The sequence below is a fragment of the Netta rufina genome (genome assembly GCF_964035555.1).
Source record: "Netta rufina genome assembly, chromosome: W".
In the NCBI taxonomy this organism is placed as follows: Eukaryota; Metazoa; Chordata; class Aves; order Anseriformes; family Anatidae; genus Netta; species Netta rufina.
Window position 1 is genome coordinate 5,170,214 of NC_140139.1, and position 144,179 is coordinate 5,314,392.

Here is a 144,179-nt window from a genome sequence, read left to right on the forward strand (position 1 = left end):
GAGCTGGAGTGACTGCAGGAGCTGAAACTGGAGCGGCTACATGAGCTGGAGCGGCTGCAGGAACTGGATTGGCTGCAGGGTCCATCATAGGGGTCAGAGTAGCTGTTGGGTCTGTCACAGGACTTGGAGTGGCCGCAGGGTCTGTCACTAAGTTTATAGTAGTATCAATTGCAGCTCAATAGGCATGAGCCATACCCCAGCATACTACAGTGTTTTGTGTCAATTTGGAACTGCCAGAGTCATGACACCCTTTTTTCAAGCATTCTACCAGTTTTTTTTAGGATTTTGCAGTTGTTCAGGGGTGAATTTCCAAAACACTGGAGGTTCCCACTGCTCTCAATGCCTGCCCTACTCCTTGCCACTCACAACTATACTGCCTCCGGGCAGATCTCTGGATGAGATTCCTAAGTAGTTGTTTAACTTTAAACAAAACCTGAAGCACATTCAGGAGACATAACAAGACCATGATGGTCTGAGTATCCCAAGGATATTCAATATCTACCCAGCCTAACCCCGAGCAGTCCAGCCCCCCTCCCCCGGCTAGCCACCCCTATATATTGTTTAGCATGACATCAGATGGTATGGAATACCCCTTTGGCTAGCTTGGGTCACCTGTCCTGGGTCTGTCCCCTCCCAGCTCCTGCTACACCCCCAGCCTGCCCGTTGGCAGGGCAGAGCAAGAAGCTGAGACGTCCTTGGCTTGGTGTAAGCACTGCTCTGCAACAATTAAAACATCGGGGTGTTATCAGCACTCTTCTCATCCAAAACATAGCATTCTACCAGCTACTAGGAAGAAAATTAACTCTGTCCTAACTGAAATCAGGACATACCCAAATAGCCTGACTTTTATAGCAAACTTAACAGGGGTGGATAGTGTCTCACACAAGATTATTGAACAAAGCTGGTGAGGGGCCTGGAGAACAAGTCCTACGAGGAGTGGCTGAGGGAGCTGGGCTTGTTCAGCCTGGAGAAGAGGAGGCTCAGGGGCGACCTTATCGCTCTTTATAGGTACCTCAAGGGAGGCTGTAGCGAGGTGGGGGTTGGCCTGTTCTCCCACGTGCCTGGTGACAGGACGAGGGGGAATGGGCTTAAGTTGAGCCAGGGGAGTTTTAGGTTAGATGTTAGGAAGAACTTCTTCACTGAAAGGGTTGTGAGGCACTGGAACAGGCTGCCCAGGGAAGTGGTGGAGTCACCATCCCTGGAGGTCTTTAAAAGACATTTAGATGTAGAGCTTAGGGAAATGGTTTAGTGGGGACTGTTAGCGTTAGGTCAGAGGTTGGACTCGATGACCTTGAGGTCTCTTCCAACCTAGAAAATTCTGTGATTCTGTGAAAAGCACTCAGACAAACAACTGCAAGAAAACAACCGCACCTGCAAGAAACAACTCCCTTGTGATTAGCAGTCACGTAGATCTTGTCCTTGAAGCCAGCTGCTGGCAACAATATTTTTTAATTCCTCAATCGGGAGATGTGGGAACATAGTCGTAAGGAACTTCTCATAGTTGTCCTGGTAACTTGGTTTGCTCAGCTGCAGAAAGTCATGGTCTTCTTGCTGTTTCAAAAATCCCTCAACACATCAGCAATAGGTAATAAATTTTATTAATCTTCCTATGCTAAGTCTGTTTTGCCTGCAATGATAATTGTAGAGTGATCCACATGTCCTTATCTCAGCTCTTGAGCCCTTTTTCATTTTTCAAGGGCTGTCAGTGGGACTAGGTTTCTGAGAAATCCTGACTCCCCTGTTCTGAATTTATAACAGCAAACAATCTCTCCTCCTTCTTCCTCTCCGGATACTCCTATTGGAAGAGGCCAGCATGGCCATACTTAAAACATCTTCTCAAAGCTTGTCCTTGCTAGGATTTAGGCTGCAGCACAGGTAGCTTTCCTTGCCTGCCATTTCTTCAGCTCTCTTCCTCTCCCATCCTGGGCCTGACTTCCCCTGAAAGTTTTCTTCCTCTGTCTCCAACCCTCTGCCTCACTACCTGGTCCACTGCGAAGACCATTAGTTTTGCACTTTGCTTTTCCCTCTGATCTCCCCTCCTGACATACACCTTCTGGACCTCTCACAGGAAGGCCTCCAGTGACTGTTCACTCCATCCTCCCACCTTCTGTAGCTTTTTCTGTATATCCGGTCAGGCTTTAATCACAAAATGAACTTTCAAAAGCCCTTGCGCTACTGGGTCCTCAGAATTCATTCCCGAGTATTTTCTCATTCTGACCCTAAGTCTCTCATATGATTTCTGTGTTGTGGGTTGTTATTATCCCAGTTGGATAAGCAGGTATTTCTGCTCTATCAGAATTACTCCTGGTCGGGGGGGTTAGTTTTTTTCCCATTCTTGAACAGCTGCCTCCGAATCATTCCCCTCCTAAACATTCTTCTCCAGTGAATAACATACTCAAGATGTACCCCACCCCCCCGGAATATAAATTAGGCCTTAGAAACTGATCTAACTGTTCTGCGAGTCCTATAGGCTCCTCAGTTAAAGACTTAATTTCCTTCTTAAAACTCCTAACCTCTCTACTGTTCAGGGGGGAGTTCACATAACCTATTTGACTTTGTCCCACTGGAACCTCCCTAAGAGGATACACAGTTAGTGTTAGTACTGTTAGTATCAGGGAAGGCAAAGTTCTCAACATCTCTTCTACATTGTTCTAATTCTTGCCAGAGCCTAGAGTGCACTCTTCCTCCAGGGACAGTGTCAATTGCAGTCCCTGTCTCCCCTCCTGAAGCAGCTGCTTCCACCACTGGTGCAATATTAGGATTAGAGGGAGCATAACTTGATTTCTCCCCTGAAAAAGGAGTCTTATTGTTTACTTATAAATTTAAAGCCTGAACTTTCATCAGACCCGTAGGCCACACAATTACACAACATCTAACCTTTTTATTTTTTATTTTTATTTTATCTTTTCCCCTGGTTTTTGGTTGTGTTTCCGGTTCCTTATCATTCTTTGCAAAGTACTATATTTAGGCACAGTTTTGGGGTCTCCATCCCCATTCTACTGATACTTGGAGCCCTTATTCCCCATCTCTTCCTGACGCGCTGCTGCGGACTTCACCACCCATGGGGGTACCACATGCCTGTACCTAGGATAAGGAGAGAGATGGGTTGTACTGCCAAACACTCTACCATGCCTGGGGTACCGTACACCTAAAGGCTCCTAATTCCTCCAGACTCTCTTTAGCCCTTCTATCTTTTGCTTTGTCCATCTCCAGCTGCACCCCTTGCGGGACTATGGAACTGCAGATCAGGACTCCACACTTGCTTCGCACTAAAAGCACTTCTCATTCACACTCCACACAAGAGTCTCCCTGACCTCCCAAGGCAATACAGTAAAGCTTGTCTTACCTTAGTCCATGTCTATTTCAATAATTGTGCCTGTACCTACTGTTGTCCCTTCTCCCTAGTGTTTCACAGAACCTGTCTTCAGTTTAACAGTCTCAGTTCTTTGTCAGCCATCCCAAGACAACCTACCACCCCTGACAGGACTGCTGAAATCAGTAGGGTGCACCTTCCTGTCTGTGGTGGCAAGAACTCTCCGGTAGGCAACAAGATCCTGGATGAACCCGCAAATTGTGAGAAAAATCTCAATAATTTTCTTCAGACAGGATCTTCTGTGAAGCTATTTTATTTGCGATTGCAATGGCGGGCATCCTGCAAGCAGGAGCGCACAGCAAAAGTATATCATAACTTTATATTCCCTATTACCTGCCACATGGAAGTGGAATTTTCCACTGCAAAAACAGAACTTTGTTTCTCACATAAGTCATGTGAGTTTGTGCTAAAAAAAGCGTGTTTAAATTCATATGAAGCTCAGTGCTGTTGGTATTTTGTGTGTCTTTCATTTTGGATTTCTAAACTCTGTTGTAGATTAAATAGAATATAAAACTGTTAACAGGGCTTCTCAACCTCCATCCCCTTCCTCTGGAAAACAATTTTTGGCTGTACAGGGTGGTGACTTGTGGAAAACAGACTCCACAGTCAGTAAGATTGTAAAGTAGGTATTCAGTGCTGGGCAGCACCACGGGGGGTAGTCCCACCAAAGTCGTGCATACCTGACATGGCAACTTGCCTTGGTTATATGCAGTAAAGAATTACATATGCATGAAGTTTCATACTACGCCTATACATATTCATAACCTGTCCCTGCTTCGTATTAAAATTAGTTTCAAGGAGTCATTTCCATAAACAGTGTCTCCTGGTGGTGGTCGCCGGGGGTCAGGGGATGAAGATTGATGACTTCCTCGTCACCGCTAGTTGACCTCTTGTCTCTGCGCAGACTCAGTTGCTCCTTGGCTCTTGTCCATCCGCAGGACCAGTTTCTTAAGATAGGCTCACACTCTTATTAGAAGACTGACCTTGGTAAGCGGCCCAAGGCTTTTTGCTTTAGTTAATTTGCACAATGCACCATAGTTAGCAAAGATACTAAGTAGCATCCTAGTTTAATGCCGTCAGCGCTCTATGTCTACTTGATAAGATTCTCCTAACTCCCTCTCTCAGTGGCATGGCTTGGCTGGATTTAATGGTTATTTCTGGTGGTTTGGAATAATACAATAAAATAAAGGATCAGGCTGCAAATTATTAAAGGGATTTTGGACAGATGAGATAGAATAGGTCCTTTTAGGAATCTGTCCATTTCTTTAATCTTCCTTTAAAGATCATAGTTGGTTAAGGTGAGTTGAAAGTAAGTATTATGAAAAGCAGTTTTGTAATTTCCAGGCCATAAAGATACCACAAAATATCACAAACCGTAGTGTTTTTTATACCCTTGCTTCTTTTTGCTCCCAGGTAACCTTTTGCATGCCTTGTTTCAATCATTGTTCTTACAGTCAGTGAGGACTTATGGGGCTCTTTGGGGACTTACCTGGAAAAACAGTGCAGAGAACTTAAAAAACCTTCTCAGTACTGATGTTAAAAGCATATTTAGCTTGTTATGCTTGGAAAATCTATTTGAAATCTGTCCTTTAAAAAGTGAAGCTCTGACTGTATTAATTTATCTTTTATGTGCACTTCAAATGGAGAAAAATTCATAGACGTTTGAAAGCTATATGCCTATGCTGCCTGGGATGGGAATACAATCTATTAATAGACACCGCATTTAATAATTACTTATAAAAATTTTGTAGTCATATAGCTGTTATTGAAAACAAATATATTGAGGGTTCACCTTAATTCCTTTTTAATTGAGAGACTAAGTTTTCAGAAACTGCATAAAGCAAAGCAAACCACTCTACCCCCCTGCCCCCAGAAATAGGCATATGGAGATCATCTTTCTTATATATCTATTATTAACCATAACATTATAGAATCATAATGCACTTATAGGAAAGGAGCCGTGAAAATCTATTATCAATATGCGTTTTTTTTTAATTTACCTGGAAGAAAATGACCTGTATTGACTGATGATTGTCAACAGCAGTTATAGCTGAAACAGTTAAATATATTTAATACCAGTTCAGCTACTCTTGTTTCTGACAGTCTTGAAGAACAAATTTTAGGTCAATATTCCTTAGTTCTAAGCAGGGCCTGAAGAAACAATATTTTTTTTTACAAAACTATGAGAAAGTAGAACAAAACAGACACAAGACCCAAGTAATTTGTAAACACAGTGAAAGATCATAATCTCTAAATGGTGTGACTTGAGCCAGCCTTTTGCTAAGCCTACTGGTCCTGATCCAGTAAGATACTTAGATGACTTTTATTTTAAGGAGAACCTAGGGCTCAGATTCTGGACTTGTTAAAAACAGTGGCAAAATTTCAGTGGAATTAGCATTTCACCAGTATAGAGTACTTTAGAGAACATGTGCTAAGGATGAAAAGAACTTTAATTCAAGCATTTTCCTGCCTTTTTTAGGTTTGAAGAGGAGGGATATTCTTGAGGTCTATTAGTCCATCATTTGATTTATCTTTAACTTGGGGCCTTGCTTGGATCCCAAGCATTTTCCTATTGTTTGAAAACTGAATATGTTGAGGCAAGAGGAAGTTGAGATTGAATATTTTAGAGCGGTGCAGAAGATTCCATATTTAAATGTATCTGCATAGTAGTTCCATGTGCAAAACAGTGACAGCTGCAATCACTACAGAATCTTGTACTAGATTCAGTAGTTCACTATATACGTTTTTCCAATGTATAATTAAAAGAAGGACAATACATTAATCAAAGTTAGTCCTTTGATGAAACAGAATCACAGTGAAATAGTAACACTTCTAAGCTTCTTATGGAAGAATCTACTGATAGACCTTTAATTGGGGCTGGACAAGATATTTAATTATTTTTTGTCTTGGTTTTGCTGTTACGACAACAGAAATCTTTTGGGTTTAGATTAAAAAACTATCTTTTTTCTCTTTTTTTCTGAACCATACATATACAAATAATTAGGGCCATATTAAGTAGATATTCTGTGGATATCCTATATTACACAGTCAGATGCTGTATTCCATATGGAAGACCATATCAGGCATGACTTTTGCCTATACTTTTGCAACAGCTGTCTGATTTTCTAAATGCAAGCCTGCACAGTGAGTGTATGCAGATAAATTATGTGCATACTGGGCATGTCAGATTTATTGGACATGCATGGGAGACTTTTAACAGCATTTGTCATATGATGGACTTGCTAAACATGTCTGAGACTCTTAGGTCTCAGCCTTTAAAATCTGTGAACAGTGAAGCAAAGACAATTGGCTGGCTATTCTCCTGCCAGCAATGGAGAGCCCACTTATTCTAGGAAGTGATTCAGAAGGCCTAAATTAGATTCCTACTATTAATTATTGGATGCAAGCATCCCCTTCTCTCTACAATGACTATAAGGAAACTTTGGGGGCTTAGTTCACCAAGTGGGAAAAGTAAGACCTTCCCTCTAGCGAACCGCATCATGCTGTGGAGTAAGCTGCTTGTGTGGTCCAAACCAAACCATTTCAGCAGATTATGTGCAGAATTGCTCTGCTTGATTCAGAGCATGGGTTTGAACCAAGGTCTTCCATGTCAGAATCTTAACTACTGACCTATATGACATAGAAGTGTGGATTTACCTTGATGCTTTCTGTCAGAGTTGCCTCACATCATGTAGGATATTTAAATATACTTTCAGGTCAGAGAGCAGGAAGCAGGACTGTGCTTAGTTAAGTGATTGTGATTCTTATTTGTGTAGTGAGACAACTGGGACCCGTTTCTGCTCCACTGAATGATCAATTACAGCAAAAATTATAACAGCATGAACAGTTAAGGCTGAGATTGCTCTCAGATTTCTTTATAATAGGGTATATTTTGGGAGACTGGGATTATATTCCCTCAGGAACAGGGAAAAATTGAACCTGGTACTCCTGGATGAACGTTGTTTCTAGAATTTCCTCCAAATCTGTGGTCTTCTACCTCATGTAGATGTGTCTTTTTCTTTGAAAATCTTTTTTAGATGAGCCGAATTGGTGAATACGAGTCTATTTAAGGAAAGCAAAAAACTCACTTATGGATAGGGAGGTGAATAATCTATTGCTACTTCATTTCCTACTCCCCCCTCAGTCTTCTCTTCCTAATTTTTAAAAAATGGTTTTGAAATAGAATATGCATACAGTGATGCTTAAATTGTAAAAACATACATGGAATTCTACTAGGAGCAGTTTTGATAACTTCTGTGAAATACATTCATCTGATTCGTGTCAGTATGGAACAATGCTAGGGCCGCATGGTATGATGAATGTGACCTTCTGTCTTACATACCCTTGTATAAGCACAAGTCTAAGAAAAACAGAGTGGTTAATGTATATAGTTCTTGTATCTTGCAAAGGAATGTTTTAGCAAGTCGTGTCAATAGAGAGCTTGAAGGGAAATGTATTTGTAGGCTTTTCCTTGAAGTCTCTGATATCTGGGGGGTTTCAGAATAACTGCTAACTATTATGACTATTGCATGGGACACTATGCAAGTCTCTGATATCTGGCCAGGAGATTAAGGAGATAGGGAGAGCTGAAGAACAACTAAAAGACAAAGCTTGCAGGGGACGTTGCACAAGTCTCTGACATAGAGCCAAGTTGGACAAAGGAGAAGGACAAGAGGAAGGAAGACTATGAGCCTTCAGCACGAGAGACCCCCAGAGGGACCACCAGAGACTGTTACGCATGCTCCAGTAGGAGGGTTTGGATTCCGGAAACTAATTATAATAACCCTGGTTTTTTAGAAGTAGTAATGAATATGTATTAGCCTAGGAGCATAAAAATCAGCTGCTTGATGTAACTGGTGTGCGTCTTGGTGGAGCAGAGACTCCCGGCGCACCCAGAGCTGTTTGCTTACCTCTATTCCTTTAATAAATTGTAAACTTTGATGATAGTCCTATTTTGAAGACTGAGCCATTTATTACAAATGGGGGCTCGTCCGGGATGGCTTTGGTTCCTGAATTCTGATTTGATCTAGGAGAGGCGCCCCACCATTTGGTGGCTCCCATTTGAGTCGGGTCAGGACTGATGCCACCTTGAACCTGAATAAAGGTAAGCAAAGATTTTGATTTTTTTATGAGCTCCCTTGCCGGCTGCAGCACTGTATTTTGCCTGTAATTCTGTGCGTGAAGATCTGAATGAAGACGACGGAGTCCTAAGTGTTTAAGGAGTATACCATTTGGTTGGGTGGGATTCGGTTGCCTGTGTGTGTAAGAGTGTGACTGAGACGGAACTTAGTTCCGAAGCGAGTGTGGAGGTCTTCTAACCGCGGTTCCAGTCTCCCGTGAGGGACTTGGCCGGTGAAGGACCGAAGGGATTCTTATAGGATTCGTGGGTGGGTGATAGGTCGTAAACCCCCTGCAAGACACTCTTACTAAGGTAAACAAGGGCTGTGGGAATTGCCATAGTAAAATTCCTACATGGGTCAGACAGAATTGAAGACCAAGGACCAGAAGAAAGGGAGAAAAATACCAGAAAGTCCATTAGGAATAATGATTAGAAATTGGAACAATAGGGGCCCCAGAAAATGAAAGAATAAATTAAAAATGGTCCATTATTATATGATAGAATGACCAAAAGAACCCTTAAGACCCCATGTATTTTGGTCGATATTTGGGTCCACGGAGGACTGGGTCTGTCAGGCTTTGAACATTAATGTTAATAGTAGAATAACCGTGGATCCAGAAGAGAGCAAGTATGCTGCAGCTGAAACATTGGAATTAGAAATTAGAGAGCGATTGATTAAGAATGAATATGTGCTACATTTGTGATGTACTGTGTTTGTGTTGCGCTTAGACCTCCAGATTACAGGAGCCCCTCGGACCCCGAGAACCAGATCAAAATAACCTCATGATTCGGACTTTAACCAAGGGGTCTGAGATAAGGAGGACTGTTCACAAAGGGACAGGTTATGCATATGTATAGGAGTGTTGGGAAACTTCATGTATATGTAACTCTTTACTAGATATAACCAAAGCAAGTTGCCACATTAGGCGTGCACGACTTTGGTGGGACTACCCCCCCCCGGTGCCGCCCAGAACTGAGTAAACATACCTACTTTACAATCTTACTGATTGTGGAGTCAGCTTTCTGTGAGTCATTTTGGTGAGCCAGGCAGGAGACACTCTGCTCAGCTGCGGGATCGGCTGCGGCGCGGACGCCCCTAGGTGCACCCTGAGTATTTTGCTCAGAGGGGACTCCACTCTCAGCTGCTCCGCCTGTATCCATACTAGTCCATGGAGCCTGGTGGGATTCATCCCAGGGTGTTTAGAGAGCTGGCTGATGTCATCGCGGGACCTCTCAGTTATTTTTCAATGGTCTTGGGAATCTGGAGAGGTCCCAGTTGACTGGAAGCTGGCAAATGTTGTGCCAATTTTTAAGAAGGGCACGAAAGAAGACCCTGGCAACTACAGGCCTCTCAGACTCACATCAGCGCCTAGTAAAATTATGGAGAAGATTATCCTTGAAGTTAGTGAAGCGCACCTGGGGGACAATGCAGTCATTGGTCCCAGACAACATGGGTTCACTAGGGGTAGGTTCTCTTTGACTAACTTGATTTTCTTTTATGATAAGATCACCCATCTAGTCGAACAAGGGAAACCAGCTGATGTGTTCTTCTTGGATTTCAGTAAAGCTTTCAATACAGTTTCTCATAGGATCCTACTGGACAAAAAGTCCAGCATACAGGCATACAGCTAGACAAAAACATCATACAATGGGTGAATGATTGGCTAACATGTATGGCTCAAAGGGTTATGGTAAATAGGGTTTATACCAGGCTGGCAGGCAGTCAGCCAGGGCTCCATTTTAGGGACAGTTCTTTTCAATGTTTTCATAAATAATTGGGATGTAGGACTAGAAGGTGTTTTGAGAAAATTTGCTGACGACACTAAACTTGGAGGAGTTGTTCAATTTGTTGAGGGTGGAAAGGCCTTTCAGAGAGATCTGGACAGATTGGAGAGCAGGGCGATCACCAACCACATGAAGTTTAACAAAGGCAAGTGCCGGGTCCTGCACCTGGGAAGGGGCAACCCTGGCTATACATACAGACTGAGGGACGAGATGCTGGAGAACAGCCTCGCAGAGAGGGATCTGGGGATTTTGGTTGATAGCAAGTGGAATATGAGCCAGCAGTGTGCCCTGGCATCCAGGAGGGCCAACCGTATCCCGGGGTGCATCAAGCACGGCATTGCTAGTCAGTCAAGGGAAGTGATTGTCCCGCTCTACTCTGCGCTGGTCAGGCCTCACCTCGAGTACTGTGTGCAGTTCTGGGCACCACAGTACAAAAAGGATGTGAAGCTGTTGGGGAGTGTCCACAGGAAGGGCTATGAAGATGGTGAAGGGCCTAGAGGGGAAGACGTATGATGAGCGGCTGAGTTCACTTGGCCCATTCAGCCTGGAAAAGAGGAGGCTGAGGGGAGATCACCTTCCTCACGAGGAGGAGTGGAGGGGCCGGCGCCGATCTTTTCTCTTTAGTGACTAGTGCTATCACTAGACCCTTGGGAATGGAGTCAAGCTGCGACAGGGGAAGTTCAGCTTGGATATCAGGAAAAGGTTCTTCCCTGAGAGGGTGGTCATGCACTGGAACAGGCTCCCCAGGGACACAGTCACGGCACCAAGCCTATCGGAGTTTAAGAAACATTTAGACTATGCTCTTAATCATACGGTCTGAATTTTTGGGTAGACCTGTATTGTGCCAGGATTTGGACTCGATGATCTTTGTGGGTCCCTTCCAACTCAGGATGTTCTATCATTTGATGTTTTTATGATTCTATGATTCAATGAAATGTTCTAGGACTATATTGTCAGACAGGCAAGCTTTATCCTGTCCATGGCTTACCATTTGGTGGCATATTGTAGGGCTATGCTTATAGCCCTTAGGGAGAACAGGAAATGTATATTTTCTACTTTTTCATGTAAACACAAACTGGTCCTGACACGGTGGAAAGTTATTGACTGAGAAAAAGGCATTGATGAGATGAAAAGCTGCATGCCAATTGCCAATTTGAGTAACTAGTTGCTCCATAATAGTGACTATAATCTAATTGCAATATTTCTCCAGCCTTGGTGCCCTAACAAAGCTGCCCCCTAGGTCCTTCCAAACATCGTGAGGCCAGCTTAGCATGTACTGTGACTGTGGTGGTTTTACTGTGCTAGGCAGCCGAACACCACAACTGCTCTCTCACTCCCCCTCCTTATAAGAGGAGGGGAAGAAGTAAAGGATAGTACAACCTTCACCCCTTATTCCATAACATTTGTGTCACTCTCAGGTCCCCCATACATTAGCATATAAGTATTCTCATCACCATTGTTCCTTGTTCTTTAACAGACTGATAGCTATATTTTTTCGTTCTATAGGTCTTTCTCGGAAAATATTCATAAGAACTGTTGAAGCTTTAGGCTTCATCTTCCAAAGTGGTCACTCGGGGAAGGCAGAGTTGTATGTCTGGATGCCAGCACCAGCTTAGCTCAAGTCCTTGTTGCACTGCCTGGTTCCTTGCAAATTTGACCTGTCTTTGATCCTGCAGCGTCTTCCTACAACATATAACTTAGATTACAGATCTAAGGTTAGAGGTGTATTGAATGCCCCTCCAAGTGAAAGCAAACTGCGGCCTACATGCTGCTGCCAAAGGGATGGAGAAAAATGCATTAGCAATATCAACTGTGGCGTACTACTTGGCTGCCTTTGACTCTAGTTCATATTGGAGTTCTAGCATATCTGGTACTGCAGCACTCAGTGGTGGCGTGACTTCGTTCAGGCCACAATATGTACTCTGTTAGTCTCCACTCACCATTAGACTTTCGCACTGGCCATATGGGACTATTGAAAGGTGAATGAGTCTTGCTGATCACTCCTTGCCTCTCCAGTTGACGAATTAGCTTATGGATGGGAATCAGGGAGTCTCGGTTGGTGCGATATTGCCACCGGTGCACAGTTGTGGTAGCAATTGGCACCTGCTGTTCTTCGACCCTCAGCAACCCCACAACAGAGGGGTCCTCTGAGAGACCAGGCAAGGTAGACGACTGTTTAATGCCCTCTGTCTCTAAGGCAGCTATGCCAAAAGCCCACCGGAGCCCTTTTGGTTCCTTGACATATACTCTTCTAAAAACCAGGACACTATATTCACATGTTGCAATAACCCTCTTGATGTAAAACAGTTAATATTTGCCTCATTTATTCAGCATTTCTCCCCCAATCAGAGAGTATCTGTTTTCCTTTGGACTTTGTGACTCTTAATTCCTTAAAAACCTCTTTCTCTTAAAACTTTCTTGTTCTTTTTAGTTTTGGGTAGGGGTAGCTCAACAATTCCCTGAATCCTCTCTGGATTTATTCTTCATTCCCCCTCTGACACTATATGCCCTAAATATTTGACTTCTCTTTCTACGAATTTCAATTTATTTTCCAATACTTTCAAGCACTGTTTTCCCAGAAAGTTGAACAGCTTGTTAGTGGCTTCCTTCACAACTGTTTTTTCCTGTCCTGACAATAAAAGATCATCCACATATTGTAACAGTAACATCTCCTTTAGAGGTTGGAATTGCTCCAAAATCTATTCTAGTATTTGCCCAAATACATTGGTGGCCCTGTAAACCTCTGAGGTAAAATTGTCCATCCGTATTGCAGCTTTCGCCCCATTTCAGAGTCTTTCCACTCAAAGGCAAGTATATCTTTGCCCTCAAGGTCTGAGAGCACCCTGTTAATAATACCTTTATTCCAGTCTAACAGTTTACTATTTGAATGCCCAATTGCAACATCAAATCCTTTCCCAACAAGTTAATCCCTGCCTCGGGTGCATACAGTAATTGCCCAGTGATCATTCTATCCCTAGCCTCAGCTTGGTGTCTCCCAAAAGTAGCACTGTTATCCCAGCACCTTCTACCCCCATCACCTTTACGGTTTCATTAGTTAATTTAAGCCTTAATACTTCACAGGCCAGTAATGACCTAGGTGCCTCAGTGTATTGGGTTCACATGGTAAGGTTCTGGTAGCGGAGGGGGCTGCAGTGGTAGCCCCTGTGAGAAGAATCCAGCAGCTGCCCCATGTTAGATAAGGGCCAGTTTCAGCCTACTCCAAAGGGGCCCACTGCTGCCCAGAGCCAAGCCATGAGCAATGCAGTTTAAATCTCTGTGAGAGCACATCCAAAAAAGTGAAATAGTCTTTTACTACAGGAATTATAATCAGATTGGGTTCTTCTCCCACTAATTCAAGTATTCTCTCACTTCCTTTCTTTATTAGGACGGCGAACATTTCCAGCCGCGTTGCAATAGTTTTTGAGGGTTGATGGGGTAAAAAGACCCATTCCAGGACCACTAAGGGGTCCTTACAGGAGGGGTCCCATTGCCCAATAATAGCCACTGGTTGTCGTTCTTGATTACAAATATATAATTGAAGGGGGAGGTTCTCACTACGACGATGGCATTACTGTGCTGAGATTCTTTCGTTAACCATTTGCAATGCTTTATGAGCCTCCTCAGTCCATCGCTTTGGGGCATTAATAACAGTGTTTCCCTTTAATAACTCAAAGAGAGGCGCTAATATCGAATTGTCTATCCCACATTGTAGTCTAATCCAGTTTATATTGCCTAGTAATTTCTGTACATCATTCAGTGTCTTAACATCTGCATTAATGGATATCTGCTGTGGTTGAATGGTTTGCTGTAAAATCTTCCACCCCAGATACTTCCAAGGTGCTTGGGTCTGCACCTTTTCAGGTGCAATTTGGAGTCCTGCTGTCTGTAACGCTTGTTTTAAGGCAGGCAGTGCCTCTTGGACCTTATCACTAGAAGGTCCAGCTAGTAGGATATCGTCCATGTAGTGGTATATGTATATCTCCGGAAAGCATTGGCGTACTGGTTGGATAGCTTTTGCGACATAGGTTTGGCACGTGGCTGGGGTGTTTTTTCATGCCTTGTGGTAGTACGGTCCAATGATATCGGTCCATAGGCTCCTTCCTATTGATCTTTGGTAATGAAAAGGCAAAACGAGGAGAGTCATCAGGATGCAAAGGAATTGTGAAAAAACAGTCTTTCAAGTCCATAACAACGATGTCCCAATTACAGAGTATCATTGTAGGTGAGGGTAATCCTGGCTGCAAGGAGCCCATGTCCTCGATCACTGCATTGATTCGTCGCAAATCATGCAGTAATCTCCATTTCCTGCACTTCTTCTTGATGACAAACACTGGTGAATTCCATGGGCTGTTTGTTGGAACAATATGTCCTTGCTGGAGTTGTTCTTGAACCAACTCCTGCAATGCCGCAATCTTATCTCTTGTAAGCGGCCACTGATCCACCCGTATTGGTGATTCCCTTTTCCATGTGAGACAGAGTGTCGGTCGCTCATCAATGGCCGCTACTGAAAATTTTCAGGAGAGGAGATGGTCAATTTACATTGTCCCATCACATCTCGCCCCATCGGGCTGATGGGGATATTAGTAATGTAAGGGTGTACTGTGCACGTAGTATCTTCTTGGGTTTTTATAGTAAGCGTCGTGGCACTCTGAAAGGTGCTTGACATTCCTCCCACTCCAACCAATCCACCTGAGGGAGTTGTCATGGGCCAAGCAGAGGGCCAGTCTTTAATGGCAATTACAGTAACGTCCGCTCTAGTGTCCGCCAGCATCTTGCATTGACTGGAGGGTGGGTGCTCAGAATTATTCCAAAGGGTAACAGTGATTTAAAGATCAAAGCCGAATTTCCTTAAGTGGTATATTCTTTATTGAAGCGCTGGATGCACGGGGGATCCTTCCGCCTATCGTGCATGTTTGAAGTGACAAACTATCTCGTATTTATACAGCGAAACAATGAATATTCAATTAGCACTTATGCATATTCATTACCTAACCCCGCCTACCCTCGCTTCGTATGCTAATTAGCTTATCAGTCCTTGCGCTTGCACAAAGCCTTCCAAGAATTGTGGGCCAGGGTCTCCAGGATGTGGGCAGTGGTCTTTGGGAGGAAGGCCGTAGGTCTTCCTCGTAATGCACTTTCTTAATCAGTTGTTTTCCAGGCTGTAAAAATGCTGAGTTGTCTTTCGGTTTAACTGGGGGTCGGCGGATAACAGGATGTCTCAGTTAACAGGACATAACAGACAGTTGACTCAAGTTATCTCAAGTCTCAGCCTGACTGAGTGTTAACGGATAATGGGGTGTTTTCAAATAACAAAATGCTTAAACGTAACAGAAGGTCTACGGATAACAAGATGTTGTTTACTTTGTCCTTGCTAACTTTTAATCACAAGTTCTATTCTATCCTAAAGTAAGTTTATACAATATCATTTCACAAATTTTATTCTATCCTAAAGTAAGTTTATACAATATCAATCCACAAGCTTTATTCTATCCTAAAGTGAGTTTATACTATATCATTCCCCCCTTTTCTTGGAAAATCTAGTAAATTCTTTTACTTAATACGAAAATTTTTTTCCCAGTCTTTATGATATGTACCCCTCAGTACCTTACCATGCACATTTGTCAAGGAGGTTAACATGGACATTCGTTGTAACAATTTCCAATTCCAAACAAGTAATACAAAAGACAATATTAAACTTATACCAACTAATATCAATAAAGCAATAATTGGGTGACTCAATGTGTTCAAAATTCCAGTTACAGTTGGCGACCATCCAAAAAGTGTATCCCACCAGTTGTGACTTGTGTCTCGTTTTACTCTTTGCAAAACTCTGCTTATTTCCTTTGTATCATGATGGACAGTAATTAGAGTCTTCTCTCCATTTTCCTGAATGCCTTTTAAAATTTTAATCAGGTCTTGGTGTTTAACTAGTTGCTTCACTAGTGTGAGGTTCATCCCAATAAGTGTAGGTAGTAACTTATGATACATTGTGTTGTTAGACTTGATCAGCTGGTGGGATACCACTGGTGCCAAATATAGAAAATCACACCCAACGATTCTAACAAAGCTACAAATACAAAAATTAGAATGATTTTTGCTATGGAGAGTTATATTCTCCTTATCTACTTCTACAAAATCACAAGCAGTTCTTAAACACGCACACCCTTGACTAACATATACAAGCGCAGTCTTTTGACTAGTATTTGGATGAATTTCAAAGTGACAGATACCTTGCTTGGTGTCAAAACATACATCCTGAGCATCAATTGTATTACTTTCACAAATAAATCCTTGTTGTTCCCGTGTAACACATGATTCTAGATTTACAGACTGCCATTTCCCATTCTCCATTCGTGCCCATGTTCTATGCTCCGAAGGATAAAGCACTGTCTTCTCATGGTTTAATCCTAGTGCAAGGATCGGGTGAATAACATGAACTGTAGCATTACGTATAGTAAGCACGAAGGCAGTAGCCATGTTAACAATGGGATCATAAGTAAAATTCACCAGGGTCCACCAAGACTGGAACTTCTTTTCAAAATCATTGGTATTGTCCCAGACTGCCTTTCGGACTTCAGCTGGAAAAATGCCTTCACTTCCTTCCCTAATGATCAAGGCAGCCGTTGCCTGTAACCATAACTGTGCTTGCATACAACTAAGAGCTAAGGATACATTATCTTGTGCTCCTAATTTTTGCCATTCTGATGGTTTACATAAATAGTTACCATTTGTTCGCCAGATGACCATAACTGCTAACTTTCCATTAAAGTTCTTATCCTCTGTTGTTACAGCTTTAGTTCAAGGCCACCCTCCATTCTCTATTATCACAGAGGCACCTTCTTGAATCACAATTACAACTATAAGCCATAAAAACAAAACAATTCTATGAACAAATTTTCTGCCAACCATATTACCAAATACTCCCGACCATAATGTCCTCATTTTGTTCAACTAAGCTTTAGTTTCAGTTCATCGTCACCTAGTGTTACTTTCCAAAGAGCTCCTGGAGCCTTCTTCACTCGGGAATAGTGGATCCAAGTGGCTTGTTCTTTAATCTTGATAGCAGTGTAAGTTGTCAGCAACACTTGATATAGTCCATTCCATTTTTCCTCGAGGGGTTGTCCTGAAAAAGTCTTTATATATATATTCCCCAGGCTTAAAGGGGTGGATTGGTTGATCCAGCCCTCTAACCCTGGTCCCTAACACAAATTTATGTACTTTATTTAATTGTTTTTGAAGTTCAGTTATATAAGTATATAAATATTCTGATCCCAGCTGCATTAGATCATTTCCACTAAATAGAAATTGATATGGCCTTCCATACAAAATTTCAAAGGGGCTCAAATTCTCTTTTACTCTAGGTTTAACTCTAATTCTGAGTAATGCTAAAGGAAAGGATTGAAGCCATAACAAATTAGCTTCTTGTCCGATTTCAGCTATTTGTTGTTTAATCAAATGGTTCATTTTTCTACCTGTCCACTTGCCTGTGGTCTATAAGGAGTATGCAATTGCCAATCTGTCTTTAGAATCTTACTTATCTGTTGTACCACTTGCACACAAAAATGTGAACCTCTCTCAGAAGACATTGCTACTGAAATCCCAAAGCATGATATTATTTCATTTAACAAGACTTTAACCACTTCTCTTGCTTTGTTTGTTCGACAAGGAAAAGTTTCGGGCCATCCTGAAAACGTGTCAGTCAGAACCAGAAAATAACAATACCCCCCTTTTCTAGGGAGTTTCGAAAAAATCAATTTACCACTGTGGTCCCAGATAAATTTCCTTTACTGATTATTCCAAATTTTATTCTATTCCTGGTATTGGGGTTATTAAATAAACAGATGCTACATTGTTGAGTTACTTGTTTTCCCCAATGTGTTTTATTGTGTTCCGTAAGAACTATGGGCCATGTCAAATTAGAGGGTATTATTACACAGTTATCTTTTAAATATACCCATCCATCTGGTTTCATTTTACCTTTCAAATGTTCATGTATATAGTTTGGATTTTACCGTCTGGTATTAAAGACGATGCCTTCACCTCAGTTATTTCAGCTGCCTGTTTAGCCTCCTGATCTGCCAATCGATTTCCAATTTCAAAGTCAGCGTTCCCTTTTGGTGTCCTTGACAATGCATGATAGCTACCTTTTCTGATTGTTTTACAGCCTCTAACAATTTTAAAATTTCTTCAGCATGTTTTATCTGTTTTCCCTGAGCGGTCAGCAATCCACGTTCTTTCCAAATTGCTCCATGAGCATGTACCACGCTGAATGCATATTTAGAGTCTGTCCAAATATTTATTTTCCTTCCTGCTGCTAGTTCCAGTGCTCGTGTAAGAGCAATTATCTCTGCTTTCTGGGCGGATGTCCCAGGGGGTAATGGTTTAGACTCGATTACCTGTTGAGCAGTTGTAACAGCATATCCTGCCCTACGTTGTCCTTGTTTTACAAAGCTGCTCCCATCAGTATACCAAGATTCATCAGCATCTTCTAAAGGTTCTTCCTTAAGATCGGGTCGACTAGAATACACAGTCTCCATTGTTTCTATACAATCATGAGTTATAGGTTCATCCAGAGTTCCGCTAAGGAAAGAAGCTGGATTTACGATGTTAGTGACCACAATTTCCACATCATCTTGTTCTACTAATATTGCTTGATATTTTAAAAATCTTTGTGGTGAAAGGCAATGATTTCCTTTTTGTTCCAAAAACTGTTGAGACCATATGGGAGACTAACACTGTCATTTTCTGTCCCATTGTAAACTTCCGAGCTTCTTGTATATTGATAACAACAGCTGCAACAGCTCGAAGGCATCCGGGCCATCCTTTACTTACTTCATCTAATTGTTTAGAGAAGTAAGCTACTGCTCATTTATAGGGACTCAATCTTTGTGCTAGTACTCCCAAAGCTATCCCTTGTCTCTCATGAGAAAACAACCAAAAGGGTTTCGAGAGATCCGGTAATCCCAAAGCCGGAACTTGCATCAATTCTCGTTTAAGTTGTTTAAAGGCATTTCATGCTTCTCCAGTCCAGACTAACTTTGACTGATTACTCTTTATCAATTCATATAGAGGCTTTACCATTAGTCCATAATTATAAATCCAAAGGCGACACCAACCTGTCATTCCTAGAAAGGTTCGTAGCTCCTTTACCGTTTGGGGTTCTGGAGTCCGGCAAATGACTTCCTTACGTTCAGTTCCTAGTTCTCGCTGACCTCCCGAAATTCCAAATCCCAAGTAGGTCACATGTTGTTGAGCCAGCTGGACTTTCTGTTGAGAGACTCGATATCCATTTAAACCCAGAAAATTAAGGAGACTTATAGTCCATTGAATACAACTCTCTTTAGTCTCGGTAGCTATTAAGAGATCATCTACGTATTGTAACAAAGCCCCTTCAGTGTCCGGAGGTATCCAAGTTTCAAGTTCCTTTGCTAATTGGTTTCCAAAAATAGTGGGGCTATTCTTGAATCCTTGAGGTAGCACTGTCCATTGTTAGCTGTGTCTTTCTGCCTGAGTCAGGGTTTTCCCATTCAAAGGCAAATAGATTTTGGCTTTCAGTGGCTAAAGGTAGGAAGAAGAAGGCATCTTTTAAATCCAGTACGGTAAACCAGACTTGACTATTCCTTAATTTAGTCAGCAAAGTATAAGGGTTTGCCACTACTGGATGTATATCCTCAGTGATCTTATTTATGGCCCTCAGATCCTGAACTAGCCTATATCTTTTTCCATCTGCCTTTTTAATTGGCAATATGGGTGTACTATATTCTGATTCGCATTCAATCAATAATCCATACTGTATAAATCTATCAATTATCTCTTTAATTCCTTTCCTATCTTCTATCCTCAAAGGATATTGATTAACCTTAACGGGTTTCTCTCCTGGCTTTAATTTAACAATTATTGGGGTCACATTTTTAGCTCTTCCAAGAACTTCAGTGGCCCAAACTCCTGGATATACTTTATTTATGATCTCTAAGGGTATTTCACTTTTAAGGTCTGTTTATATTAATGCCAGGCTTAACACATTTATTAGTTGTTCTTCTCCTATCCTTAATTCCATTTTCCCTTTTTCAAAGATAATTTCTGCTTCTAATTGTTCTAACAAATCTCAACCTAATAGAGATTTTGGAGATCCAGGTGGATATAAAAACCTATGTATCCCCATTTGTTTCCTGTTATAAATGAGGTCTGAATTTTGTAATATTTATAAAACAAATATTTCTAAAAGGTATATAAAAGGCAAGTAAACAGTGCTGGGTGTGCAGGGAGTCTACGCTCCACCAACACGCACACACAAACATCAAACGTTCTAAATACATGTATACAGAGTATACAGATATTATATATTATATATTACTATTGCAATATATTATATATATATATTATATATTGCTTATATATTATATATTATTATTGCAGATTGTTATTATATAATATATATATCATATAATATACAATATACGATCACATATATATATATAATTATATATTATACATCACATATTATACATTATATATTGCTTTACATAATAACCCGAGTATGACTATACATACATACAATCAGGATAGGTAATAAACAATCCTTTAAGTTCCATAACTTAACAGTCTCTATTCTCCCAGCCTGTTCCTCTTCACTTCTTTTTCCTGCTTCTTTACTGATGTAACTTCATGGTGTTGCTTTTTTTTTTTTTTTTTTTTTTTCCTTTGAGGGCAGGCTCCCCTCTTATACCCTTCTCTCCACAGCAGTTCTTTTCAAAACAGCTTTTTTATTGGTCAAACAACTTTGAATGTAACAACAACAGCAAACACCCAGAAACATCCATGCCTTATGGACTGGAGAACAAGAGAACCAGCTGGAGAACAAGAAACCGGAGACTGCATGGAGTCTCCTGAATCACCCTTCTTTGTTAATATCAACCATTTTCTCGACACGAATTACCACTCCATATATAGCATTTCCCCAAATTGTACTTCAAAGGTTCACGAAAATAAGCCTTTTTGGTTGCACCCTTTTGCCCTAACATAATCATTCCATAAAGGCATTAATGCTTGATTTAGAACTGAATACGTTGCCCCATATCAATAAAAAAATTTCACTTCTGTTCCTCTCCTAACTTCATTATAATCAGTGGAGGATCTGCTAGGGTAGATACCCCAGGTCCCCCTTAGACCTGTTGAAATCAGGGGCCGATGATTACCCTAGAAACAGGCTAGTCAATTTGTCGTCCGAAGCCAGGTCCAAACCGTTGTTGTTTTTTTTTGTTTGTTTGTTTTCTCCTTCCCCATTATATTTCAGAGTTGGTTCAAAAATTCCACAGGGGTTTCTTTTAGACCTTATTGGAAGCATATTCTCAATTCCCAATTCGTCCAGATTTTAGTATTTACTTAACTGTTCATAATTCACAGAATCACAGAATTGTCTAGGTTGGAAGAGACCTCAAGGTCATCGAGTCCAACCTCCAACCTAACGCTAACAGCCCTCCACTAAACCATATCCCTAAGCTCTACATCTAAACGTCTTTTGAAGACTTCCAGGGATGGTGACTCCAATTTTCAGGATGATTAGGGTTTTAGTGGGGGTCGGTCAGGGAAATGCAATTGTCCACAGTTCCCTGAGCGATCCCATCGGCAATCTGAGCTCACACATGAACTCAGGTTGTTTTAAGAGTTAACTGCTTTTCTGTTTCTGTGACAACTCTCTGGGACCCATCATGATCCCTTTGCCCCAGAGGGCTAACACCCAAGATTTTAAGATCTCAGCCCTGGGCTGAGGCAGAACTGTTAACATTCCTACATCCTCTTTCCCTGCTCATTCAACTTCAAACAGCTCTGTCAAATACTACATGCCACACAACCTTTACCACCTTCAACAACCCTTTTAACACTTCCTTTATCTTTCTCCAGCCTGTACTTTTCTAATGCCAGCACCAAAGGCTCAGTCAGGGACCAACTTAATTCCGTACCTTTTCCCTCCAAGATGCTGACAACATTCCATTCTATTTTCCTTCTCAAAAACAACATTGACTGTAGCAACGTATTATGGTTTAAGGCTCCATTAAAAGGCCACTTTTTTCCATATTACAACTTATAAAGCAGCCACCATTGATAACAATATTTTATCAGAGTTTTCTTATTTTCACCTCCACCCGGGACCCCTCCTATATCCTTCCAATGACTTAAAATACAGCCCAACGTACTTTTCTTAGGAATTTCACTGCTTTCTCGCCCCCCCATTTTCTAATTCACAATTTCAGAATATATGTATCACTTACAAAAATGTGGGCACGCAGGTATCTTTCAATAGCGATGTCACAAAACTACTATTATTACCAGGAGATATTGCCAAAGTCACAATAACAATAATCAGAGTCAAATTCCACATGCGATAGGTCAGAAAACCGAAATATGTAACACTGTAATGATATCTTTCTTATAACAACATCACAAAACTTATTATTATCACCAAGAAAATAGCCAAAATCGCAGTAACAATAACCAGAGTTAAATACCACATTCCATGAGTCAGAAAACCAAAATAGGCAACACGATTCCAGATGGACCTTAAAGCGAGCTCTTTCCTTAAGGTCCCCAAATATACTTATGGTTCTTACCACTAAGTATATACCAAATACTGCCTTGCAGAAGATCACCTTCCGACTTACAGACAGTTCCAGATCCAGATGGACCTCAAGGTCCCCAGATATACTTGTGGTACTAACCACAAAGTATATACCAAATACTGTCCTGCAGAAGATCACCTTCCGACTTAACGGACAGTTCCAGATGACCGGTCTACCAGAAAACCAAACCAGAATAAAGAATATACTCACTTACAATGATGGGGTCCTTGTCTGCCTCCGCAGTGATCCAGTGAGTCGAGGAGTCCCTCCGGGAAATCCCGGGGGTACCCTAGGGAGTCCTGTCCCCAGCGGGTCCTGCAGACTGGCAGAGAGGTTGTCCCATCTGGGGTGCCAAATTGATTTAAAGATCAAAGCCGAATTTCCTTAAGTGGTATATTCTTTATTGCAGCGCTGGATGCACGGGGGATCCTTCCGCCTATCGTGCATGTTTGAAGTGACAAACTATCTCGTATTTATACAGCGAAACAATGAATATTCAATTACCACCTATACATATTCATTACCTAACCCCGCCTACCCTCGCTTCGTATGCTAATTAGCTTATCAGTCCTTGCGCTTGCGCAAAGCCTTCCAAGAAGTGTGGGCCAGGGTCTCCAGGATGTGGGCAGTGGTCTTTGGGAGGAAGGCCGTAGGTCTTCCTCGTAATGCACTTTCTTAATCAGTTGTTTTCCAGGCTGTAAAAATGCTGAGTTGTCTTTCGGTTTAACTGGGGGTCGGCGGATAACAGGATGTCTCAGTTAACAGGACATAACAGACAGTTGACTCAAGTTATCTCAAGTCTCAGCCTGACTGAGTGTTAACGGATAATGGGGTGTTTTCAAATAACAAAATGCTTAAACGTAACAGAAGGTCTACGGATAACAAGATGTTGTTTACTTTGTCCTTGCTAACTTTTAATCACAAGTTCTATTCTATCCTAAAGTAAGTTTATACAATATCATTTCACAAATTTTATTCTATCCTAAAGTAAGTTTATACAATATCAATCCACAAGCTTTATTCTATCCTAAAGTGAGTTTATACTATATCACCCCCCATCGCTCTGGTGGCTCCATCACCACAACCCCAAGTCCAGGGCTGGGGCCGGGTCATACTCACATCTCAATGACATTGTCACCTTTGATGCTCTGCTGCGGCACAGGGAAGGAAGCTATGCCTGGTACTGGCTTTGCACACCAGATCCTCCAGGAGCTGCAGCGGCAGGACGTGGGGCAGCCCAGTGCACCCCACCAGGAGCCCAGCACTGGGCAGCACAAGCCCCACAGCCTCACCAAGCCAGGCCATGAACGTCTTTGAAGCCAGGACATCATGCCGCTCACTCCAGCTCTGCCCCAATGTCCTCCACCTACCACCGCTGCTAGGGCACACAACCGGAGGGAGAACAGCCTTCAGAATTGCGGGTAGGGTTCACATAGCCAGGAGGCTTCACTGCACAGCAGGACCAGGCACTGTTGAGAGACAGAGAAAGGGATAATGAGATGCGAGAGGAGTCGTCGGCACAGCACATCACAGTACTGCGCAGCCTGGCCCTGGTACCTGCTCTGGCCCCACGGGAGGGCAGCAACGCTGCCTGCTCCTGCAGCGGCTCCTGATGATGCTGCAAAATGCGCAAAGAGGCTGACACAGGTGGCAGAGTCTGCGCTCCAACCTGCTGGGGCTTAGCGAACCACTGCCTGACTGACCACTGCAGAGAAGGAATGGGGGAAACAAGAGCACAGGTCCCAGTGGAAGCGGAACGCAGGGCGCCGTGTTTGTCGCTTTACACACCTTATCCTCCTCCCCCCAGCTGATAATAAAGCCTCGGTTCTTGCTCCAGCCCAAGCCCGGGAGGTGCTGGCAAAGTGACGTGAGACTGATGTAAAGATGGGCAAAACTTTACAAAATGGGCCTGAAATATATATTTTTTAAATAATAAATGATCATGGGAAAAAAAAAAAAAGTGATAAGGAAGGGAGGAGGGATAAACAGAGAAAGGGAGAAAGAGAGAGAAAAAAAATGGATAAAGGGGAGAGATGGGGGGGAGGAGGATGGTGAAGAAGACAGAAAACCAGTGACGGTGACAGAGAGAGGGATGGGGGAGAGAGAGGAAGTGGAAGAGCGAGATGAAGGCAGAAAAGGAGGAGGGAGAAAGATGCAAGGAGGGAGAGAGACACGGAGAGAGAGGGAGGGAGGGAGAGGATGCAGGAGAGAGATGAGAGCTGGGATGAATTAGAGGAAGGGACAGAGATGGGGAGAGAGACAGACGGGTTGAGATAGAGAGGGAAAGGGGAGTGGGGAGAGGCAGAGAGATGGAAAGGGGAGAGATGGGAGAAAGATGGAGAGAAGGAAGCATGTAGAGGGGGAGAAAGCAAGAGAGAAACACAAGCGGGGAAAGACAGGGATAGATGAAGAGATGGAGAGACAAATTGGGAGCAAGTGAGAGCAGGAGGGAGAGACAGAAAGAGGGAGAAGCAGGAGGGGCAGAGGCAGAATGAGAAGGGAGAGACAGAGGATGGGGAGATAGAGATTTAAAGAGAGGGGAATGGGAAAATTTAAAGAGGGGAGATGGAGGTCTCGATGCACAATGAAGTGCAGCGAGACAGAGGGGAGGGGGAGGAGAGAAAGAGGGAGGGTGTTATAAATGAAGTCTCAACTCACTCTGAATTTAGTAACATAAAAGAATATTTATAAAAGGCAAGTAAACAGCGCTGGGTGCGCGGGGAGTCTATGCTCTACCAACACGCACACCCAACCGCCGAACTTTCCAAATACATATAGGACATTGCTGTTACATATTTACAAGAAACCAGAGTACACCTATACATATGGATATCCTATCCCTGCTTCATATTATAATTCTCTTTGTGGTGGTCGTTGTGGGTGAAAGGCTCACGGTTTCCCCATCACCATTAGCAACCTTTTGTTCCAGACTGCAGGAGCGGCTTCGACTGTCTCCCTCTTCTTCTGCACATGCTCTGCCCACCACAAGGTTCCCAAAAGCAAGAAAACATGATTGCATTTCCGGTGTTTCTTTAACCCTTGAAACCACACTAATAATATTATCATATAACATTAAACAATAAATGTTAACAGTTCTAATCAGCAACCCCCCCCAACAACTTCCACGCCTTAACAGAGGGGAAAATAAGCAACCCCAGACGGCAGGGCGTTGCCTCAATCACCCTTCTTTGTTTCCTCTAAACTCTTTACATTCCTGATGACCTCATTGTTAAGAATCTGATGTTATCACCAACCACAAGGCTTTCCGACCCCCATCGCCACATTCCCAAATCTCCCCCTTTATTAATATCAACCATTTTTCTGACACCAATTACCACTCCATATATAACAAGGGGGAGTGATGGGGAAAGAGAGATGGGGAAAGAGGCAATGATGCATAGTGGGGGCTGGGAGTTGGGGAAAAAGACAGATGGAGACACGAAAGCAGAGGGGGAGAGAAGTAGAGAGAGAGACCATGCAAGAGACACAATTAAACTTAGTGTTATATAGAGAGAGCTAGAGAGAAGCTCAAGCTGAGAGAAGCGGACCCACGCACACAGCTGCCCCTCGCTGGTAAGCAGTTGCGCATTATGGGGAATCATACGTCCTTAGGAACAAAGACTGTCCTGGTAACCTTACAGCTTATTCTCCTTATTAACAATTGGACAGTTTATGATCCTGAAACATGGGACCAAATTGAGGTCAAGGTGTGGGACTCTGCAACTAAAAATGACAAGGTTGCAGTGGGATTGCTCGGCACCTGGTGAGCAATCTCTGAGGCCTTAAAGAGCCATGTGGAGCCACAGTCACAATCGTGTGGATTGCCAGATAGTGAGGGAGCTGCAGGCTCCTTTACTGATCCGACTGCTACACCATGGGCCTCTCTGCTGCTACTGCCATCGAAGGCTTTTGCTGTTACGCCCCCTGCTGACCTGGACATGCCTTTTGACCCAGGCTTATGGGCCTTGAAAAGGAGATGGATATGCTTTTCTTCGATCTGGGAAGAACAGGATACATAAGGCCTGAAGACCAAGTTGCTTGACAACTTAAAGCAAGACATATTGTTCAAAGGGAATGGAAAATGGAGATTGTTATGTAATTAAGAAAAGGAATGGAAAATGGAGACTGTTAAGTCATGGAACTTAGAGGATTGTTTGTTACCTTTCCTGATTGTACGTATGTATAGGCATACTTGGGTTTAGTATGTAAAAGCGATGCTCTATATATTTAGAATGTTTGATGTTCGTGTGTGCATGTTGGTGTAGCGTAGACTCCCCACACACCCAGCGCTGTTTACTTGCCTTTTATACATTTACACCTTTTATAAGTATAAATATTACAAAATTCAGATTGAGCTGAGACTTCATTTATAACACCTAGCAACAATACCATTCACCCTTGATTCCATTCAAGAAATACTAAAGGCAAAAATCCTCCAGACAGTGCGTTTGACTAGTTCAGTTGTGTTTGGAAAAAAATGCTTAGATAAAGGATTAATGAGGTGGCAACTGCATAGCCTTATAACTGCAGTGCTAAAACAATTATTAGGAGAAACTCAGGAAAAGCTAGCAAGACACACGAGCTCCCCATGTGTCTGAAGTTAGAGAATATCACTCAATGCTTTTAACAAAGCATTCAAATGAATAGGGTGTTGTGGTGGTTTTACTGTGATGGGCAGCTAAACCCCACAACCGCTCTCTCACTCCCCCCTCTTTATATGAGGAGGGGGAGAAGTAAAGCAAAGAACAACTCACGGGTTGAGATAAGGATAATTTAATTAATCTTCTTCCTATTTCCACCTTTTATTGCTGAGTGTGACATCACATGGTATGGAATATCCCTTTGGTTGGTTTAGGTCAGCTACCCTGGTGATGTTTCTCTTCTCACTTTTTGCCCACCCCCTAGGAGGGTTAGAGAAAGGCCCAATGCTGTGCCATTGCTGGTCAGCTAGATTACAGATTAGTTTTCTCTCAAGGTCAAATCTCCTTGAGGCACACACTTGATATCCCCATTCTTTTGCATGACCCACCAGGTATACCCTGGTCCTTGGGCAAAGACAATCCCACGAGTGGGTTTGCCTTTTCCCGAGGCAGGAGCAACCCACACTGCCTTCCCCATCCACCTTCCTACATGCACTACGGGAACTTTAGCTCCTTTCACAGTGTGTAGGGGTTTTATTTTGGCAGGACCAGCACGGCTGTCAGACCCCCTATTGTTAACTAGCCAAGTGGCTTCTGGTAGATTTGTGTCCCATTGTTTCCATGTCCCAGCACCTAATGCTCCTAACATAGTCTTTAACAGTCCATTGTACCTCTCAACCTTCCCAGAGGCTTGTGGGTGATAAGGGATGTGATACACCCACTCAGTGGCATGTCTCTTGGCCCAGGAAGTGACCAAATTGTTTCGGAAGTGACTCCCATTGTTGGACTCAATTCTCTCTGGTGTACCATGACGCCACAATACTTGTCTTTCCAGGCCCAAGATAGTGTTTCGGGCCATGGCATGGTTTACAGGGTATGTTTCCAGCCACCCAGTAGTTGCTTCTACCATGGTGAGTATGTACCGTTTGCCTTGGCGGGTTTTTGGGAGTGGTCCGATATAGTCAATTTGCCAGGCCTCACCATATTGAAACCCTAGCCATCTCCCCCTGTTCCAGGGAGATTTTTACCTTCATGGCTTTCTTGATTGCAGCACAGGTCTCACACTCATGGGTAACCTGTGTGATGGCCTCAATGGTCAAGTCCACCCCTCGATCACGAGCCCATCTGTAAGTGGCATCCCTCCCCAGATGTCCTGATGTTGCATGGGCCCATCGAGCTACAAACAGCTCACCCTTACGTTCCCAGTCTAGGTCCACCTGAGCCACTTCAATTTTCGAAGCTCGATCCACCTCTTCATTGTTCTGATGTTCTTCAGTAGCGTAACTCTTGGGCATGTGGGCATCTACATGACGTACTTTAACATCCAGGTTTTCTACCCGGGCAGCAATATCTTGCCACAGGGTAGCAGCCCAGATAGGTTTACCTCTGCGCTGCCAGTTGCTCTATTTCCATTGCTGCAGCCACCCCCACAGAGCATTTGCCACCATCCATGAGTCAGTGTAAAGATACAATGCTGGCCATTTTTCTCTTTCGGCGATCTCTAGGGCTAGTTGTATGGCTTTTACTTCTGCATACTGACTTGACTTGTCTTCACCGTCCATGGCCTCCACAACTAGTCATGTGGGACTCCACAAGGCAGCTTTCCATTTCCGATGGCTCCCTACCACATGGCAGGATCCATCAGTAAACAACACATACAGCTTTCTGTCTTCTGGCAACTCATTGTATGGTGGTGCCTCTTCAGCACGGGTTACCTCTTCTGTTCTTTCTTTCACAGCTGCCAGGAGTCATCTCCAGAGGCTGAGGGCCTGTGCTCCTCTCCCAATTACTTTGTCGATTACCCTTTCTCTAGAGAGGGATCCCAGCTGCTTGGCTTCATTGCCTTCTATTTGTTGGCCTTTGGCCCCAGCATCCAAGCAGCCAGGTGAGGATGTGTTCACCTGGGCGTCGACCATAATCCTTTTGTATTTCTCACAACTCACTCAGGGATAGGGATCGAGTGGTTTCTGATTCCTTTATGATTTCCATCTCTTCTTCCTGCTGTTTTTGTGATGGCTCTGCTTTAGAGGTGCCTGCCTTTTCCCCTTCTCCCTCCTTCTTAGGAGAGGCTTCTTCCCTTACTAAACAAGCTGACTTCTGTTTCCATTGTTTTGACTTGACTATGGGGGCGACTGATACCATGGTCGGTTGGTCGTCTGGGTCAGCCACTGCATGTGTTACCTGGTCATCAGACTCAGAGACTTCCTCCCTCTCTTCAAGTTGCTGGATGATGTTAAACAGTGTTTGATAGGAGTAAGCCAGGACCCAGCACAATGCTGCAAGCTGTCGTTCTCTGGAATTATCAGGGTCAGGACATACAACTCTCAAACATTCTACCAGGTTTTTAGGATTTAGCACTTGCTCAGGGGTGAAGTTCAAAACTATTGGAGGAGACACTCGTGACAGGTATCTGCCAACATCATCCCACACACCTTGCCACTCGCCACAAGACTGTTTCGGGACAGATTCCCAAGTAAGTTTTCTAAACAATCGACTAATCTTAGAGAGAAAATGAAACCTGTTATTCAGAATTAGAAATAGCAATACATGGGTTACAGATGGATCTTCAAAATACTCCCAAACTGTTGTAATTAGCCCACTGTGAAAGAAGGGAAAGGTACCATTCCTGATATTATTAATAAACTGGTGTCCAGATGAGAAAAGGAAGGCAGTGTAGTTCTGAATATTCTCTGAAAGATAGTTTCCATGAGACCCAAATGATAACAGCGCAGAGCCTGAATTCCAGATTAAACTCAAGGTCAGTGCTTGGCAGCACAGCGAATTAAAAAAAACGAACAGATTGTAGCACTTTGTCGGATCGGATATATAGGAGAAAGGAGAATATGACACGGATTGCATGACATATGAACAAAGCTATTATTAACAGGACAATGGACATGGTTACTAGCAAGCAAATGTGTTAGTTGTACGCGTTTTAATCAATTCTATTGTTATCTCAACCCTTTGAGCCCCACGTTAAGCGCCAAAAAGGACTGTGGTGGTTCTACCGTGCTGGGCAGCTAAACCCCACAACCGCTCTCACTCCCCCTCCTTTAGATGAGGAGGGGGAGAAGTAAAGCAAAGAACAACTCACGGGTTGAGATAAGGATAATTTAATTAAAGGGAAATAATAATTAAATACAGATTATTATGAACTAAACAATTTAACTAAAGGGAAATAAAAAGGGAAAGGGGGAAAGGGAGGGGGAAAAGGAAAATTAAAAAAAAGGGAGGAAAACAAACAAAACAAATGAAGGCTATATGGAAGTGCAGAGGAAAGAAATTACTCTCTACTTCCCACAAATGAGCAACGATTGACCACGTCCTTGAAGCAGGGCCTCAATGCACATAGCCAGTGTTTGGGAGGAGGATCAACCACACCACTCAGCTTCATGGCACCTGCAAATTCACTGAAGCTGCACTCAATCCCCCTATGTCATTGATGAAGATATTAAACAGTACCAGTCTCATCAGGAGAGACCCCTGAGATACACCACATCACCATCCTCCACCTGGACATAGAACCAACCATTGACCATCCCTCTGGGGTGTGACCTTCAAGCCAGTTTCTTATCCACTGAGTGCTCCACCTATCAAATCCATTTCTCTTCCATGTGGAGATCTGGATGTCATGTGGGACTGTGTCCAAGACCTTACAGAAGTCCAGATAGATGACATCAGTTGGTCTTCCCTTGTCAACCCTGGTTTGGTGGCAGAACATAATCTTGAATGCTAGAGTGCCCAAGTGTACCCTTTTGCTTCATTATGTGTAAAATTAATATTTTATTTCACACCCCTGAATGAAGTACATGCTAAACACATATGGCTATAGTACACAACTTTTTATTATGCTAAATGTCACCCCAGGGAGTGAACAACAGGTAAGGTTAGGATATTCAAGTGCAAGGAGTTAGTGTAAACTTAAAGGAGAAGAAAAAGGTCTAGTGAAGTTAGAGCAAGCAAAAAAAAAGAGCAGGGGAGGGGAGATTGAAAACACCTAGAAGAGGCTGTGCCTGTTCTCCTCCACCAAGACAGGGACACCTTCTTAGTAAGTTCTGCACCCTCAACCTTTGGTGAAGAATACTCTGGACAGATTTTTGCTAGCGCTATCATCGTATATTAGTGTTATTGCAGTAGTTTATTCATTAATGGCAATTCCTAATCTGTTATGTCACCTTATTAAATACTTTCAACTTTGTGAGACTGTCTCAGCAAAAGCCCTTAGCAGGGCTCTGAAACAGGCAAATGCTGAACTCTAATTCCCCTTAAACATGACACCCATATCATGCACCAAGCAACCAAAAAGAAAAATCATGATTTCCAGATACCTTTATTTCAGACATAATATACAGAAACACCTAGCAGTGAAAGCTGCTGTAGAACCCATGCTGTGAGTGCTACATTTTTAAGCCAGCAGTTTCTATGCAGAAGTCAGCATTTAAAGAAGGCCTCTATAAATGGTTGCAGTTTTTTTTTCCTAAATCTGTATTGCTGAACTATTTTTGAAGTACAAGTGTAAGTACTATGAGTACTCCCCCACACTCCTCCCTCCCAGAACTCTAGCACAATACTCCTCAGGAGAAAGGCAGCTTTTTACCATCATGTTAGTTTTCATAATCAGGTTAGCAAGGGAAACAGGCAGGGAGGAAAGCAGAGAAATAAGACCCACCAACAAGCTCCAGTTATAAAAAGAACCCAAAACTTACAGGTCCTTTTACAGCAGGAAACCCTTAAGCTCATCTCAAATCATACATGTTCGGTTCAAATGAAACCTTAAGAATACCTACTGAAGCTAGAGCAGCGCTCAACTTCATTAGACTAAGCTAGCTTCTCAAAAGATGCCAATCATTAAAAAGAAAAAACACAGTATGTTGACACTCATGCATCTTCCCTCCCTCCAATCTATTTAAAATAAACACACCAACAACCTGCACGTAAACAATTTTAAAGTACATAAAAAAAATCCTGCACCTCAGGTCATTTACATTACCTGACACCTTTTTCTTAGGTTGATTTCTCCATATAACTTACGTTCATCCTTTTCAATGGAAATGTCAATTCTACACGCATATTTACTGGAAGATCTATCACACTCAATCCCCTACACAAAAGGAGTGTATTTTTTTTTTTTTTTTTTTAAATGATTGATTAGAGCTCTGCTAAGGTCACCTCTTACCTCCTTGCTCTTTCCCATTAAATGTTAAGTGTAGCTCCTTGTTATCACAGCAGTTACCCCACATAGTTCAAAAAGCAGTAAGTTCTAGAACCACATACCCCCTTCCGTATTTACCAAGTTCTTTTGCATTTTTTAAATTGTTTTTATTTAGGAAGTGAAACCAAAACTTGTAATCTATAAATAAAAATGTCAAGATATTACATTAAATACCCAGGTGTTTTTTTTTTTTTTTTTTTAATTCCTCACAAGTACTTCCTATGGAATTTAACATACAACAGAGAAACCAAACAAGTTCTGTAAACAATGAAAAAGTTAGATACTGCCAATTCGTAAGAGTTTCTACACCTCACACAGATGAAAGTTCTGAAAACAACTATGATTCATTCATTAATGGTACACCAACCACCATTTCTAACACTTATTTGCATTAAGAAAACTGTCTAGAACCAGATGTATTTAACCCACTTAACTCAGTGGCATCACAAACTTATATTGTCACCAACATATTTTAAAATATGTACTGTACACAGGGCTAAACACTCAAAAGGCAGATTTTACACAATGCCTGCAGGAATATTTTTGCACTTTTTCCCAAATAATAAAGATGAACCACTGTTTTCAGTTTCTTTAATCTGAATAAAACAAAAACATGCAACTCTATATATAAAAGAAGCAGAAGAAAAAGCTTAAGAGCAACTACTATTTACGCATTCTCTGGGGGGTGAGTGGAAGAGTACATCCATTTTAGGTGTTACATTATGTACATAAAAATGTCCACCAAGAATAGGTTCACTAAGTTTATTTAAAAAACATTTCTTACAAAAGAGCATTACATTCTGCACACTGCTCTCAAAAGGATGCCAGGGACATGTTGACTACCAGTCTTCTTCCCCCCTTCAAAAACAACCAAAACAACAAAGAAGTCTACATAAAGCAGGGCATTCACAACAGTTCTTTTCTGTAACATTACATTTTACCACCAGCAATGAACAAAAAAATCCAGTCTGCTGCTGTTTCAAAATTTCAAAGTTAATCTCATGTGCCCTTTCCCTCCCCCCAAATATTTGCAAGGAACTAAAACATGTTTGGTGAACAGCAGATTTCATTACACCTCAAATGCAGAACACCTATGAAGCAGAGGAATGTTGGCTTTTTAAACAGAAGCAGGTATTAAAAAAAAATTAAAAAAGGTGCAGGACTCCTTCAGTTCTTCAATAGTCTTAGAAAAACTTTCCAGAATACTGCTTCACACTATAAAAAAGAAAAAATAATCTTGCATTAGAATCCTTCAACATCTGCATACTGCTTCACACTATAAAAGAAAAAGAAAAAAGCACGAATTAGAATGATGGACCATACATCTTGCATTGATATTCACAATGATATTCTTAAAGATTAAACTACAAACTTGTAATGCATTTTGAAGTAAACAATTTAATAAGATTAATGACTAATAATTATAGGTCTATGATTAAACATTTAAATACTAATAATCTAAAGCCAAACATTCAAGTTGAACATTAACAAATGCTATGATAACCAATATGTTAATAAAGCAAAATTAAGCAAATTAAACCTGAAGCTGTTAATATTTATCAGAGAAGACAAAATAATGCTAGTAAGGTGTGAAACGCTGCATAACAGCACCAATTAATTTTAACTTGTCCTGTAGAGGTATAGTCTGTGCCATATGGCAGACTGTGATTTGTTGTCAATTTAGTTATCTAAAAACAACAAAATCACTAGTCTTCCACACAGAACTAGACCAATGTCCACTGAAGCCTTCTGTGTTTTCTACAGGTTGTATACAATTTATTACAAGTAGGCTTTTTTTTTTTGGCAGCAATTTCCACCAGAGAAATTAACGGAGTGCTTGGTTAAGGAATTTTTAATCATTTTAGTTAGAAGAACAGAAAAGAAAGGCAGAACTACCACTAGAAAAATCCGATAGTTATTTAAATCCTGCCCTTCCAAAAACTATAGCACAGAAGAGCTTTAGAGTAGTAGGAAGTTGTCATGAAATTGACAATAAGGACAGCATTAAGCTTCAACTTGCCTGTTTTGCAACAAATACTGTGCATTTTGTATCTGGTCCTGTGTTCCTGTAATAGTTATTATTCGATCTTCTGAGCCTTCTAGTGGTTCATCAATTTTGATTGAAGCTCCTGACTCATGACGTATTTGTTTGATTCTCTGGCCTCCCTTTCCAATAATAGATCCTGCCAACTAGGAGACAAAAAGCATTCATTTATTGGTCTAAATTTCTCTGCAAAAACACAGTACTATTATTTGAAAAGCTTCCATCAATTTAGTTTTAAGAGTTGCAATGGAAGCTTACTTTTTTTTTTTTTTTTTAAACAGCCTGAGAACATCCTCTGCAAGATTTATTATATAAACACAGGTGAGAAAATTGGAAGAACCAGATACCTGTTTGCAAAAACAAGTTATGTAGACTCTCTATTACAGAATCACAGAATCACAGAATTTCTAGGTTGGAAGAGACCTCAAGGTCATCGAGTCCAACCTCCAACCTAACGCTAACAGCCCTCCACTAAACCATATCCCTAAGCTCTACATCTAAACGTCTTTTGAAGACTTCCAGGGATGGTGACTCCACCACTTCCCTGGGCAGCCTGTTCCAATGTCTAACAACCCTTTCAGTGAAGAAGTTCTTCCTAACATCTAACCTATTACTGGCTATCCAGAAGACAAAATAGTTCAGTGCATCTCTGAAGTGAAGATAAAATAAAACATCCTTAAGAATAGACTTTTGGTGATTTAGGAAGTTACTTTATATTAAGTAGTACTCATCAAGGATCCCAAATACTTGACTGACTTACAGTCTGAGAAAAGGCTGTGACTTAAAAAAACAGACACAAGTGGAAAGCAAGTCAACTTCACTCACATCTTTGGGAATTGTTACTTGTGTTGTGATGATGGGTCCACCAAGATCTCCATATGAACCACGGCCCCCTGCGTAAGAGTAGTCTAATTTAAACAAATGCATCAAGCCTTTTACTGACTAAATAATGAAGTGCATGTTAAAGTTCTCTATAAAAACTTACCATATCCAGAGCCACCCTCAAACTGTTAAAAAAAAAAAAAAAAGCAAACCCTTAAATAGCAAATAACCATACTTCAATAACATGCTTTCATCTCAAGTTTTATACTGTTAACTTCGAGCCTATTTTATGCAAAAATCCTAACCTACATCTTAAATCTAAATATCACTGAAGACAAACTGGGGAAGAGGGCAGACCAGTAACAAAAGGGGGGGTGTGGTGAAGAGAGAAGACTATCTCATGAGAACATCTTAAGCTTATCCTGTCAGCTAAGGATCTCAGGAGAAAGTATCCATTTGTGACAAGTTTACCTGATAACTGTCAACCCTCCTATTCCATCTACATCTTGAAGAAAAAAAACAAGTCAACTCTAGAATAGCTTTATAATTGGTCCTTCCATTAAAACTATGCTACAATCTTTTGTTTATTAGAAGGGACAGCCATGACACTAACTACTTCTGTTCTGCTAAAACTACTATATACCAAATCCAAATCATCGCAATGCAGCACTCCTGACTGCTTTTATTTTTGAGGATTTGTAGACTGGTACTTGATATCAAATGCTTATTTGACCAAATGCTTTCTAAATGCATAAACCTATTTTAATATCTTTCTGTAAAAGCAGAGTACAGATATGCATGCTTCTCTAGAATTCAACTTATATCACTGAACTACAGAAATGTAGGAAACTTGTGTGAATTATTTGTTTAGAAAGAGTTCTTGCATTACAACTTAACTTTGTTTGGGTGTTGTTTTTTTTTCCCTTACTTACTACCTTTTTTGGAGCTACATCAAAAGTGTAAGTATTCAGAAAAAAAACTGTTCATCTGAAGAACTGTTTCTAAGCAACTCACGTTGTCTAATCATGTTGCTTAGCAATACAAATCATAATAAAGCATAATAGAGCTTGTAGGGGAATGCAAAATAGAAAAAAAATGAAGAACAGAATGAAGGACACGTTTCTGAGGCTGATCAGAACTGCATATTTCTCTCCCCACCACCCCCATTTCTGCTGATATTTTACACAGGGAACCCCTTTCTTTGGGTTAAGATGTTTTATTGAATAATCCTTTCTGCCTCTCCTTTCCTCTTCAGACTACAGAACAGAATTGCTCATCTGTCAAATTCATTTGCTATCTGCAGTGTTTATGTAAGCTAGGAACTAACGTTTAATATTTGACAGCACCATCTTCTAGACAGCATAAACACTTACTGTCCCCCTTTTTGAACTCTCCTTTCTAAAACCCCTGAGAGCAAGAAGTTGTTTGATAAACACAAATCTCTCCATACATTTTAAAATATTACATTTGATAATGCCTAATAGTTTATCCACAACTATAAACAAAGAACTATTCCTTGTTTGAAAAAAAAACAAAAAAACAAAAAAAAAAAACAAAAAAAAAGTTAACACAACACATATCCCTAAATACATGCATCTACAGGGTGTTGAAAAGCACGAGTTACAGCGAAAGCTAGAACTTAAAACACTAAAATAGGGTACAAAGCAGCAACACAATAGAAAAGTTTTTAGCTGTGCTGCTGCACACTTCTATCATGGAACACTGACTGTACAGAACAAATTGTTAAGAACTGCCAATAACCTGTTAGAAAGACAGCTTTAGAGATTTTCAATATGAGCAAGCTGCCACTGACTACATTCATACAAGAAACTGTAGTTATCACTTAACCACTTTAATTGGTTTTCTCAAAAAATCAACTATTAAGCCAGTCAAAAGCACAAATGCACTCACCAGCTCTGGTGGCTGCATGTCCTCACAGGCATCCACATGACACTGCATCATCTTCCAGACAGAAGGAAAAGAATAAATTATTCCAAATTAAGTCCATGTCACAGAGGCTTACAAGTAACTTCACAAGCAAATACATACATACTGATAGAGAAACATTTTTATTAACCACTTTACTACAAAGATTCAAAAATACATGATACAGACCAGTTACAAGACTCACTCAGTTTTTCTTTCGCTAAAAGGGAACTGTAACTGGTCACACTTGTTTCTTCCCTGTTTTTGTGGTGTAAACAGATTTTGCTCTTACAAAATGTCAGACACCTAAGGGGAGAGTAAGACTACTTTGAACATTTTTTTGTTTGCTTTAAAAACACTTGAGTGTTATAGCTGTACTATATACTAAAAGATGTTACTCTCAAATACCAAAACCTTCTATTCATCTCATGCATTAAAAAAGCATTTAAGACTAAAACAATTAACTGTCATTGATATAACTATGCCAATAGCAGGTCAAGTAGGAAGGACATGGCTTCTAATATTTTAATTCATTTCCAGATATCTCATATAGCCACTAACTAAACTAACAATCTACTGCTACCTAATCTAAAGAAATGTAATCGCCAATTAGTGATATATATAGCATTTATATGTGAGAATTCAACAAAAGCTGAAAAAATAGAAATCAGCAAAATTATGAAAGTGTATAGAATTCAGTTTAAATGAACAGCAGATTAAAATATAAACATTTGTGCAAGTATTAGGTGCAGTATGTCATACACATAACAATTACACATAACATGTGTAATTGTATATATACACAACATACATGTATATATGCACACACATGTATTGCTATGTTACACAATTTTCTTCTCTATAGACTCATTTGTGCTAGCTATTACTTTTAACCAATAGAAATGAAATAGGAACCAGATGAAACACTGGCTGGATAAGACAGAACATAGCATTAACAAGAATTTACTTTTGCATATGTATTGTCATTTAGATGACAATTTTAATGAATGGCAAATTCTTAACTTTCTCATACTTTTAAAGAATTGGCCCAGAAAAAAAGTGAAATGCCATTAGTTTCTTCTGATATTTATATGGATAAATGAGGACTGTCAACCTCTTCACCAATTTTTCCATATGTTCCTTAATGTCAAATCTCTTAAACATGACATACCTCCATGTTTTTTTGTAAGCATATGTAACTTTATTGAAACGCTTACACAAACATATGGATGTAATACATATCTGAAGTGTTTTGAAAAATAAAAATCAAGTAGTAATCATTTGAGTGAGCAAAACCAGATTAGATGTCTGAACATATAGATCACTTTTAAAGAAAAACATTCTGATTTACTTCTCAATTAACTCCAATTTAAAAATACATCAGGAATTAGGAAATAATTTAGGAAAAAAGTTAGCAAGTGACTGGGGGAGGGATTAAATGACTTTATATATGCTTACCCACCTTATTTGAGGGTGGTCAAACACTAGAAGTGGTTGATGCCCCATTCTTATCAGTGTTCAAGAAACATTTGGACAATGCATTCAATAACATGCTTTTAACTTTTCACTAGCCCTGAAGAGGTCAGTCAGTTGGACTAGATGATCTGACGGTCCCTTCCAACTGAACTATTCTAAATGCTGAGAAATACTTTTGATAGGCTTCTGGTGCCCCAATTTTGACATTCTTGTAATACATACTTCCAGTAATACAAACTGGAAGTAACTGCCTCTTCCTCCCAGAAGGAGGCAATGCTTAAAAAGCACCTTTAGACAGGAGTGGAGAGGAGACATGAAATAGGCTCTCTTCCATTCATTTTTATTTTTTTCTTCATCTAAATAAGAAACTTATCTTAAGAAGGTGCCAAACATATCCAACTTCATTTAAAATTCAACTTAGCAGTACTCCTGGCTCCCAAGCATTTGAAATTACACTAGATTTTTTCCCCCGATATAGAAATTAGCAAGTAGACAAAATGATTTGAAAAAGCAATTATCTGCCAGACCAACTAGAACCCTTTATAAGTATTATTTATATTTCCCAACAGACATATTAAAATCTGTTAAAAAAAAAAAAAAAAGTCTGGTTTATACAAACATTAAGAACATTTTTCTGACATTTCCTGTTCTGAATTACAGCCTACAATTCCTATTTCTGACATCCCAATAAAAAAAATCTAAAAGGTTAGCATAATAAAACCTGCAGGGACTGTGCTCTACTGACTTCCTATACCACTGTTAACAATAGGTAGGAAAATGCACACAGCAGATCACATGAGATACCCCTTACTCCCCAAAACTTATTCTGGAGGAACCATTTGTATAAACAAAACATTTAATTAATAACAAAATTTCAGAAGTATGCATGCCCTGTAAGAATTCAAGTTGCGTTTTTTGCAGGGGAAAATTGCACTAACCTTGCATATTCAAAAGTGATTGTACAGGCATAACAGTGGGGAATATGTTAAGCAGATAAGGGGACAGTAGAAGATCCCACTGTCCGTCCGTCCGTGTACCCCCCCCCTCCCCCCCCCAAAAAAAAAAAAAAAAAGATAGCTAAGAAAAGTGAGACAAGCAGTTGCAGATTCAGCAGAACAAGAAGCTATGAAATCACAGGCCCCTCCAGTTCTAAATAAAACTAAAGATTGGTCAAATAGAGCTGTATATAATACAGGGCATAGTAACAAGTGTCAGGCAGGTTGCGTAACTATAGTACTCAGCCAATGAGGAAATGGGAGGAATCAAACATTGGTTAATAGGGGATATAGGGTTACAATATACTTCTGCTGCGCGCTCGTGCTTGCAGGACACCCACCATTGCAATCATGAATAAAAATATTACTTCACCGAGATCCTCACCTGAGCCTGTGTTATTGGCTACAGATTGTTTCTCACAGTTCCACACTTACATTTATGGATTCAAGAACAGTTTCTTCAGATAGTGTTAACTATTTACACTTCACAAAACAATATTAACTTTAAACTCCTACCATTCCATCATAACGGTCTCCAGGTCTACCCCTTCTGTCATAAGGCATAAGATCTCTAAAATGAGAAAAGCAGAAGCATGTAACTCATGTTAAAAACTAGTTTATGTTTTCAAATTTTTCATTTTCATGATTTGCACACAACTCAGTTTCACTGCTTTAGCCAAGTTCCAAATGACAAACTAAAGTTATAGAAATACCAACTACAGTCCTGATAGACTGCTCTATTACAAAAATAATTCAATCCAAATACTTAATAAATTAATAAATAAAAGAAATTCTGGTGCAATATACTAAATCCTGCATAATCATTGCCAACATGGAAGTCTGAAACAATTCCTGGAAACATTAAACTCAGGTTGAGTACATTTTGCTGAATTAGGTTTTTTTTTTTTTTTTTTTTTTTTTTTTTTTTAAGAATGTATTTATACAACTCACCCGCCACGAGGAGGTGGTGGAGGAGGAAGAGGAAGATTACGAGCTCTGCTGCCACCTCTGCCACCACGACCTGGTGGAGGTGGTGGAGGTCCTCTGCGAGGGCTCATATCATCATAATCTCTTCTTGATGGAGGCATAGGTCGTCCACCACGACCAGGAGGCATTCGATCAAAGCCTCCTCTTCCACGCACTGGAAAGCCTACTGGACGCCCCCTTCTATCATCAAACATCATTGTGAATCCACCATAGTCATATGTTTCATCATAGAAATTGGGATCATAAGGCTGGGCCCGTCCTTTAATTGGAGACTAAGACAAACACACATACCAGTTAGCACTGACTGTTACATTTATATATTCTGAATGTATTGTTGATTGCACAGTGCTGAAGAGAAAGGCAGAGAAATTGCTGTTAATGATAGGTAGCACATACATTTGTTTCCCTTCCTCCCCAATTTAAAATTTCTTTTAATAATATGCAAATCATGACAAATAGTCCATTGTTATCAAAATTGCTTCTTTTTCCCATAAGATTGTACTGGGTCTGGCTGGAATGTTAGGAGGGGTGGGCTCTCGTTGAGAAGACGTCGGTCCTCCTCTCGAACACCGGCTGCGTGCGTTGAGGCCTTGCTTCAAGGACGTGGTCAATCATCGCTCATTTGTGGGAAGTAGAGAGTAATTTCTTTCCTCTGCACTTCCATATCGCTTTCATTTATTTTGTTTGTTTGTTTTCCTCCCTTTTTCCCCTTTCCCTTTTATTTCCCCTTAGTTAAATTGTTTAGTTCATGGTAGTCTTTATTTAATTATTATAATTATTTCCCTTTAATTAAGTTATCCTTATCTCAACCCGGGAGTTGTTCTTTGCTTTACTTCTCCCCCTCCTTCTCTAAAGGAGGGGGAGTGAGAGAGCGGTTGTGGGGTTTAGCTGCCCAGCACGGTAAAACCACCACAAAGATACACCCCAGTCTAAAAATCAGGAATAATTTCCAACTGTGCAAATAGTCCAACACTTTTACTAATGAAGAAAAGTTACTGAATTCAAAATTAATTCGGAAGATACAATTCTCCATCCTAACTTTCATGAATACCAGTGTAAGAATAAAAGAAGACATCACCTCAGAAATAAGATCCAAGATAATCTTGATACATTCCACAACTCTATCAGGTTTTCCACCAATAAGCACCACTCTATCAGTGGAATGAGGACAACACTCTTGGAAGAGCTTAATGGTGGTCTGAGTATTCTGTTGAAGACAAGAAAAAAAATCTTCAAATGGAAGCGCTTTGAACAATTTTATGAAAATATTGAAAAAAATGGGTAAGACACTAAAACAGTTTTAAAGAAAGACTCAAACTAGAATATTAAACTCCCAGTAATGAAGTGCATGCTTGCTTCCAAGTTCCAAGGGCTACGAAGATGGTGAAAGGCCTTGAGGGGAAGACGTACGAAGAACGGCTGAGGTCACTGGGCCTGTTCAGCCTGGAGAAGAGGAGGCTGAGGGGAGACCTCATCACAGTCTACAACTTCCTCGTAAGGGGGTGTCGAGAGGCAGGAGACCTTTTCTCCATTAACACTAGTGACAGGACCCGCGGGAACAGGGTTAAGCTGAGGCAGGGGAAATTTAGGCTTGACATCAGGAGGGGGTTCTTCACAGAGAGGGTGGTTGCACACTGGAACAGGCTCCCCAGGGAAGTGGTCACTGCACCGAGCCTGTCTGAATTTAAGAAGAGATTGGACTGTGCACTTAGTCACATGGTCTGAACTTTTGGGTAGACCTGTGCGGTGTCAAGAGTTGGACTTGATGATCCTTAAGGGTCCCTTCCAACTCAGGATATTCTATGATTCTATGATTCTTAAAACAAATTTAATCTTAGAATATTAATCTTTGGGTTGATAGCTGGAGAGGTTCAGCCTGGAAGAGGCAGCTTCAGGGAGACCTCTCATTGCAGTCTTTCAATACTTAAAGGGATCTTATAAAAAAGATGGAGGACTCTTTACTCAGGTAGATAAGAGACAGGAGGAAATTCTTCACTGTAGTGGTAGTGAGGCACTGAAACAGGTTGCCCAGAGAAGTAGTGGATGCCCCATTCCTGGAGGTGTTTAAGACTAGGCTGGATGGGGCCCTCAGCCAGCCTGATCTAGTGAGTGGCATCCCTCTCTGTGGCAGGGGGGTTGGAGTTACATGGTCTTTAAGGCCCCTTCCAACCCAAGCCCTTCTATGACATTTTTTTTTTTTTTTTTTTTTTTTTAAGACCTACAATGACATCACTTTGTATGAAATTCTAGTGAAGAGGAAAGCAGTTTAAATCCTCCAATTATAGCTCATCCACACAGTCATTTAATTGACTATTAGCAAAAGGACTATATATCCTCCCTAAGGATAAAGCCCCTCACTACAAGAAGGACATGGAGGTGCTCAAAAGAGTCCAGAGAAGGGCGACGAAGCTGGTGAGGGGTCTGGAGAACAAGTCCTACGAGGAGCAACTGAGGGAGCTGGGCTTGTTCAGCCTGGAGAAGAGGAGGCTCAGGGGCGACCTTATCGCTCTCTATAGGTACCTTAAAGGAGGCTGTAGCGAGGTGGGGGTTGGTCTGTTCTCCCATGTGCCTGGTGACAGGACGAAGGGGAATGGGCTAAAGTTGTGCCAGGGGAGTTTTAGATTGGATGTTAGGAAGAACTTCTTTACCAAGAGGGTTGTGAGGCATTGGAACGGGCTGCCCAGGGAAGTGGTGGAGTCACCATCCCTGGAAGTCTTTAAAAGACATTTAGATGTAGAGCTTAGGGATATGGTTTAGTGGAGGACTTGTTAGTGTTAGGTCAGAGGTTGGACTCAATCTTGAGGTCTCTTCCAACCTAGACAATTCTGTGATCTATCGTAAGCTTACAGGTTATAACCACCATCATAAAAAAAACATGCTTTGGACACCAGACAGTGTTGTTGCCAGGATTATGCCTAGTTATCTTGCTGTCCTTCAATCCACACAAACAGATAGCAGCTTACTCTTGAACTGACCTGGAATTGCCTTTGACACAATGCCAGGAAAGGACAAAAGGCAATTCTCTAGGTTCATAGGGACCACTAGCTTTTTAGAACAAAATCCCATTCCTTCACAAGGTATGGTCCTTCACAAAGGAAACAGTAGTCTTCAAGGAAGTAGAACTTAAAATAAACCACACCTCATACTGTCCTTTTATAATAGTACTCAAACATTTTTTTTTTTGTGGAGATGCATCTACAATAAGCCATTTTGCATGTCTAACACCACCAATAAATATAATCTATCCAACAGTTCATTACAGAAAGGAGTGATGAATGCTATTTTTATTTTAAAATATTCTTTATAAATAAAGGTTACTCTTCTGCTAACATGCCTAAAAGCTTGATAAGAAGTCCTATGCTCTATCACCAACAGCTACTTCATTTCTGATGATTTGCAAGAAATTTCCAGAAGTTACCCAGATTGATCTTGGATTACAGAGATCACATATTGAATATGTTTGAATTAATTACTGCACAAAAGACACTTTCTGTTTATGAGCATAAAACACTACATTGTTTTTAGAATAAAAACAGAATCTGAATAGATAACAGTACCTCTCTGAGTTCTTTGATTTTAGCACCCTTGACACCAATGATTCCTCCTGCCAGACTTTGGTGAATTAGAAGTCTTAATTCACAGTCAAAGTCACTACCTTTGTAGTGTTGATACTGTAACAAAGACACATACAAGGAAAGAATAAAATATTAGTCATAGGGGAAAATAATTTTTTTCCCCCCTACAAATAGCATGACAGATACATGAGGATGTATTTGCCATGATAGAATCACACCTATGTTGAGGCAAAGCGGAATGAGAGAAGTGGATGAGGAAAACTTATTTGACATCATTTTGTTTATTACACTTCTATAAAAATTTTAAGATATCAAACAGCACAACACACTTACAAAGCCAAGGCAGGATGGAAATTACAATACAACTACTTGAAACTAGGGGCTAAACAAATCAGGAGACGGAAACCAGGAGACGGAAACCAGGAGACGGAAACCAGGAGACGGAAACCAGGAGACGGAAACCAGGAGACGGAAACCAGGAGACGGGTGTTTTGAAGGGGAGGAGGCTGTTCTAAATATCAATTTTTTTTTTTTTATTTTATTATTTTATTTTATTTTTTTTTTTAAGAGGACAGTCTCTTACAAAAGTCAACATAGCTTGAGAGCTACAGGTCTCCTCTCAAGGCTTTTTAAAATTTAGTTTCATAAAAAACTAGCACAATTATCTAGAATCATATTGTTTTAAAATCTAAACTTATACATATGAAGAAGAAACAAATCTAAGAGACATACCTCTTCTAAAGTAGGGATAATCTTCTTCAAGATTTCTCCAATTGTTTCTGTATCTGCACTTATACTCAAGATGCTGTCAGAAGCCAGTGTTAGAAAATACAGAGAGGGTGTAAAAACAAGTAGTAGATATAAGTTTCATATTCATAATTACAAAAAACTCTAATAAGACTGACTACACAGAAGAACATACAATTATATTTCCCATTTAAAGTAAACCTGTTCACTAAATTTACAACACAAGCATCTTGGTTTATGCCCAATATATATGCATAATAAATTTAAGAGTAGGTAGGTCTCAGAGTAAGTGAGAATGAGCAAGTGAAAACTTTTGGCAGGGCTCAGATTAAGCAGGCAAGAAATCCCCACAGAACATAAAAGTAGAAGTGAATGCTCACGTTCCCCACCACCACTAATTTAGGTTACCCTCACTATTACATTGTTAAAATTGGCACACCTTCTTGTAGAAAAAGGTGTGGATGTGCAAGTGGTCAATGTTATATCTGGAGTGAGGTTGAGAGACCAGTTAGAAGTTAGTTTACTAAGGGGCTCTGCAAGAAAAGAAATACAAATAAAAGACAAAACCAAAACAAACAAAAATGTAACAAACAAGAATTGAAGAAAAGTGAACCGGAGTTAGCATTTCATCGTAAGTAATTATAAACAGACAACATTGGGGGGAGCAAGGTGGGCCACAAAGACAGAGCAAGAGACTCTTGAAGCATTTTGATTTATAATGCAGTGATTATGCAACACCTGAAACTATGCTCCTTCCATCAAAATAAAATTAGCATATTGCTTGGGTGGGCAACTCATGTAAAAGTTCGGTGACAAAAAGACTTGATGGGGAAAATAAGACAAAACTTAAAAACAATACACCATCTCTAAGGGGATACTATTTAATTATATAAAAGGCAAGTAAAAAAAATACATTTCTCTCTTTCTAATCAGGCAGTGAGGCATAAACTGTTGGGACATACCGCTCGGGGCCACTGCTGTCTGGGACTGAAACACTTGCATTGTACTGCATTGGTCATTGGCGTTCGTGGACGTTGGCATTGGGCACGGGTATTCAATCAGAAGTTGTCAAGTATAGTACCCGTTTGGCAACGAGCACATTTTTGGGCATAGCCAACCAGGGTTTTCACATGGGCGTTCAGGGGCGGATGGGCCAATGTCATGGTGGGCAACGCAGGGGCAAGACGATCCAGTACATGGGCAACGGAGATATATGGCCAAAAAAACAAGGAGAGGGAAAAGGGGGAAAAGCAATACATTTTAATTTAATACAAACTATACTTATTCTCAATTAATGAAACAAATTTAAGTTGTTCTGAAGACTAACACAATAACGGATTGCTACACTGACTGCAGCTTAACAGCATGGATCTTAATGAGCTATCTTACCTGACTACTTTTTACATATAAGGTTTCAGTAGCAGGCTGGCTCATGAGGGTAGACAAAACTTGAGCTCTGTATTACTAAAACCATGGGCAAATGGGGAAAGTTAACTTAGATTGGTCTGAAATGCTATCTTGACTTATTTGATGTAATTATTTAAAGCAAAGAAATAAGAACACCAGCTGCTAAAGTTAGTGAGTGTGTGTATAATGCCTGACCACTTCAATTTAATCCTCAATTCTCATTGCTATAAGTCATGAACTTAGTTGAAACTGATTCTGCAATGATATATTACCAAATATTGTGTTGAACAGTCTTGCTTGAAAAAAAAAAATTGCTGGAATTGTAGCTTATGCTAAGTACACAGGAGCATAAACAGAATTCAAGAAACATTGTCAAGTCTTATAAATACACTAACACTAAACATATTTAATCACAAATCACCCCTCTATAAAATGTGAATAGGTAAATAAGTCATGACCATTTAAAAATGCTTCAAACAGCATGAAGTGTTTCTTTATTATCTTATTCCCATATTTAAATCATGCAAGTTTAATATTCATGTTTTTGTGCTTCACATCCAAGCTGTTAAAATAAGAACAGATGGACCATTAGTTTTCCCACTCCCCAAGGAAGTTAAAGCATTCCTCTATCATTGGGTTAAGCCAGACACCTGCAATGGTTCTCCATAGTTTTACAATTTACTCACACATATGGAAAAGGTAAAGTTAAGGGTTTTAACATCTTTAACTGGAAATTAAGATTAATTCACTTGAAATGCATAACTTAGAGGAAACCTGACTGAAAGCAAAGTTTAATGTAAACCTCTCTTCCCACATGACTCAAGCTGGGTTTTAATGACAATACAAACCAAAAAGCTTGTTATTTCCTCTAACACTCAAACAGTTTATAATTAACCTATCGATGACTAGAGCTCAATTTCTAAAAATGCAAATAATCAAGTTTTCAGTGTAGTGCTCTGAAAGAATTGGTGCTAAATTAATTCAAACTCATACATACTCACGTCTGTACGAAGTGCCTTAATATTTTTGCCACCTTTTCCAATCACTGCTCCAGCATTCTGAAAAGTAGTTTTCAGAAATTATGTTATGCCAGCACTGCATAGAGTATGTTTTTGAACCAAAGACTAACAACAATGCATCTATTTCTGCATTATCCCATGGGATAGGGCTTGCTTTGCTTTTGATAAATTCAAATTAAATTGAAACATACTGACAGTTTGTGTACATGCACGAGAACAGCTCTGATGACTGAACTTCAGAAAGAAAAATATTCAAATTTTGCAAGTAATATTGTTTTAACACAAGCAGAATTGCTTAAATCCTTAAGCTTGTAATTGAAATAATCTCATAGTTAAGGTATCTTTTTCAGTCGTACTCTTTATGGTGTTTTATGCATCTTATGCAAGTTAGTGGTTTTCCTATTTTATTCAAAGTTTTTTTTTTTTAAAAAAATAAAAAATAAGAAGTGTTTACAAATTTCACTTTCACACTCCAAATGCATAGTTATTTACGTAACTCGGACAGCTCACACAAGTATGGTGTGAAGAACATAAAACCAATAGAAACAATTGTTAACCTCCAGTTGCTAGAAATCAACATCAACAGGAATAAACTGGCATATATTCAAGGGTAGTTGCAAAACCTGTCTTTTTTTTTTTATTAAAAAAACAGTTCATACACAATGCTAACAGCACAGAAATATTTTGCAAGTTGCATGGAACACTATCATAAATGCCATGCAGAGTTAAGGTGACATTCCCCCCACACCAACACAAGACACTGAGTTACTTCAGACCATGCAAACATCTGTGATGACTGGAAACACTAGAGAAGATTCATAAATAACTTCAGTGTCACAATTTACACTAGCCAATGAAGCAACTGCAATCCCTGAAGCATTACTCCCATCTTTTTTCCTATTGATATATACAGATTTACTAAGTCTGTTTGAGTGAATTACTAAAATCCTGATAAAGTCCTTACCTTGCCTCATTTGGTTGATTTACAATCATTAGCTGAACATTCTCTAAACTGCTTGCTTTCTGAAGTCTAATGAACAGTCATTCCCCTCAAAACAATGGTATTCCCTTTAGCATAAGAAAAAATGGCTTATAATTTCTATTGCTCTATTTTTCAATACTTTTTTTTATTCAAAAGAAGTCCCATAGATTAAAAAAGACTTATCCTTGAAAAAAATGTATTGAAGATAATTCCATTGCAATAACCTTCTGCTATCATTTGTGCACACTTACAAATATTCCTAATAAAGTTACATTAAATGAATCACACATTCTTACTAAACATACACCACAAATGCACTGTGACACCACTGTCTTAAGCAATGCTATAATATATAGCAATACTGAAAAACATACTTTGCTTTGAAGCAGGATGCGTAATTCAACCATCTCATCTGTATTCCGAGATCTTTTGAAGGCCTGTTCTTCTTCCATATCTTCTGCAGGACGTTTTCCTATAGACAGGTCCGGAAACACCACAAATATATATTTAACTTTCTAACTCACAATACCATGGTACATACATCAAGCTTATATACTATATTCTTAATGAAGCATTCTTTTCCTATTAGCCCAACTCTAACTTCAAACATCTACACACTCAAAGAAACAGGTTTTTACTTCATCAGCCTACATATGATTACTGAAGACCCATTCTAGATCTATGAACTACAGTTGAAATGAGAATTTCAGTCTTATTGACAAATTTACAGCACTTTGTTTAAAGCAGTACTGCATCAACTACCAAGTATTTATTTTAAAATTGTCAAGTGTGAAAATTTTAACAGAAGAAAGTTAGAAACAGTTTGCCCAATACTGAAATATCGGTATAACAATAGAAAAGCAGTATTTTAAATATTTTAGCTAAATATTCAGTAATCACGCCAACTCTAAGTGTTTTCAACTCTTTAGCTATAACTTTTAGTTACTTATACCATGCCTAAAGAAACCCCAAAGAAAAATTATACTTTCATAATACAAAAACTATGTATAGCTATATTGAATACTTAAAAGATTAAATGCAAAAATACTACTGATACAAACACATTTGATACAGTTAAAACATTCCAAAGTAAGTGGAAACACAGATTTAAGAAGTTTTTCTTTCTCCAAAATAAATAAGTGAACAGACCATTAAAAAATTACCATTTGTCTCTGTGTTGGTAAAGGTCTCTTCCTGCTGTTCAGTCTCCATTACTTTTACTCTTAGATGATCAAATAAAACCTGTTGTAGAATAAAAAAAAAATAGTGCATCTATTCTGTAAAAAAAAATCAAACCATATATTGTATTAAAAGGAAAAACAAAACAAAAAAGATATCCGCTTTTAGAACTTACTGGTTTCATATATGTTCGTAGAGCAAAATGCAAGCGTTCTGGACAGGATCAAAACCCAACAACCTACTGCTTCAAAAGCCTATGAAAACAGCATAGGCCAACCATAGCTCAGTTCACTTACAGCTCTGATTCCCACTACAGCCAAAAGCAGGGGTTTGGCCTGAATTTTTTGCTGCAAAGCTTTTCTCTATGAGCGAGAAAAACATAACAAGGTCAAACACATCACTAAGAGAAGAAACAATACTGAAGTCTGTAAACTCAGACTGAACAATTCTGAACTCGCTCAGTTTCCAGGCATTTGCTAGTTTTAAGAAATAACATTTACTGATAATGATTTTCAGATCATTAATTATTCAGTATCAATAAGTATTCAATCATCAATAAGTATTCAGTTGCTATTGCCAGTATATTACTTTTTTTTTTTTTTTTTTTTTTTTAAATACTGCAGTTACACACAAGACCCTGCAAGCATGCACCAAGAATCTCAAAGTAGCTAAACTCTTGATTTTGTGAAACAGGTACTTCATTTGTGATTTATTTTTGTTAAGTCCACGTGAGAATACTCGTGAGACACATCAGAAGCCCACACAGAACAATTTGACAACATATTCTCTTTAAAAAGGCATTCATGCAGCCAAACAAAAAAGGTTTTTTTTTTCCCCCTTCTGGACTTTAGCTAGAAATTTCCATGGCCTGAACAAATAGTTGACGCTCAACTCCCACATCCACAAAGAAGAACTAATACATTTCACTTAAGAACATCCTTGTAACAGTTATCCTGTTTGTGCAGTTTAACAGCAGACATGCGCTCTTCTACAACCAACCAGGGCTAAGACCACCTTCCCAGCACATGCTAGTATTTCCAGACACTTAATGTTAACTATCTGGAGAAATTGACTAATGTAAATTTATTTTTATTTTATTTTGTAAGATATCGAGAGGATAAAATGGTTACTAAAGGAGAAAGGCGTCACCATCGCCCACAGACACGAGAAAAGAGCTGGAAGATGCCAGTGCGTCTCTATCCCACCCCCTCCGGGAGGGACGACCTTGCCAGACCCTCCCCCCCTCCCTTCTGTAGTCCGGGAGGGAACCGCGCTCTACAGACTGCTCTACAGTCTGCTCGGGCCAGTGGTCGCCTTCGCACAGCCCGCCCGCCAAGGAGCACTCACGAACCCAGCTTGCTCCCAGGCGGGGGGAAGAGGCAGCGTCACATAACCCCCGCAACCCGAACCCCACCTCCCCAGTGGCGGGGATAAGCAGAAATGGCGGCCGCTGTAATGGCGCCTACCCAGTATTAGGCGGAGCCAGAACCCGATAAACCCTCACCACGTGGTCACAAGACTTCTACCACTCTACCCAGGGAGATACACAAAGGAGGCACCCAGAGGCTCGAACCCAAGCGGGGCCGACAGAGCGTAGCAGTTCGGCCACGAGAGAAGCTCCACCACTGCCGTGATCACACCCGAAAGAAGCCGTCCCCGCTGCAGAGCGCCCCCCAACCGATCTTGCAGTCGCTTCCGTACAGGCCGCAGCCGAGAACGCCCTCCCCCCCTTCCCATCTGTCCACCATAATCCCCAACAATTTGCCCCAGGCAGAGCTACCTAAGGTAGACGTAGGAAGACCAAAGCCGCTCCGCTAGCCTTAGCGCGCACCCGCTAGTGCTGCCGGCCTCCACCGTACAGGCACTCCGGGAGCCGCACCTGCTAGGCCGCTGTGCTAACGCCAAGGCCACTGAAGCGCGGCGGCTGCCTGCAGCGAGAGATCACCCTTCTCGCCCTTCCCTCAGGATAGGTGGATCCCTGTGTGTTCACAGGTAGTCCAAGCCACTCCTTGTTTCCTAAAGAACCATTACTCCCGACTCCCTCCTTCACGCTGCAGTCCCCAGGCCTACCCAAATCCACTGCCCTGCCAAACAACACTGTCTTGTCGCTCTCCTTACAGGAACGGACAAAAATTCCGAGGCCCGGCGGCGACTCAGGCCTCCCACATCGTTGCGTCATATAGCAACGTTGAGGTGAGCGATCAGAGCCCCACTCCGTTCAGCCGCCCCTCCCCCTAGCGCGCGAACACCCCCTCCCCACCTTCATCAGCTACATACGCGAGTCACGCATATCTGTGCCCACCACGTACTTGAAAGGTGAGCAGCCTTTACCACTAACATACACACATCCAAAAGCACTGCGCAGACAACTAACCCAGTCGCCTTTCTCCCCCTCCGCCCCCATCGATGAGGACTCTCCGCGGCCCCATTAGGTAAGACAACTGTCCGTCATGGTGGAGGGTGGCCTCCACTTGGCCCCACCCTCCGTGTGGACCACAGTGACACAGACCTGGGTATCACGAGGAGATGGGCGCACTTCACCCCGTACCGCTGCGGCATGCCTAGGTTATCATTACCTGCCTGACAGGAACCACAATAAACGCAGCAACAATGGCGGAGATCAACAGAAAGCGCTAAAGAAGAGTGAGACCGATCTCAGTTGTGGGGGGAAAAATGGCGTCTGTGAAAACTCCACCTTGTGGTCGTCCCCTAGCGCTAGGAGGGTGGGGCTGGCTTCTTGCGACTATTTAAAGGCGCGCGTGGCTCCACGCCTCCTATTGGCTGTCGAGGCGCGCGGGCTTTTTGGGGTTGTGCACAAAGGGCAGCTATATTCTCTTCTATCCTCTTTCGCCCACCTGTAACTTGAGAGGTGGGGTTGCCTTGCTAGTACTGCCTGCTCGTTAGCCTCTACCCCTGCCCTGGATAATTCAATTGAGTGGCTCAGTTGAGGATAGGGTGAAGGGGGATGGGCTTAGCCTCTCTCGGGATCAGGGAGTTATCCTTCTTGTCTGTTGCGGTTTAACGTGGCAAACAGCTAAGTATCACACAGTTGTTCATTCACCCCGCCCCTTCACGGTGGGATGGGGAAGAGAATCGGAGGAAAAAAGTAGAACTCGTGGGTTGAAATAAAGATAGTTTAATAGGACAGAAAAGGAAGGTAAAATAATAATAACTATATATACATACAAAGCAAGTGATGCACAATGCAATTGCTCACCACCGGCTGACAGATGCCTATCCCAGTCCCAAGCAGCGGCCGCTTCCCCGGTCAGCCCTCCCAGCTTTTATTGTTCCGTGTGATGTCATTATGTTGTGGACTATCCCTTTGGCCAGTTCGGGTCAGCTGTCCTGGGTCTGTCCCCTCCCAACTTCTTGTGCACCCCCAGCCTCCTCGCTAGCAGGACAGTATGAGAAGCTAAAAAGTCCTTGGCTTAGTGCAAGTACTGCTCTGCAACAACTAAAACATCAGCGTGCTATCAGCCTTATTTTTCTCCTAAATCCAAAACATGGCACATACCAGCCCCTATGAAGAAAAGTAATTCTGTCCCAGCCAAAACCAGGACACTGTCCCTGATGTATTGAAGATGGGAAAGATGAAGATAGTACACTTAATTTTCACAGTGTGAGAAAAATCTCAATAATTTTCTTCAGACAGGATCTTCTCTGAAGCTGTTTTATTTGCGTTTGCAATGGCAGGCATCCTGCCAATTAGGAGCTCGTTATAGTAAACATATCACAACCTTTTATTCACTATTACCCGACACCTGATCACCTCCCCTGTTTCCTCATTGGCTGAGTACTACAGGTTCACAAGCTACTCGATGCTCCTCTATACCGTATATGTACTTTTTTTTGGATCAACCTTTTAATTTCACCTTTTTCCTTTTTTTTCTTCTTTCGTATGTTTAGAGAACTTGTGATCTTTGTTTTTTTTTTTACTGTTCTCACACTTCTCATCCTGTTTTTCTCAGTCTTCCACCTTTTTGGAACAGTGAGGCCTTCTACTGTCCACTTATCTACTTAGCATTTCTCTTTGTTATGACTACACAACTGCCTTTGAATACAGAAGGCTAGTTTTCTACTGCAAAAACACACTCTACTTCGAAAACATGTTCGACTGCAAAAACACAGCTTTGTCACAATTTCCCCTTCTTCTTTTCTTATTTCTATTGTTGCTTTTGCACCTCTTCACATACCACGCTCGAGTTTTTCCAACATTAAGGTACAATATTCTTCTTCGGATGTCACAGGGAATGACAGATATACAATGCCATTATTATGATATCAACAAATAGTTGTTTGAGTCAATTCTATTCAGGTAACCACGAAGTTAGTCTCTCCCAAATGTTTCTAAATCCTCAGGAAGTGTCATCTTGAGCAACTCTATGTAGGGCCATGTTGTTTTTTTCTTAAATATTTTTGAGATCAGTCAAATTCGTCCCATTTGATCTACATATATACAGCAACTAGCATTAATTACAGTGCACGCTCCTCCTTGTGAGGTTATTAATAAATATAATACCATTCTGTGATATATGGAGTGGTAATTCGTGTCAAGAAGATGGTTGATATTAATAAAGAAGGGGGAGATGTGGGAGTGTGGCCATGGGGGTCGACAAGCCCCATGGTTGGTGATAACATCAGACTCTTAACGACGAGGCCATCAAGAATGTTTGATGGAGCTTTGAGGGAACAAAGAAGGGCGATTCAGGAGACACCATACCATCTCAGGTTGCTTATTCTCCAGCCCTTAAGGCATGGAAGTTGCTGGGTGTTTGCTGTTGCCGGGCAAAGTTGTTTGACCAATGAAAACTTGTTTTTGAAAAGGACTGCTGTGGGGCAAGGGTATAAGAGGGGAGCCTGTCCTCAACATGGAAATGCAACATGAGATAATGAAGTTATGTCATCAATAAAGAAGTGGGAAAAAGGAATGAATAGGGACAGGCTAGCAGAATGGAGACCAGGACACGTACAGGGACACTAATCGCCTCATGAAGATAGGTTCAGCCAAACTCAGCAAAACGCTCAAAGAAGCTCGTATAGAAAGTCGCTGCAAATAGGCGCACTGGAGCTGGTAGGAAGCTCAAGCTGAGAGAAGCAGACCCGCGCACACAACTGAGTCACGCCACCACTGAGTGCTGCAGTGCCAGTCATGCTAGAACTCCAGTATGAACTGGAATCAAAGGCAGCCAAGTGATACGCCACAATTGATATCGCTAATGCATTTTTCTCCATCCCTCTAGCAGCAGAGTGCAGGCCACAATTTGCTTTCACTTGGAGGGGAGTTCAATACACCTGGAATCGGCTGCCCCAGGGGGTGGAAACACAGCCCTACCATTTGCCATGGACTGATCCAGTCTGCGCTAGAGCAGGGGGAAGCTCCTGAACACCTGCAGTACATCGATGACATTATTGTGTAGGGTGACACAGCAGAGGAAGTTTTGAGAAAGGGAAGAAAATAGACCAAATCCTTCTGAAGGCCGGTTTTGCCATAAAACAAAATAAAATCAAAGGACCTGCACGAGAGATCCAGTTTTTAGGAATAAAATGACAAGATGGACGTCCTCAAATCCCAATGGATGTGATCAACAAAATAACAGCTATGTCTCCACCAACTAGCAAAAAAGAAACAAACTTTCCTAGGTGTTTTGGGGTTTTGGAGAATGCACATTCCAAATTACAGTCTGATTGTAAACCTGCTCTACCAAGTAACCCGTAAGAAGAATGATTTCAAATGGGGCCCTGAGAAACAACAAGCCTTTGAACAAATCAAGCAGGAAACAGTTCATGCAGTAGCCCTTGAGCCAGTTCGAACAGGACCAGATGTAAAGAATGTGCTCTACACTGCAGCCGGGGAGAACGGCCCCACCTGGAGCCTCTGGCAGAAAGAACCTGGGGAAACTCGAAGTCGACCCCTGGGGTTTTGGAGTCGGGGATACAGAGGATCTGAGGCCAGCTACACTCCACCTGAAAAGGAGATATTGGCAGCATATGAAGGAGTTCGATCTGCTTCGAAAGTGGTCAGTACTGAAGCGCAGCTCCTCCTAGCACCCCGACTGCCGGTACTAGGCTGGATGTTCAAAGGAAGGGTCCCCTCTACACATCATGCAACTGATGGTACATGGAGCAAGTGGGTTGCACTGATTACTCAGCGGGCTCGAATAGGAAACCCCAGTCGCCCAGGAATCTTGGAAGTGATTATGGACTGGCCAGAAGGCAAATACTTTGGGATATCATCAGAGGAGGAGGTGGGTCGTGCTGAAGAAGGCCCACCGTACAACAAGCTACCAGAGAATGAGAAGAAATATGCCCTATTCACTGGTGGGTCCTGTTGTATTGTGGAAAAGCATCAGAGATGGAAGGCTGCTGTATGGAGTCCTACACGATGAGTTGCAGAAGCTGCTGAGGGAGAAGGTGAATCGAGTCAGTTTGCAGAAGTGAAGGCCATTCAGCTGGCTTTAGACATTGCTGAATGAGAAAAATGGCCAGTTCTCTGTCTCTACACTGATTCATGGATGGTAGCAAATGCCCTGTGGGGATGGTTACAGCAATGGAAGCAAAACAACTGGCAGCGCAGAGGCAAACCCATCTGGGCTGCTGCATTGTGGCAAGGAAATTGATGCCCGGGTGGAGAAGCTGGTTGTAAAGGTACGCTGCGTAGATGCTCATGTGCCCAAGAATCAGGCTACTAAAGAACATCAAAACAACCAGCAGGTGGATCAGGCTGCTAAGATTGAAGTGGCTCAGGTGGACCTGGACTGGCAACATAAAGGTTAATTATTTATAGCCCGATGGGCCCATGACACCTCAGGCCATCAAGGCAGAGATGCAACATACAGATGGGCTCGTGATCGAGGGGTGGACCTGACCATGGACACTATAGCACAGGTTATTCATGACTGTGAAACGTGTGCTGCAATCAAGCAAGCCAAACGGTCAAAGCCTCTTTGGTATGGAAGATGATGGCTGAAATATAAATATGGAGAGGCCTGGCAGATTGATTACATCACACTCCCTCAAACTCACAACAGCAAGTGCCATGTACTTACACTTACAATGGTGGAAGTAACCACCGGATAGCTGGAAACATATTCTGTGCCCCATGCCACTGCCCGGAACACTATCCTGGGCCTTGAAAAGCAAGTCCTATGGCGACATGGTACCCCAGAAAGAATAGAGTCAGACAATGGGACTCACTTTCGCAACAACCTTATAGACACTTGGGCCAAAGAGCATGGTATTGAGTGGGTGTATCACATCCCCTATTATGCACCAGCCTCCGGGAAAGTCGAGCAATGCAATGGATTGTTAAAGGCTACACTGAAGGCAATGGGTGCTAGGACACACATTTGACAAATGGTTAGTCGACACTAGGGGATCTGACAGTCGAGCTTGACCTGCCCAATCAAACCTGTTATGTACTGTAGAAGGGGATAAAGTTCCTGTAGTGCATGTAAGGAACATGCTGGGTAAGACAGTCTGGGCTACTCCTGCCTCAGGAGAAGGCAAGCCCATTCGTGGGATTGTTTTTGCTCAGGGACCTGGATGCACTTGGTGGGTAATGCAAAAGAATGGAGAGGTCCACTGTGTACCTCAAGGGGATTTAATACTGGGTGAGAATAGCCCATGAGTTGAATTGTATCATGTTAATTGTTATACATGTGTAATACTCTATGTCATCACTACCATGATTACTATATATCCTAGATGAAAATGGTGATTAATTAGAATGTATGGAAAAGAGTGTAACCTGAGCCTGACATAAATGGTATGGAATAAGGGGGGGATAGATGTCCTGCCTGGTTTCAGTTAGGACAGAGTTAATTGTCTTCCTAGTAGTTGGTAGGGTGTTATGTTTTGGCTTCGGATGAGGAGTGCTGATAACATGCTGATGTTTTAATTGTTGCAGAGCAGTGCTTACACCAAGCCAAGGACGTCTCAGCTTCTTGCTCTGTCCTGCCAATGGGCAGGCTGGGGATGTAGCAGGAGCTGGGAGGGGACAGACCCAGGACAGGTGACCCAAACTGGCCAAAGGGGTATTCCATACCATCTGACGTCATACTAAACAATATATAGGGGTGGCTAGCTGGGGTGGGGCGGACTGCTCGGGGTTAGGCTGGGCATCGGTCAGCAGGTGGTGAGCAATTGCATTGTGCATCGCTTGTTTTATACACATTATTAGCAGTAGTACTATTATCATCATTATTGTTATTATGTTATTAGAATTTTTCTTCCTTAATAAACTGTCTTTATCTCAACTGACAGGCTTCACTTTCCCATTTCTCTCCCCCATTGCAGAGAGGGAGGGGGGAGGGTGAGCGAACACGAACAGCTGTGTTGTGTTTAGCTGCCGACCCCGTTAAACCACAATTGGAGCCCCGTTCCAATCATAAATCCACAAGACTTTGGGAAAACACCTGAAACACTCAGGCTTTCGTCTTCTAGACAAAAAATGCCACCTTTTCCACAAAATTTACATTTCAACAGGACCGAATTTCAAGCCAAATGCCAATTTTTCTCATGCACTTTGTTAGTAAGCACACACAAAGCAAGGAATTACTCCTGCATATCAGTCAATATGGAGGTCTTAAATAAATTCGCTCTCCCCCTTCTTACCAAAATTTCCAGGGCTCAAGCCCAAACCACCAAAGAAGTGACTCTCCATTCTACCACTCTGATAATCAGTCAGCCCCCCTCCCCCAATACTTGGGAAACTGACCAAACACTACCGTGAATATACCAAAACTTCTAAACTGTTATCTAGATAATGCTCCCACCTTCCTCCTTGTCACACTCAAAACATTTAGGAACAAAATAGGATTACAAGGTGCACCGTTGGGCCCGTATATTGGGCACCACCAATCAACACTTGGATAAAACAGCACTTCTTTTCGGTCTGTCATGTGCTGTCATGCACTCTTCTCCCATATGGGGACTATGCTGCATGCCAGACGTCTCTGCGCGATTTACCAGCTGCCCCAGCCACACGTGCGACTTACAGGCCCTTCCTGTAGTGTAAAACATACCGTTTGTCCATGGCTTCAGGAGGTCTGTCTGCTCCCACAGTGAGCAGCCGAGAGCGGAGGCTGCTCCGAGGAAAATACTCAGGGTGCACTTAAGGGCGTCTGCTCCACAGTCGATCCTGCAGCCGAGCAGAGTGTCTCCTGCCTGGCTCGCCAAACTGACTTGTGTAAAACAGACTCCACAATCAGTAAGATTGTAAAGTAGGTATGTTTATTCAGTGCTGGGCAGCACCACGGGGGGGGGGGGGGGGGGGTAGTCCCGCCAAAGTTGTGCGCACCTGATGTGGCAACTTGCTTTGGTTATATGCAGCAAAGAGTTACATATGCATGAAGTTTCACACTATGCCTATACATATTCATAACCTGTCCCCGCTTCATATTAAAATTAGTTCCAAGGAGTCATTTCCATAAACTCCTCCCCTCTGTGCTTGCGCAGTGTCTCCTGGTGGTGGTCGTCAGGGGTCGTGGGGATGAAGATTGATGACTCTTCCTCATCACCGCTCCTTGACCTCTTGTCTCTGCACAGACTCAGTTGCTCCTTGGCCCTTGTCCATCTGCAGGACCAGTTTCTGCCAGTTTGAGATAGGCTCACACTCTTATCAAGAGACTGACCTTGGTAAGGGGCCCAAGGCTTCTTGCTTTAATTAATTTGCACAATGCACCATAGTTAGCAAAGACACTAAGTAGCATCCCAGTTTAATGCCGTCAGCGCTCTATACTTATTAAGATTCTCCTAACTCCCTCTCTCAACTGTTTCAAATAAACTTTATAAACAATTTTGAATTAACTTTAGTTTCTAAGACAAGATTCCCTGGTTTTGTGCATTGCATGATATATTGAAGACGTAAGAGAACTGCCATCATTAATAAGTTCTAGTTAAAGAGGGAAAAAAGATTTGCATCACTACCTTAAGCGTTTTCCCCATTGTATTCCGAACCAGAAACCTATGTAGTAGTATAAAAATATTCTGCAGCTAGTAAAAGCATTATGCTTTCACTAATCTAAGGTATTATAATAATTGCTATGGGTAAACTAAGCCCCGAATAATAGAGTTGGGAAAATTGTTTCAAATTATGGTTGTTTTTCTACTATCTGTATAAAGATAAATTTCAAGGATCCAGTTCAATAATGAACCTGACATTAGCTTCTTCCAGACAGCATAACCACAGAATATACTGATAATGATTACAGTATAAGATTTTCTAGATTATTAGTTTCAATAATTACCAAATGCCTAAACATCTTGGACAGTATGATTGGATTCTTTTTTTAGGAATGTTTATTTTTAGATATTTAAATCAGCTGACCAACACATCATTCACGCTTTAAAACACAAGATCAAACTATTTTGAATACATATTTCGCTTTCTGTGATCAGAATCCTGAATATAGTCAGTTACACAACTCACAGAATTTAAAGTTAATATCTTCTTTAAAAAGCTCTTTATTCCCTAATACACAATAGATGCTTCTTCAGCCTAACTTTATGAAAAAACTGCAAATGATTTGTGTAAGAAAGATTCTACATGAATAGAATTGTCCCCATGTACAGTTGTATATAGATATTTTTTTTTATTATTGTTGCCATGCTAGTTTAGTCACTATGAAAATTAAAGAAATGGCACCCTCTTGTGGTACCTTTGCTTTTAATGAAATCTTCATAATTTTCCCAATACACAATTTTACAAAGAGCTTTTCTAAAATGCCCACTATTAAATGCAGATTTATGCTTGCCTTTTTTTTTTTTTTTCTTCAGACACAAGAAAACTAAATAATTCAGGAAACTAATCTCATGCAGCAGCTGCATGAGAGATTATCAAGCAGTAATATTAAATTTCAAGCCCTCATACCCAAAAAGAAATCAGACATTTTCAAAAGTGAGAGCCTAAAAGCCTAGTGTGATGGGGCAGGAGATAGAATCTTGATGATTGCTTACTCTATTATGCCATTAATACAACAAGTGTGATGCATCATTTATTATTAAAGACATAATAAAATTTTAGTCCTACTGCAAACCATATTCCACCTACTGCCACTTTTAACAGTGAAAGTCGTTTCCAACAAAACCAAAATTCCTCCCACACTAACAATATTTCAATGTTTTACCGCTACTCAATTACTAATTGTCATTACTAGTTGACAATAGGTACATAGTTAAATTAGTGACATAGTTAAACATTGATTGTACAAGAAGTAAACTTAGCTCAAGGGTTCATCGTACAATTTAGGTTAAACCACTTTTTTCTTAAATTCTAACAATTTTACTTAAAATAGCATATCTCTGTTTTAATTGCATAGATGAACTAGATATTGTCTCAAAAGAATGTTCATGTAAAACAGATTAAGTGCTTTAGTATCATAGTAAAGCTTGGCAAAAATCACTCCCTTCCATATCTCAGCCTTGCCCTTTCAATTTGACAGCAGCCTTTTTGCAAGTTACAGATTATATTTTTAGAAGGATATGCCTTCTGAATGACTGGAGATCTTACTGTTTTAAAGCAAAGTTCCTATAAGGCATACTATAAGGTCAAGTCAGATTAGTTACTTCAAAGATCTTAAGTGTAACTATGAAAGTAACTGTGAAAAAATTGTGATTTATCTACAGATACTTGCTATTACTTCCCTATCACAGCCTTTGTACCCAGTACAATGAAAGCTACCTACCCAAAAAGAAGGCACTGTGAAGGTCCTTGCAGGTTTATTATCATTGGCTAAGAAACAAAAGTAATAATTTCCCACCCGAACTAAGTATTTTAAAAGGTTTTGACTATATAAAACTCAAATCACCAGGAGATTCTATTTTAATTCAGTTGTGTTTAATATTCTTTGTTGCTGTATGTATGAGACTTTGATCCAGAGGCCTGACAACTGAGAACTGAGTTTTTTTTTTTTTTTTTTTTTTTTAAAAAAAAACTTTACCCAAAAAACATCAGCAGCATTTGATCAATTATTGCTGAAGAAACAAGGTTACTGGACAGACAAACTTCTGAGAGAAGAATGCAGCACAACTGCTTCCTGAAAAATCTGCATGCTTGGCTTTGGCAAGAGTTTTAATAACTTAACTGTATGGAGAAGAAAGCATGCTTAACACCCTCCTTTATATTCCATTAGAATATAAAGAAACAATAATTTACTATTGTAATACTTCAGTTATTAGTTAAAACTAATACTTCATTTCACTTATTAACAACTTTGAGCCAAAGACCAGTAAACAATTTGCAGACAATGTTTTTTAGAGCAAACTGGATTTATATTTGTACCAAAAGAAAAGTTTGTTCAGATTAAGTGTTTAATGCAATACAGGAAATAAATCAGAATGATCACAATTACACTGACACCAAAGACCAATAAAAAGCAAATCCCATTCAGTAACACACAACAGAATGCTTTATTTCACTACCTCCACTTTACCTAAAAAAATAGTCTTCAATATCATATTCTTCTCTGCCCTCCACTTTATACTCCAAGTACTGCTTGCTAATCTCAACCCAGTCTATAAATATTCCCAGAGCTAACACTCAAATGACAACTATATTAAGCTCATCAGTCACCTCGAATGCCAGATAATCACCAATTGCACACATCAAAACAATATGCTTAAATACTTTTAAAATTCATTTATTACCTGTGCGCAAGAGGTAACTACCAATAAAAAATAAGATGTACAGTATTTTTCATATGGTGGTTAGAAGTAATTAGAATATCACATGACAGCACGACAGTACTGAAAGTAATGTTTCCAGTTACAAATCATAATACTTTAGAATCTCAGTGGAAAAAAAAAAACAAACAAACAAAAAAAAAACCACACAACAACCTTAGAAGCAGTTTCAGAGCAAAAGGTAGTTCTCTGTTAAATTGCAGAAAGGTAATGTAATCCGTAACAATTTTTCAATGAGAATGTTACAATGCAAGTTTCTTTACAGTTAGATGTAAAGATACCACTAGAACAGCAACTCTAGTATATTTTAAACAAACTTGCCCAAGCATTTTTTCTGAGATGTTTACCAAGATGCTGGAAGATTCTACACTGAAAACCATGTCATAGTTTTTTTTCTTCTGTCCTTTTTTGGTTATTTATAATTCCATTCTATTGCAACATGTAAATTTCTAGAAATGAGCTGTATCCATTGTATATGTTATATTTATACTTTACACAAATAAAAGCAAAAATGGTACTCAAGTGGTATAAATCTTGCAGAATTTTGCTAGCAAAAAATGCATGCTGAAATAATCATAAGCAGCATTGGTATCCACAAATTATAGCTTCAATTGTTTCCTTTTTAATTTGTATCTTGCATAAATTACTATTGAAGGCTAATGGTTTAGTACTAAAAAAAAATTGGACAGATGCAAGTCAAACAAAACCTGCTCAACCAACCATGAAAGCTGATAGTTTGAAAAATCAACAGTAATGCAGAACAAAGTGATGCATGCAACAACCGAGTGAAAACACATCAATTCCCCATTTGAAGAAAAATGCTGCATTTTACCTTAAAAATACATAACTGATTTTAGTTATAACAAGAAAATCCCAATAGTCAGAATGAAATAAAGCAACTATTTTAAAGATTTAAGAGCAGTTATCAAAAATAAATTATTTTTTTTCAAATTAAAGAAATGCTGCTATGAAGGCTGAGAGCCAAGCAGCCTTTCAATAGCTGCACTGATATCTCCTCCTGTTGCTATTAGAGCTTGTAAATTTGCTTCATGGTTCAAAAAGCCCATTGCATTCAGCTGCTCCAGTTGTTGCTGAAATCTAACTTCTGGATTTTGTAACTGCTAAGAAGAAAAATTTAAAGCTATAAAAGCATAATACACATTTGACAAAGTACATAGTTGGTTCTGAACCACTCCTCATCTTTAATAACAATTTCTGAATGCATCTTTCTCAAGATCCCCAAACTAGACCATGACAAATTCAATTCACAACTGAATTATTGATTGAACAAATCAGACTAGCTTCAAATTTTAAGAGTATCTATACTTACATGACATTTTTGAACTATAAGGACATCTACTTGTTTGACAAAAGAGGAACAAAAATTAGGTCTGGCAAATTTATATCCTGAGAACGGTTTCTTAAAGACGTGTGCAGGTTTTGTTTGTTTTAAAATTAAACCAGTCCAATCTAGTGACAGTAGGATTTTGGTGATTTCAGTGTTGGCAACAGTGAATGCTGTATGCTATTTTATTTTTCTTGACATAAAAAATACCTCTTTAATGCTCCAATTATTTATTGACTAAGTTTACCAAAATTCTAGTTAGAAAAACTTCAGCCTAAGGCAACAGAAGAGGCAAGAGCAGGAACGTTTCTTTCACCAGCAGTCTACCATTACACTGGATATGTACCGCAGTGTAACTAAGGGTGTTGTTTCACACAGACAGCACTCTTAAGATACTACTCCATTGTTATGGGAATGCCCTCTTTAAAACTAGTCTTACCACCTTACAGCTACCTGCAAAGCTGTCACCTTTGGTCAACTTCTGGAGTCCTCTGGAAAGCCTGAACTCCACTTGGTACATTAACACAATGTACACCGTGCAGTCTTGACCTGCAGGATGTCAGGGAAGCAAGCTACAAATTCAGACCCCAAATAACCTGAGTGTGGCTATTCTGAAGAGTGGGACAGAGTCCGTCACAGCTACAGAGTAACAACCAGAAACACAGATATAAAGCACAGAGATAATGGAGTTTGGTACACTTACATTATTTTCTTGTCTGAGCCCATGTTTCACTCACCAGTGAACCAGTCTTCCCTTAACACCTTAATTTGCTTCTTTCCAGGCATTTCAGAAACTCAAGGGTATGAAGATAAGTGTACAACAATCAACCGTTCAGAGGACGTTTTTACTCAAATTTGATATTTTTCCAGCATTTATTTGCACAGCTACAACACCACTTTTAAACTTCCTCTGTTCTCCTTTGACCAGAAGTATTATGGTGGTGCACACAGGGGAGGGATTAAAAGCAAAACCAACCAAACAACAACAAAAAAAACACCCCACACCCCCAAAAACACACACACTAGAATATAGTAAATCTACTTACCTGAACATTTGCACCAGCAAGTGCCTGCAACATTTGCTGGACAAACTGTTGGTGACCAGGTTCAATGGCCCCTGATGCTAGACTAGTGTTTTCACTGGGAATAGAACTAGGTACAGCGGAGCCTGTAGGAACTCCAGTGCTTCCAAATCCACCTAAACCAGGATTAAATCTGCACAAGTGACAGAGAAATACATCAAAAATATAGAGAATAGCTTACTTGTAATGTCTCTTCCCATTGTATCCAATTACTGAGTAAAAATCTTGTCAAATAAAGAGTGGATGACAACTGAAGTAAAGCACCGAGACAAAGACCATGGCCATCATTGCTAGAAAGTGCATTGCAAACAGAAGTGTGACAGATTCTAAAACAAGTTTAACGAAACTAAAAAAATGCAAGAGGAATGGTCTCTAAAACTGGATAAACCTCTACACATTTTATAAAAAAGAAAAAAAAATGAAAAAAAAAAAACCAAACACAAGAAAAAAGTTCTTGTATAAATTTGTATGATCAATTCTTACCCTGGTATAAGTCCTGGTGCTTCTGTTGCTAGTGTCTGCAAGCCCTGCTGAATCTGTAGCAAAGCTTGCATTGCTCTAGAGTTTGACATAGCTGATAATGTGTCAGGACTCTGCATCTAAGAACAAGAGAGAAACTCACAAATTTAAAAATATATAGACGTTCAAAGTTAATCTTTATCACTAGATGTTATATAGAATTTGACATCCTTTCAGAACTTGCTGTTTCTCAACTTTAGTTACATGAAGTCCTTCAGATATTTTTCTTTTTTTGAGAAAATTTTCACAGGAAATGATCGATGAGCTCTCCAGACTCCTTTGAAATAAGGAGTACATAAACAGAAGTATTTCTCATTATCCCTTCTAGTAGACTTTACCATCTTCTAAAGCTATAGGAGTGTATTAGTCCAACATAATTTTAAAATTGGTTTTCATATCATAATACTGATAAGCAACAAGGATGAATACAACAAAACTTGACTAGTAGGTATCTAATACAAAGTTATAAAACATCTTTTTCTAGCTAAATTTAGACCACAACAGTTTGACCATGATAATTTGTGCACTTGTTCATATTTGTAGCAGCATTACTGCCTACAGACACGTGAACACTCTGCAAAACATACTAGCAAACATATAATGTTCTAAGACCTTCACTCTACTAAAAATTCAACTAAAAACCATCTTTCGCATCCACAGATGATCTAAAAGACAAATCCTTCTGACATCTGAAATTAGATGTCCCAGAATTGAACTATTTTAGATACAAAAAAAACCTACTGTTTTACGCTCACCTCTGCTTAGAGATGCCACTTGCAGTGAAAAGTTATTTGTTTCAGTCGTAAGTGAGGCAGTCTTAGTAGCCAGACCTGCTTCAAATACCAGACAGGCTGATTAATTTCAGCAGCCTTCACTTAGTAACTAAACCAAATTCCTTCTGCTGCAAAAACATTTTTTGATTCACAATGAACTGCACAGATTAATGTTAATTTTTCTCAAAACAGAATAGCAGAATAGGGTACAAAAATCAAACACTGATTCCATCCTGAAATATGGGTATGTAATGAGACCAGAGCACAGCGAGTTTTTAAACAACTTGTCTTTCAGATTCTTCCTGTCTCTTCCTGATAGCTAAAAGTCAGAGGATAATAAATAAATGTATAGCTAGTAAAGTTAATCCAAACCTTTAAAGGAAGAATACACTTTAGGTTTACTGAAGCAAGCTGCTGTGGTTACCTTATTCACGAAAATAACCGTTAAGCCATGACTTACTGTCTGATATGTGGAGTTGCTTTAAAGAAAATCATGACCCAATGATTCTTTGAGCACTTAAGTGATTTGGATCTCTATTAATGTTATTAATCTATCTAAAAATCATGTAAAAGGAGTAGACTGAGTAGCTCACATGCATTTTCCTAGTTGTGCTGAGCAACCTTTATTGCAATAAGTGCTTTCAATTATACAGAGGAACATTTCATGGCTTCCGTCACCCAATCCCATAATATAATACAAACAGATGAGTGAGGGAAGTATGGGCTGCAATGCTGTCAACATTCTGAGAACACACAGGTAGTTCTCTAGTTTACTTCCTCTATTAATGTTGTCGATCATCTGATATAACACGGAGAAGACACCAAAGAATACTAGCTGTGCAGATAAATCCCAAGGCGATATTGATGTAAAGATTTACCAAAAAGAAAGGATTCCTGCTGCCTCTTCATGATATATTAATCAGCATTTATTCACATATTTCAAAATATAAATGTGATATTAGCTCTTCAGGCACTACTGAGTGATCACGAAGCAGTAGCACTATGAAATGCTACAGCCATTCATGTCATTAAAGCAACATAAACAGTTTCTTCTTAACACTGAACTTGCTAATGTAATTTATGTTATTATTTATTTTACTCATAACACTGCCTACCTGCAATAAGATCCTGTCAACACACATTTACTTTGATTTGCAAGGACTGCCTAATAATGGAACTCATGCAGAGTTACATTTTCAATTCCTAAAAATGTTGTTAACTCTTATTTAGAGGACACAGCCCTCACATACACTGTGACAACTGACGTCAAGCAGATACTGGGGCTGAAACCACAATGATGTAAGAGGGGAAGCTGGTGGTAGGACAATCTTTACAGGCAAATATCTTCAGAACCCACTCTGCTTCTTTTGAATTAACTCACAATTTGTCTCTTTCAAGGCATGCCATAAGGTCTTTTTTACCCCAAAATTTTTAGGTCAGGATGGAGAAGGCATGAGAAAAGCACAGGTAAGACTTACCTTAGTAGCAAAACAAATTATGTAGCAAACAGAAGTGTTCTCTAGTTGGTGTGCAGTAAGAACAAGTCGTCTTTTTAAGCAAAGGCACAAGAGCAGATCAAAGTAGTTGTGCTAATCACAGAAAATCATCCACTAAAAAAGTCAGACTTAACTTGAAAGGGATGAAGAAATAAATCAAGCATTTAATTATCAGGGGACAATGCAACTTAGTGTCTAAAGCTAAGGAGAACCATATGCAACAATCTAGCTTTGAGTGAAATCAAGGAAAGGCACCAGTTTACTGCAAAAATTGCTTGTGAATTGCAGACATTTACTAACAACAGGTAGTATTTCATCTTACTTGTTGTAGGTAAGTATGAAGTTGTTGTCTCATTTGTTCCTGAAGTTGAGGATTTCCAGCAAATAAAGGATTATTCAACATCATCTACAGTACAAAAATATTTAACTTTTCAAACAGTAGATCAAAGAGTAAGTACTAGAGTGGATTTTAAGACAAGTATTTACTACACATGAATCAGAGAACAAGATAATAGTCTATGAAAATAATCTCATTATCTCCTACTACTTCTTTGGTCAAAACTTGTTATGAAACAATGAACCACAAGCCTGAAGACTAACTGAAATCATCAGATTTTTTTTTTTTTTTTAATTTTTAAAGTGAATGCTAGATCCTTGCCAAAGCAACCTCATTTAAACTACAAGGAAAGGCTTCTCTGGTCAGGCCCCAGTACAGACAATGTTTTCCCTGTAAACATCATCTGCAAAAAGCAAGGGATTTTTCCTAGTGTGTAATATACAAAAGAGATTTTTTTTTTTTTAATCTTAGTTCAAGATTTGACTTTTACTGCTCTAAGGAAAATTTGAAAGCACTTATACAGTACCATTCATAAAACAGCAGTAAGTATCACCACTTTTATAGTGAGCAAGGGTCACAGATGAGAAACGAAAATCAGAATAACAACTAGATATGGCAACAACTCCTTTCCCTCCATTTCTGTCCTCCCAAGCTAGGGTGGGTATTTATTTATTAACCTTAATTTATGATCAAAGCATTTGTTTTGTATAACTAGGTTTCATGCTAGGCCACAGAAGTTTAGGGCTGTATGAAACATACACAAATTTACAAGCTGTTTCAGAAGAGTGTTTGGCATGATGTCCAACTACAAATGGAAGAAGTTTAGTACAACAGATTGTTAAAGGTAACCAGGTAATAATTTCAATTAGTTTGGCATTGACTGGGCCATTCACAACAGACAAGTAATCATTGGGAAGTTTACACTATCACTCTTGTGAAAATAAAACTGTATCAAATAGTCAATTACTTTTTTTTTTTTTTTTTTCTTTTTTTTTGCTTCAACACACACAACACACTGCTACACCAGAAGCATTTACCTGTGCTGCAAGATCAGGATTCTGGCTTAATGACTGCATCATGCTTCTCATATAGGGTGCAGACAACATATTTTGCATAAGCTGTGGATTTTCTGTTATCTGCTGTAACAAACTCTGTATTCCTGGTGTGTTGAACATACCAACTTTAAAAAAAAAAAAAAAAAAAAGCAGAAGGTCAATTTAGTAAACATCCTGACTATAATCAAATGAATTAGACTGCCTAAAACCGAGATACAACTGTTATTTTTTTATGAGCTTTAGCCCATTAAATACATCTCAGTGTGGTTTTCCTTATGCAGATGCATTTGCCCTAGAAACAAATTGAAGCCAGAGGCTGTATCCAACAAGCAGTTCCACTAAGTATCTACATTATTAGTTGTTTTCCTGTTTGTCTCCATCCAGGAAAAATAATAGCATTCATCTACAGATTCCCTACTTAAAAGTACACGAGTATTGTTAATACTCTTCATTTATTTCTCATGTTTGCTTTTCTACAGAAGACTTTGACATTAATCAAATGTTTTGTGAAAATAAATATCAATACAAACTTTAAATCAAAACATCTCTAATAAAGCAATAATTTCAGCAAACTCCTTAATATGTACAAATACATAGAATTGCATTAACAGACACACCTCCTAGTCCAGGTCCCAAATTTGGTATGGCTGAGCTCTGTCTCATACTTGCAGAGGTGCTATTTCCAATGTTACTACCGCCACTGCTCTCACCACTGGTGCTGGCAGTTGTGGAACTCTGAGAGCTGGACTGAGGAGCCCAGGGATTTGGTAAAGGATCTCTATTTTCTGTACGAGATGGCTGAATGTCCCCTCCAGATGATACATTGCTTACTAAGGAAGCAAATGGGTTACCTCCAAACTACAGAGAAAGGAGAAACAAACATATAAACTATTAAAGTCACCTACTTGTAATACTGCTAGAAACAGCAAGTTACCTTTCCAAAATTACATATGAAAACAAATGTTGATGGCTCTTGATCAACTATACTCACCATCCTAAAATAAGCCAGTGTAAATATTCTGAAAAAATGCCAACATAGAAAGAGATATCAACTCCAGCAAAAAAGTTAATCACACTTCATTTTAAAAGCAGCATTGTTACTATGCTAGTACTTAGATCACAGCAAGATTATATCTTGCATAGTGGTTTCCAACTTGGAAATTTGTTTCTAAGCCTTTTTCTTCCTACCTTAAGTTGCAAGTTACTAAACACACCCTTCATAGACCTCAGAATTTTATAATTCCAAGAATTAAAAATAAAAAATAAATTTAGAATATTTAACAAAAATGTATTAATGGTAAAATAGCTTCTCAAACACAAAAAACAATCTTTGTTCTTTCAAGCTTAAAGAGCATAGGAACAGGCTATGCAGTGGCTTCAAGAAATTAAGTTTTGTCAAGTACACATTTGAGAAGTTACATTATTTACCATCTTTCATTAAAAAAAAAATAAAAATCCTTCAATGGTCCTTGCAATCATTTCTCACCTGTTCCTGTGCTGCATTCAACATTGGCTCTTGAATATCCGTGTACATACGTCGCAAGGCATTGTAGCCACCTGGTATACTTTCGAGGTTGCTCAAGGCTCGGTCTTGATTTCGCATCATTTCCTGCATCATTGCAGGGTTTCTAGCAAGTTCTAGTGTCTAAGGAAGTAGAACATTTAACTTGTATCAATACAAGAAAATTCATTCTTTTGTGTTTTAACCCTGGAAGGCAGCTAAGCACCACATAGCTGCTCACTCACTTCCCCCCTGCAGCAGGATAGAGGGGAACAGAATCTGAAGTGCAAAAGTTAAAAAAAAACAAAACAAAACAAACAAACAAACAAAAAACTTGTGGGTTGAGATAAAGACAATTTAATAAGTTAAAAACAAAACAAACAAACAGAGCCAAAGGGAAAAAACAAACAAAGAAGTAACGTGCAATGCAATTGCTCACCACCAGCCAACTGATGCCACACCCCAAGCAACAGAAGCCCCCTCCGGCCAACTCCCCCCAGTTGAGCATGATGTCATATGGTATGGAATATCTCTTTGGCCAGTTTGGGTCACCTGTCCTGGTTGCATTTCCCTCACAGCTTCTTGTGCACCCCTGGCCTACTCACTAACATGTAGTTTGAGAAACAGAACTGAGCTTGACTCTGTGAAATTGCTGCTCAGCAACAGCTAAAACACTGGTGTGTTATCAGCTCTGTTTTCATAGAATCACAGAATGGTTTGGGTTGGAAGGGACCTTTAAGATCTAGTTCCAACCCACCTGCCGTGGGCAGGGACACCTCCCACTAGACCAGGCATCTCAAAGCCCCATCCAAACTGGCCGTGAACACTTCCAGTGATGGGGCATCCACAACTTCTCTAGGCAACCTGTTCCAATACCTCATCCACCCTCACAGCAAAGAGCTTCTTCCTAACATCTAATTTAAATCTACCCTTTTTTAGTTTAAAGCCATTACTTCTTGTCCTATCACTACACTCCCTGACAAAGAAGCCCTCCCCAGCTTTCCTATAGACCCCCTTTAGGTATTGGAAGGTTTTTGTAAGGTCTCCCTGGAGCCTTCTGTTCTCCAGGCTGAACAACCCCAGCTCCTTCAGCCCTTCTTCGTAGGAGAGGTGTTCTCGCCCCTTGATCATCTTTATGATCCTCCTCTGGAGTCATTCTAATACTTCCATGTCCTTCTTGTGCTGGAGGTCCCAGAGCTGAGCACAGTACTCCAGGTGGGGTCTCACGAGAGCAGAGTAGAGGAGAATCACCTCCCTCAACTTGATGGCCACGCTTATTTTGATGCAGCCCAGGATACGGCTGGCTTTCTGGGCCCACAAGCACACATTGCCAGTTCATGTTGAGCTTCTCATCCACCAGCACCCCCAGGTCCTTTTTTGCAGGGTTGTTCTCAATCCACTCATTGCCCAACCTCTATTTGTGCTTGGTATTGACCCAGCCCAGATGCAGGACCTCACACTTGGCCTTGTTGAACTCCATGATGTTTGCACAGGTCCGCCTCTCAAGCCCGCCAAGGTCCCTCTGGATGGCATCCCTTCCCTCCAGAATGTCAACTGCACCACACAGCTTGGTGTCATCGGCAAAGTTGCTAAGGGTACACTCAATTCCACTGTCCATTGTCACCAAAGATGTTAAACAGTGCCAGACCCAACACTGACCCCTGAGGGACACCATTCATTACTGATCTCCACCGGGACACTGAACCACTGACCACAACTGTTTGAGTGCGACCATCCAGCCAATTCCTTACACTTCAAGTGGTCCATCCATCAAATCCATGTCTCTCCAATTCAGAGACAAGGATATCATGGGGGACAGTGTCAAATGCTTTGCACAAGTCCAGGTAGACAATGTCAGTTGCTCTTCCCCTATCTACCAATGCTGTAACTCCACTGTAGGAAGCCACCAGATTTGTCTGGCACCATCTTCCCTTAGTGAAGCCATGTTGGCTGTTACCAATCATCTCCCTGCTTTCCACATGCCTTAGCATAGTTTCCATACGGATCTGCTCCACGATTTTGCAAGGCACAGAGGTGAGACTGACTGGCCTGTAGTTCCCCGGGTCTTCCTTTTTTTCCCCCTTTTTAAAAATGGGGGTTTCCCCTCTTCCAATTTATTGGACTGCCACAACTTCTCACATATGACGGATAGTGTCTTAGCAACTACATCCGCCAATTCCCTCAGGACCCATGGATGCATCTCATCAAGTCCCATGGACTTGTGCACCTTTAATTACCTTTAAAAAAATTCATTACAAATCCAAAACATAACACCATGCAAGCTACTATGAAGAAAATTAACTCTATCCCAGCCAAATCCAGCACACATTCTAAAGTGGAGACATCAGCATTTAACAGTATGTCAGTTACTAATTTCTAACTGTTTCAAATTAGGATTGAAGCCAAAACCAGATGTCATCTTAGCGGGAGTCAGTGGTATTTGATATTTAGTCAAACTTCTGTTACAGCTACCAGTATGCTAGTTGAGTCAGAGAGCATTGAAAAAGAGCAGGGAAAAAAACTTGAATGTACCATCCTGTTCTTCTCTCTTCTCTGTTTGAGCACAATATACTCTTACCATTTCTAACTTCGGTACAGCATTCATCTTATAACATTGTGAGAAAATAAGCTGTGTTTTTGCAGTAGAGAATTATTTTTCTGTATTCCAAGGTAGTTGTGTAGTCAGAATAAGGAGAAATGCTAAGTAGATAAGCAGATGGTAGAAGGCCTCACTGTTCTAAAATAAGGTAGAAGGTTGAGAAAAACAGGATGAGCAGCGTGAGAACAGTAAAACAATGAACACAAGTTGTCAAAATATAAGAAAGGAGAAATTAAAGGGTTGAAAAAATAGAAAAATTGTACATATATGGTATAGAGGAGCATTGAGTAGCTTGTGAATCTGTAGTACTCAGCCAATGAGGAAAGAGGGGAGGTGATCAGGCATTGGGTAATAGGGAATATAAGGTTATGATTTGTTTAATAAAATTCGCTCCTGATTGACAGGACGCCTGCCATTGCAATCGCGAATAAAACAGCTTCACAGAAGATCCTGCCTGAAGAAAATTGAGATTTTTCTCACAACATGAACCTGATAAAATCAATTCCTTTATTTTCAAAATCCTCCATTTTGTTTCCCGATGCCCTCTGCCACATAAGACATAGCTTACATTACGTGATTTTTAACTGTGTAGTCCCAACTGCTTCTAAATAAACTGGAAATAAGCTTTTATTTTTTTTTTTTTTTTGAGAATTATTACTTTTGGTAAACTCACTGTTGGATGAATAACAGAAGATTTCAAGTGTCATCCAATTCTAAACTCAAAAGATATGATTATATGGTTTTTAGCATCTTTCAAAACTATGCTGTAATTCTTCTGAGTTATCAGCCCATTACAGACACAAGCAACTAAAAATAAAAACATTTCCTATAGGAAGTTTGTAAAAGATCACTAACAAGCCTAAATTCTTCAACGATATTTCAGCACTCATCTAAGCATAGCCAATTTTGCTCTTTTGTTCACAGTTACAGTATAATCAAAGTCATGAACTTAATAGTTCTTTCTACATACCTGTCTCATTATATCTGGATTATTTAGCATATGACTGATTTCTGGATTTCTCTGTATCAGTTGCTGCATTTGAGGGTTAGCCATAATTAACTGTCTCATCAGGTCAGGACTTGAAAGCATACTCTGAACAAATGGATTTTCCATTATCTGAACCATCACTTCTGGGTTGGACATCAGTTGTTGTTGCATCTGACTTTGTAGCTCTGAAAAGTTTGATGCATTTAAGCCCAGGCTACTCAGACTTGCCAAACTTCCAAGACCACCTTTAAGAGGAAGGAAAAAATATAATTATAGCTTTCAGTTTCTAGTATACTTCTAAACACATCCAGGTTCTTTCTAAATATGTAAACATATCCCACACTTTAAAATAATGAAAACCAATGGAAATTCCATCTTTGCAATGATGTTAAGGAGTCATCCACAAAGAGGTTACTTCATTACATAACAAGACATCTAAAAACCCAAACCTCACCTGAAATATAAGTTGTTACAAGTCTAACAGCTTTTATTCTACTTTACTATAGCTAAGATACAAGGGATACTTGAGTTTCAGGGCCTTGGGTTATTTCCCAACACTTTCCAATACATTTTTAATAAATCATTTATAGCCTGACCACCAAGAAGGGACAGACCACCAACAGGGATCTCATAATATGATGCATACTTCCTATCCTAAACAAAAAGCAGAGTTCTTTTTGCTGATGTACCAAGAACTAATGAAGTTCTCCTTTGCAGAGCTCAGCACACAAAGAAGTTCCACATTTTTAGGAGGTAATAGTAAATCTGGAAAACTGTTTATTCTGGAGACTAGAAGGAGTTAATTACTTTTACTATCAGAATACATCATCAGTGGCACCTGAAGATGAAACATCACAAGCCTGAAGTTCTGTATATAAAAAATAAGGAAACAACTCCCCTTATAACTTATTGGTAAGAAACCTTTTACAGCCAATACCAAAAATTTTTGTAACTGGTAATATTTATTTATTTATTTATTTAAGCCCTGGAGCTACATTCAAACGTAAACAGGATTATTACCTGAAATCAAGGTACTCAAAATACCCACCATGTTACCTAACATTCTTACCCAAGCCAAAAGAGTTACTATTTGTTGAAGTTGATGTTGAGGTATTACTGCTTGATATTGATGCAGTAGCAGTACTTCCAGTAGCATGCGTTTGTTGAGCTGGGTGATCTTGTGATCTGAGGGAGAGAGAAGTTAAAAAATTACAAGTTGGATAAGTAAGTATTCCTACCTCTTGTCCACTCCTAGCCTATGGGGGGAGGGGGGGCACACGGGACAGAGTGAGAAACAGAAGACAGTGATACCGTGTACTATGTAAGCACTGTTCAGCAAGAGTAAAAATAAGTAAAATTGGTGCATTATCAACACTATTTTGGTCAAAAATCCAAAGCAGCACTACTGCTATGAAGAAAGTTAACTCCATCCCAGCCAGACCCAGTACACAAAATAAACAACGCCATTTAATAGAGAAACAATGTAATGACAAGACAAGGAAAAGGATGAAGCATTGAATACTTTCTCATCAGTCTATATCAGCAAAACTGGCCTTCAGGAATCCCAGGTCCCAGAAACCAGGGGTAAAGGTCAGGAACAAGGAAGATGTACTGTTGGTGGAAAAATGTCAGGTCAGGGAGTACTTGAGCAAACTGGACATAAGTCCATGGGGATGCATCCATAAGTGCTGAGGGAGCTGGTAGATGGCATTGCAAGGCTACTGTCAATCATCTTTGATCATTTGTGGTGATTGGGAGAAGTGCCCAAGGACTAGATGAATGCAAATGTTGCTCCTATCTTCAAGAAAGGCAAGGAGGAGGACCCAATGGACTACAGGCCAGTCAGCTTCATCTCAATACCTGGGAAGGTGATAGAATAGCTCGTCCTGGAAACCATTTCCAGGCACATGAAAGAGAAAAAAAAAAATCATCAGGAATAATTAGCATGAATTCACTGAAGTCAAGTCCTGCTTGACCAACTTGATAAGCTTCTGTAATGAAATAACCAGCCTGTAGGATGAGGAAAGAGCAATGGATATTGCCTTCTCGGACTTCAGGAAGGTCTTTGACAATATCTCCCATAAGATCCTCGTAAAGAAGCTGTTGATGGACAGGCAGCAAAGTCAGTTAAAAACTGGCCAAATCACCAGGTCCGGCGGGTTGTTATAAATGGAACCTTGTCTAGTTGGAGGTCAGTAAATAGTGGTGTATCCCAGAGGTAAATACTGGGTCCAGTACTGTTACTGTTCAACATCATCATTAATGATCTGGACCATGGGGTAGACTATGCACTCAGTAAACTCATGGATGATACGAAACCAAAGAGAGCAGCTGATATGCTAAGGGTCATGCTGCCATCTAGAGGGACCAAACATTCTGGAGAATTAGGCTGACACAAACCTCAGGAGTTTTAACAATGGGAAGTTGAAAGTCCTGCACCTGTGGAGGAACAACCCCAGGCACCAACACATGCTTGGGGACCACCCAGCTGGAAAGCAGCCTGCCAGAAAAGGATCTGGGGGTTCTGATGGACAAGTTGAACACGAGTCTGCAATGTGCCCTTGCTGCTAAGAAGGCTAATGGTATCCTGGGACATATTAAGTGATGCATTGCCAGCAGGTCAAGGGAGGTGATCCTTCCCCTCTACTCAAGGCCAGTGAGGCCACACCTGGAATAGTGCATGGAATTCAGGGTCCCCCAACACACGAGAGACAGAGTTACAGGAAAAAGTCCAGGCTACCAAGCTGATCAAGGGACTGGAAGGGCAGAGAGAGCTGGGACTGTTTAACCTGGAGTAGAAGCAGCTCATGGGGAACAATATCTATAAATACATGAAGGGAGGGTAAAATGAAGAAGACAGAGCCAGGCTCTTTTCAGTGGTGCCCAGCAACAGGATAAGAAACAACAGGTACAAAGTGAAATACACGAGGTTTTGTCTCAATATCAAGAAGCACTTCTTTACTGCGCAGGTGACTGAGCACTGAAACAGGCTGCCCAGAGAGGTTTAGTCTCCCTGCTTAGAGATCTTCAAAAGCCACATGGACATGGTTCTGGGCAACCTGCTCTAGGTGTCCCTGCTTGAGCATGGGAGTTAGACCAGATGACCTCCAGAGGGCCCCTTCCAACCTCAACCGTTCTATGATTCTCAGACATCTGTCCTGTCATCACTTTTTCAGAACAGGACTTTCAAAAAATTAAATTGATGGGCATCACCACAGGTATTACCACTTTTTCATCCCGTGCCTAGAATGCCTGCCAATGAATTGTTTCCTCAATCCTTATCTTGTTTTAGGAATCCTTAGCCTTATCCCCACAACCTTACAGAATTTGAGTTGCCTCTCTTGTTCCATAACAAGAGTATTTGTACTGCTTTTGAATGTACTGTAGTCAAATCTAGGTTTGTCCAAAAGAAAGCAATTACACCAATAATTAAGAACATTTTTAATTTCTTAGAGGTAAATAGACCGCTCGTAATTCAGGTTACCTGTTTTGTGTTTTGATGACCAGGTGAACAGTGAGTCCATCATGAATTCCATGCTGAATCAAAGTATCTTGATCTTTTAAAATTTTTCCAGCAAATATCAGAACAAGTTGATCAGTGTGGGACTTGAAACGCTTAGAAATTTCTTCCTTGAACTAAAAAAAAATAAATTATATTGAATACTGAACTATCACATTTTTAATAATTCACAGAACTGTTGCTCACATTTATTATACTAATCCACTTGTGCTATATGTTCTGCTTTACACAACCTAGAAATAATTCAGTAAGTTCTCAGCTTTTTTTTTTTGTCCAAAAGAGAAATCAAGTCATTCTTTTTCTGTACAAAGGAAGCCAAGTGTTTCATATCTGCAGTACTAACTATATAGATGGCAATAACAAAAATTTGAAGCCACAGTGAAGTCTTTAAGTGGAGCAGTCAAGCACATACCCATAACACAGTTTTATTGGCATATTGAATAATATATATTATCTGTTGCTGGCATAGTGAGGATACAATTTGTCACATTTGTGCTAGCACCAAAAGTAACAGTACCCTTTCTTCTTGAACGTAATATTGCTGCCTTCCATGAATCAGAACTAGTATTCCTTTCTGTACAGTCAAAGGTTACTTCTTTGGGTGAGAGAGTGGAGCCACCAACTCATGACAGCTACATGAAATGTGCTTCCAGCCCAGGGCACGGTGAATAGTCACATATTTAAGCTGACAGCTAAAATCATACCCTCATTAAAACAATGGAACCTGGTAAGCTATTGTATCCCTTCCTGCATTCTTAACCAGGAATATAACCAGGTTATGCTTCAACTGAATTTTGACTGAGATTCACTATTCTGCAGAGAAGTACTCTCATAGAAAAAGTAATTATTTCACAAAACATGAAAAGGCAAATATTCAAGAAAAACATTAAGAAATAACTTGATAAGAAAAACATCACTTTATTCAATGTGACTAGTCAGTAGACTGTTTCTGAAAGGATGTTAGAAACACTCCATAGCCAATAACTTGACTCAGGCGAGGATCTCAGTGAAGTAGTAATTTACTCGCAATTGCAATAGTGGGCACCCCACAAGCAGGGGAGCGCGCCTACTAGTTCCAAAACACAGTTCATATACTTTTTGATGACAGGACCCTCCCCTGTTTCCCCACTGAGTGGGTAATCCAGGTTCACAATCTATCCTATCCGATGCTTCACAGACAATGCATGGCCTTCAGTTGCCGGCCTGTTAAATTTCAAATTCCTTTTGACTTTTTCACTGTTTGAAGTGGTAATGTTTCTTCACTTATCTGACTTGACACCGTGATTTTGTGATTTTCACCTAATTGCTCTAAGGAGTCTGGTGGTCTGCATTTTACAAAGTTGTCTGCTAAGCTTTCTTATCACTGTAAGCATATCTCAATACCACATTCCTTTCCTCTAAACAATGTAACTCTGCAAAAACAACATTTCTATTCCCATGTTAGGCAGTTAGGAAACCCTCCTGAAGTTCAACATATTTAACATTTTAAAATTAGTAAGGTAAACGTTATTTTAAAAGAATCTCATTCCAAACACCCTAGTGAGCTCCTGTGGTGGTTTTACTCAGCTGGGCAGCTGAGCTACACCACAACCGCTCTCTCTCTCCCCCTCCTCAAAGGGAAAGGGGGAGAAAATATTATGAAAAGGGCTCAAGGGTTGAGACAAGGACAGAGATCGCTCAACAATTACTGTCACAAGCAAAACAGACTCAGCAAAGGAAGATTAGAGGAATTTATTGTCTATTACTAACAAGCTAGAGAAGCAAGAAACAAAGAAAAACTAGAACCACCTTCCCCCCATCTACCCTCTTCAACCTCCTCCCCTCAAGTGGCACAGGGGAACGGGGGCTGCAGTCAGTCTATAGTACTTCACCTCCGCCACTCCTTCACGGTCACTCTCTTCCCCTGCTCCAACATGGGATCCCTCCCATGGGATGCCGTCCTTCATGAACTGATCCTGCATGGACTTCCCACTGGCAGCAGCTCTTCAAGAACTGCTCCAAATATGGGTCTGTACCATTGGGTACACCATAGGCTGCAGGGGGACAGCCTGCTCCACCATGGTCCTCTCCGCAGGCTGCAGGGGAACTTCAGCTCCGGCACCTGGAACACCTCCTCCCCATCCTTTTTCACTGACCTTGATGTCTGCAGGGCTGTTCCTCACTCCTCACTCTCCCAGCTGCTGCTGCGCAGCAGTTCCCTCCCCCCCCTCCTTAAATCTGCTCTCACAGAGGTGTAGCTCGACTCTGGCCAGTGACGGGTCCCTTTGGAGCTGGCTGAATTTGGCCCTTTCTCTAACATGGGGCAACTTCTGGATTGTACTCACAGAGGCCACCCCTGCAGCCCCCTGCTACCAAAACGTTGCCACACAAACCCAGTACAGCTCCCATACAGGAACCCCAAATATTAACCTTGCAATGATTTATTATTAAATCATTATCTTATAACAGGAAGGACTAACAAAGGAAAACCCCACTGTATTATACTCTGAAGGCAAGTCCCTAATTGAAAGGATTTATAGTGTAGGAGGAGATGAGAGATACCAAAATAATGCGTCTAAGACACAAGAGGTAAGAAGTCTGTGCCTGGGTAGCAGGTAGCACTCAGTCAGAAGTCTGATCACACAATTCCAGTTCTTAGAGAAACATCTAAGTTAACCTTTACATTGGTAATTGTTATATATGGAGTGGTAATTCCTGTCAAGAAAATGGCTGATATTAATAAAGAAGGTGGAGATTTGGGAATGTGGCCATGGGGGTTGGAAAACCCCATGATTGAGATAACATCAGACTCTTAACAATGAGGCCATCAGGAATATAAAAGAGTTTACAGGGAACAAAGAAGGGTGATTCAGGAGACTCCATGCAGTCTCTGGTTTCTTGTTCTCCAGCCGTTAAGGCATGGATGTTTCTGGGTGTTTGCTGTTGTTGTTACATTCAACGTTGTCTGACCAATGAAAAGTTGTTTTGAAAAGAACTGCTGTGGAGAGAAGGGTATAAGAGGGGAAACAGGCGCAGTGGAGCTGGAGAGAAGCGGACCCGTGCACACAACTGCCTCTCACTGGTAAGCAGTTGCGCATTATGGGGAATCATACGTCCTTAGGAACAAAGACTGTCCTGGTAGCCTTACAGCTTATTCTCCTTCTTAACAATTGGACAGTTTATGAGCCTGAAATATGGGACCAAATTGAGGTCAAGGTGTGGGACTCTGCAACTAAAAACGACAAGGTTGCAGTGGGATTGCTCGACACCTGGTGAGCAATCTCTGAGGCCTTAAAGAGCCATGTGGGGCCACAATCACAAATGTGTGGTTTGCCAGAGAGTGAGGGAACTGCGGGCTCCTTTACTGATCCAACTGCTACGCCATCGCCATCGGCCTCTGCTGCTACAGCTATCGAATGCTTTTGCTGTTACGCCCCTTGCTGACCTGAACGTGCTTTTTGACCCAGGCCTATTGGCCTTGAAAAGTAAATGGATATGCTTTTCTTCAATCTGGGAAGAACGGGATACATAAGGCCTGAAGACTGAGTTGCTTGACAACTTAAAGCGAGACATATTGTTCAAAAGGAATGGAAAAATGGAGACTGTTAAGTCATGGAACTGAAAGGATTGTTTGTTACCTTTCCTGATTGTACATGTGATAAATTAGTGGGGGGTTTGTTCATTGTCTTTGAGGAATTTGAAGAATCTGCTGAGGAGATAAGGTTGTACAATTGAATGGCCTCGATAAAGGGGGACGATTAAGCAGATACCAGGAGGGGGTGTTGGGTGAACATCCTTGAGTAAAACCAGACTCTGTAAAACTCCTTACCACAAGACATCCTTTTTGCCGCCTCACTTCCCCCACCTGAACACGAAGCAGAGGAACAACGACCCCCCTCTCAACAATAGACTGCGCAGCCTCAGCCAGTTCAACAAGTCCTGATAAGCTGGAATTCAACTGCTATAAAACAGCAACACTGAAAAGGGAAGGTGTGTGCTGTTGCGGAGCGGAGACTCCCCAGCCGCCCAGCGCTGTTTTGCTTGTGTCTGCTTACTTGATTAATAAAATAATTTCAATAGACCAGTAAATTGTGTGGTCTAATTTATAACACTTTGGTGCCGTGACTCGGATAAAGGCATCAGACTGAGGCGCATTTCAGGGGAGGCGCCCCGCCGAGTTCGGCGGCCTCTGAGAACGCAGGCCTCACTCGGGACCTTTTACCGACGAACCCTAAATTAGACACAAGCAAATAAAACCGGTAAACCTCAGGCAACCTTTGTGCACGAAGACCGAACGAAGACTCAGAGGAGGAGTGAGTAAAAAACGATAGGCCGGTGTTCCGTTCGGTTGGGGTTGGGTTTCCCAGAGTGTGACAACTGAGACGTCCAATTGCGGACGAAGCGAGAGCGGACCCCTCGGTAGTGCGGTTCCCACATCCCGCGAGGGACTGGGCCACGAAAAGGGGGAGCGTGTGTGTGTGTGTGTGAGGGCACTCTGGAAGATGGGCCAGAAAAAGAGTAAGCTTTCTGGTTCCATGGGTGGGGGAAATAGTGGTAAGGATATGTCCTCCATTCCCCCCGATAGTCCTCTGGGAATAATGATTAAAAATTGGAATGATTCCCCTTCTAGGCGGGGAAAGAGTAAAATTAAAATGATTCATTATTGTGTGGAAGTGTGGGGCAATAAACCCATTAAAGGGGACAGTGTCTTCTGGCCCCCGTTTGGCTCCTTCGAAGATTGGATATGCCAGGCCCTAAATATTTATGTAAACTCGAAGGAACCTTACAGCTCAGAGGAAAGTGAATATGCGCACCTCTGGATAAACACAGGTACGAGGACGCGCTTATATCCTCTAAAGGAAAAAGAGGGGCGCAAAAAGAGGAGAGAAGATCTGGAAACTCCGATAATACCTCCGCCCTATAGTCCTCCCCCCGAGCCCACGGCTCCCGCTCTGAATGTACATAGTGATTCAGAGTCAGACTCTGATCAGGAGCCACGGGGACCTACAACTAGGAGCCGAGCTAGAAACCGAGAACTGGCTCCTCGACAGGGATTATACCCTTTGCGAGAAATAGCAATGGGAGGTCCTCAGCCAGGAATGGGATACGTGGTAGTTCCCATTAATTCGGGAGATGCAAGAGATTTTAAAAAGGAAATGGGAAGTTTATTAGAAGACCCATTAGGGGTGGCAGAGCGAGTAGACCAATTCCTGGGACCAAATATATATACGTGGGAAGAACTACAGTCAATCCTGGGAATACTTTTTACATCAGAAGAAAGAGGTATGATCAGGAGATCGGGAATGCGGATTTGGGATCAGCAACATCAACAAGGGCCGGCTGCTGATATTAAATGGCCAATGCAGCCGCCAAATTGGAATAATCAGGACCCAGTACACCGGGGTCATATGCAAGACTTAAGAACTATTATCATTCAGGGTATAAGAGAATCCGTCCCCAGGGGGCAGAATATAAATAAGGCCTTTAATGAACAACAAAAAAAAGATGAAACTCCAACAGAGTGGTTGGAAAGACTGCGAAAAAGTCTGCAGTTATATAGTGGTCTGGATCCAGGAACCCCTGTAGGGGAGGCCTTGCTTAAAACACAATTTGTGGCAAAATCCTGGACAGATATTAGGAAGAAGTTGGAAAAGATAGAAGATTGGCAGGACAGAGGACTAGATGAGCTGTTAAGAGAAGCTCAGAAAGTGTATGTGAGAAGGGAAGATGAAAGGGAGAGAAAACAGGTACGAATTATGGTAGCTGCAGTGCAAGAGGGATTAAGAGTAAAGGAACAAAGGTGGAAATCAGGAAGAGATAGAGAAGAGAGAAATAATGATCAGAGGAAAAGAGATGTGACCTGTTTTTACTGTAACAGAAAGGGTCACCTGAGAGCGACTTGTCGACAGAGAAAGGAGGACGAGAGAATGTTTAAAAATGAATAGGGGTGTCAGGGGCTCTATCTGCTGGGGACCCGAAGAAATAACGAGCCCTTGATAAAGTTAAGAGTGGGTCCTCAGCGCGAGGAAATGGAGTTCCTCATTGATACAGGTGCCGAGAGATCTACAGTCCAGACCTTGCCGTCGGGTTGTCAGACCTCAGGGGATAAGGTACAAGTAATTGGTGCAAAGGGGGAACCTTTTGGGGTTCCTGTCATAAAAGAGGTAGTTATTGAAATGGGTCCTAAGAGAGTCATCGGACACTTACTATTGGTACCCGAAGCCGAATACAACTTATTGGGCAGAGATTTGATAATAGAATTAGGCATTAGTTTAGAAATAGTTGAGGAAAAGTTAACAATCAAATTATGCCCTCTTCGGGTAGAAGATGAGGAGAAAATAAATCCTGAAGTCTGGTACGCCCCGAACAGTGTAGGAAAATTAAACATTAAACCTTTTGAAATAACGATCAAATACCCGGAGACACCCATAAGAATTAAACAATATCCTTTGTCTGAGGAAGGTCGACGGGGACTAAAGCCCGAAATTCAAAGATTATTACAGCAAGGCTTATTGGAGCCCTGCATGTCCCCTTTTAATACTCCCATTCTGCCAGTACGGAAAAAGGACGGCAAATATCGATTAGTACATGACCTTAGAGAAATCAATAAGAGAACTGTGACCAGGTTCCCTGTAGTAGCGAACCCACATACTCTTTTAAGCCAGCTCCATCCCGAAGATAGATGGTATAGTGTGATAGATTTAAAAGATGCATTCTGGGCATGTCCCCTAGATGAAAATAGCCGGGACTATTTTGCTTTCGAGTGGGAAGACCCTGATACGCATAGGAAACAGCAATTGAGGTGGACGGTCCTGCCTCAGGGATTCACAGAATCCCCCAATTTGTTTGGACAAGCTCTGGAGAAAATTTTGCAGGACTATGACAAAGTGCCCGGAACTACAATGATACAGTATGTAGATGACTTATTGATAGCAGGAAGGGATGAGCAGGTTGTAAGACAAGCAAGTATCCAATTGTTAAATTTTCTCAGTTTACAAGGATTAAAGGTTTCAAAGCCTAAATTACAGTTTGTAGAAGAGGAAGTGAAATATTTGGGTCATTTGTTGAATAAAGGAACTAAAAAGTTAGATCCGGAAAGAGTCCGAGGGATTTTAGAATTAAAACCCCCAACCACAAAGAGACAGGTCCGGCAATTATTGGGGCTAACCGGATACTGCAGACAATGGATAGAGGATTACAGTGGAAAGGTCAAATTCTTATACAATAAACTAAATAGGGATGGGCTCCTCAAATGGACAAAAGATGATGAGGAGCAGCTGCAGAAATTGAAAGAAGAACTTATAAATCCTCCAGTCCTCAGTTTTCCCGAATTAAAGAAACCCATTTTCTTGTTTGTAAATAGCTCAGGAGGCACTGCCTATGGAGTGCTTGCACAGGAATGGGCAGGCAGCAAAAAACCTGTGGCATACTTATCGAAATTATTAGACCCCGTTAGTAGGGGATGGCCTAGCTGCTTGCAAGCAATAGTAGCAGCTGCCTTACTAGTAGAGGAGGCTCAGAAGATAACTTTTGGAGGAGAAATTAAAGTGATCTCCCCTCATAACATACGTGGGGTCCTACAGCAAAAAGCCGAAAAATGGATTACCGACGCTAGGTTGTTAAAATATGAAGGAATCTTGATTTCTTCTCCAAAACTGACTTTAGAAACAACATCAGTGCAAAATCCGGCTCAGTTCCTTTACGGAAGCTCGGAGGAACCCTTAGCCCACGATTGTCTCAGACATATAGAAGAACAGGTAAAATTGAGACCTGACTTGGAGGATGAAGAATTGGCTTTTGGAAAGCGAATATATGTGGATGGTTCCTCTCGAGTAGTGGAAGGGAAGAGGAGGTCGGGGTATGCATTGGTGGATGGAAATACTTTCAAGGTAATAGAATCTGGCCCTCTAAGTCCCAGCTGGTCGGCACAAGCTTGCGAGCTGTATGCTTTGCTACGAGCCTTAAGATTACTAGAAGGCAAGAGCGGTACAGTGTATACGGATTCAAAATATGCTTATGGGGTTGTGCACACATTTGGGAAAATATGGGAAGAGAGGGGCCTTATTAATTCCCAAGGGAAGGGATTAGTGCATCAGGGGTTAATTGTGGAAGTTTTGCAGGCTATCCGGAAACCAAAAGAAATTGCAGTAGTGCATGTGAAGGGACATCAGCGGGGTCTGACTCCCCAGATCAGGGGGAATAATGTGGCTGACCAAGAGGCAAAAAGGGTGGCTCTTATGTGTATATACGAAATAACAAAAAGAGCGGATTGCCCAAGTTGTGGCAAAGATTTAAAAGAGATGCCCTGTTATGCTTGTTGGAAAAGATGGGGGGTAGATGGGGTGGAATGTAATTGCTCAGAGGAAGAGGAGCCGCCCTATAAGAACTGCTTCAAGTGTGGACCACAGAAAACCATAATTGGTGGGCGTTTTCCTCTCTTGTGTTTTACTACTAGTGAGAAGGAGAAGCTGACACAAATGGGAGTACAGGAAAATAAAGAAGGTCGGTGGGTTATACCCGATGGGAGAGAGGTGCTACCAAAATCATTGGCTATGAGGGTGCTACGGAGGTATCACGAACAAACACATTGGGGTACTCAGGCATTAGTAGATCAATTTGCAGCCAAATATATGTGTATGGGCATATACAATATAGCCAAAGAAATTGTGAATGGATGCATAACTTGCCGGAGGGTGAATGCCAAAAATATGAGAAAGAGGGTCTTAGGCGGGCGTGAACTGGCCCACAGACCCTTTGCGAAAATTCAATTGGATTTTACCGAACTTCCCAAAGTAGGAAGATACAAATATTTGCTAGTAATTGTTGATCATCTCACAAACTTTGTAGAAGCATTCCCTACGGCAAGGGCAACGGCTAATACAGTGATAAAGACATTACTCGAGAACATTATTCCTCGCTATGGGGTCATAGAGACTATAGATTCTGATAGGGGACCGCATTTTGTGTCAAAGATTTTAAAGGAAATAATGCAAAGCCTGGGAATTAAATGGGAACATCATACTCCTTGGCATCCTCAAAGCTCAGGAAAAGTAGAACGAATGAATGGGGAAATTAAAAAGCAGCTTACAAAATTAATGTTGGAAACTAAAACTTCCTGGATAAGGTGTTTGCCACTTGCCTTAATGAATATACGTACGAAGCCCCGAGCTGACATAGGAATATCACCTTTCGAAATGCTTTATGGTATGCCCTATGATATAGGGATTCCCTCTGATCACCCACAATTACAGGATATACAGCTGAATTCGTACTTAGTGCAACTGATGAACCGACGAAAAGAGATGCAGAAGAGGGGCTTAGTGGTGCAGCGACCTCCCTTAGATATGGCAATACATAGTATAAAACCCGGAGACAAAGTGTTAATCAGAACTTGGAAGGATCATGTACTAACCCCTCATTGGGAAGGACCCTATGTTGTTTTACTCACCACAGAAACAGCTGTCCGGACCGCAGAAAAGGGGTGGACACATGCCAGCCGCATCAAAGGGCCTATCCACGACGAGAAGTGGGAAATCGCACCGGGAAACGCAGAACTGAAACTTACCCTACGGCGAACTCGATAAGTACCTTGGGTCTGGGTAAAAGGTCCCCCCCTGAAGAGCATTACTGCTGCCGAGAAGAACTAACAACCTCGTAGTTGGCTGCAATCCAACTGACGAGCGAGGCAGAGTAGTGAAATGGTGGGGAGAGATATGGGCCTGGATCAGCCCCATAGGTACTTGTGGGTTCTCATAATAGCCTCGTTCTGCATCGCGACTCAACATCATCCTCATCAGCCTTTCCAATGGAGTCTGATGAGATGGGAGGATACCACCATAGTACAGCAAATTACCACGGCTGGTGCCCCTAACTTTAAGACTGATCTTTGTAGTCTAACAATTGTGGGAAGGAGTTGTAACAATCGATCAGACTTTTATATGTGTCCAGCCTCAAACCCGGGGAGGGGCTACTGCAACTACCCTAATGATTATTACTGTCCATATTGGGGATGTGAGACCATCGCTTCAGCATGGAATCCAGGGGCAGGCAGGGACAAGCATCTTGCCGTACAGTTTGGGCCTGAGAGATGCGATATCCGAGGTCGTCTGCCGAACTACCATGTAGGAGCTGAAACCTTAGCAAATGGAAAATGTAAATATTTATGGATAAATGTTACTAACCCAAGTGATCAGGGGTGGTTCACGGGAAGGAAATGGGGAATAAGATATTACGAGAAGGGGGCTGATAGAGGGGGGCTCATATTTATAAAGAAAGAGTTACCAGAGACCCCCATGGTGATCAGACCTAATAAAACATTGCTCGAGAAAGAGCCAAGTATAGCTACACAGAGGCCTGTGGTTACACCTACTATAATGTGGTCCAGGGGTATAACTGAAACACCAATACGCATGTTACTTCCAGATGTAAAAAGGGAAAAGGTAAAAGACCCCGATAATAGCATGTGGGGAGTTATAAGTGCCAGCTTCCAAGTACTGAATCAGATAAACCCAGAAATGACTGAGAGGTGCTGGTTGTGCGTGAGTATCAAGCCCCCGTATTATGAAGCTATCGGGGATATAGGAGAGTCTGAATATTCGAATGAATCAAATCCTTCTGAATGTAGCTGGGGCCAGGAAGTAGGTATAACATTAACACAAGTGAAAGGGAAAGGAAAATGCGTGGGAACGATCCCAAAAGACAGGAAGGAATTATGTAGTGATACCCAAGAAATAAACCAGATACATCAGTGGTTAATCCCAGCTAATAATACCAGATGGGTGTGTTCATCGATCGGGGCAACACCGTGTTTATCTTTGAAATTGTTTAATGCATCTCATGATTTTTGTGTGCAAGTAGTAATTGTACCAAGGATTCTATACCACTCTGAAGAGTATATGTACACACACCATACTGTGGCAGCATACCACTTGATAAAAAGGGAACCAGTTACAGCTATTACTATAGCTACTTTGATGACTCTTGGGGCTGCAGGAGCAGGGACTGGAATTGCTTCCCTAATAAAACAAAGTCAGGAATTTACTTCCCTGCGTATTGCTGTAGATGAGGATCTGGCCCGCATAGAGCAATCAATAACGGCTTTGGAAAAATCGGTTAGGTCATTGTCTGAAGTGGTACTCCAAAACCGCAGGGGATTGGATTTAATTTTCTTACAACAAGGAGGGCTGTGTGCAGCCCTACGAGAAGAATGTTGTGTATATGCAGATCATACTGGGGTGGTAAGAGATACCATGACCAAATTGCGGGAAGGATTAGAAAAACGAAAAAGGGAAAATGATGATCGTCAAAATTGGTATGAATCCTTGTTCAATTACTCACCTTGGCTTACTACTTTGTTGTCTACTATCGCGGGACCTTTGATACTGCTTATAATTGTACTTACATTTGGACCATGTATATTCAATCGAGTGGTAGCCATAGTAAAGAGCCGATTAGAGGCAGCTCATCTCATGCTAATACGTGCAAAATATGAACCACTCGAACAAGAAATGAAAGATGCTGGTGACTTCGCGCTCAGTAAACAAATGTTACAAAGGTTCAATGAACAAAATGGAGTATAAAAAAAAAAAAGGGGGGAATTGTGATAAATTAGTGGGGGGTTTGTTCATTGTCTTTGAGGAATTTGAAGAATCTGCTAAAGAGACAAGGTTGTACAATTGAATGGCCTCGATAAAGGGGGACGATTAAGCAGATACCAGTGTGATAAACTAGTGGGGGAATTTGGAGAATCTGCTGAGGAGATAAGGTTGTACAATTGAATGGCCTCGATAAAGGGGGACGATTAAGCAGATACCAGGAGGGGGTGTTGGGTGAACATCCTTGAGTAAAACCAGACTCTGTAAAACTCCTTACCACAAGACATCCTTTTTGCCGCCTCACTTCCCCCACCTGAACACGAAGCAGAGGAACAACGACCCCCCTCTCAACAATAGACTGCGCAGCCTCAGCCAGTTCAACAAGTCCTGATAAGCTGGAATTCAACTGCTATAAAACAGCAACACTGAAAAGGGAAGGTGTGTGCTGTTGCGGAGCGGAGACTCCCCAGCCGCCCAGCGCTGTTTTGCTTGTGTCTGCTTACTTGATTAATAAAATAATTTCAATAGACCAGTAAATTGTGTGGTCTAATTTATAACAGTACATATGTATAGGCATACTCGGGTTTAGTATGTAAAGCAACGTTCTGTATATTTAGAATGTTTGATGTTCGTGTGTGCGTGTTGGTGGAGTGTAGACTCCTTGCACACCCAGCGCTGTTTACTTGCCTTTTATACCTTTTAGAAATATTTGTTTTATAAATATTACAAAATTCAGATTGAGTTGAGACCTCATTTATAACAGTAATATTTAGGCTTGCAAGCCTATTCTAGGAAGTCATTTAATCTATTCCTGCCTGAAGTGGGTTACTCACCTAAATTATTCTGACATGTTTATCTAACCTGTTCTAAGAGGTCCCCAGTGACAGAGACTCCATAGTTTTTTTCTAAGAAATCTGTTTCAGTGCTTCACTATCCTATTTCTTCATTGTCCTGTCCACCACGGACAACTGTTTTTCTCCTCAGAATAAAAGGTTGCAGTAAGGCTAATATTTCCTTGAGGGTTGTTTTCTTATCAAATCACTCCCATCACTCTAGATTTTTAAATCCAACCATATTTTCCTGTAATGTAGGAATCAAAACTGGCAACAATAATCCATATGAATTCTTATCCCTACTTCAAACCAAAGGAATCTACACCTTGAAAGCTATTATTATAATTTGTAAGAAAAAGTGAAAAAAATCCATATGGGGAAAACACAGTGTTGATTCATTTAACAACTAACTATAATCTCTAGGTCTTTTTCTGCAGAGAAATTGTGTAGGCAGTTGCTTCCCATTCTGCATTTTTTTGGTTAACTATTCTTAAGAATACACATTCCACTGTGACATTAAAAACAGCATAAATCCTAATAATCTGATACAGAGATAACACATAAGAATAAAGAACTACCATACTGTGCCAGATCAAAAAGTAACATAGTTTATCCAAACTCGTTTACTATCAACAACTTAATTGCCATCAGATTGCCAATGCTGTAGTATAATCAACGTCCACACTATTTCAACTCCTAAACATTGTTGCACATTTTTAGAAATAGATATTTATCCATGAGGTCAAGGAAACAAGACACTTATCATAGAGCCTATCCACACTAAATGTTACCAATACACAGGTATCAAAGCATATTAACACTTCCCTTTCTCTAGTAACATGCAGCCATGGTAATTAGATGACCTGTAGAAACAGTACTACAGTAAGAAATGAATGCATCTGTGTACCTTGACCACAAAAACAAACCAAAACACTCCTATAACTATATATGCAAATGATCCATATGTGCAAGGGATCTCTTTCCAGCCAGTATAATGACTATTGTGAATGCTGAGCTACAGTTTTGTATAATTGAATCATATCTACATTAAAAGCCCAACAGAACTGCAAAACAGCGTCAGGTCTCTTCATCAGTACCACTTGCATTCAGCACAACCTCTCGGCTTCTGAAAGGGAAGATATGAACAAAAACCACCCGTTTTATGTTTCATCCACAACAGAAGACCATATAAAAATCTAGGTTACCATCTAAAATATTTTGCAAATGAATCTCCTGATTATTGTTAGCAAAGATACAATCAATAACAGATCAACACATCTATAGCAAGCTTTTTGCTGAAGGAAGAGTGAAGGAATTGGCAGGAGTTGGACTTGATGATCCTTACTGGTCCCTTCCAACTCAGGATATTCTATGATCTGTGTATCTGTACAAATAAAATCCTGAAAAACATTTTCAATACAAGTTGGTTTTCCCGTGTTTGTTTTTTTTTGTTTGTTTGTTTTTTGGTTGAAAGTTGAAGTGCCTTGCCTGGATTACCATTTTACTTTTTTTTTTTTTTTTTTTTTTTTTAAAATTTAAAACATTTAGAGTTAACAGAAACAAATTTTATTTTTACAGGACAGAATAATTTTTCACCTTGAGAATGTTTTTAGTAGCACTCAAACAGTTTTGTTTACACTCTCAATGACTTCCATGCCAAATATCTTCAAATCCACAAAACCCAATACTCTAACAAAACTCTGCTGTTTTGTTCAACAGCAACAGAAGAGAGCAAGCTCCACAAATTAAGTTAGAACTTATTACACCTGCTCAACTTGATCATCTGTGAAGGTTTTGACAAGCTTAGGTGATGCACTCTATTGATGCTCAGTTCTGAGAAAAAAAAAAAAGTAGAGAGAATTCAACTTGCACTCTCATAGTTCAGCTAGTTTTAGCAAACATTTTGTCACTGAATAAAGCCAACGTCTTTTCATACACATTAAGTATAACAGCTGACTAAAAAGGAGACTATTTCGTACAGCTATTTTGCAGAACAGATCCATTCTTCAAACATTAACTTAAATATCTGATATTTTTTATGGATATAAAGGTCCTATCTTTTTTACAGGACCTTCCTAGGCCAAATTATCCTAATAAAAAAAAAAAAAAAAAAAAAAGGCTTAAAACCCAAACTGTCATCTTTTGATGTTACTGCTATATGATTCAAAAGCTTTCTGCTGACCCACAGTATGCTATGATAGCTCCTGTTTTTGATGGCATTAGTGCCCATTCACATGACAAAATGCTGTTAAAGAAAATGAATTATGAGATTTTTTCTCAATTTCTCTCAACCTTGGTTTAATATGATACACTTCAAAATCAGATTACATTAGGCCAAGAGTCCCCATAGAATTAAACATCCAACTTCCACTGAAAACAACATAAAGCAGGCCTCTAAAACTGTGACTGCTTTGAAAACAGAGTTATAACCTTTATCTAGATGACAATAAAAAAAACAGTGAAGTTGCTGACTCTTCCCAAACCAAACTCTCTTTTGAGCACAGTGCTGGAGACATTAAAGCAAAGGTTTATATCTAGAGGTCAGAACTTCACAGTTCCCACAGTTTCTCAAATCGCCGTTCTATTATAATGTCATTTGAAAAAATAAAATCTCGTTCAGAACTGTTGTTTTAAGTCATAAAATCATAGAATCATACCCTTGATGACTTAAACTTTCAACTATATATTTTAATAGGAATAGCAGTTCACTGATTTATGGATTTAAATGATAGTCTTCTTTCAAATTTTACGCAGAGAATACAACTCTAACCAGATCTCCACTTGTAAATGAACAGAATCCCAACACACTCCATATACATTTATACACAATTTAGTAAGTAAGTTTATTTATAATTCAGTGTAGTACAGAAAGTAGAATTTTCAGGTATATAATTAAAGAATATACTACAAACTGACAATATCTACTACTACTGAAAACTATATTTCTCACTGAAGAAAGATTCCATTAAACGGTTGAAGTTCAATAAAAACAGAGAAAAAATTGAAAAACACTTCCTATGCTTATATGAACGCAACTTGATTTTACTAAGTTTTCCAAATGGACATTACCCTGAAATTTTCAGATAAACATAGAATTCTCTGCAAGAACTGGCAAGTTTCTAAAATTAATATTGCATAGTTGCTATAACCAAACTGTTGGCTTAATAATTAAGGAATATAAAACAAGCTATGTTATTCAGTTTTGGAGTTGCAGCATTCATAAAATGCATAATTTGATATATTGCAGCCTGCATACATGTTGGTGGATGGTAACTCTGAATCAATTACAACAAAATCTTCAACTCTGCAACTGCTGATACGTTCATATTAAAAGATACAGGGTAAAAAGAATAAAAGAAAAGTAAAATTGCTTTTAACGTAACCTATTCCAACACCTCAGCACTCAATTCAAGTCACTCACTAAGAAGATTCATACATAGAAATGTATGAGTAGCCTGTAACATGACTGCTTTCTCTGTGTCTGAGTTTTACTAAACAGGTATGCTCTTTGCCAAGTTAAGAACTGGATGAATGGTTGGGTCCAGAGAGTGGTGGTGAATGGAGTGAAATCTAGCTGGCAACTGGTCACCAGTGGTCAGTGTTGTGGCCCATCCTCTTTAACATCTTTACTGACGTTTTGGACAAGGGAATTGAGTGCAGCCTCAGTAAAATTGCAGACAACACCAAGTTGGGGGGAAGTATCAATCCACCAGAGGGTAGGAAGGCCCTCCTCCAGAGGGACCTGGACAGGTTGGATCAATGGGCAGAAGCCAATGGGATGAGGTTCAACATGGCTAAGTGCAGGGTCCTGCACTTTGGCCACAACTACTCCATGCAATGCTACAGGCTTGGGGCAGAGTGGCTAGAAAGCAGAGGAAAAGAATCTGGGGATATTGGTCAATGTTCGCCTGAACATGAGCCAGCAGCATGCCCAGGCGGCCAAGAAGGCCAACGGCACCTTGGCTTGCATCAACAATAGCATAGCCAGCAGGACCAGGGAGGTGATCGTCCCCAGTACTCTGCTCTGGTGAGGCTGCACCTCGAGTACTGTGTTCAGCTTTAGGAACTGTGTCCCTCACTACAAGGACACTGAGGCCCTGAAGCATGTCCAGAGAAGGGCTACAAAGCTGGTAAAAGGTCTGGAACACAAGTCCTATGAGGAGCGGCTGAGGGAACTGGGGTTGTTTAGTTTGGGGAAGAGGAGGCTCAGGGGAGACCTTATTGCTTTCTACAACTACCTGAAAGGAAGTTGTGGGGAGAGGGGAGTCAGCCTCTTCTCGCAGATAACCAGCGATAGGGGTAGAGGGAATGGCCTCAAGTTGCTCCAGGGGAGGTTTAAGTTGGAAATTAGGAGACATTCTTTTCCCTCAGAAAGCGTAGTCAGGCATTGGAACAGATTGCCTAGGGAGGTGGTGGAGTCACCATCCTTGGGGGTGTTTAAGGAAAGGTTGGACATTGTACTTAGGGACATGGTTTAGTGGGTGATATTGGTGGTAGATGGATGGTTGGACCAGATGATCTCGGAGGTCTTTTCCGACCTTAATGACTCTATGATTCTAAAAAGACACTTAAGTCAAACCTACTACACAAGGAATCGCACAGACTGTATTGTCATGAATACATAAAGAAAGATAAATAGAGCTAACTGAGCTAAAGTCTCCTATGTATTTCAAATCAGCAGGCTTATAGGTATTCATCCTTACCTATCATGAATACAAGTCTTTATACAGAACAGTGTATGGGCCTCTAAGTTCAGTATCTTACCAAATCAAGTAAGCAAATATTTGGTCCTTATCCTAATACTGAACCAAGCCGTACCACAGAAAATAAAGACAGATGGGTGACACAATCAACTCACCTCCTGCAGTGGCTTTGTACTTGACTTGTGTGTTCATTTCCATTCTAACCTATGCCTGTTCTAGAGGCACAGCAATAACAAATTATGTTGCTGAAGTCTTCAAACAGATGAAAAAATTCATCAACTTTGAGCAGTTGCAAACCTGACTTACAATCAGTGAAGCAACATAAAATACATTTTTGTAGCCCTAAATTTAGCCTCAATAACCTAAAATATTTACTTTAAAATCTTACGGTTTTGTTCTGGCAGTATCCTGAAATGACTGTAAACAAAAACAAGCTAAGTCACTAAGCCATAATATTAGCTATGGGAATATACAGCAAAATAAAAGTCATTCAGTTGTGTGGAAAAAAAAAGTCCTGAACTCACCTGCAAATAGGGCAGACATTGCTGGCTTGCCTATACCAACAAAACAATTCACTTGCTGATCCCAGATGCATTTGAACAAATACTCAATTTGTTTCTTATTTGAGGCTAACATATTTTCTGGGCTAGCTCTAGAAATATCGCATCTATTGTTGATGCTTATTATTAACACATTATTTTGACATTTTAAGAAAAATAGCCAATATTAGTCACACTACAGAGACTGTAAGTCCTGCAATCTTTTGTACTATCTGTAACTTGGTCTGGGAAATGCAAATGGGGGGCCCACAGGGACAAGAGCAGTCTTACTTCTCAGTAATGGAAATTCAACTGCAAGTCTAACCTGTTAATATTACCTCAAATGGATACCAATAAAGTGTTTAAAGTTTAAGATATCTTCATCATCCATAATTGTTTTAAAGCAATACATTATATTAATCATTAATTTTTATGACTGGTTTCAGTAAAGAATTACAGTTTTGTTAGCTTAACTATTTCAGTTTTAAGATAACTGTCTACTAGACAAACCTGAAATTACCATTGGGATTCACATTTGAAATAGTCTTATTAAGGTTAGATACATTACAAAATTTACATCGTAAGTGAATTTGTTTATAACTCCTGCAATACTCAGTCTTATTGCGATCAAACCGCTTTTCAGGACAAATGTGATCCTCAAGTTATATCCAGCATATGGGGTTCTTCTTTGTTTGTTTGTTTTTAAGTAACTACAAAGAATTTTATAACAGCTACATTGATGCTATTCACAAGTCTATGAAGAACAGAGAAGTGAAAAAGGGCCCATTTCAGATTGAGATTGCTGGGAAAACACTGGACAAAATCAAAAGCAGACAACAATTTCATCTTTGGTGGAAAAGCCTAGAAATTAAGCTTACAGAGTAGCAGATACCATGCAATACTGCAGCTGCTAAACTCGTCTTCACTGGTCGTAATCTCACCTATCTGGCAGGTGGAGAGCAGACCAATGAAACTTATGCCTGGAACACTTATAAGCCAAATATTGGTATAAAAATATTTGAATCTTGAACTGCCCCAAGAATAAAAACTTGAAAGAAATACCAGCATTTACTGCACTTTTTCTGTTTTGTAGCCCCCTAAACAAATTAAGTCTTGGTCAATATTCACATGGAAAGCCTCTCCAAAGAAAACATAAGCGTTGCAGGAAATAGCATCAATGATTCAGTAGGTGCCACTGTTTCTCTTGAGCCAAAGGCATAACTGGACACTAACTTCCATAAAAACGCAGAACAAAAACCCTAACAATTCAGTTATCAGACCCTAAAAACCAAACAGAGAAGAAGCTGTGCTATTTGTAGTCGAAGTTATATACGGCCTGAATACATGGCTTTTCTAAAACTGAGATGTTTGCCATAGCCTACTCGCTGTTTCTAGTCAGTTTTAGATTTAAAAAAATGTGTTGTCACTATATGCAATCATATACATGACAGTAGTATGTTTTCTACAGTTGCACTAGTTAGCTAACAAACCTCCTACTGTCAAACTGAGTCAGCTCAGCAGGGCAACTCAGAATTTAGAGACGAAGCTACGTCCACTTCCCAAGGCCAGCTCTCAGCATTGCAACAGAAAGAAGAGGAGTCGCGGTGGAAACAAAGCAGCAGGTTTCTTCACCACTCCCACTAGCTTCAGTTAGCAGCACACTCCACAAGGCCAGGCCAGCCCCGGTACTCACCCAATAGAGCCGATAAAAACAGTTCGGATAAGCTGGAGCTGCTTTGTCATTGCGAAAGGCCCTCTCCACCCTACAATGCGAGAAGTGGAAACCGCAGGCGAAGGCTCTTACCCCGGGCAGGGCAGGACTGTACCCCGCCGCCCCTCTCTTCCGCCGCCCCTGCCCGCCCCTCTCTTCCGCCGCCCCTAAGCCTCTCACCTGCTGGACGTTGCTGGTCTCGGGCACAGCAAACTCCTTCTTCTCCTTGGGGGTCTTCACTGTCACTTTGATGATCCGCGGCTCAGCAGCAGTGGAACCCTGAGCAGAGGACTCAGGAGGAGTATGGGCTCCCACAGGGCTCTCCGCGCTCTCCGACATGACGGGTGGGGCCTAACTCGCTCAACCACGAACTTCCAAACGAGTCCTACGCGCCACAGCCTCACTCCCAAAGCGGCGACCAGAAACAACTCAGCTCAGTCGTGGCGCGCAGTGATGACGCTCCAAATCAGGGAAGTTACTAGAAAGGGGAGTTGTCTCCCCAGGCGTAGACTTACCCTCCGCGCGCTTGCGCGCCAAAGGTGGTAGTTTGAAGATTTATTAAATCTTAAAAAGACATTTCTAAGTAGTTCCTTAAGTTTGCTTGGAAGATTAAATTTATTTTCGGATATAGATAAATTATTTCAGTACATTGAAATTCTAAGTAGATATATTAAAAATATTATTAATGTGTTGATGTCATACATATAATTATATTATTGCTTGCATATACTATAATGCACAATGATTTTGTATGAAATAACAAAGTCATGTCGTGTCCTGTATGGCTTTCATTTAAAAAAAAAAAAAAAAGAGGGAGAAAAACTATATACAGCTTCAGAACCTATATAAAGACAGATCATAAACTGCCTTTTGCTTCTCATACTGCCCTGCCGGTGAGGAGGCTGGGGGTGTACAAGGAGCTGGGAAGGGACAGAACCAGGACAGCTGACTCAAGCTGGCCAAAGGGATGTTTCATACCATATGACATCATGCTCAACCATAAAACTGAGAGAAGTTGGCTGGGGTGGCTGCCACTGATAGGGGTCTGGCTGGGTTTCAATTGGCTGGTGGTGAGCAATTGCATTGTGCATCATTTAGTGTTTTTTTGTTTGTTTGTTTTTTCTTCCCTCACTTTCTTTCTTGTTAAACTGTCTTTATCTCACCCCACAAGTTCTCACACTTTTACTGTTGCGAAGCACGGACGAAAGCACGACAGACACCAGCAGAGTCAGATCATGCTTCACCATTTTATTGCCCGAATAGCCCAACTTTTATAGTGAATTTTACAGGGGTGGACAGTGTTTCACACAAGATTATTGGTCAAAAGCACCCAGACAAACTGTTAAGAAAATAACACCACCTGCAAGAAAAGAACCCCCCTTTTGATTAGAAGTTAGGAAAACAACCCCCTTTGTGCTTAACGGCCACGTAGACCTAGTCCTTGAGGCCAGCTGCTGATAACAATATTATCTGAGTTCCTTAATTGGGTGATGTGGGAGTCATTGCAGTGGGAGCTTCTCACAGTTACTCTGGCAGCCTGGTTTGCTCAGCTACAGCAGGCCCTGAGATTTCTAAGGCCTACCCTGGTTGCTTAAAGCAAGCTTAGATCGAACAATTATGCCAATTCCCAACAATTCCCCCGTTTTCTTTTAGTACAGGCAGTACTTGGTTTTACAGTAGGTGTCAAATATACAATATAACACAACTATATAACTTAACCCTAATAATACTATAATTACTGTAAGCATTTAATGGTAACACAATCTAATAGAAAGTAACACAATTTAATAGTAACACACTTAAACCTACTTACTTAATGGTGATCGACACAACTATGCAAATTAACCCTAATGATACTATAATTACTGTAAGCACTTAATGGTAACACAATCTAATAGTAAGTAGCACAACTTAATAGTGACACACTTAAACCTAATCACTTGATGGTGATCGACGGCTGTTCTTGACAGTCCTTGAGGTGTCACAGCCCACGTCATTGTCAGAATGATTATCAGGAACCTCTTCATGGTCGTCTTCAGCGTGTGCAGATTCTAAAACTGCTTCAGTCCACTTTGCAGTGATCCACTGGGTACCTGTTCCCGGCACCACTTCAAAATCCCTATAACATTTTGCAAGTAACCCTTTAACCACATTTATCACAATACTACGTGTAATGATGATTGACACCACAATGAACAGAATCCTTAATCCCCCTTTGACTAATCCCAGTAACCATCTATGCATTGTTTCAAACAAATCAGTGAACCATTGATTGAAAGGTTTGATACCATATTGACTCTTTCTCATGTGCTCTTTCAGGAAAGTAATGAATTTGTGAGTTGAAAAGGTCTAAACAGTACATTCCCTTAAATTTCTCCAAGTGGCTACTTCAAACAATGACTCCGTACTAGTGAAACTTGATTTTGCTCAACCGATCACAACTAGCCCTGCTAGATGCTTACAATTGACTCTCCGTTTTTCTAACAGCGCTGTAATAAATCCATTTCTTCTGATTTTTGCCGGCACCAATTTCCTATCCTTTTAGCCTGCCCTATGGTTATATCCCGGGATCCTGCACTGTGGCAACAATAACCTGTACTAAGGCTATATTCCGGAATCCTGCACTATGGCAACAATAACCTGAACTATGGCTATATTCCAGAATCCTGCACTATGGCAACGATAACCTGTACTATGGCTATATCCCGGGATCCTGCACTGTGGCAACAATAACCTGTACTATGGTTATATTCTGGAATCCTGCACTATGGCAACAATAACCTGAACTATGGCTATATTCCAGAATCCTGCACTATGGCAACGATAACCTGTACTATGGCTATATCCCGGGATCCTGCACTGTGGCAACAATAACCTGTACTATGGTTATATTCTGGAATCCTGCACTATGGCAACAATAACCTGAACTATGGCTATATTCCAGAATCCTGCACTATGGCAACGATAACCTGTACTAGGGCCATATTCCGAAATCCTGCACTATGGCAATAACCTGCACTAAGGCAATAACCTGCACTGTGGCAAAAGCACACTCTCACTCACAGAGTACACAGCACAATCACACATACAGAGCACAATCGCACACCCAGAGGCCTCTGGCACATCTCACTCTCAGTCATACCACAACCTCAATCATACCACAAGAATATAATTTAGAATGATAAGCAAACAAATATTGTCTCTCATTGTGTTCCTCGTGAAATGACTTGCAACACTTTGTTTTAAAACCTTACCCTTACACAAATACTTTCAACACAAAATACCTGGACATTTAAGAATAACACACACAATTATTAACACTCCAGTTAGTATCCCTCCAGCAGCTGAAAACATACTGTTTGTCTGCAGTTTCAGGAGATCTTTGTCTGCTCCTGCGGTGAGCGGCTGAGAGTGGAGTCCCCTCTGAACAAAACGCTCAGGGTGCACCTAGGGGTGTCCACACCACAGCCGATCCCCGCAGCCGAGCAGTTGTTACGTGCGGCCGCAGATGCCACTCCAGGCACTAAAATTGCCAATGCCGCTCTAGCTGCAACCCCACACAATTCAACATTATCATTGCAATCCGGTGCAAGCAATGCCCATTTATGTCTGGTGATCTCACGCAACTGTAACAAGCTAGGAGCAAATACAATGAGTTTATCTAAGTAACATGGACATCTGATAGCATTTGCAAGGATACCTTGCCAGGCCCTATCCCCACAAATCAGAAGCACATCAGGAGGTAAGGCCAAAGCTGTACAATTGTTCCAAACACTGTAGTTGTTACCCCTTGTCTCCATGCTATAAACCCCTAAACCCTGCTTAGCAGCATCATTGTAATCACAGGTGTTATTTGTATTTTTGTACCCGTATGGCCCTTTCCAGGTTCCTGTAGCAGGATTCATCTGATAGCCATGGCTACATTCACATTTGTAGCCACCCTTCAGGTTGATACAGATTTGACTACAGATACCAGGGTTTTGGCATTCATCAATATCTCTACAGTTTCTCTTGTCTACAAACTCAAACCCAGCTGGACAGTCACATTCATTTATGATGCATTCCTTCAGGGGCTCATCACCCCAGTCCTTGCAGTCTCTCTGCTGGTTACACACTTTATTGATATCTACGCGTTCTCCACTTCTGCACTTGAATTTGCCAGGTCCAGAGCACTGAATAACATTGTTACAGTTTGCTTCATCAGTGCCATCCAGACAGTCTCTCACACCACTGCACTGCCTACTCCCATGGACACAGTTCCCATCTTCACATCTGAACTGGTCTGGCCTGCAGGTCTGAGAAGGGCAGTTAATTTCATCACTTCCATCCTTGCAATCAGGATCTCTGTCACAGTCTTTTTCACCATCACATTTCCAGGACACTGGGATACACTGGGTTGACTGAGGACCACAGCTGATTTCATTTACCCGGCATGCTCTCATATGACACAGCTCAGCACTTTCGTCAGACCCATCTTCACAGTCCAGATCCCTATCACACTGCCATCTGTTTGGCACACACTGACCACTGTTGCACACAAAGTCAGATTCAGCACACATCTTCTTCACACAAGCACTCTCATCACTGCCATCTGAGCAGTCTTCACATTTTGTTCTAGCACTGTCGGCAGCAGTGCACAGGCCGGCGAAGGCGAGCAGCAGGCAGAGTGCCCCGCAGCACAGCAGCGCCCGCCGCCGCCCTGCACCTGTGTCACTTATACTACTCCTATTACCCGTGCTGTTAGTGTCAGTGGCATCCTCCTGGTACCATTTCTGTCTTTGTCGCCCCTTACTCTCCCCCTTTTCTTTTTGCCACTGACCAATCACCACAAATGGATGAGACACATGATTACTAGTTAGGAAAGAGAGTGTAACGTCTGCTATACGGCTGCAGGCCGTGCCAGCTGCAACCCTAGAAGCTGTTTGTGAACAAGCCTGCCGGTGGTCATTTGGCGGTGTAATCTGCGTCTCTGCACTCCTGCCCTGCAATAGAGCTAAATCGTCATTAATAGCCTGTAGAATGTGGCAACCCCACGGAATGTTATCCAGAAACATAGTTATAACACCGATCTGGGGACGAATAGTCTTTTTTGCATTGCAAGATAAACCTCTAATAAAAGGAATGCTAGAGCGAAACAGCACAGCCACTGCTGCCGCTGCCTCCATGGTTCCGTCAGACAGGCTGCAGGGTCCTGATGTTCGTCCCTCTGCTCTGTGCCGACTCGCCACACGGTGAGAGTCGACTACCGTTGTCCACTGACGCCTCTGGTCTCCCGTAGCAACTCCATCTCGGATGTCCCGCATCGCACCGCGATTATTTCAATGTCCCGCGCTTTCCGCGGCTCCTTTTCCCGCGTCCCTGCGCGGTTCTGTTTCCCGCGCTTCCCCGCGGATCTTTTCCCACGCTCCCCACGGTTTCTTTTCCCCGTGTCTTACCGTGAGTCCTTTGTACAGTGTTTGCGGCTCGGTGTCTGGTCAGGTGCAGCGCCGGTCCAATGTCCGCTCCGATGTCCACTCCGATGTCCCGCGCCGCTCCGATGTCTCAGTCTCGGCGCTGTGATGTCGCGGCGCCGCTGGTCCCCGGCGGCACTGGTCCCGGCGCCGCGCCGATATCCCGGCGCCCGGCGCCGCTGGTCCCGACGCCGCTGGTCTCCTGCTCTACCTGCGTTCGGATGTGCCGGTGCCGCTGGTGTCCCGCTGCGCTGCGATGTTCGCCCCGGCGCCGCTGCGATGTCCGTGCTCGGCTGCGATGTCTGCTCCGGTGCTGCGATGTCCTGCTCCGGTGCGATGTCTGTCCCGCTGCGATGTCCTGTTCAGGCCCTGTTCAGGTCTCCCGCTGCGATGTCCTGTTCAGGTCCAGTTCAGGTCTCAGCCTGTTCGGGAGCCATTTGTTGCGAAGCACGGACGAAAGCACGACAGACACCAGCAGAGTCAGATCATGCTTCACCATTTTATTGCCCGAATAGCCCAACTTTTATAGTGAATTTTACAGGGGTGGACAGTGTTTCACACAAGATTATTGGTCAAAAGCACCCAGACAAACTGTTAAGAAAATAACACCACCTGCAAGAAAAGAACCCCCCTTTTGATTAGAAGTTAGGAAAACAACCCCCTTTGTGCTTAACGGCCACGTAGACCTAGTCCTTGAGGCCAGCTGCTGATAACAATATTATCTGAGTTCCTTAATTGGGTGATGTGGGAGTCATTGCCGTGGGAGCTTCTCACAGTTACTCTGGCAGCCTGGTTTGCTCAGCTACAGCAGGCCCTGAGATTTCTAAGGCCTACCCTGGTTGCTTAAAGCAAGCTTAGATCGAACAATTATGCCAATTCCCAACATTTACCTTTTTTAATTCTTTCCCCTATCCCACTAAGGCGGGGAGAAGTGAGTGAGCAAGCGGCTGTGTGGTGCTTAGCTGCTTGCTAGGTTTCTTCCTTATTCTCTTCTCTGTTTCTTTCTTTTCTACTTCTGTGTTCTCTGATGACTGCACAGGTAACTAATAGGGATTTGCTATTCCATTTTAAGTCAGGCATCTCCTATTTGTTCTCTGTTCTCCCTTTAACAACTATTTCAATATAAAATCTCAGGATTTAGTACTACATTCGGTGCTGCACAAATTGTGCACTTTCATGGCCATATCACATTTACTGACAGTATACACAGGGCAAAAAAATTTGAATTTTGTTGCAGTACAAGATGAACTATTTACTACTGAGCATGCTCTGAGGCAGGACATGGCATTTTTCAGAGCTAAAAAGTAGAAAAGATCTTTTTACATGGTAGTTGCATGTGCTAGTTTCTGCATTTTGCAACTAAAACTCATGTATATACACACAATGAAAATAAAAATATACAGATGTGCTATAAAGGGAAAAGAAATAATGACTATTGACATTGGTTAGATTCAGATTCAGCCGCAGTAAAATGGCTTTGCGTGAGCTGCTGCATTTTTAGATTTGGTTTCTTGAAGCTTTCACCAGTTGCATACTACTACGTTTGCATAAGAATCATAGAATGGCTTGGGTTGAAAAGGACCTTAAAGACCATATAGTTCCAACCCCCAATCTTGATAGTCATCAGAACAGGGACCAGGACAGGAACAGGGACATTGATTGCCTCATGAAGATAGGTTCGGCCAAACTCAGCAAACCGCTCAAAGAAGCTCGTATAGAAAGTCGCTGGAAATAGGTGCCGTGACTTGTGGAAAATGGACTCCACAATCAGTAAGATTGTAAAGTAGGTATGTTTATTTATCACTGGGAAGCACCACGGGGGGGTAGTCCCTCCAAAGTCGTGCGCACCTGATGTGGCAACTTGCTTTGGTTATATGCAGCAAAGAGTTACATATGCATGAAGTTTCACACTATGCCTATACATATTCATAACCTGTCCCCGCTTCATATTAAAATTAGTTCCAAGGAGTCATTTCCATAAACTCCTCCCCTCTGTGCTTGCGCAGTGTCTCCTGGTGGTGGTCGTCTGGGGTCGTGGGGATGAAGATTGATGACTCTTCCTCGTCACCGCTAGTTGACCTCTTGTCTCTGCGCAGACTCAGTTGCTCCTTGGCCCTTGTCCATCTGCAGGACCAGTTTCTGCCAGTTTGAGATAGGCTCACACTCTTATCAAGAGACTGACCTTGGTAAAGGGGCCCAAGGCTTCTTGCTTTAATTAATTTGCACCATCCTAGTTTCATGCTGTCAGCACTCTATCTCTACTTGATAAGATTCCCTTAACTCCCTCTCTCAGTTCCCCCTTTTCTAAAAGTTAGTAAATTCTTTTCTAAAAGGTTAGTGAGTTATTGTATTCTCCTAACTCCCTCTCTCAACCGGAGCTGGAAAGAAGCTCAAGCTGAGAGAAGCAGACCCACGCACACAACTGCCCCTCGCTGGCCGAAGGTAAGCAGTTGCGCATTATGGGGAATCATACGTCCTTACAAACAAAGACTGTCCTGGTAACTTTACAGCTTATTCCCTTTATTAACAATCAGTTTATGATCCTGACCAAATTGAGGTCCAGGTGTGGGACTCTGCTACTAAAAACGACAAGGTTGCAGTGGGATTGCTCGGCACCTGGTGAGCAGACTGAGGCCTTAAAGAGCCATGTGGGACCACAATCAGAAACGTGTGGTTTTGCCAGATAGTGAGGGAGCTGCGGGCTCATCCACTGATCCTTCTGCTACACCATTGGCCCCTCCCGCCGCTACTGCCATCGCAGGCCTTTGCTGTTACGCCCCCTGGTAACCTGGACGTGCCTTTTGATCCAGGCCTTATTGGCCTTGAAAACGAGATGGATATGTTTCCCTTTGATCCGGGAGGAATAGGATACATAGGGCTGAAGGCCGAGTTGCTTAACAACTTAAAGCGAGACGTATTGTTACCATGACTAGCCCTGGAATTCTCCGGTGTTTGTAATCAAGAAAAGGAATGGGAAATGGAGACTGTTATATGATCTGAGAAAAACTAATGAAGCCATGGAAGATATGGGAGCACTTCAACCGGGATTACCAACTCCAACTATGCTCCCCCAGTCACAGACATTAATAGTAATAGACTTAAAGATTGTTTGTTAAACACTTGCCAGAATTTGGAAAACTTTGCCATGTTTACGTTTCAATTGATACCTTTTCTGATTGTACATACGTATAGGCGTACTCAGGTTTCTTATGAATATGTAAAAGCAATGTTCTATATATTTAGGAAGTTTGATGGTAGTATGCATGTTGGTAGAGCATAGGCTCCCCACACACCCAGCACTGTTTACTTGCCTTTTATAAATATTACTAAATTCAGATTGAGTTGTATCTCTTCATTTATAACAGCGGTATGAGAGGTTGAAAAGTCCTTGACTTATGTAAGCACTGCTCAGAAACAACTAAAGCATTGGTGTGTTATCAGCTTTATTCTCATCCTAAAGCCAAAACACAGCACCATACTACCTGCTATGAAGAAAATTAACTCTGTCCCAGTCGAAACGAGAACACCAACCTGATGGATGAAGGGAATGTAATGGATATTGTCTTCCTGGACCTCAGGAAGGCCTTTGATACTGTCCCCCATAAGATCTTCATAGAGAACCTGTTGATAGATGGGATTGATTTGTGGAAATCAGACTCTGTAACCTTAGAATAGTTATAAAGCAGGTATGTTTATTTGGCGCTGTGCGCACATGCCAGGCACAAGGGGGATAGCTCCACCTAACTTGCACACCAACAGTTACTATCAGTGTGCTTATATTAGTGGGACAAGTACATATTCATTTCATTTCCCATAAGCCTTTTGTATATTCATCAGGTCTCTGAAGAATCATTAACATAGGTTCCCATCTCTATTCGTATCCGTACTGGAGTCCTTCGGTGGTTGTCTGGCATACTTTGGTGGTCTTTTCTTGAAGGACAGAAGTCTTCCTTGCTGCTAATCTTCTGGCCTTTTGTGGTATTTTACTCAGGTGGGCAGCCGAGCTCCACCACAACCGCTCTCTCACTCCCCCTCTTCTCAAAGAGGAAGGGGGAGAAAATATAACACAGAGAACTCAAGTTTTGAGATGATAAAGGTTTAATTAAAAAGAAAGGGAATGGGGAGAAAAGAAACAAAAGAAACAATAAGTCCGTGCAGAAGCACAGAGAGAAGGGAAAAATATTATTCTCTACTTCCCATCAACGAGCGATGTTTGGCCATGTCCTGGGAAGCAGGGCCTCAAAACGCGTAGTGGTTGTTCAGGAGGAACAGCCCCCTCCCCCACAAGAGCCCCCCTTTTGATTGCCGAGTGTGACATCAGGTGTTATGGAATATCCCTTTGGTTGGTTTAGGTCAGCTACCCCAGCAATGTCCCCTCCCCATCACTTGCCCACCCCCAGCCTGCTGGCTCTTGGGGGCTTGGAAGGAGTCCTGATGCTGTGCCAGCACTATGCAGCAATAGACACTGGAGTGATATCAGTGTTGTTCCTGAGTCACGGAAAGCTGACTCCACAATCAGTAAGATTGTAAAGTAGGTATGTTTATTCAGCGCTGGGCAGCACAGTCCCACCGAAGTCATGCGCACCTAACGTGGCAAATGTAAAATGGTAAAATGTCTTCATCAGGGCTGAACTTTTCACCTCATCTCTTTGCGCATGCTCTCTGAGGCCTTGGTCACAATCACATTATTATTATTAGTAGTAGTATCATCATTGTTATTGTTATTATTATTATTATTGTTATTATTATTATTGTTATTATTATTATTGTTATTATTCTTTTCCTGTCTTATTAAACTGTCTTTATCTCAACTCACAGGCTTCACTTTCCCATCTCTCTCCCCCATCCCAGAGAGGGAGGGGGGAGGGTGAGCGAACGGCTGTGTGGTGTTTAGCTGCTGGCCGGGTTAAACCACGACAGTCACATACACCCAGTAAATGCTTTTCTGTTTAATATCAATTTAGCAATTTAGTACTTGTCTTTCTCCCCCTTCCTGCCCCCCCCCCCCCCCCCCCATTGGGCATTCCCAAGAAGCAGCATGTCTGGTACTTCCTGTGCTTATGTTACTAATTCTGGTGCAAAAATATCTTTGTTCACACAATTCCCCCCTTTTCTTCTTTATAAATTGTTGATTTTTTCAAAACTTTTCTCTAAGGTCTAATTTGGTAGATATCTTCCTCTTCTTCACTTTCTTTGCTTTCCAGCTCCTCTAATATCATCATCTTATCTGAGTAAGGTGGTGGCTCCATGGTCATTTGTTTCAATAGTGCAGTTTCAATTAACCCCTGGACTAGTCCCCTTACACAGGGGATAATGCAACTACCAATGGCTGTCAAAACGCCTGCTACTACGATCAAGGGTGTAAATATGGACATTACCATCCCTTTCCATTTACCAAACCAAGATTCCAACCATCCTGTGATGGAAGTCTGCTCCTGAGTTTTCTGCCAATTCATTGGCAAGGGTGGTAAGCCCTTGCAATGCTCTAGTTACTGTGCCATCTGGGGCAGGATTGTTAGGGATAAAAGTACAACAACGGTTGCCCAGCATCACACACACTGCCTTTCTCCATGAGCATCATATCTAATGCTATTCTGGTTTCCCAAGCCATTTTGCTGGTGGCATCTAGTTGTTCAGCAATTCCTCTTATTGCATCCCTTGTATAGTTTATGAATCTTTGCTGATTATAATAGAAATAATTAATCCAATCCACATTTTTATGTGGCACTCGGTGCACTCAGTGGTACCATAGGTATGTGTATTATACTATAAACTAATATATGTTCTGTATGTGCATTTATGCAAGCTGTAGGCACACAAAATATTGTATAGGTCAAAGGTGAATTGAATAACTTACATTTATGACTTGCTTATGTTATTTTACAAGTATGTGGGTGAAGAATTACAAGTTGTAGGGCATTTATTAATGCATCAGGATATGATAAAGAAAGGGGGAGACTGGTGGAAAAGCAGGAGTACATCATCTGTGTTAGGAAATCTGGGTATGCAGAGGTAGATGAACTCTCCCAAGTTCATACTTCAGTTCAGTTGGTGACTGAATGCTACCGAATTCCTTTTTTCAAACTGTGCTTTCTTCAGAGAAAACGGTGAATTTTTCAATATTTAATGAAGCTTCTCAGAACATAATATGCTTTGTCTCCCTAATTTGTATGTCTTTATTGCACAAAATATATATATTTCGTGTACATACACTTTATCGCACTCTACAATTACTTTAAAGGAGGCTGTAGTGAGGTGGGGATTGGTCTCTTCTCCCAAGCACCAAGTGAGGAAAGACAAGAGGAAATGGCCTTAAGTTGTGCCAGGGGAGGTTTAAGTTGGATTACATCATCCAGCTCTCTGAGCACCCTGGGATGAATTGCATCAGGTCCCATGGACTGTATGGATCCAGGTGGAGCAGCAAATCCTACACACGTTCAGAGTCTATTGGGACTTTATCATTCCCACCCTCACAGTCCTCCAGCTCAGGGCACCCGGGGTCTCGAAGCCCATCATCAGTGCTGAAGACAGAGGCAAAGAAGGCATTAAACGGCTCTGCTTTGCCTATGTCTTTGTTTGTGAGGTGACCATCCCCATCAAGTAGTGGACCTATGTTTTCTCTGGTCCTCCTTTTTCTATTCACATATTTTAAAAAGCCCTTTTTATTGTCTTCCACAGTCCTGGCCATCTTCAATTCTAATTGGGCTTTGGCCACAAGAATTTTCTCCCTACAAATGTGAACAGTGTCCCTGTAGTCCTTCCATGTTGTCTGACCCTGCTTCCAGCAGCCATACACTTTCTTTCTTCTTAGAGGCAAACACAACCTCTGTCCCTGATCCTTTAACCAGTTGCCCCAAAGCCCTAAAGTCCCTTTTGATTACCCTTGGACTTCTTCTTGCTAACTCATCACTACCAGCTTGAAAAATCAGTAACAGGTAGTAGTCAGAGGGCCGTAGCAGGTGAGTGACTTTCCTAGCTATGTCTCCTACCCGAGTGTCGTGGTTCCGCTCGAGTGGGCAGCCGAGCTCCACCACAGCCGCTCTCTCACTCCCCCTCCTCAAAGAGGAACGGGGAGAAAATATGTGAAAAGGGCTCAAGGGTTGAGATAAGGACGAGAAAATCATGCAATAATTATTGTAATGGGCAAAACAGACTCGGCATAAGGAGATAGTAAGATTTATTGCCTACAACTAACAAGCGAGAGAAGTGAGAAAACAAAGGAAAAAAAAAACAAAAGCACCTTCCCCCCATCCACCCTCTTCCACCTCCTCCCCCCGAGCGGCGCAGGGGAACAGGGGAATGGGGGTTATGGTCAGTCTACAGCACTTCTTCTCTGCCGCTCCTTCTCGGTCACTCTCGTCCCCTGTGCTGTGGGGTCCCACCCACGGGATGCAGTCCTTGATGAACTGATCCGGCGTGGGCTTCCCACAGGCAGCAGCTCTTCCAGAACTGCTCCAGATATGAGTCCGTACCACGGGGTCCATCCCTCAGGAGAAAACTGCTCCAACCTGGGTCCCCTACGGGCAGCAGCTCCTGCCGGGTCACCTGCTCCTGCGTGGGCTCCTCTCCACAGGCTACAGGTCCGGCCCGGAATCTTCTCCGGCAGGGGTCTTCCACAGGCGGCAGCCTCCGTCGGTGCAGGGCCACCTGCTCCACCGTGGTCTCTTCCACGGGCTGCAGCGTGGAACCCTGCTCCACCGTGGTACTCCATGGGCTGCAGGGGGACATCCTGCTTCACCATGGTCCTCACCACAGGCCGCAGGGGACTTCTGCTCCGGCGCCTGGAGCACCTCTCCCCCTCCCTCTACACTGACCTTGACATGTGCAAGGCTGTTCTCTCACTCCCTTGACTCTCCCGGCTGCTGTGTGGCGCAGCGTTTTTTCCCTGTCTTAAATATGCTCTCACAGAGGTGCAAAACAACATCGCTTATTGGCTCAGATCTGGAAAACAATGGGGCCCTTCCCAAACATGGGGCAGCTTCTAGATCTTTCTCACAGAAACCACCCCTATGGCTCCCTGCTACCAAAACCTTGCCACGTAAACCCACTACACCGAGACGCAGGGAAGCAGCAGACTACCCTGTGGGTTGGGTTCGGACAGCAAATCATACCCTCTCTCCCTTTCAGAAGTGAGTCCTCTATGATGATAACCCTTCTTTCTTTCTTGATAGAAAATGTAGTGATGCAGTGGGTAGGTTGCGTTGCCTTAGGCACCCCTTCTAACTGGCACGTGCTTTCGTCTACATCGTCGTTTGCTTGACTGTCAAGTTCTAGAGCTTCATACCTGTTGCATAAGGGGACCAGTGGTGGGTTGCACTGTATACACTGATGCAGGTGCAGTAAGTAAGAAGGCTGTGTGTGTGTGGTATGAGAATGGAAGCTGGGAGAAATACATAATTCCGGGGGAGACAGGGGATTCATTACAAACATTGGAATTGTCTGTAGTTGTTTGGGCTTGTCAATGCTGGATGCGTGAGCTGATTAATATTGTCTCAGACTCTGTATGTTGTCAATATGGTTAACTGGATAGAGGATGCCTTGATACGGCACACTAAGAGGGACAGATTGTTGTCATTATTTCTGCAGCTGCGAGGTGCTATTCAGGGGAGAACTGCACCTTACTGTGTTATCCATATACGTAGTCATCAGTTCTCGATTGGGTTAGCAGAATGTAATTCACAAGCAGACAAGTTGGTGAGTATAGCCACCGCGGGACCTGAGAGTGATTTTGCACATGCGCAAGTGTCGCACAAAATGTTCCATCAGAATGCAAAGGGTCTTCAGAGAATGCTTGGATTTACTTGGACAGAGATGATCGGCTCCGGGGCAGACGCGTTCTGCAGCGGAGCGGGGGATCGGGCCAGGCAGGGCTAATTTTTCCGGCATCGAGCCTACTTGAGGGAGCCGCCAAGACCCGGCAGCCCTCGTGAGGGAGGCTGACGAGGCGAAGGCGGAGCAAGCAGCGCCCCCTCCCCAGCCGTTTAAAAGCTGCCCCAAGGGAGCACGAGCGACCAAGAGCGCGGCGACCAGGGCAGGCAAACAGGGCGTGGCGCGTCAGAAGGGAGTGGCGCGGCAGTTAGCGCAGGCAGGGTGTGCAGGAAGGGCAGAGCGTTCCCCCTGCCCACACGAACACCTCCTTAACGACAGCCGTTAGCTAGGCGATAATGGTCTCCACCAGGCACGGTGAGCTCTCCAGGAAGTCGGTACACACCCAGACCGACTGCCCGTTAAAAAATGCAGCGGTTCAGGTCACCGGATGCAAGGAGTGTCTGAGCCTGTTGCTGCCATCGGCGGGAGGCAGAGAAACTGCATGCGTGAGGTGCGAGCAGGTGGATGACCTGGTCCGCATGGTGGCGGAGCTCAAGGAGGAGGTGGAGAGGTTGAGGGATATCAGGGAGTGTGAGCGGGAGATAGACTGGTGGAGTAACTCCCTGCAGGGCCTCAAGGAGAGGTACCGAGGTGAGACTCCTCAAATGGGGGTGGACCCCCTGCCCTGTAGCCGTCGGGCAGAGGGAGGGGATCTGGGAGTTGAGGAGGAATGGAAACAGGTCCCTGCTCGACATCGCAGGCGATGCCCTCCCCTTCCGGCCCCACCTTCCCAGGTGCCCTTACACAACAGGTTTGAGGCCCTGGAGCTCGAGAGACCTGTAGCTGAGGAAGAGGTAGCAAGTGTTCCCAGGAGGATGCCTAGGGTGAGGAGGTTGACTCCACGCCTCAGGACTGCCTCCATCAAGAAAGACAGAAGGGTGATTGTTGTTGGAGACTCCGTTCTTAGGGGAACAGAGGGCCCTATTTGTCGGCCTGACCCTACCCGTAGGGAAGTCTGCTGCCTCCCTGGGGCCAGGGTCAGGGACGTTGCCAGGAAGCTTCCCAACCTAGTACGCCCCTCTGATTATTATCCTCTTTTGATAGTCCAGGCGGGCAGTGACAACATTGAAGAGAGAAGCCTGAAGGCTATCAAACGAGACTTTAGGGGGCTGGGTCGGTTAGTGGATGGAGCGGGAGTGCAGGTGGTGTTTTCATCCATCCCTACGGTGGCAGGGAGGGGTACAGAGAGGACACGGAAAGCCCACCTGTTAAACACGTGGCTCCGGGGCTGGTGCCAACGCAGAAATCTTGGGTTTTTCGATCATGGGGCACTTTACTCAGCACCTGGCCTGATGGCCTCAGACGGGTCCCTATCTTTTAGGGGAAAAAGGATCCTGGGCCAGGAGCTGGCAGGGCTTTAAAATAGGTATGAAGGGGGGTGGGGCTGAAGCTAGGATTGTTGGGGCTGTGCCAGAGGGAGCAATGGCAAGGCCGAGGGATAAGGCAATGGCCCAGCTGAAGTGCATCTACACCAATGCACGCAGCATGGGTAACAAACAGGAGGAGCTGGAAGCCATCATGCAGCAGGCAGGCTACGACTTGGTTGCCATCACGGAGACGTGGTGGGACCAGTCTCATGACTGGAGTGCTGCAATGCCTGGCTATAAGCTCTTCAGAAGGGACAGGCAGCACAGAAGGGGTGGAGGTGTGGCTCTCTGTATTAGAGAGTCTTTCGATGTTGTAGAACTCGAGGCTGGGAATGACAAGGTCGAGTCCCTTTGGGTTAGGATCGGCAGGGACAACAAGGCTAGTGTCCTGGCGGGGGTCTGCTATAGACCGCCGAACCAGGATGAGGAGACTGATGAGGAGTTCTACAGGCAGCTGACAGAAGTTGCGAAATCGTCAGCGCTTGTACTCATGGGGTACTTCAACTTCCCTGACATATCCTGGAAGCACAACACAGAGAAACAGAGAAAGCAGTCTAGGAGGTTTCTGGAGAGCGTGGAAGATAGCTTCCTGACGCAGCTGGTTAGTGAACCTGCCAGGGGTGGTGCCCCGCTAGACCTTCTCTTCACAAACAGAGAAGGACTGGTGGAGGATGTGATTGTCGGGAGCTGTCTTGGGCAGAGTGACCACGCAATGGTGGAGTTCACTATTCTTGGCGAGGCCAGGAAGGGGACCAGTAAAACCGCTGTATTGGACTTTCAGAGGGCTGACTTTGAGCTGCTCAGGACATTAGTTGGTGGAGTCCCTTGGGAGGTGGTTCTGAAGGGCAGAGGGGTCCAGGAAGGCTGGGCGCTCTTCAAGAGGGAAATCTTAATGGCGCAGGAACGGTCTGTCCCCACGTGCCCAAAGACGAGCTGGCGGGGAAGAAGACCAGCCTGGCTCAACAGAGAATTGTGGCTTGATCTTAGGAGAAAAAAGAGGGTTTATAATCTTTGGAAAAGTGGGCAGGCCACTAGGGAGGACTATAAGGATGTAGCGAAGCTGTGCAGGGACAAAATTAGGAAGGCCAAAGCTCATCTGGAGCTCAATCTGGCTACTGCCGTTAAAGATAACAAAAAACGTTTCTATAAATACATCAACACAAAAAGGAGGACTAAGGAGAATCTCCATCCTTTACTGGATGCGGGGGGAAACTTAGTTACAAGAGATGAGGAAAAGGCGGAGGTGCTCAATGCCTTCTTTGCCTCAGTCTTTAGCGGCAATACCGGTTGTTCAATGGATACTCAGTACCCTGAGCTGGTGGAAGGGGATGGGGAGCAGGATGTGGCCCTCATCAACCACGAAGAACTGGTTGGTGACCTGCTACGGCACTTGGATGTGCACAAGTCGATGGGGCCAGATGGGATCCACCCAAGGGTACTGAGAGAACTGGCAGAGGAGCTGGCCAAGCCACTATCCATCATCTGTCAGCAGTCCTGGCTATCGGGGGAGGTCCCAGTTGACTGGCAGCTAGCAAACGTGACGCCCATCTACAAGAAGGGCCGGAGGGCAGACCCGGGAAACTACAGGCCTGACAGTTTGACCTCAGTGCCAGGGAAGCTCATGGAGCAGATCCTCTTGAGAGTCATCACGCAGCACTTGCAGGGCAAGCAGGCGATCAGGCCCAGTCAGCATGGGTTTATGAAAGGCAGGTCCTGCTTGACGAACCTGATCTCCTTCTATGACAAAGTGACGCGCTGGGTGGACGAGGGAAAGGCTGTGGATGTGGTTTACCTTGACTTCAGCAAGGCTTTTGACACTGTTTCCCACAGCATTCTCCTCAAGAAACTGGCTGCTCTTGACTTGGACTGGCGCACGCTTCGTTGGGTTAGAAACTGGCTGGATAGCCGGGCCCAAAGAGTCGTGGTGAATGGAGCCAAGTCCAGTTGGAGGCCAGTCACTAGTGGCATTCCCCAGGGCTCGGTGCTGGGGCCGGTCCTCTTTAATATCTTCATCGATGATCTGGACGAGGGCATTGAGTGCACCCTCAGTAAGTTTGCAGATGACACCAAGCTATGCACATGTGTCGATCTGCTCGAGGGTAGGAAAGCTCTGCAGGAGATTCTGGATAGGCTGCACCGATGGGCTGAGGTCAACTGCATGAAGTTTAACAAGGCCAAGTGCCGGGTCCTGCACCTGGGATGCAATAACCCCAAGCAGAGCTACAGGCTGGGAGATGAGTGGTTGGAGAGCTGCCAGGCAGAGAAGGACCTGGGAGTGATGGTGGATAGTCGGCTGAATATGAGCCAGCAGTGTGCTCAGGTGGCCAAGAAGGCCAACGGCATCCTGGCTTGTATCAGGAACAGTGTGGCCAGCAGGGCTAGGGAGGTGATCGTCCCCCTGTACTCGGCTCTGGTGAGGCCGCACCTCGAGTACTGTGTTCAGTTTTGGGCCCCTCGCTACAAGAAGGACATCGAGGTGCTTGAGCGGGTCCAGAGAAGGGCGACGGAGCTGGTGAGGGGCCTGGAGAACAAGTCCTACAAGGAGCGGCTGAGGGAGCTGGGCTTGTTCAGCCTGGAGAAAAGGAGGCTCAGGGGCGACCTTATCGCTCTCTACAGATACCTTAAAGGAGGCTGTAGTGAGGTGGGGGTTGGCCTGTTCTCCCACGTGCCTGGTGACAGGATGAGGGGGAATGGGCTAAAGTTGCGCCAGGGGAGTTTTAGGTTGGATCTTAGGAAGAACTTCTTTACCGAAAGGGTTGTTAGGCACTGGAACAGGCTGCCCAGGGAAGTGGTGGAGTCACCATCCCTGGAAGTCTTTAAAAGACGTTTAGATGTAGAGCTTAGGGATATGGTTTAGTGGGGATTGTTAGCGTTAGGTAGAGGTTGGACTCGATCATCTAGAGGTCTCTTCCAACCTAGAAATTCTGTGATTCTGTGATTCAGAGAATGCTAGGATTTACTTGGACAGAGGTGAAAGGAATAGTAAGACCGTGCCCTTCCTGTAGTCATCATGGACCAGGGTTAGGTTTGGGTATTAATCCACAGTTAAGGCACTTGAGGTATGGCAAATGGATGTAACGCATGTACGGAATTTGGTACCACCCCTATATATTGTTTAACATGACGTCAGATGGTATAGAATACCCCTTTGGCCAGTTTGGGTCGCTGTGCTGGGTCTGTCCCCTCCCAGGTCTTGCTGCACTCCCAGCCTGCCCGCTGGCAGGACAGAGCGAGAAACTGAAAAGTCCTTGGCTTAGTGTAAGCACTGCTCTGCAACAATTAAAACATCATCATGTTATCAGCACTCTTCTCATCCTAATCCAAAACATCAAAACATAGCACCCTACCAGCTACTAGGAGGAAAATTAACTCTGTCCTAACTGAAACTAGGACATAGAAGTTACTGATTCCTTAAAGAACCCTGGCCTCCATGTGGTCATTACGCCACACAAGAGCATCTACTTCAAACGCCTCTGCGATGGGAAGGGATGCCACCCACTAGATCAGGTTGCCCAGGGCCTCATCCAATCTGGTCTTGAACACCTCCAGGGATAGGGCAACCACAGCCTCTCTGGAAACATGTTACAGTGCCTCACCACCCTCTGAGTGAAGAATTTCCTCCAAACCTCTAATCTAAATCTCCCTTTTTATTTTAAAACTATTCTCATTGTCATATCAATGTATGCCCAAGTTAAAAGTTGCTCTCCATCCCTTTTTTAAGCCACCAATAAGAAATGAAGAGTAGCAATGAGGTCTCCCTGGAGACTATACTTCTTCAGGCTGAACAGACCCAGTTCTCTCAGCCTTTCTTCATAGGAGAGCTGTTCCAGCCCTCTGATCATCTTCGTAGCCCTCCTCTGGACCCCGTTCTAACAGATCCACATCCTTCTTGTGCTGGGGGTCCCAGACCTGTATTCAGTACTTCAAGTGGGGCCTCACAAGGGCAGAATAGAGGGGGACAATCACATCTCTCGACCTGCTGGCCACGCTTCTGTCGATGCAGCCCAGGATGCAGTTGGCCTTCTGGACTGCAGTCGCCCAATGCTGACTCATGTCGAGCCTTTCGTCCACCAGAACCCCCAAGTCCTTCTCTGCAGGGCGGCTCTCAATGAGTTCTTCTCCCAGTCTGTACTCATGTCGGGGGTAGCCCGGACTTGTAGAGCCTTGTAAGTTTGATGTGGACCCACTTCTTAAGCCTTTTCCAGGTCCCATTGGATGGCATCTCTTCCTTCTTTGGTATCAACCTCACCAGTCGTCTTGGTGACATGCAAACTTGCTGAGGGTGCACTCAGTCCCACTGTCTTTGACACTGATAAAGATATTAAACAGTACTGGTCCCAAGACAGACCCCTGAGGGACATCACTTGTCACCAGCCTCCACTTGGACATAGAACCATTGACCACCACTTTCTAGATGTTACCTTCAAGCCAACTCCTTATCCACTGAATGGTACCCCCTTCAAATCCATATCCTTCCAATTTGGAGACCAGGATGTCATGTGGGACGGTGTCGAAGGCCTTACAGAAGTCCAGGTAGATGACATTGGTTGGTCTTCCCTTGTTGACTGATACAGTCACTCCCTCGAAGAAGGCCACTAGATTGGTCAGGCACAATTTACCCTCGGTAAAGTCATGCTGGCTGCTTCAGATCACCTCCTTGTCTTGCATGTACCTTGACACTGCTTCCAGGAGGATCTGTTCCATGATTGTTCCAGTCACAGAGGTGAGGCTTACCAGTCTGTAGTTCCACAGGTCCTCCTTTCTACCCTTTTTAAAAATGGGAGTGATGTTTCTCTTTTTCCAGGTCACACAGGACTTCGCCTGTCAGGACTTTTCAGCTATGATGGAAAGAGGCTTGGCAACTCCATCAGACTGTTCCCTCAGCACCCTGGGATGCATGTCATCGTGCCCCATAGGCTTGTAATTGTTCGGTTTCATCAGGTGGTCTCGAACCTGCTCTTCTCTTACTCTGGGAGGGACTTGTCTGGCTTGCCAGCCCTCATCTTCAGGTTCAGGGAAACAAGAGACATGGGAAGCCTGACTGGCAGTGAAGACTGAGGCCAAGAAGCTGTTGAGTACCTCAGCCTTCTCCATGTCTGTCGTTAACAGTTCTCCCATCTCATCCATCAGAGGGGTACACTGTCCTTGGCCTTTCTTTTCTGAGCAATGTACCTATAGAATCTCTTGTTATTTTTTGCATCCCTTGCCAAGCCCAGTTCCATCTGCGCCTTGGCTTTCCTCATCCCATCCCTGCACATCTGAACAGCATCCCTGTACTCTTCTCAAGCCACATGTCCCTGCTTCTACTGCCTGTGCATTTCCTTCTTGCGCCTCAGTCTGACCAGCAGGTCAGTTCAGGTTCCTGACTTTGCTCTTAGCCAGGCCCATATTCCTCAAGATCACAAAGTCAACCAGGGCGTGGTCAATACAGCGCAGACTGCCTCCAATCTTAACTTCTTCAATGAGTTCTGGCAATTAATTCTATGTCTGAGCTGCTTCAACACGAATTACCTCTTCGGTAGTTACTCCAAAATCTCTGCCGTCTAGACAGTCATTGATCACTTCCTGTGCAATTGGATTTCCCCATTTGAGCCTGCTGCATATTTAACACTACCCACTTACTCCACATAGCGTCAGTTGCATGGTGTGTAGTGGGGATTTTCCTTTTGATCATCCAGCATAACACAGGTAGCTCTGGGGACAAGAGGAGCTATGCTTCTGTACCCACAACTTCTGAAGCATCTCAAATCCTCTCATATGATGTTACTATCTCCTTTTTAGGCAGGGTGTAATGGGCTTCTGATTCTCAATACACCCAGATCCAGAACCCCACAGGTCAACCTCGAGTTTTTCCTGGGGTTTTCTGCCAGAGGCTCCAGGTGAGCCCATGCTCCCCAGCTACAGTATAAAGTACATTTTGCACAGTTGGTCCTGTGCAGAGAAGCCCAAGGGCTACCGCATGAGATATTTCTTGTTTGATTTGTTCAAAGGCCTGTTGTTGCTTGGGACCCCACTAGAAATAGTTTCTCTTTCAAGTCACTCAATATAGAGGGCTCACAAGCTGACTATAGCCTGGAACATGTGTTCTCCAGAATCCCACAAGGCCTAGGAGAGCTTGCGTTTCTTTTTTGCTAGTTGGCAAAGACATAGCCGTTATTTTGTTGATCACATCCATCCAAATACGGCAACGTCCATTCTGCCATTTTACCCCCAAGAACTGGATTTCCTGTGCTGGTCTTTTGACCTTACTCTGTTTAATGGCAAAACCAGCTTTCAGGAGAATTTGGATTACTTTCTTCCCTTTCTCAAAAACTTCTTCTGCTGTGTTGCCCCACACAAGGTTGTCATGCTGCAGGTGTCCAGAAGCTTCCCCCTTGTTCCAGTGCAGACTGGATCAGTCCGTGGCAAATTGTAGGGCTGTGTTTCCACCCCTGGGGCAGCCGATTCCAGGTATATTGGATTCCCCTCCAAGTGAAAGCAAACTGTGGCCTGCATGCTGCTGCCAAAGGGATGGAGAAAAATGCATTAGCAATATCAATTGTGGCGTACCACTTGGCTGCCTTTGACTCTAGTTTGTATTGGAGTTCTAGCAAGTCCGGCAATGTAGCACTCAATGGTGGCATGACTTCGTTCAGTCCGTGATAGTCCACAGTTAGCCTCTACTAGCCATTAGACTTTTGCACTGTCCATATGGGACTATTAAAGGGTGAGCGAGTCTTGCTGATTACTCCCTGACTCTCCAGTCGGTGAACCAACTCATGGATGGGAATCAGGGATTCTTGGTTGGTGCGATATTGCCGTCGGTGCACCGTTGTGGTAGCGATTGGTACCTGCTGTTCTTCAACATTCAACAATCCTACAACAGAAGGGTCTTCTGAAAGGCCAGGCAGGGTAGACAGCTGCCTAATCTTTTCTGTGCTCAAAGCAGCTATTCCAAAAGGGACCCTCTGTTGCCCAGAGATTGGCCAATAAGCAATGTTGTTTGAGCCTCTTTGAGAGCATATTTAAGAAAGAGAATAAAACAAAACAAAACAAACAAACAGACAAACAACAAAAACTACAGCACAACAGCAGCTGGGAGAGTGAGGAGTGAGAAACAGCCTTGCAGACACCAAGGTCAGTGCAGAAGGAGGGGGAGGAGGTGCTTGTACAGGGTCTGGCTGGGATGTTAACTTTCCCTGCAGCAGCCCATACAGTGCTGTGCTCTGCACTTGTAGATAGAAGAGCAGTGGTGTCACACCAGTGTTTTGTCTGCTGCTGAGCAGTGCTGGCACAGCATCAGGAATCTCTCTAACCCTCCTAGGGGGTGGGCAAAAAAGTGAGACAAGAAACATCACCAGGGCAGCTGACCTAAACCAACCAAAGGGATATTCCATACCATATGATGTCACAATCAGCAATAAAAGGTAGGAAAAGGAAGAGGGGAGGGTTGGGCTCTCGTTGCAAAGACGTCTGTCCTCTTGAACAACGGCTACGTGCATTGAGGCCCTGCTTCAAGGACGTGGTCAATCATCGCTCATTTGTGGGAAGTAGAGAGTAATTTCTTTCCTCTGCACTTCCACATATCTTTTATTTGTTTTTGTTTTTGTTTTTGTTTTTGTTTTTCCCTTTCCCCCTCCCTTTTCCCCTTTCCTTTTTTTCACTTTAGTTAAATTGTTTGATTAATAATAGACTTTCCTTAATATTTTTTTCCTTTAATTAATTATCCTTATCTCAACCCGTGAGTTGTTCTTTCCTTTACTTCTTCCCCTCCTCTTCTGAGGATTGGGAGTGAGAGAGTGGTTGTGGTGTTCAGCTGCCTAGCATGGTAAAACTGCCACAGTGCTCCATGTGCAGGAGACAAAGTTCCCTGCGTCCTGTGGAGAGGACCATGGTTGTGTAGGCTTTCCCCTGCAGCCCATGGTGTACCACATTGGAGTAGATTTCCACACTGCAGCCCATGGAGGAAACCTCAGTGGAGCAGGTGGATCTGACCTGAAGGAGGCTGTGGCCTGCGGAGAATCCCTGTTGGAGCAGATTCCAGGCCAGACCCATAGCCCGTGGAGAGGGGACCATGCAGTGACCTGGCAGGAGCTGCTGCCCGTGGGGGACCCAGGTTGGAGCACTTTGCTCCTGAAGTTTGGACCCCGTGGTACAGACCCATATTTGTCATGGTTCCGCTCGAGTGGGCAGCCGAGCTCCACCACAGCCACTCTCTCACTCCCCCTCCTCAAAGAGGAATGGGAAGAAAATATGTGAAAAGGGCTCAAGGGTTGAGATAAGGACGAGAAAATCATGCAATAATTATTGTAATGGGCAAAACAGACTCAGCATAAGAAGATAGTAAGATTTATTGCTCATTACTAATAAGCTAGAGAAGTGAGAAACAAAGAAAAGAAACCAAAAGCACCTTCCCCCCCATCCACCCTCTTCCACCTCCTCCCCCTGAGCGGCGCAGGGGAACGGGGAAATGGGGGTTATGGTCAGTCTACAGCACTTCTTCTCTGCCGCTCCTTCTCGGTCACTCTCGTCCCCTGTGCTGTGGGGTCCCACCCACGGGATGCAGTCCTTGATGAACTGATCCGGCGTGGGCTTCCCACAGGCAGCAGCTCTTCCAGAACTGCTCCAGATATGGGTCCGTACCATGGGGTCCATCCCTCAGGAGAAAACTGCTCCAACCTGGCTCCCCTACGGGCAGCAGCTCCTGCCAGGTCACCTGCTCCTGCGTGGTCTCCTCTCCACGGGCTACAGGTCCGGCCCGGAATCTTCTCCGGCAGGGGTCTTCCACAGGCGGCAGCCTCCGTTGGTGCAGGGCCACCTGCTCCACCGTGGTCTCCTCCACGGGCTGCAGCATGGAACCCTGCTCCACCGTGGTACTCCATGGGCTGCAGGGGGACATCCTGCTTCACCATGGTCCTCACCACAGGCCGCAGGGGACTTCTGCTCCGGCGCCTGGAGCACCTCTCCCCCTCCCTCTACACTGACCTTGGCACCTGCAAGGCTGTTCCTCACTCCCTTCACTCTCCCGGCTGCTGTGTGGCGCAACGTTTTTTTCCCTGTCTTAAATATGCTCTCACAGAGGCGCAAAACAACATCGCTTATTGGCTCGGATCTGGAAAACAATGGGGCCCTTCCCAATATGGGGCAGCTTCTAGATCTTTCTCACAGAAACCACCCCTATGGCTCCCTGCTACCAAAACCTTGCCACGTAAACCCACTACAGTTCTTGAAGAGCTGCTGCCTGTGGGAAGCCCAAGCTGGATCAGTTCACCAAGGACTGGCACCACACTTTGGAGTAGGGGAAGCGTGACCGAGAAGGAGCGGTGGAGATGAAGCGCTATAGACTGACCAAAACCCCCATTCCCCCGTTCCCCTCCGCCACTGAGGGGGAAGTGAAAGATGGTGGATGGGGGAAGGTGTTTTTGTTTTCTTTCCTTTGTTTCTCACTGCTCTAGCTTGTAAGCAGTAGGCAATAAATTTTACTAGTCTCCCTGTGATGAGTCTCTTTTGCCGGTCATGATAGTTGCTGAGTGATCTCCCTGTCCTTATCTCAATCTTTGAGTCCTTTTCATCATATTTTCTCCCCCTTTCCCTTTGAGGAAGGAAAGTAAGAACCGTTGTGGTGTAGTTCAGCTTCCCTGCTGTGTAAAACCACCACAGTCCTTGTTCTCCCTCTGGGGGACTGCCCAACAGAAACTGGAACAGTAGTTTTTCTAAGAGACCCCCTTTTGGCTGCTGATATATTCTTGCAATTCACATACACAAAATGCTAGGATTGAGGTAGGTTTGTCATCCCACTTCCTCATGTCTTCACCATGGATAAAACCACAGGATGCAATGTGCTATGTGTCCATGGTACTCTCTCCCTTGAGCAGGAAAATGCTGACTCTTAATGGCTGAGATACTGCTGCATAGGGGTGAGGAGGAAGATATATATTATTCAAGGTGGTGGGCCTGTTGGGACAATCTCTCCACAGCTGAGATACAGGCCCATACTGGGGCACAGATAGTTTCTTTCTATTACTGCAGTTGGCTGGACATGAGATCCACTCTTGGTATCTTCCCATTACTCCATTTCAGCAATGCCAGCATGCTGGCCTGTGATGATAGTGCTCTCCATGCAAACTTCACAGAATCACAGAATCATCTAGGTTGGGAGAGACCACCAAGATCACCTAGTCAAACCTCTGACCTAACAATAACAAATCCTCCACTAAACCATATCCCTAAGCTCTACATCTAAACGTCTTTTAAAGACTTCCAGGGATGGTGACTCAACCACTTCCCTGGGCAGCCTGTTCCAATGCCTAACAACCCTTTCAGTAAATAAGCTTTTCCCAATATCCAACCTAAACGTTCCCTGGCGCAACTTAAGCCCATTCCCCCTTGTCCTATCACCAGGCACATGGAAGAATAGACCAATCCCCACCTCGCTACAGCCTCCTTTAAGGTAGTCTTAAGACTTGTTCTCCAAACCCCTCACCAACTTCATTGCCCTTCTCTGGACTCAATCAAGCACCTCGATGTCCTTTCTGTAGTGAGGGGCCCAAAACTGAACACAGTACTTGAGGTACAGCTTCACCAGAGCTGAGTACAAGGGGACAATCACTTCCCTAGCCCTGCTGGCCACACTGTTTCTGATACAAACCAAGGTGCTCTTGGCCACCTGAGCACACTGCTGGCTCATATTCAGCCAACTATCCACCAATACTCCCAGGTCCTTCTCCGCCAGGCAGCTTTCCAACCACTCATCTCCCAGCCTGTAGCGCTGCTTGGGGTTGTTGTGCCCCAAGTGCAGGACCTGGCACTTGGCCTTGTTGAACTTCATACGGATGGCCTCAGCCCATTGGTCCAGCCTATCCAGATCCTCCTGCAGAGCCTTCCTACCCTCAAGCAGATCGACACACGCACCTAACTTGGTGTCATCTGCAAACTTACTGAGGGTGCACTCAATGCCCTCATCCAGATCATTGATAAAGATATTAAAGAGAACTGGCCCCAGTACTGAGCCCTGGGGGACTCCACTAGTGACCAGCCTCCAACTGGATTTGACTCCATTCACCACAACTCTTTGGGCCCGGCTATCCAGCCAGTTTCTAACCCAACGAAGCGTACGCCAGTCCAAGCCACGAGCAGCCAGTTTCTTGAGGAGAATATTGTGGGAAACAGTGTCAAAGGCCTTATTGAAGTCAAGGTAGACCACATCCACATCCTTTCCCTCATCCATTAAGCGTGTCACTTTGTCATAGAAGGAGATCAGGTTCATTAAGCAGGACCTGCCTTTCATAATCTCATGCTGACTGGGCCTGATTGCTTGGTTGCCCTGTAAGTGCTGCGTGATGACTGTCAAGAGGATCTGCTCCATGAGCTTCCCTAGCACTGAGGTCAAACTAACAGGCCTATAGTTTCCCGGGTCTACCCTCCAACCCTTCTTGTAGATGGGCGTCACATGTGCTAGCTGCCAATCAACTGGGACCTCCCCTGATAGCCGGGACTGCTGATAAATGATGGAAAGCGGGTGGATCCCATCCAGACCCATTGACTTGCGTACATCCAAATGCTGTAGCAGGTTGCCAAACATTTCCTGGTGGATTATGTGGGCCACTTTCTGCTCCCCATCCCCTTGCACCGGCTCAGGGTGCTGCGTATCCAGAGAGCAACTGGTTTTGCCACTAAAGACTGAGGCAAAGAAGGCATTAAGCACCTCAGCCTTTTCCTCATCTCTCGTCACTAAGTTTCCCCCCCGCATCTAGTAAAGGATGGAGATTCTCCTTAGTCCTCCTTTTTGTGTGGATGTATTTATAGAAACGTTTTTTGTTATCTTTAACGGCTGTTAGAGGACGCACAGCCGAAAGCACGACAGACACCAGTAGAGTCAGACCAAGCTCCATTTTATTGCCCGAATAGCCTAAATTTTATAGTGAACTTAACAGGGGCGGACAGTGTTTCACACAAGATTATTGGTCAAAAGCACTCAGACAAACAACTACAAGAAAACAACCCCACCTGCAAGAAAACAACCCCCTTGTGATTAGCAGTCACATAGACCTTGTCCTTGAAGCCAGCTACTGGTAACAATATTTTTCTGAATTCCTCAATTGGGTGATGTGGGAACACTGTCCGCCCCTGTCAAGTTCACTATAAAAGTTAGGCTATTCGGGCAATAAAATGGAGCTTGATCTGACTCTACTGGTGTCTGTCGTGCTTTCGGCTGTGCGTCCTCTAACAAATGGCGCCCGAACAGGCTGCGACCTGAACAGAAGAGACCCGAACAGGCTGACACCAGCGGCGCCGGGACATCGGAGCGCAGGGAGACCAGCGGCGCCGGGACATCGCAGCGCAGCGGGACACCAGCGGCGCCGGCACATCGGAGCGCAGGGAGACCAGCGGCGCCGGGACCAGCGGCGCCGGGACATCGGAGCTGCGCCGGCACATCACAGCAGTGGCGCCGGGACATCGGAACGGCGCCGGGACACCAGAGCAGCAGCGCCGAGACATCGGAGCGGCGCCGGGACCTTGAGAAACTCCGAGCACCGACCCGGACAAAGGACCCGCGGTGAGACAAGGGGAAGGGAAACCGCGGGGGTACGCGGGGAAACAAAGGTTATTATATTGACACTGCCGGGGAATGCCACTATGGAACAAATGTTAGAAAGAATGAGCAGGGTTCCAGTAGGGCCCCAAGCCATATTAGTAGAAGTAGTACAAAGGCAACCTCGAGCTCCATCTCGGCGAGAAAATCAATTCTTCCGGTGTGGAAAGGAGGGACACCATCGCCGTGACTGTCGAGAACGACAGGTGTGGTGTGAAAACTGTAAGTCGAGGAATCACAATATCGTGGTATGCAACCGCTCGGGAAACGGCAGACCGAGCACGCCGAGTTGCATGCCGGAGGTACGGGAATCAGGACCCTGCAGTCTGTCTGACGCAGCCACGGAGGCAGCGCTGACTGTGCTCCTTCACTCTAGCATTCTTTTTATAACCTTGCTAGCATTCTTTTTATAACCTTGCTGTGCTGCGTCACTCTAGCAATTCTTTTATTATAAGAGGTTTATCTTGCACTGCAAAAAAGACTATTCGTCCCCAGATCGGTTCGTCCCCAGATCGGTGTTATAACTATGTTTCTGGATAACATTCCATGGGGTTGCCACACTCTACAGATTATTAATGACGACAGCTTTATTGCGGGGCAGGAGTGCAGAGACGCAGATTACACTGCCAAATGACCACCGGCAGGCTCTTTCACAAACAGCTTCTAGGGTTGCAGCTGGCACTGCCTGCAGCCGTATAGCAGACGTTACACTCTCTTTCCTAACTAGTAATCATGTGTCTCATCCATTTGTGGTGAATGATCAGTGGCAAAAAGAAAAGGGGGAGAGTAAGGGGCGACAAAGACAGAAACGGTACCAGGAGGATGCCACTGACACTAACAGCATGGGTAATAGGAGTGGTATAAGTGACACACTCTGCCTGCTGTTCGCCCCCGCCTGCCTGTGCACTGCTGAGCTGTGTCATATGAGAGCATGCCGGGTAAATGAAATCAGCTGTGGTCCTCAGTCAACTCAGTGTATCCCAGTGTCCTGGAAATGTGATGGTGAAAAAGACTGTGACAGAGATCCTGATTGCAAGGATGGAAGTGATGAAATTAACTGCCCTTCTCAGACCTTCAGGCCAGACCAGTTCAGATGTGAAGATGGGAACTGTGTCCATGGGAGTAGGCAGTGCAGTGGTGTGAGAGACTGTCTGGATGGCACTGATGAAGCAAACTGTAACAATGTTATTCAGTGCTCTGGACCTGGCAAATTCAAGTGCAGAAGTGGAGAATGCATAGATATCAATAAAGTGTGTAACCAGCAGAGAGACTGCAAGGACTGGGGTGATGAGCCCCTGAAGGAATGCATCATAAATGAATGTGACTGTCCAGCTGGGTTTGAGTTTGTAGACAAGAGAAACTGTAGAGATATTGATGAATGCCAAAACCCTGGTATCTGTAGTCAAATCTGTATCAACCTGAAAGGTGGCTACAAATGTGAATGTAGCCATGGCTATCAGATGAATCCTGCTACAGGAACCTGGAAAGGGCCATACGGGTACAAAAATACAAATAACACCTGTGATTGCAATGACGCTGCTAAGCAGGGTTTAGGGGTTTATAGCATGGAGACAAGGGGTAACAACTACAGTGTTTGGAACAATTGTACAGCTTTGGCCTTACCTCCTGATGTGCTTCTGATTTGTGGGGATAGGGCCTGGCAAGGTATCCTTGCAAATGCTATCAGATGTCCATGTTACTTAGATAAACTCATTGTATTTGCTCCTAGCTTGTTACAGTTGCGTGAGATCACCAGACATAAATGGGCATTGCTTGCAATGGATTGCAATGATAATGTTGAATTGTATGGGGTTGCAGCTAGAGCGGCAGTGGCAATTTTAGTGCCTGGAGTGGTACCTCCGGCCGCACGTAACAACTTAGAAAAATTGGTATTCTGGGCCGAGAAGCAAGCCTATGCCACGACAGAGATACTTGAGGAGACACTCTGCTCGGCTGCGGGGATCGGCTGCGGCGTGGACGCCCCTAGGTGCACCCTGAGCGTCTTGCTCGGAGGGGACTCCACTCTCAGCTGCTCACCACAGGAGCAGACAAAGATCTCCTGAAGCTGCAGACAAACAGTATGTTTTCGGCTGCTGGAGGGATTCTAACTGGAGTGTTAATAATTGTATGTGTTATTCTTAAATGTCCAGGTATTTTGTGTTGAAAGTATTTGTGTAAGGGTAAGGTTTTAAAACAAAGTGTTGCAAGTCACTTCACGAGGAACACAATGAGAGACAATACTTGTTTGTTTGCTTATCATTCTAAATTATATTCTTGTGGTATGATTGAGACTGTGGTATGATTGAGATTGAGATGTGCCAGAGGCCTCTGGGTGTGCGATTGTGCTGTGTGTGTGCGATTGTGCTGTGTACTGTGTGAGTGAGAGCGCGCTTTTGCCATAGTGCAGGAAGTAAGGTTGCCATAGTTCAGGTTATTGCCATAGTGCAGGAAGGAAGGTTTCCATAGTGCAGGTTATTGCCATAGTGCAGGAAGGAAGGTAGCCATAGTGCAGGATATTGCCATAGTGCAGGAAGGAAGGTTGCCATAGTGCAGGATATTGCCATAGTGCAGGAAGGAAGGTTCCCGGGATATTGCCATAGTGCAGGATATTGCCATAGTGCAGGCTGAAATCATAGGAAATTAGTGCCGGCAGGAATCATAGGAAAATGGAGGACGAAGTAGCCTTAGATTTATTACAGCGCTTTTTAGAAAAACGGGGAGTAGACTGCAAACAACTAGTGGGACTAGTTGCAATCGGTCGAGCAAAATCATGTTTCACAAGTACGGAGTCATTGTTTGAAGTAGCCGCTTGGAGAAATTTAAGGGAATGCACTGTTTAAACCTTTGTGATCATAATGTGTCAATTCACAAATCTATTACTTTCCTGAAAGAGCACATGAGAAAGATTCAATATGGTATCAATCCTTTCAATCAATGGTTCACTGATTTGTTTGAAACAATGCATAGATGGTTACTGGGATTAGTCAAAGGGGGATTAAGGATTCTGTTTGCTGTGGTGTCACTCATCATTGCATGTGGTATTGTGATAAATGTGGTTAAAGGGTCTATTGCAAAGTGTTTTCATGCTCCTGATTATAGTAATTGTAGTGTTAGCAAAGTGGACTAAAGCAGCCATAGAATCTGCACACGCCAAAGACGACCACAAAGAGGTTCCTGATAATCATTCTGAGAATGACATGGGCTACGACACCTCAAGGACTGCCAAGGACAGCCTTCGATCCTAAGGAGAATGTCTGGGTATCTCTGGCTAGGGAACTGAATACCACCACCTTCTGTGCAAGTCTAGCCAGCCCTAGCACACCTTCTGTTACATACCGTGTCGGGGTACCATTAAGTGATTATAGTAATTGTAGTGTTATTAGGTTTAAGTTGTGTTATGTCATGTATTCGACGTCTGATGGAAAACACCTTCGGCCAAGTACTGCTCGTACTAAAAGAAAAAGGGGGAATTGTTGGGAATTGGCACAAAGGGTGTGGACATGAGTCCGTGGAACAATTGTTCGATCTGAGCTTGCTTTAAGCAACCTGGAGTAGGCCTTAGCAAATCCCATGGCCTGCTGTAGCTGAGCAAACCAAGCTACCAGGGCAACTATGAGAAGTTCCCACAACAGTGTTCCCACGTCACCCAATTGAGGAATTCAGAAAAATATTGTTACCAGCAGCTGGCTTCAAGGACAAGGTTTACGTGACTGCTAATCACAAGGGGGTTGTTTTCTTGCAGGTGGGGTTGTTTTCTTGTAGTTGTTTGTCTGAGTGCTTATGACCAATAATCTTGTGTGAAACACTGTCCGCCCCTGTTAAGTTCACTATAAAAGTTAGGCTATTCGGGCAATAAAATGGAGCTTGATCTGACTCTACTGGTGTCTGTCGTGCTTTCGGCCATGCTTCCTGCAACACCCAGCCTTCCTGGACTCCTCTGCCCTTCAGAACCATCTCCCAAGGCACTCTGCTAACCAGTGTCCTGAACAGCTCAAAGTCTGCCCTCCGGAAGTCCAAGACTGCTGTTTTACTGATCCCCCTCCTGACTTTGCCAAGAATGGAGAACTCTACCATTTTGTGGTCACTCTGCCCAAGACAGCTCCCGACCACCACATCTCCCACCAGTCCTTCTCTGTTAGTGAACAGCAGGTCAAGCGGGGCGCCTCCCCTGGCAGGCTCACTAACCAGCTGTGTCAGGAAGTTATCTTCCACGCTCTCCAGAAACCTCCTAGACTGATTTCTCTGTTTCTCTGTGTTGTGCTTCCAGGATATGTCTGGGAAGTTGAAGTCCCCCATGAGAACAAGCACTGACGATTTTGCAACTTCTGCCAGCAGCCTGTAGAATTCTTCATCAGTCTTCTCATCCTGGTTCGGCAGTCTATAACAGACCCTCACCAAGATGCTTCCTTTGTTGGCCTTCCCGCTGATCCTAACCCATAGGGACTCAACCTTATCATTCCCAGCCTCAAGTTCCACGACATCAAAATTCTCTCTAATATAGAGAGCCACACCACCACCCCTTCTGTGCTGCCTGTCCCTTCTGAAGAGCCTATAGCCAGACATTGCAGCACTCCAGTCATGAGAGTGGTCCCACCATGTTCCTGTGATGGCAACCAAGTCATAGCCTGCCTGCTGCACGATGGCTTCCAGCTGCTCTTGTTTGTTACCCATGCTGCGTGCATTGGTGTAGATGCACTTCAGTTGGGCCATTGCCTTCTCCTCTGGCCTAGCCATTGTTCCCCTGGGCACAGCTCCAACAAGCCTTGTTTCAGCCCCGTCCCCCTTCTTACCTAGTTTAAAGCCCTCTCAATGAGCCCTGCCAGCTCCTGGGCTAGGATCCGTTTTCCCCTTAGAGATAGGTGGGTGCCGAGTAAAGCACCCCATGGTCAAAAAAAACAAAATTTCTGCGTTGGCACCAGCCTCTGAGCCACATGTTTATCTGGTGGGCTTTCCGTGTCCTCTCTATACCCCTCCCTGCCACCATAGGGATGGACGAAAACACCAATCAACTTTCCATCAATGAGCAATGTTTGGCAATGTCCTGGGAAGCAGGGCCTCAATATCACTTGCAGTTGTTTGGGAGGACAGACATCTTCATAATGAGAGCCCCCCCTGCCCCTTTTCCTTCACTTTTCCCACCTTTTACTGCTGATTGTGACATCATATGGTATGGAATATCCCTTTGGTTCGTTTAGGTCTACTGTCCTGGTGATATCCACTCCCCACTTCTATCCTACCCCAATGTACTGGCTTTGGTGGATTTCGAGAGAGTCTTGATGCAGTGCCAGCACTGCTCAACAACAGACAAGACATTGGTGTGATATCAGTGCTGTTCTAGCTACAAGTGAAGAGCACAGCACTGTATGGGCTGCTGCAGGGAAAGTTAACATCCCAGCCAGATCCAGTACAAGAACCAGTCTATAGTAATCAGCAGAGCAAAATGCAGATACAGCTTGATTTATGTGATTTCTCTCTGTTAGTTGTCTCTGTTAATAGCAAAAAGTTTTTCCCCTTGAAAACATAATAGTCCACAAATATGATACCAGCAGTGCAAGAAAAAAACAGCAGTAAAGTCTGTGCAGATATAGATTCTGAGTCCTTGTGTATGTTGTCCATCTAAAGCAGTTAAATGTAGACACTGAATAAAAGCAGAAAATATAGACATATGTAATTTCTGGCTTTAAAGTGCAATGGACAGCATTTTAATAAATACTGCCATTTCACAAATTAAAATCACTTATACATTACTTTACAATGATGATCATCATAACCACTCTGAAATTTACGTTTCACCTTCCACTCTCCTGTTTCTTCTACTCTCTTGTTCTAATTGCCATTTCCCAGTACCTTTGTTTCTGTTTTTCTGAGATAGAATCATAGAATTACCGAATCAATAAGGTTGGAAAAAACCTCCAAAATCATCTGGTCCAACCATCCTCCTACCACCAACATCAACCACTAAACCATGTCCCTAAGTACCACATCCAACCTTTCCTTAAACATCCCCAGGGACGGTGACTCCACCACCTCTCTGGCCAACCCCTTCCAATGCCTGACTACTCTTTCTGAGAAGAAACGTCTCCTCATTTCCAAACTGAACCTCCCTTGGAGCACCTTGAGGCCATTCCCTCTAGTCCTGTCGGTGGTTGTCAGTGAGAAGAGACCGACCCCCAGCTCCTCACAATTGCCTTTCAGGTAGTTGTAGAGAGCAATAAGGTCTCCCCTGAGCCTTCTCTTCTCCAGACTAAACAACCCCAGTTCCCTCAGCAGCTCCTCATAGGACCAGGCCCTTCACCATCTTTGAAGCTCTTCTCTGGACATGATCCAGGGCCTTGATGTCCTTCTTGTAGTGAGGGGCCCAAAACTGAACACAGTACTCGAGGTGTGGCCTCACCAGAGCTGAGTACAGGGGGACAATCACCTCTCTGGTCCTGCTGGCTACACTATTCTTGATACAAGCCAGGATGCCGTTGGCCTTCTTGGCCACCTGGGCACACTTCTGGCTCATGTTCAGGTGAGCATCGACCAACACTCCCAGATCCTTTTCCTCTGCACTGCTTTCCAGCCACTCTGCCCCAAGCCTGTAGCATTGCATGGAGTAGTTGTGGCCAAAGTGCAGGACCCTGCACTTAGCCATGTTGAACCTCATCCCATTGGCCTCTGCCCATTGGTCCAACCTGTCCAGGTCCCTCTGCAGGACCTACCTACCCTCCGGCAGATCGATACTTCCCCCCAACTTGGTGTCATCTTCAAAATAAAATGTCCACTGAGTTTGTTTGGTCCATAAATTTGGGCTCCATCTGTCACAGCAGTGTGTCAGGGCAGAAGAGATGATGTGTGGTGTTGGACTGTCACACGCTGAAGCCAGTTCTTATTCCATTACACCACTGTGCTTGTCCAGTTGTATTAAAATTCATTCATCATTATCTGGGTTACTGTGATACCATTAACACGACATATATAAACCATAGCAGTGATGACACACATTATTCTATAGTAATTAACATGATACAATTCAACTCATGGGTTATTCTCACCCAACATTAAATCCCCTTGAGGTACACATTGGACCTCCCCATCTGTGCTGGGTCTGGCTGGGATGGAGTTAACTTTCCCTGCAGCAGCCCATACAGTGCTGTGCTCTGCACTTGTAGCTAGAACAGCAGTGGTATCACACCAGTGCTTTGTCTATTGTTGCACAATATTGGCATGGCATCAGGACTCCCTCCAAACCCCCAAGAGCAAGCAGGCTGGGGGTGTGCAAGTGATGGAGAGGGGACTTCACCAGGGCAGCTGACCTAAACTGACCAAAGGGATATTCCATGCCATATGATGTCACACTCAGCAATAAAAGGTGTGAAAGGGGAAGGGGGTTGGGGTGTCCTTTTATGGAAGCATCTGTCCTCCCAGATAACCACTATACATATTGAGGCCCTGCTTCCGAGGATGTGGCCGAACATTGCTTATTGATGGGAAGTAGAGAGTAACTGCTTTTCTCTCTCTGTGCTTCTGGATGGCCTTTTTTTTTTTTTTTTTTTTTTTTTTCCCTTTTCCATTTAATTAAATCATCCGTATCTCAGACTTTGAACTCTTTGTATTGTATTTTCTCCCCCTTCCTCTTTGAGGAGGGGAAGTGAGAAAGCTGCCATGGTAGAACTCGGCTGCCCACCCAAGTAAAACCACAATAACATCCTTCTGCGTTACCCACCAAGTGCATCCAGGTCCCTGAGCAAAAGCAATCCCACGAATGGGCTTACCTTTTCCTGAGGCAGGAATAGACCAGACTGTCTTCCCCAGTATGCTTCTCACATTCACTACAGGAACTTTATCTCCTTCGACTGTACGTAACAGGTTTGATTGGGCAGGTCCAGCTTGGTTGGCAGATCCCCTAGTATTGACTAACCAGGTGGCCTTTGCCAATCCCAATTTTTGAATGTCCCAGCACCCATTGCCTTCAGTGTAGCCTTTAACAATCCATTGCATTGCTCGACTTTCCTGGAGGCTGGTGCATGATAGGGGATGTGATACACCCACTCAATACCATGCTCTTTGGCCCAAGTGTCTATAAGGTTGTTTCGAAAGTGAGTCCCATTGTCTGACTCTATTCTTTCTGGGGTGCCATGTCGCCATAGGACTTGCTTTTCAAGGCCCAGGATAGTGTTCCGGGCAGTGGCATGGGGCACAGAATATGTTTCCAGCTATCCGGTGGTTGCTCCCACCATTGTAAGTACATGGTGCTTGCTGTTGCAAGTTTGAGGGAGTGTGATATAATCAATCTGCCAGGCCTCTCCATATTTATATTTCAGCCATCGTCCTCCATGCCAAAGAGGCTTTGACTGTTTGGCTTGCTTGATTGCAGCACACGTTTCACAGTCATGAATAACCTGTGCAATAGTGTCCATGGTCAGATCCACCCCTCGATCACGAGCCCATCTGTATGTTGCATCTCTGCCTTGATGGCCTGAGGTGTCATGGGCCCATCGAGCTATAAATAATTCACCCTTATGTTGCCAGTCCAGGTCCACCTGAGCTATTTCAATCTTAGCAGCCTGATCCACCTGCTGGTTGTTTTGATGTTCTTCAGTATCCCCATTCTTGGGTGCCTGAGCATCTATGTGGCATGCTTTTACAGCCAGGTTCTGTACCCGAGCAGCAATATCTTGCCACAATGCAGCAGCCCAGATGGGTTTGCCTCTGCGCTGCCAGTTGCTCTGCTTCCATTGCTGTAACCACCCCCACAGGGCATTTGCTACCATCCATGAATCAGTGTAGAGACAGAGAACTGGCCACTTTTCTCATTCAGCAATATCTAAAGCCAGCTGGATGGCTTTCACTTGTGCAAACTGACTTAATTCACCTTCTTCCTCAGCAGCTTCTGCAACTCGTCGTGTAGGACTCCATACAGCAGCCTTCCATCTCTGATGCTTCCCCACAATACGACAGGACCCATCAGTCAACAGGGCATATTTCTTCTCATTTTCTGGCATTCATACTTATTTATGTCTTTAACAAATTCACTCCATGTGGGAATGGGGGAGCACAGATTTCATCTATGACTGCAGTCACCATCCCTACAAGCAGCTTGTATGCGATCCTGAGTATTTGGTACAAACATCTGAAGACAATCAGGGAGTCCATGGATGAGAGGGGTTAATCGAGCTGGGTCAATAGGAGCTAACATCGGGAATTTCCCAAATTCATCTATTTCATATAACGCCTGAATGCAGGTTGCTGTCTCTACTGCTACAGCCAGGTCAGAATATCTTTTGCTCTAATTTCCAGTGGTTCCCCTCTCTCTTGGGGATCTATACCACCGGCCCAGTATGCAGCCTGTGCAGTTATAGAGTAATTATGGTCTTCTGGTGTGGTGGTTAAAAATACTCCAGGTCCCCAGAAGCCTCTTGCTTCTTCCTCACTCAGTGTAATTCAAACTCCTCCTTCAAGAGAAACTCACCACAGATACTCAACTTCCTATTCTCCTGACCACCTTGAGAACGTCTCCTGTATTTAAATCAGCTCTGCTAGTGACCATGGGATTGTTCGCACAGTAGTGCAGATTTCATCTTCATCATCAACAGTGGTCTCAGTCAACCAAAGGTCTAAAGGAAAAAGACTGAGGTTCAGAATCAGCAGTTCTTTGACCTAATCATCACTGTCAAGCCAAATATCACCATCCCAGCTTTCAGGGTATGCACTGTGCTTCAATCTATGAACCTGCTTAACTGGAGCAGAAGGCTGTATTTTATTTAACAGGTGATTAAACCTCTCCAGTAATTAAGATGATTATTCTCCTTTAACATCTTATCATTCTCATTCAAAAGTTTGTTTTTCTCATTCACAAGTTTGTTACTCTCATTCAAAAGGTTATCATTTTCATTAATAAGTTTATCCACTCTGATTCCTAATATTTTTTCCCGTCTCCCTTTCAAAGGCTGATGATGATTTTAACACCTCATTTTCCAGTTTTAAAGCTGTATATTACCACATCAGAAATTAGCTTGGGAGCAGGAGTTTCCTTAGCTTCTTGCTGAGCACAAGACAAACAGGCATCTAATACTGCACAGATTATACCTTTACCTTTTCTAACTCCAATCCTTTGTGCAGCCTGTCACTGCTTAATGCTTTCTACCACTTTCTCCTCATTTTTCCAAAATTTTTGTACCCACTCCTACCCCACCTGTAAAGGGACACATTTGCATTTTTGCAGGAGTTTATCCGTAGCAGTCCTGCTGACCTCACCAATTTCTCTATCGCGTTAAGGGATGTAGCTGATTAACTGCTATGGGTCTGGTCGGATTCAGGGTACTGAACTATCACGGTCACAGATTCACCAATAATATATTAACCGATATGGGTCCGATTGGATTCAGGGAAGTGAACTATCACAGTCACGGATTCACTGATAACGTAGCACGCCCTCACTCTAGTCGCATTCAATGAGAACTATCGCGCCTAGGAACAATGCGATTAAGTGCAATTTATTATAGCAACAGGTACACAGGTTCTTTGAATTGCTGGTGATAAATTCACTGTCTGCAAAAGCAAGCTAGCATGCATGCATGAAATACACAGGTACACAGCCTGGCTATTGATGCTTTAAAGGCACAAAGACTCTAGAGATTTCTAAGTTTCCGTGAAGACACCTGGTATAACCAGTTGTTCAAACTGTCTCCCAATGTCATTGTCTCCCAATGGGGAGAAGAGAGGCTCAGCCCATTGACTGATCCCAGAAGTCAAAAGGTATCCTTCATGATGGTATCTTCCATAACATCCTGTGGTGGTTTTACTCAGGTGGGCAGCCAAGCTACACCACAACCGCTCTCTCACTCCCCCTCTCCTCAAAGAGGAAGGGGGAGAAAATACAACACAGAGAACTCGAGGTTTGAGATAAGAAAGGTTTAATTAAAGGGAAAGGGAATGGGAGGAAAAAACAGAGACAAAAGAAGCAATCAGTCCGCGCGGAAGCACAGAGAGAGAAAAAATTATTCTCTACTTCCCATCAGCGAGCAGTGTTCGGCCACGTCCTGGGAAGCAGGGCCTCAAACGCGTAGTGGTTGTTCAGGAGGAACAGCCCCCTCCCCCACGAGAGCCCCCCCTTTTATTGCTGAGTGTGACATCAGGTGTTATGGAATATCCCTTTGGTTGGTTTAGGTCAGCTACCCCAGCAATGTCCCCTCCCCATCACTTGCCCACCCCCAGCCTGCTGGCTCTTGGGGGCTTGGAAGGAGTCCTGATGCTGTGCCAGCACTATGCAGCAATAGACACAACACTGGAGTGATATCAGTGCTGTTCCAGCTACGAGTGCAGAGTACAGCACTGTGCGGGCTGCTGCAGGGAAAAGGTGACTCCAGCTCAGACAGACTGTCCTGGTTTCAGTTAGAACAGAATTAATTTTCTTCCTAGTAGCTGGTGGAATGCTGTGTTTTGGCTTAGGATGAGAAGAGTGCTGATAACACCCCGATGTTTTAATTGTTGCAGAGCAGTGCTTATACCAAGCCAAGGACACGTCAGACTTTTGCTCTGTCCTGCCAACAGGCAGGCTGGGGGTGCAGTAAGAGCTGGGAGGGGACAGACCCAGGACAGGTGACCCAAACTAGCCAAAGGGGTATTCCATACCATCTGACGTCATGCTAAACAATATATAGGGGTGGCTAGCCGGGGGGAGGGGGCCGGACTGCTCGGGGTTAAGCTGGGCATCGGTCAGCGGGTGGTGAGCAATTGCATTGTGCATCACTTGTTTGTACATATTATTATTAGTAGTACTATTATCATCATTGTATTATTATTATTATTATTATTATTATTTTCCTGTCTTATTAAACTGTCTTTATCTCAACTCACGGGCTTCACTTTATATGTACAAACAATCAATGCTATTTAATATACCAAATCCTGTTCCCAATAACCCAGTTGCATCCCATGGCATGCGCTGAGATTGTATCAGAGAACGTCCATGTAACCATGCTAACCAGCCAGTGTAGGCAGTTCTCAAAAAGGTGGCACATTTTGCAGCGCTATCTATACCCTTTTTAGTGACCTGCTAGGGTTAAAAAGACCTTGTTGTTATCCCACATTTTAATTAGGTAAGGACCTGTGTTGAAGATGGAAGGAGTTAGACTAGTGGGCATTCCAACTCCATTCAGCTTTTGAAAATATTTTGATTTAGGTTCTTTTTTTCTTTTCTTTTTTTATTTTTTTTATTTTTTTAGATATTCTAGAGCTTACACTATACTGTAACAGTGCTTGGTTAGATGTCATGGTGAAACACCTCAGCTCCATGCACAACCACAGTAGCTAAGTTTTCCCTGATGGCACGTGTTCTCATAATCCAGTGTATTTAACATGGGCATGGGACCATGGCAATTTTGGGCCTTTTGGGCTATGAACCAAAAGGGGATTGCATTAAGGTTAGGGTAAAACATAGCATTATCAATCCAAACTGCTGATTTGTGATTCTCCAGCTGTCCACATGCAGTTCTCTCAGGATTCCTGTGAACACAAAAGGAAAGAAAATATGCTCAGTTGTATTCAACTGGCGGGGTTAGAAAGAGGGTGAAATAACAATCTTTGACTTCCCATGTGTAGGGATATTTGGGAGTAGTTAATACATTGCTACTGTTCCAGTCTGAGGCATTTTCACCAGCACAGGTTGTCCAGTGTAAAATCCGGTAGGATGTTCTTCTGGTTTATAATAAACCTTTGGGTTGATTGTACTGGTACATGCACAAGGTTTTCACTATCTCTGCCACGTTTGGAACTGTGGCAGTCAAAGGTGTGGTGTTAGCATTTAACTGTCTGTAATCCACTGTAAAATGCCATTGCTTGGTTGGTTTCTTTACCAGCCACACCAGCAAACTGTAAAGTGAATGAGTCCTTTTAATAATTCCTCTTTCTTTCAGTTCTGTTACCACCTTGTCAATTCTCATAAGTGCTGCTGCTAGCAACAGATATTGCCGAATATCAGTGATTTTAGTGGGGGGTAAGGGTATGGATATTTGTAACAGACTCAGTTTCACTGTGCCTGAATCCCTTTGATATCTCGCGAAACTCCACACAGTTCCATCTGGGAGTTTCTACATTCGCCCATGCAGTGTCAAATCCTAAAATATTAGTATATGCAGCACCGACTAATACTTCTGCCCCGTTTAATTTTTGTTCCTCTGGAAGCCAGAGTGAATATTTTGTGGATTGGAATTCTTTTTCCACACCACTGATTCCCATGAATATATCCCTGCATCGACCAGGTGTTATGTCCAGGGTCTGTTCTGTCTCTTGTGTAATTACCAACATTTGGGCCCCGGTGTCAATGAGAAAGTTTACCAGTATATTTTGGTGTCCAACAGTGTGGCAGTTTTACACAGGTGGGCAGTTGAGTTCCACCACAGCTGTTCTTTCACTCCCCCTCCTCAAAGTGGAAGAAAATACGATGCAAAGGGCTCAAAGGTTGAGATAAGGACGAGGAGATCGCACAGTAATTATTGTGACAGGCAAAACAGACTCAGAGTAGGGAGATAATAAGATTTATTGCCTATTACTAACAAGCTAGAGAAGTGAGAAACAAAGGAAAGAAACCAAAAGCACCTTCCCCCCCATCCATCCTCTTCCACCTCTTCCCCCCGAGCGGCACAGGGGAAAGGGGGAACGGGGGTTATGGTCAGTCTATAGTGCTTCTCTGCTGCTCCTTCTCGATCACTCCTTTCTCCTGTGTTGTGGGGTCCCTCCCATGGGATGCAGTTCTTGCCGAACTGATCCAGCGTGGGCTTCCCACAGTCAGCAGCTCTTCCAGAACTGTTCCAGATATGGGTCCGTACCACAGGGTCTATCCCTCAGGAGCAAACTGCTCCAACCTGGCTCCCCTACGGGCAGCAGCTCCTGCCAGGTCACCTGCTCCTGTGTGGTCTCCTCTCCACGGGCTGGAGGTCCAGCCCAGAGTCTGCTCCGGTGGGGGTCCTCTACAGGCCACAGCCTCCTTCAGGGCAAGTCCACCTGCTCCACCGTGGTCTCCTCTACAGGCTGCAGCATGGAACCCTGCTCCACTGTGGTACTCCATAGGCTGCAGGGGGACAGCCTGCTTCACTATGGTCCTCACCACAGGCCATGGGGGAACTTCTGCTCTGGCACCTGGAGCACCTCTCCCCCTCTTTTACTGACCTTGGTGCCTGCAAGGCTCTTTCTCAATCCTCTCTCTCTCACAGCTGCTGTGTAGCAGCAGTTTTTCCCCTTTCTTTAATATGCTCTCACAGATGCAAACTACATCGCTTATTGGGGCAGCTTCTGGATTTTTCTTGCAGAAGCTACCTATATGCTCCCCTCCCCGCCTTCTTTGGAATTGCCGGCGATAAATTCACTGTCTGCAAAAGCAAGCTAGCATGCATCCATGAAATATACAGGTACAGACTCAGCCCATTGACTAATCCCAGAAGGTAACCTTCGTGATGGTGTCTTCCCTAACATCCTCTTTCTCTTAAGCCAATGCATATTATTTTCTATCTTTTAGGTGGAGCTTGAGTGACTCTAGTCAAGCATATCCTAGTTATGATTGGTGAAATATTTTCCCATCTCTGTTTAAAGATATAGGCTCCAAGAAATTCAGTGTGTGCTCAGTGAGGGGTGGTTGCATCTTGGAGGCAGGTAGCTTTTGGTATGGAGGTGTGTTTTGGTATAATAATGATATTAAATTGATCAAAAATACACTAGAGTACAGCATTTTGTCAAAAACATGACAGATATTTGGCTCAGGGTGGCAAAAGTGCAGCTTATTGGTCTTGTGCACAAGAACAATTGAGTCCTCATCTTGCCACAGAGCCTAGCTGTAGTGTCTCCACTCCGCTCTACACTCTGTACTGTTCCTTAGAGTCAGCACACCAGGTTCCCCCAGTGCAATAGCATCTATGGTTGGACGCCTAGGGAATGCTTAGGTAATACAGCTACGTTCCATCCTGAAAGCTTCTTCAGTGCTGTACATTTTCTTTAAAATGTGAATGGTAGTTTAATTTTCCTAGTTACTTTAGGCAATTACTCCACAGAGCCAACAAATAATATGATGAATAGATCATCTGGAAGAACACTGATCAGTTGCCAACTACTTTAAAAGAAAAAAAAGGAATCTGCAATAATGTCCCCTTAAATATGTCCAGGGATTTAGACTGGATATCAGGAAGAATTTCTTCACAGAAAGGGTGCTTAGGCATTGGAACAGGCTGCCCAGGGAAGTGATAGAGTCACCATCCCTGGAGTTATTTAAGAGACGTGGATATAGTGCTTAGGGCCATGGTTTAGCAGTGGACATGGTAATGTTAGGTGGTGTTTGGACTTGATGATCTTATGGGTCTTTTCCAACCTAAAAGATTCTATGATTCTATGATTTTGCACTAATCACCTCCCAAGCTTGAAACCCAGTGTATTTGAACAAACAGTGAAATCATAGTTACATATGGCACTGCAAGCCTGCTACCTGTGAGGGGGTAAGAAAGACAGTTTCCAAAATTAGCTCACTCCATCATCAGAGGTATCTAATTCAGTAGCAACAAAGGCCCCTCTGATATCTGAAGATGCCTAACTACTGCCAGTTAGATAAATGAAAACTCTAAACATAACTTCCATTAGTTACTTATATGTAATGTTAGCTTGAGAATTAAGACCAATGACCTATAATCTACTCTTAAGGCTAACTTGACTACTGCTGCAAAGGAGCCCTGTATCCTTTTCCATATGTAAGATGACAAGAATTATACTCTCTAGTCTCAAGAAAAGTTGTGAGGGTGTGAAATATGTTCATCTGATTCATGTCAATATGGAACAATGCTAGGGCCTCATAATGAAATGTGACCTTCTGTCTTACATATCCTTGTATAAATAACCACAAGTCCAAGAGAAACAGAGTGGTTAGTGTATATAGCTCTTGCATCTTGCAAAAGAATAGTCTAGCAGTTTGTGTCGATAGAGGGTTTGAAGGGTAAACTTTGAGACTTGTGTCTAGGAGATAAGAGAATAGGGGGGAGTTTTTTGAGATAACTGCTGACTATTGCACGAGACACAACTTCTTGACATCCAGACCAGAGACTACTAAATAAGGAGAGGGGGGAAGCTGAAGAACGACCGAAGGACAAAGCCTGGGAGGAAGACTACGAGCCTTCAGTACGAGCGACCCCCAGAGGGACCACCAGAGACTGATACGCATGCATCCGTGGGATGGTTCGGGTCCCAGGAAACTAATTATAATAACCCTGCCTTTTCCAAAAACTGGTGATGAATATGTATTAGCCTAGGAGCATAAAAACCAGCCTCCTGATGTAACTGGTGTGCGTCTTGGTGGAGCAGACTCCCGGCGCACCCAGCGCTGTTTGCTTACCTCTATTTGTTTAATAAATTGTAAACTTTGATTGTAACCCTATTTGGGACTTAGCCATTTATTACAAGGGCTCCCTAATTAGGCCTTGATAGTCAGATCATATATACCAGTGTCATGGCATTGACACAAGCAGATCAACAAGTCCATAACAGCCAAGGCCTATGTTTTTGTTACTCTTATAATGTTGCTCATTTTCACAGCAAATAAAAGCCAAAGTTGCTTTCTTGATTTTCTGCAAGAGCATTAATACAGAGATATGGTCTTTAATATTTGTCTCCTGTTGGGAATTGGCACAAAGGGTGTGGACATGAGTCCATGGAACAGTTGTTCAATCTGAGCTTGTTTTAAGCAACCAGGAATAGGCCTTAGCAAATCCCATGGCCTGCTGTAGCTGAGCAAACCAAGCTACCAGGGCAACTATGAGAAGTTCCCATGACAGTGTTCCCACGTCGCCCAATTGAGGAATTCAGAAAAATATTGTTACCAGCAGCTGGCTTCAAGGACAAGGTCTACGTGACTGCTAATCACAAGGGGGTTGTTTTCTTGCAGGTGGGGTTGTTTTCTTGTAGTTGTTTGTCTGAGTGCTTTTGACCAATAATCTTGTGTAAAACACTGTCCGCCCCTGTTAAGTTCACTATAAAAGTTAGGCTATTCGGGCAATAAAATGGAGCTTGATCTGACTCTGCTGGTGTCTGTTGTGCTTTCTGCAACGCGCTCTAACAAATGGCGCCCGAACAGGCTGCGACCTGAACAGGAGACACCCGAACAGGCTGACACTAGCGGCGCCGGGACATCGGAGCGGCGCCGGGACATCGGAGCGGCGCCGGGAGACCCGAGGCACACGGAATGCCTACCACCGCACGGAGAGAGCACTGACTGACGCTGCAGGGCTACGGCCAACTACGAGAGAAACGGACAGACCTGGCGGACGCCGGAACACCTGAGCGACATTGAAACACTCTACGCACCGACCCGGACAAAGGACTCACGGTGAGACACGGGGAAAAGAAACCGCGGGGGTACGCGGGAAAAGGAGCCGCGCAGGGACGCGGGAAAAGGAGCCGCGGAAAACGCGGGAAATTGAAGTAATCGCGGTGCGATGCGGGACATCCGAGATCGAGTTGCTACGGGAGACCAGAGGCGTCAGTGGACACCGGCAGCCGACCCTCACCGTGTGGCGAATTGGCACATAGCAGAGGGGCCGAGATCAGGACCCTGCAGCCTGTCTGACGTAACCATGGAAGCAGCGGCGGCTGTGCTGCTTCTCTCTAGCATTCTTTTATAAGAGGTTTATCTTGCAATGCAAAAAAGACTATTCGTCCCCAGATCGGTGTTATAACTATGTCTCTGGATAACATTCCGTGGGGTTGCAACATTCTACGGATTATTAATGACGATTTAGCTCTATTGCAGGGCAGGAGTGCAGAGACGCAGATTACACTGCCAAATGACCACCGGCAGGCTCTTTCACAAACAGCTTCTAGGGTTGCAGCTGGCACTGCCTGCAGCCGTATAGCAGACGTTACACTCTCTTTCCTAACTAGTACTCATGTGTCTCATTCATTTGTAGTGAATGGTCAGTGGCAAAAAGAAAAGGGGGAGAGTAAGAGGCGACAAAGACAGAAACGGTACCAGGAGGATGCCACTGATTGCAAGAATGGAAGTGATGAAATTAACTGCCTTTCTCGGACCTACAAGCCAGAGCAGTTCAGATGTGAAGATGGGAACTGTGTCCATGGGAGTAGGCAGTGCAGTGGTGTGAGAGACTGTCTGGATGGCACTGATGAAGCAAACTGTAACGCTATTCAGTGCTCTGGACCTGGCATCGGGTACAGAAATACAAATAACACCTGTGATTACAATGACGCTGCTAAGCAGGGTTTAGGGGTTTATGGCACGGAGACAAGGGGTAACAACTACAGTGTTTGGAACAATTGTACAGCTTTGGCCTTACCTCCTGATGATTTTCTGATTTGTGGGGATAGGGCCTGGCAAGGTGTCGTGGTTTAACCCGGCCGGCAGCTAAACACCACGCAGCCGTTCGCTCACCCTCCCCCCTCCCTCTCTGGGACGGGGGAGAGAAATGGAAAGTGAAGCCCGTGAGTTGAGATAAAGACAGTTTAATAAGACAGGAAAATAATAATAACAAAATTGGACTCGATGATCTTGAGGTCTCTTCCAACCTAGAAATTCTGTAACTTCTGTAAAATAATAATAATAATAATAATAATAATGATACAATGGTGATAATAGGAAAGTAATAATAATATGTACAAACAAGTGATGCACAATGCAATTGCTCACCACCCGCTGACCGATGCCCAGCCTAACCCCGAGCAGTCTGGCCCCCTCCCCCCGGCTAGCCACCCCTATATATTGTTTAGCATGACGTCAGATGGTATGCAATAC

The 144,179-nt window shown here is 43.0% G+C and overlaps 2 protein-coding genes across 11 annotated transcripts; both read right to left on the reverse strand.

Moving 5' to 3' along the window:
* Nucleotides 1–32,869: 32,869 nt before the first annotated feature.
* Nucleotides 32,870–52,610, reverse strand: LOC311220827 (heterogeneous nuclear ribonucleoprotein K-like). Of its 9 annotated transcripts, none has more exons than XM_084304460.1 (16): nt 52,280–52,307; nt 50,081–50,159; nt 49,890–49,968; nt 49,101–49,198; nt 47,727–47,783; nt 46,281–46,324; nt 45,304–45,376; nt 44,554–44,667; nt 42,075–42,203; nt 40,961–41,268; nt 40,526–40,580; nt 37,524–37,574; nt 35,776–35,797; nt 35,616–35,698; nt 34,767–34,936; nt 32,871–34,022 (listed from the first exon to the last, which is right to left on the reverse strand). In XM_084304460.1, exons 2-16 carry the CDS (start codon nt 50,087–50,089, stop codon nt 33,989–33,991), a joined length of 1,326 nt encoding a protein of 441 aa, XP_084160586.1. In that variant the 5' UTR covers nt 50,090–50,159; nt 52,280–52,307; the 3' UTR covers nt 32,871–33,988. The 9 variants fall into 9 exon arrangements, with proteins under 9 accessions (XP_084160584.1, XP_084160586.1, XP_084160587.1 ...); XM_084304461.1 differs by lacking the exon at nt 52,280–52,307 and adding an exon at nt 52,024–52,103; XM_084304458.1 differs by lacking the exon at nt 50,081–50,159 and having other exon boundaries at nt 32,870–33,961; nt 52,280–52,354.
* A 6,507-nt stretch (nt 52,611–59,117) lies between these two features.
* On the reverse strand, nt 59,118–97,599 carry LOC311220831 (ubiquilin-1-like). Of its 2 annotated transcripts, none has more exons than XM_084304475.1 (11): nt 97,344–97,599; nt 77,769–77,920; nt 75,354–75,469; nt 74,267–74,529; nt 70,683–70,841; nt 69,814–70,054; nt 69,179–69,321; nt 68,127–68,210; nt 65,500–65,615; nt 64,981–65,149; nt 59,118–63,707 (listed from the first exon to the last, which is right to left on the reverse strand). In XM_084304475.1, exons 1-11 carry the CDS (start codon nt 97,500–97,502, stop codon nt 63,555–63,557), a joined length of 1,755 nt encoding a protein of 584 aa, XP_084160601.1. In that variant the 5' UTR covers nt 97,503–97,599; the 3' UTR covers nt 59,118–63,554. The 2 variants fall into 2 exon arrangements, with proteins under 2 accessions (XP_084160601.1, XP_084160600.1); XM_084304474.1 differs by having other exon boundaries at nt 59,118–63,710.
* Between the last annotated feature and the right edge of the window lie 46,580 nt (nt 97,600–144,179).

Bases quoted from the DNA above. Each gene is read 5' to 3' on its own strand.
- LOC311220827 (XM_084304457.1), bottom strand. From the start codon at position 52,309: ATGGGGGCGGAGGGGGAGAAAGGCGACTGG. The intron at 49,199-49,889 runs GTAATTTTTTAA...ACCTGTCTATAG, and splicing joins TACCAACACAGAGACAAATG to GAAAACGTCCTGCAGAAGAT. The intron at 47,784-49,100 runs GTATGTTTTTCA...ACTACTTTTCAG, and splicing joins GCATCCTGCTTCAAAGCAAA to AATGCTGGAGCAGTGATTGG.
- LOC311220831 (XM_084304474.1), bottom strand. From the start codon at position 97,502: ATGTCGGAGAGCGCGGAGAGCCCTGTGGGAGCCCATACTCCTCCTGAG. The intron at 70,842-74,266 runs GTATGTAGAAAG...CTACTTCCTTAG, and splicing joins ATCCAGATATAATGAGACAG to ACACTAGAACTTGCTAGAAA. The intron at 69,322-69,813 runs GTGTGTCTGTTA...TTTTTTTTAAAG, and splicing joins TTTGGGACCTGGACTAGGAG to TTGGTATGTTCAACACACCA.